This window comes from Peromyscus leucopus, chromosome 1, assembly GCF_004664715.2.
Source record: "Peromyscus leucopus breed LL Stock chromosome 1, UCI_PerLeu_2.1, whole genome shotgun sequence".
Lineage (NCBI taxonomy): Eukaryota > Metazoa > Chordata > Mammalia > Rodentia > Cricetidae > Peromyscus > Peromyscus leucopus.
This window is the reverse complement of record NC_051063.1, coordinates 33,984,044-34,118,660: the sequence shown is the minus strand read 5'-3', so window position 1 is coordinate 34,118,660 and position 134,617 is coordinate 33,984,044. Positions and strand designations below refer to the sequence as shown.

At 44.1% G+C, this 134,617-nt stretch overlaps 3 protein-coding genes and 1 long non-coding RNA gene across 7 annotated transcripts; 2 read left to right on the top strand and 2 right to left on the bottom strand.

Annotated features, from left to right (window-relative positions):
- The first annotated feature begins 14,431 nt into the window (after positions 1-14,431).
- Mxi1 (MAX interactor 1, dimerization protein) lies at positions 14,432-83,804 on the top strand. Of its 3 annotated transcripts, none has more exons than XM_028875057.1 (6): positions 14,432-14,891; positions 36,099-36,231; positions 53,277-53,306; positions 78,686-78,800; positions 79,570-79,741; positions 82,096-83,804. In XM_028875057.1, exons 1-6 carry the CDS (start codon positions 14,618-14,620, stop codon positions 82,257-82,259), a joined length of 888 nt encoding a protein of 295 aa, XP_028730890.1. In that variant the 5' UTR covers positions 14,432-14,617; the 3' UTR covers positions 82,260-83,804. The 3 variants fall into 3 exon arrangements, with proteins under 3 accessions (XP_028730890.1, XP_028730891.1, XP_028730892.1); XM_028875058.2 differs by lacking the exon at positions 14,432-14,891 and adding an exon at positions 34,416-34,718 and having other exon boundaries at positions 82,096-83,796; XM_028875059.2 differs by lacking the exon at positions 14,432-14,891 and adding an exon at positions 34,971-34,993 and having other exon boundaries at positions 82,096-83,796.
- Positions 83,805-85,364: 1,560 nt separating this feature from the next.
- Positions 85,365-86,515, bottom strand: LOC114697031 (signal recognition particle 19 kDa protein-like). The gene is given in 2 exon segments (XM_037203163.1): positions 85,365-85,999; positions 86,002-86,515. Coding segments are annotated over 2 exon segments (486 nt in total). The 5' UTR covers positions 86,243-86,515; the 3' UTR covers positions 85,365-85,754.
- A 6,361-nt stretch (positions 86,516-92,876) lies between these two features.
- Positions 92,877-104,302, bottom strand: Smndc1 (survival motor neuron domain containing 1). Of its 2 annotated transcripts, none has more exons than XM_028875060.2 (6): positions 104,082-104,302; positions 102,841-102,960; positions 97,875-98,017; positions 97,128-97,289; positions 94,926-95,079; positions 92,877-94,104 (listed from the first exon to the last, which is right to left on the bottom strand). In XM_028875060.2, the coding sequence occupies exons 2-6, from the start codon at positions 102,958-102,960 to the stop codon at positions 93,967-93,969; spliced, it is 717 nt and encodes a 238-aa protein (XP_028730893.1). In that variant the 5' UTR covers positions 104,082-104,302; the 3' UTR covers positions 92,877-93,966. The 2 variants fall into 2 exon arrangements, with proteins under 2 accessions (XP_028730893.1, XP_028730894.1); XM_028875061.2 differs by lacking the exon at positions 104,082-104,302 and adding an exon at positions 99,812-100,001 and having other exon boundaries at positions 102,841-102,928.
- A 116-nt stretch (positions 104,303-104,418) lies between these two features.
- Positions 104,419-108,924, top strand: LOC114697045. Its single transcript, XR_003735100.2, has 2 exons — positions 104,419-104,698; positions 108,795-108,924. It is a non-coding gene; the product is annotated as an uncharacterized LOC114697045 (long non-coding RNA).
- The last annotated feature ends 25,693 nt before the right edge of the window (positions 108,925-134,617 follow it).

The following is a 134,617-nucleotide window of genomic DNA, read 5'->3' as shown; positions in this document are numbered from 1 at the left end:
ATGATGCCCCTGTGTGGAAGAGGACCCTCTTATGTGAGAGAGGACCCCCTGTGTGGAAGAGGACTGTCTTGGAAAAACAGTGTCCTCTTATCTCACTATCTCACTAGTCGTTTTAGTGTGTGTGTGTGTGTGTGTGTGTGTGTGTGTGTGTGTGTGTGTTCACGAGTACGGATGTAGGAATGCATGTGGAGTTCACATCACAACCTCAGATATCGGCTCTTGACAGGTTCACTTGTCTTGTTTTGCACTGTGTATGCAGTCCAGCCGGCTCTAAAGGTTCCTGGGTCCTCCTGTCTCCATCTCTCTGTCCAGCTTTAGGTGGGCTCTGGGGGTTGGAACTTAGGTCCCTAAACTTGAACAGCAAGTGTTTTACCTACTGAGCCATCTCCCCAGCCCTAGCTTGAAGGTCCTGGCTCCTGTTCTGTCTTCTCTGGCATCATTCCGGTACAGGTGTTGTGAGAAGCTAGCATTCTAAGTGGAGAATGGGTGGGATCACAGGTTTTCTGTGGTGTTTGGCTGGAGGAGAGGGATTATTACAGCAAAGCTTTCTGTTTTGGTAGGCTGTCCCTGGTCATTTGCCTTTTTCTTTTTTTGGTCTATAATTCCTGGTGTGTCTGGGATGCTGGCTTCTTTAGATCCATGACTAGAATATAGAAGGCAAAAAATAAAATCCAGACAACCAGTTCAGCGCTTCCCTTCTGCCCTGAGCTCCCTGGCCAGTCTACATTTTCCTCTCCTTTCTTTTTTATTTTATTTTATTTTATTTTATTTTACAGTATCATTCAGTTCTACATATCAGCCACAGGTTCCCCTATTCTCCCCCACCACTCCCTCCCCTTACCCCCAACCCACCCCCCATTCCCACCTCCTCCAGGGCAAATCCTCCCCCGAGGACTGCGATCAACCTGGTAGACTCAGTCCAGGCAGGTCCAGTCCCTTCCTCCCAGACTGAGCCAAGTGTCCCTGCATAAGCTCCAGGTTTCAAACAGCTAACTCATGCAATGAGCACAGGACTTTGTCCCACTGCCTAGTTGCCTCCCAAACTGATCAAGCCAATCAACTGTCTCACCTATTCAGAGGGCCTGATCCAGCTGGGGCCCCTCAGCCTTTGGTTCATAGTTCATGTGTTTCCATTCATTTGGCTATTTTTTTTCAATAATTGAGTAAAACCGAAATTTATTATAAGCCACAGTCGTCCTAGGGACCTCCATGCTATATATATAGCCTCCATGGTTCTATGGGTTGTGGTCTGATTGTTCTTTATTTTATATCTAGAATCCACTTATGAGTGAGTACATACCATGACTGTCTTTCTGTGTTTGGGTTACCTCACTCAGGATGATTTTTTCTAGTTCCATCCATTTGCCTGCAAATTTCATGCTTTCATTGTTTTTCTCTGCTGAGTAGTACTCCATTGTGTATATGTACCACTTTCCTCTCCTTTCTAAGACATCTCATGTGCGTTTTTTTATGCAATGTCCAAGGTTGGAAGAACAGATAAAAGGACGTTTATCTTGTATTCCTGGAAGCAGGAGTTTCTCCTCTCCACTTTTGTTTTCCTTTCAGCAAAGCGCAGTAACTTTGGAATGTCATTAATTCTAGTTTTTAGTCCAACTCACCAACATCGCTAAGTTCATCTCAGAAGTCTTTTGCTAAGAGAATGTCTCCAGGAGATATTTCCAGTCAGTCTTTCCAGAGGCCTAATGAGGCCTGAGTAGTTTGAGAACCTTCCTGGATGAATCTGTTATCAGAGTAAAATGAACCTCATGAAATGGTGTTACATCTTCACAGCTCAGAGGAAGACGATAGTATTTCATTCACAATGGTTGCCTCGAAAACAGCACCACGACCAGCTTCTGGGTCTGGCCAAACCTCTAACCATCAGTGCCTGATGATGTGCCCCGAATTACTTATCTGTAACCCCCACTTCATCTGTTAGGTTTGATCTCCTGGAGATACTGCCTACATTCCTATCGGGGTTCTTCTACCATAGTTGAATCATAAAAAAAAAAACAAAAAACAAAAAACAAAACAAAAAAAAAACCTTTGAATATTACCAATGAAGGAGGAGTTTCTTGGTTTTCCTGGAGCCAGTTTCTCAGAGATTTCCTGTACAGCTGCATAGGGAACATATAACCACTCCGGCTGGTTTCATTTCAAGTCTTGATGGAAACAGGCTTTCTCTCAGAACATCCGTTGGGAAGAGTGTTAGTACGTGTCTCCTTGTTAAGATAACACTCACATAACCCCTCAATAGAAATGGAAAGCATCCTGATAACATGGTTTTCTTCATCAGTGGAGGGCAGCTGTTGTGTATGTGTGAATGTGTGTGTTGGGGGGGGTGGGGACTGGAAACCCAGTGAAGACTTCTCCATTGGTTCCTAGTTTGTCCTTAGGTTCATCCTCATGTGGAACAAACATGGGCACAATGCTGCCTGTTGTGACCAGACAAAGTACAGTCTTTTATTGCACTATTACTTCAGTCATTTGGGGATTTGGAGGAGGGTTGAGGGGGGGTGGTTAATGGAGACAGATGGCCAATGCAATTATCACTAGAAAAACAGGTTTGTCCTTCAAAAATGACAACAGCAGTGGACTCTCAATGGCAGGTGAAATTTGAAAAAGGATTAGGAAAGGATTACTAACAGAAAAAGGACAGGTGCGTCCAGGGTGCTATGGTGATGGGGGAGGGGCTTCAACTTTTGAATGACACCTTCAAAATAGCCCTTTCACATCTCAGTTCCATTTGTATCCAGGGAATTTGACAATGGTCAGTATTGGTGGCTTTGGGTCATAGTAAAAAATAAGGGGAAAGGTCAGAATGAGCATGGAAGTTTCTTCTCCATCCTTTGAAGAGAAAATGTAGCCTGAAGATGGTGTGTTGTCATTTTTAGCAAAACAGATGTCCATATGTATCGGAAGAAAAGGCAGGAAACCCACGACTCTCAAAGTGCTCCACCCTGTGTGAGCCCGCTGTTCCATTTCAGAACCCCGGGAATAGGTAGTAAAAAGCACCTTACTTCTCTAGGGATGGCTGTGAAGGCAAGGCCAGAATTTCCACAGTTGAGTCGATTGCAGAACTGTGTCTGGATCGATCATCTGGCCCAAGCCTGAGAAGTGCAGCGACCTGCCTTAAGTCGTAACCGGTTACTGCTAAGCCACAACTCAAGCAGTTGGTCCCTTTCGTTTGTGGCAGCCCTTTCCTTGGTTCTATGAGTAATCCTATTTTAACAGATGTGGCCAATGATTTAGTTTTCTCCTCAAAGTCCTAAAGGAGGACCTAAGTCCTGTGTTCAGCAAAGGGACTTCCTATGAGGAAGCTGTAGCTACACCCATAGGGAACAACAGCCCCTGCTCTCCTTTTTAAGGGGCTTCCAGGAGTAAGGAATGAAATAATAACAATTTACTAAATGCCTCATCTACAGCAAGCACTGTGCTAAGCATTTTATAGACGTAATCACATTTGATGTCTCTGTGTCAAGAAATGCTTGGGAGCTGCAGGGATGGTTCAGTGGATAACGCATTTACCATGCAAGTGCAGGGACCTGAGTTCAGATCCCCAGCACTCGTGGACAACGGACAACCAGGCCGGGGGTGGGGGGTGGGGCACTCGGCTGCAATCCTAACACTTCTAATGAGAAGGGAAACAGAGACAGTAGGATTCCAAAAATCTTTGGGGTCTACCAACTTGGTACACATGGCAGCAAACAAGAGACCCCCTCTCAATCAACATGGAAGGTAAAGATTGATACCTGAGGTTGTCTTCTGATCCTCAAGTGCACACCATGGTATGTGCACACCTACACACACACACACACACCACATATACACAGACACAAAGTTTTTTTTTTTAAGGAAAGGAAAATTATATTTATTCAATGTCCATTTCTTCATCAATAAGGGGTGATGTTTATACCTCATAGAACAATTTTAAGAGCACAACAAATTGTGCATGGAGAATAGGAGCTGGGATATTTTAAGCATTAATGAATATCAGCTTTTACAAGTGTGGATCTCCGCTTCTCTAGTTTCATGTATGCTAGACAGTTCCACTAGCACTGGCCTGAATTACAGCATCTTTAAAACAATATGGGTCCAGACTAGTGCTGTAGGTCTGTAATCTCAGTCCTGGCAAGGCAGGAGGATTAAGAATTTGATACCAGTCTGGGATTCATAGTGAGAACCGATTTCAAAAACAGAGTAAACCACATGGCACGCATTTATTCTGCACTCAAAGGTGTTCCTGTACAAAAAATGTAAGGTTAAAATTTACAATACAAGAAGACAATTGTTGTAGAATATTATTTTAAGATGTGTTACATGTGTTTATGCTGTGGAATATTTGTTGTTTAATGCTGCAAAGATGTGTTGCATTCTTTTATGTTGCATTTGTTTAACTCGGTGAAGCTGTGCCACTTTGTCTGTCTTAAATGCCTGATTTATCTAATAAAGAGATGAACAGCCAATAGTGAGGCAGGAGAAAGGATAGGCAGGGCTGGCAGGCATAGAGAATAAATAGGAGAAATCTGGGAAGATGGAGGAATGAGAAAAGGAGGAGGAGGAGGACTCCAGGGGCCAGTCACTCAGCCACCCAGCCACCCAGCAAACCATTGAATAAGAAGTAAAGAAAGGTATATAGGATAGAGAAAGATAAAAGCCCAGAGGCAAAAGGTAGGCGGGGTATTTTAAGTTAGAAAAGCTGGCTAGAAACTAGCCAAGCTAAGGCCAGGCATTTATAAGAAAGAATAAGCTGCCATGTATTTATTTGGGAGCTGGGTGGCAGGCCCCCAAAGAGCCAAAGAGTAAAAAAACAAAAAACAAAAAAACCAGCTACAGATATTTGTCTTACATCAGTTCAATATAATGTTTAATACAGCCTAGTTCTTGTGGGATGTTGAAGAGGACCCAGGAAATGAAGCAGACTGTCAATCCTGGCCTCTACCTTTGGAACTTTCTACTTGGTTTGTCTGTAATAATGATGCAGCTAAATGTCACAGGTCTGGAGCGGGCTCCTGCATCTGTATGCCAACATGTTATTGTCATGTGCCTGCCTGTCTGGGATGGGTGTTTTTAGAGTGTAGTTATATGGAAATAGCCTCTGATTATGCTTCTGACTTTTGCAGGTACGTTATAATTTCTGACAGTTGTTTTGACGTGATTCTTGGGCAAGGCATACATATCTGTGAGGCACTTGGGCCTTTGTGCTTTAGGATGGTTAATTTAACTATTCTGAGGCTGAGGGGGCGGCTCAGTACTAGAGGATTTGCTCAGAGTGTATGAGGCCCTGACTTTAATCCCCAGCATAGGAAAACTTTTTAGCTTTTCTGACATATCATGCAGTATGTCTTTGTAATGCTGAGGCAAATGCAATACATAATGTAATATGCCTTGCTACTGTGGAGGAATGCAAACGGCCAGTTAAAAACAGGCGGAGTAAAAGGGAAAATGTGGAGATCCCTTCCTCATTCTCTCTTGCGACTTTCCTGTGATAGATGGGAGAACACAGTAGCCAGTCTGTGCAAATCCTACTCTAGACCCAACTTGGAGTTTCCATTTCAGTTGTCTGAGGGACACTTGAAACAAGAGGCCTGTCTTCATGTGCCTTTGTGCGTCATGTGCATCCTCTGTGCGTGTGGCTGAGTCCTGTGAGCGTGGGAGGTCTGCCTGCTCACTGTTGTGTCGCTTTTCCCAAAATGAGCCTAGCACACAGCAGACTCGCAGTGTCGTCCGATGGCATGAATTAACGTGTATGCAGAATGCGTGTGGATGAGCCTCTTATCCGAGACAAACACGCCGGCTTCAGAGCTCATTAGTTTTGTTACCCAAGAGCACTGTGCTTTGGGTCAAGAAAGAGAGGCTGAGAACAATTTGCACAGCTTCAGGGCCTTAGGAAAAAGAAACCAGAGAGGGGGAGAGGGAGAAGGCGGGGGGGGGGGGGGGGGGGGGAGAGGTGGGAGGAAAGGAAAGAGGGTGAGGAGAAGGAGGCAGTTATGACTTCTTACAGAGGAGGATGGTGGCTTATGTCTGTAATTCCAGCACTTGGGAAGCTGAGGCAGGAGGATTATGACAAGTTCAAGGTCAGACTGGGTTACATGATGAGTTCCAGGCCAGTCTGGATTACAAAGTATGACCCTGTCTCAAAAACATATAATAATGGAAGCTAGGTGGTTGTGGCTGTAGATGTAACCAACCGTCTTATTAAATAAGAAGCACAGAGCCAATACAGAGATGGAAGCCAAGAGGTCAGAGCAATAGCTAAGAGCTAAAAACCTTACCCTTCACTGTCACTGTACCTCTCCAAAAGAGAGCTACTTCCTGTGTCTGTCTTTTTTTTTTTTTACATATAGAGTTTCTGTTCTGCCTTCTCATTGGTTGTAAATCCAACCACATGACCTCCTAGTCACTGCCTGTCTGTAGAGACCTCCAGGTCTTCTATGGTTGGTATTGAGATTAAAGGTGTGTGTCTCCAATGCTGGCTGTATCCCTGAACACACAGAGCTCTACCTAGCTCTGCTGACCAAGTGCTGGGATTAAAGGCGAGCGCCACCACCTCCCAGCTTTCGCTATAGCTTGCTAATAGCTCTGACCCCAGGCAACTTTATTTATTAACATACAAGTCACATTTCAGTACAAATAAAATATCACCATAGGTGGCACACACTTTTATCTCAGCACTCGGAAGGCAGAGGCAGGTGGATCCTGTGAGTTCAAAACCAGTCTGGTCTACAGAGGGAGTTCCAAGACAGCCAAAGCTACATAATAGTGAGACTCTGTCTCAAACACACACACACACACACACACACACACACACACACACACACACACACACACAATGTAAAATGTTTGTCAGGGGCAACAGATTCCAGTGTGAGAGGCCAGTTTTCCAAGGTCCCCAGGCCTGTGGCTCATGCCTTGGGTCTTCAGCTTCCACATCTCAAAGACTTCTCCTCCCACTGTTCTGTCTTTCAAAAAACAACCAGTGAGCCAGGCCTGTAATTCAGCTATTCTGGAGGATATGACAGGAGGTTCACAAGTCCAATACTAGGCTGTAGAGTGAGTTTGAAGCCAGCCTGTGTAGCTTACAGAGAGTCTCTCAAAATAAAACAGTAAAACAGGGCTTGAGAGTCCAGCTCCGCGGGAGAGAACGTTTACTTAGCATGCATGACTCTCTAGGTTCAGTTCCCTGAACAGAACAAAGCAACAACAAATGAGAAACAGGCTTTTCCAGAGATAAGGCAGACCGAGGCTGAGACGCCAGGCTCTGCTTTTGTCTACAACGTTACCAGCTTTGTGTGGTCATGCTGTTCTTCTCTTGCTGGCCCAAGGCCCGCCGGGCAGGGACATTCCAGGCTGTAACTAACCGACCTAGGGAATGTGGGGAGTGGAGAAAGAGTTGTCTAATGAAGCCCTGCTACCTCGAGTGAGGACCGTGAGGCCCCAGGGGAAGAGCACTGTCCAAAACCACATGTGGTGCCCTGGAAGAAGTGACTCCCTGCTCTGACCCTCTAACTCCTGCTCCATCTTTTCGTCACTTTTGTTTATGTTTTCCCTAAAATCCTTCCAGGACTCTCAGCCTGACATGTGTGCTAACCTGTCAGTTTCAAGCTCCCTTCAGCTCCTTTTTGCAGGGCCTCTGTGATTCTTCCCATTTTGCAGATGCAAACACAAAGGCTCCGAGACATTAAATGACTTATACAAGGTCACATAGCTGATGACTAGGAAGGAGACCCCATCCAACTTGCCAGTTTCCATTTCCTGCCACCTAACATATCATTCGACTCTTATTATCTTAGTTTGTAACATAGGCCATCTTTTATTGCAAGTATCTCTAGAAAGAACCATGTTCAAGCTAATGTTAATTGCTGACACTCCACTGCAAAAAACTTAGAACCTTTGGCAAAATTCATTTTTTATGTGCATGCCTGAGCATGTCCATGCGTGTGCAGATGCATGTATGCTATGTGTGTGTGTGGAGGCCAGCGGACAGTCCTGAGTGTCATCTCCAGAAATGTCCTCTGTCTTCGTGGAAACAGATCTTGCTTTGGCTTGCTGCTCAACAGTGAGCTTGGACAAGCTGGCAAGTGAGGGTTCACTCTCATCCCTACCTCCCCACTCTGGGATTACAAGTACACATCACCACAGCTGCCATATTATTATTATTATTATTATTATTATTATTATTATTATTTTATAATTTAATTTAATTTTACATATCAGCCACGGATTCCCCTGTCCTTCCTCCTCCTGCCCTCCCCCCATCCCTGCCCTCCCCCTAATCCATTCCCCATTCCCATCTCCTCCAGGGCAAGGACTCCCCTGGGGATTCAGCTCAGCCTGGTAGATTCAGTCGAGGCAGGTCCAGTCTCCTCCTCCCTTCACCCAGGCTGAGCGAAGTGTCCCAGCATAGGCCCCAGGCTCCAAAAGGCCAGCTCATACAGCTGCCATCTTTATGTGCATGCTGGGGCTCAAACTCAGGTCCTTATGCTTTCAAAACAAGTACTTTACCAGCTAATCTTTGCAAAACCCCTCCTCCCTCTTTCATTCATCCCTCCCCACCCCATTTTCACGTGAGTATGGTGTAGATGTGTGTGGGCACATGTGTATAGGCACTTGTGTGAGTACGTGTAGAAGCCTTAGGTGATGTCAGGAGTCATCCTCAATCACTCTTTTACGGTATTCATTAAGGCAGGGACTCCCAAACAAGCCCAGAGCTTGCTGCTATGGTTAGTCTCACTAGCCAGTTCGCTCTGGGAATCCTTCGTCTTTGCCTTTCAAGGCTAGAATTGCAGGTGGGCCATCATACCCACCCAGCATGTTATGTGGGTTCTGGGGATCTGACTTCCTGTCTCTGAGCAACCTCTTCAGGCCCTGAATATGAAAATTTTCATAGCCAGGCATGGTAGTACATGCCTTTAATCCCAGCACACAGGAGGTGGAGGCAGGAGGATATCTGAGAGTTCGAGGCCAACATGGTCTACATAGCAAGTTCAAAGACAGCCAGGGCTATGTAGAGAGACCCTGTCTCAAATGGCTCCCCAATATATAAGTATTAAAGAATTTGGGAGACACCCTAGAATGTGTTGATGTGGGAAAGGCTCCATGAGATTCCCAGTTTCGCCCTAGGCCACATCTTGATTGCCTGGTAATTAGAAGAAAAAACAAAACAGAAAACAACCCTCCACACTGGGGCATCTTATTACAGAGGAATCCCATCTTGTCCCCGATCTGTTATACAACAGTAAAGACTGAGGATAACAGAGCCTCCATGCTTTCTGGTAAGGGAACCTCAACCATCTGGCTTCAATGGGTTTCTGGCTTCTCCACAAAGACAACATTTAAGTATTTAAACTTTAATGTGAGCGGTACAGACTGTCAAATGCCTTTTCTTGCCACACTGGCACTGCAAAGCCATTCTGGCCAGGCAGGAAAGCACATCCATTCCTTTGAGTCCCATAACCAAGCAAGGCCTTACTTTGTGTCATTCATGTTCTGTACTTAAGGGCAGGGGCCAGAGAACGGAAGTGCCCTTCTTGCCCTTTGGTGAACTCATAGTCCAATGAAATCCTGTAAATGTTGGACATTGGATAGAAGAAGCTTGGAGCTTGGCTGAGCCAGGTCGGAAGAAAAAGAACAGATGTAACTCTAGGAGAAGGGACACCCAGTGAGCTTTCATGTGTAGCAGAAACTATTTATCCTCTGCCCAGGTCTCTACCCATAGCCGAGTGTGTCTGTGTGCTGGGAGGATGGGGGTGGGGGCATGCCACAGGAACGGCTGATGGCCAATTAGCCCATCTAAACCAGCAGAGGGGCCAGAGAATGGTGGTTGTCCTTGTTTCTATCATTTTGTCCGAGTATTCCAGTCCCTAGGCCCCTGTTCCACAGACTCTTCGTGACAGTCAAAGGCAAGATTAAGACTGCCAAAGAGGAGGAGCTGGCTCAGTTCACTGCCAGGTGATTCATTTTCAAAGGCAAACATGCTCTGAGTATGAAAAGCATGGCTAGGAAGGCTCTGCGGATTATGACTCAGGTAACAGAACAGGGGGCAGAAGATCTCTTGACTGTGTTGATGAAGACTGAGTACAAAGACCACAGGGCAAAGAGCAGGGAGGGACCTGACTGAGACATTCTGTCCAGGGACAAGGAAGAGCCAGAGGTTGGAGTGACAACCATGGGCAGAAAAGGTTAGGGAAGGGAGAAAGGATGAGGGAGGAAGAACAGGGCTAATGAGTCCAGGAGAGCCCAAGTGGCCCACGGGGTAGAGCATCCCTCCCAACGCAAGATGGGGAGTCTCGGCAGCAGCTCCTCTACTGCCTTCTCCGTAATTTACCAGCCTCTGTGTACATAAAGGCATAATTACAGGCAAAACAAGTCCTTTGAAGTAAGAGTATAGAATGTCTAGAGGAAGAGGGATAAATAGAGAACAATCTTGCTTTAATATGTAAACAAGGTTGATAGAAAAATACTACTAAACAAATAAATAAGCCCAACGAACAGGAGGTTGGGAAAACAAGACCCAGGCTGAGCATGCAGCAGCCCACTCTCCTGGGCCAACCAGAGTGACCTAGCTGACCTCACTAGGCATTTCTGCTTTTCTTCCCCACTTCATACACCTTCCCATCAGGGCGGCTGCATCCACATCTCCTACCTGTTCTCTGCAGATATTCTCAGCAAGTTTCCAAAGAGGCCTGTTTACTTCTGGAATCAAAACCCCAGAGAGAGGAGGGGTTCCAAAGGGCTTGAATGGTTCCTCCTGGGAAGCAAAGCTAATCGGGAATGGAGCTGAGCTCGTAACCCCGAATCCTGGATGCCTGTCCTGTGATATAGCCCCTGAAATACCACTCTTTCTGCAGGGGCTAAACTTTATTAGAGAATCTGTTAATTGGGGGGCTCGAGGGGGATGAGAGAGAGAGAGAGAGAGAGAGAGAGAGAGAGAGAGAGAGAGAGAGAGAGAGAGAGAGAGAGAGCAAGGCGATGCTAATATGATTTAACACTTCATGGACTCTGAAAAAAATAAGGAAGGGGCTTCAGGCTTTAGCTGGGCACATTCATTGTTCCACATACATGCTACCAAAATGAATCTATGCAACTAAACTTCGTGCAGGACTCTGGAGGCAAACTGCAGAAAGACTGTGAAACAAAGAGGCATTTCTCCTGCCTCCACTGTGTCTCTCTCTTGTGTGTCATTGCCTGGTGCTAAGAACTCACATAATAACAGAAAACAATGCCCTCCGACGGGGGGAACCTGATTTGGCACCAGCCCTGGTGTTTTCCGTGGGAATGACGTTGGGGCTGTGGCTGACTGTGGGAATAGTGCAAATCAGCACTTTTTTGTAGATTTTCTTCAAGCCATTGTTTGTTTTGGCTTTGGTCGGATCCGTAGCCCAGCTTGAAGATTCCCACTGGGTTTTCTAAAGCCCGCAGACCTATGAGAGATGGAATAGGGATAAATAAATAATAACAAAACACCCTTCCCCTGCCCTGGCACTCATGTGTGGGGTGTGTCTGTCTCAGTGGGTGTATACATACACACTTGTGGTTTGCAGTACCGTATATATGCAACCCACCCCACCGCTAAGGACTTAAAGAGAAACTCTGGATTAGCTGGCTCCTTGTCTCACTATCATCTTTCATTTGGGGCAAAGGAGACCAGAGCTGTCTTCTCAAAGTATCAGTTTTTGGAAAATGGCATTGAATAAAACTTGCTGGAAATTGTGCCTACACAAGAATTTCCTAAAGTCCTTAGATGTTTGTGGACATTTAAACGTGAACAGTTCAGAATCAGAAGGTTCTGAGAGAAACAAAGAGAAAGGTCAGTAACTGTGCTGGTAATGGAATGTGAACATCTAGCTCACAGCTCTTCCGAAGGTCCTCGATTTACTCTAGCCAAACGGTGCAGAGTTCAACCATGCAAAAATCTGTCACAAGATGAAAAAAAAACAAAGAATATGTAGACAATTGCTATATTCTGATCCAAACTGTGAATGTATTTATTTCTAAATGCCAGACACTACCTGTCCTTGTCTTGGAAGCAGGTTAGTACATATTTAATTTTTTTAAGTGTGTGCATGTATGGTGCATATGCATTTGTGGTATACACACACGCATACTTGTTACATGGCACACTTGTGGAGATGAGACAGCTTGTGTGAGAGTTTTCTCTCCTTTCATGATGTGAGTTCCAGGGGTTGAAGTCAGGCCACCGTGCTTGCCTGTAAGTGCCTTTACTGGCTGGGCCATCTCACCTGACTGTATATATTTTTTTAAAGATTTATTTCATTTTATGTATATGCAAATGTGTACCTGAATGTATATATGTGTACCTCATGTTGCAGGTAACTAAAGAAGGCCATGTTGGATCCCTTGGAACTGGAGTTTCAGGGAAATGTGAGCTGCCCGATGTGGGTGCGGAACTGAACTTGGGTCCTCTGTAAAAACAGCAAGTGCCCTTGGCTGCTGAGCCATCTCTCCAGTTCCTGGCCTCGTTTATTAAAAATTTCTGTATGTGTTTGGTGTTTTGCCTGCATGCATGTCGGTGTACCACGAGCGTGCCTGGTATCTGCAGAGGTCAGAAGAGGGAGTCTGTCCCCTGGAACTTTAGTCACAGATGGTTGTGAGCTACCATATGGGTGCTGGGAATCGAATCTGGGTCCTCTGGAAGAGCAGCCAGTGCTCTTAACTGCTGAACTGCTTCTTCCCAGTTCAGTTTTTTAAAAATGTGTGTATGTGTTCCTGGGGTTGAAACCCAGGGCTTTGTGCAAGCAAGCTAAGTAGGTAAGCTACTTTAATGCTGAGTTATATCCACAGCCCGGTTTAGAACATTTTTCAGAGTACACAAAGGTCTTTTTGCAGGCTGTATGTGAGGGATGTGTATACAGGCTCTGTAAATGGTAAAGAGCCTTTTGCAAAGAAAATATTCTTTATTTAAAAAGTCACCATTTTCAGTCTTTGTGACAAATGTATATGAAAGTGTTTTGGGCTGGCGATGACAAGACACAACTCCAGGGGGCAGCATTCTCCTCTAGAGAACAAGACCAGGTCTCCTTATAAGACGAAAGTCTTTGGATGGATATGTTTTGAGATGTTTTCCAGTGAAGTGCAGAAAAGTCTTGTTTACCTCATCCATTCTGACTTAGATTCAAGTTACATCAGCAAAGGGGACCTAGGTTCCTGCTCTAAAAGCTCTCACAAAGGGGCTACCCTTGTAGGCCAGTGTGAGAACACTGGCCCAGCATGCACAGAGCTTTGATCATCAGCAACCAACAGAACAAAACAAAACCTCTTCGTGTGGCCCAGGGTGTGCCAGGTGTGGTTTTAACTTAGTTCACCCACCCAAGCATCTTATCAGGAGTTTCAGGGAGGTGGAAATGTCGCCCAAGATGGGTTAGAGCATTTGTCCAGTCTGCATGTAACAAACCTAGAACTCTGCCGCTTCTTTACCTGGCTCCAGAACACTCCTCAGCTCTCCTGGTGTCTCCCACACATCTGTCAGGCCCTGGCTCAAGCAACAGCTGTCTGCTGGGCTAGGGATATGGGTATAGGGGTGGGGGAGTGCCCGGCTGCTCTGAGGGTAGAAGAGGTGGTTCCCAGCCTGCCACTTCTGTCTTTGGGCCTCTCTGTCACAGAAAAGGGAGCCAGTTGTGGAGATACCCTACTGTGAGCTTTGCACAGCTGGACTGAGGAGTGTGGAGAGATGCTCACATCTCCTCCCCCTTCCTGGAAAATAACTTTGCATTTGAAGGGTTGCAAAGGAGAGGGTAATCTGTAACCCAGAGAGGGCAGCCTTGAGATTTCATCGGGCTGTGTGAATGTAAACACAGGTGGGTGCATGCGTGCGTGCGTGTGTGTGTGTGTGTGTGTGTGTGTGTGTGTGTGTGTTTGTGTTTGCGCGCGTGCGCGTTCATGTGTCAAACGTTTGTGTTGGGAGGAGTTTCTAGTTACATGTGCTGTTTCGATTCTCCCAGTCAGAATTAGACTTTTATTATTTGATTTTGAAAAAAAGTCTTAATATTTAGCTCAGGCTAGCTTTGAACTCGCGATCTTCCTTTCTCAACCTACCGAGAATTGGGTTTTTATCTAAAAATAATAATTTTTAAAAAACCCTAGCAGCTGTCGCTTATTGGGGACCTACTATGTGCCAGGCATTGTGCTGAATTATTATTACTGTGAAGAAAATCATTTTTGTGCAGATGCACCCAGAGACACCCGGAGTATTTTTTTTTCCCATTCCTGTTAAAAGTGCAGTGCTCTCTACGCAGCTGGGATTTGGGGAGAGAACGGGAAGGGTGCTGGGATCGGCAGGGGGCGGGCCCTGCCTCCCTAGTCTCCACCATTTATTTTGACCGGTCAGATGGCGACAGACTCGCACTAGGACCCAGGCGCCACAGCGCCTCCGTCTGTCCTGTAGGTTCATTCAATCTCCCATACACACAGACCCACACAGCGAGAGCGACACACACACTCACACTCACAACTGCACGCAGCGAGGCTCGGGAAGTCAGGCCCGCTCCTTGCCCGGGCGCTTCCTCGGCTCCAGCAGGCCGGGTCTCCCAGGGGGCCCGCAGCTCGGCCGGCCGAGCAGCCCCGGACCAGGACCAGCTCGCCGGACCCCGGTGCCTCCATGGGCAAACGCGGGCGGCCGCGCAAGGAGGCGCGCTGCGAGGGCTCGGGGCTGGTCCCCGTCGCGCCCCCGGCCATGCCCCCGGCCGCGGCCGCGCCCCAACCCCCGGCGCAGCCCGAGGAGCCGGCGGGGGCCAAGCCCCGGTGCCCCTTCTCGGACATTTTCAACACCAGCGAGAACTCGATGGAGAAGCACATCAACACTTTTCTGCAGAACGTGCAGATTCTGCTCGAGGCAGCCAGCTACCTGGAGCAGATCGAGAAAGAAAACAAAAGTAAGTTTGGGGGCCCGGCTGCTCGCCGGCGCCCAGCTCTTTCTTTCGCCCCCTTGGGCGACCCCTGTCGCCTGCTCAGCTCGCCCCCCCAACACACACGCACGCGCGCGCGCGCACACACACACACACACACACACACACACACACACACACGCACACATGAACCCTCAGCAATAAAGCCGATGACACCGGAGAAAGGACACGCACGCACGCACAAAGCTGCTAAAGATGTAACAAAGACAGCGAGGGGGAGAGGGAGCCTGTCGGTGCCTTGGTCTGTCCGTCTCGAGCAGGCCCGGAGGACGGCCTGGCCGAGGAGTGGGGGAGTGTTGTTGTTTGCTGACAACTGAGCTGCGAGGCTGCGAGCTCGTCCCTCCGAGGTCGCCTTTCTTCCCTTTTTTTTTTTTCCTTTTTCTTTCCGGAGCCTTCTCGGGCAGACAAGTGTTGTTTTCTTGTCGCTCGTTTCCAGGGTTGGGTGGGGATTAGAAGCTGAAAGTTGGAAACGGTAAGCAGAGCTCAGGGCTTCCAGAAAGAAAACAGATACACATTACAACAATAACAACCACCACCGCCGCCGCCGCGAAACAGCTCTCCACGCCGTGGGCCCTGGCTCCGGCTCTTCCTCCTGCCTACTTCGTTTCTCCTCCCTTCCCGCAGCAGGACTAGGCTCAGGCCATCGTGTCTACTCCATAGTTCCCCTATTCCTCCTTGGCCCTGGGATGCCACGGCCTCTGGTCCCCTCAAAGAAACAGGCCGGTGGAACCAGGCAGCGCCAGCAGCTCTCCCTGGACCTGTGGTCCAGAGCGCGCTGGGTGTGGGGGACTTGGCGAGGGGGATGTGGCTAAAAGCAAACTTTAGGATTCCACAGAAACAATAGTTGGGGAAGAAGGTGTGGGCTGTTGTGTGCGTTTTCTTTATTTTCTGAGAGACGCACAGGGTGAGCAAGGCAAACGCCTTACTGGGTACCGTCTCGGCCCCCCCCCCCCCCGTGGCGACCGATGCTAGGAACCCCACCCCGGCCTGGGCTTCCTTTCTGTATTTGTTTCATTTTTTTGTCCCTGCCAGTCGGGGCCCCCAGCTCTCGCCAGGCATTCGACTTAGCACCCTAAGGGGGGCACGCGTGTGCTGCATCTCCAGCACCGTCCTCAGAATAATAGCTGTGAGAAGGAAGCTTTTATACGGGCCGAGGGGGTAAAGACTCACAGAGAGGAGAAAACCGAGATGTGTAATCTGCCAGAAGAAAGTAGGAAGATCAATGAAAAGGAGCTGATTGCAACGTGTCAGATCTTGCAAGACCCCACCACCACCACCACCACAACCATCAAAACACAAAAACACCTTCACCAAATACACCCGGGCCTTTAGGGTTAAAGTAACCGAGTGTTGGCAGCGCAATTGTGGGGACTTGGTAAGATCAAAACAAGGATCTGTGTCGGGAGGTCGATGGTGCGATCTTTTCTTTCTCTTGTCGCCTCTTTGCTCCGAGTGCCTGCCTGGATTGCGAGAGGCACATCGCAGTCAGGCTGTGTGGCCGAGTAGCTGAGCGATTATTCATTGGGGTGTGTATAGGGGGGTGCTTTCGTCTGGAGAATAGTTTCTGAAAAGCCCAGGCTAGTGGGGAGCTGGGTGAAGAGGTGGTTTTGTTTGGTGCGTTTGCTTTTGTTGCAGGGGGAGGGGCACGATTTCTTTAGTCGTCCCCCTCCCGGATCCCCTGTCTCTGGAGTCTGTCCCGTGGCGCCGACTCTGACTCGGGGGGTGCACCCAAAGAGGGCACCTTGGCAATACTCAGCGAACCTCGTCGTCCCCCCCACCCCGTGCAATGAGATATATTAGGAGGTGGTCGGAGATCCCCCAGCGTCTTGTGCTGCCCCCCACTTCATACCCGCAGACAATCGGAGACCTACCCCCCCCCCCGCGCGCGCACCCTGGCCGCCTCCACCTCCTTGTTTACCCCGTGTCGGGGCTCCGGCGTGGCCACCAGTCACGTAAGCAGAGAGCCGGGCGCGCCCGACTGGGCTGCCCCGCGCGGGGCGGGCCCGTGGTGGCTGAGCCAGGGCTCCAGAGGCCGGCACAGTTGAGGGGCTTCCTCCCGGGCCCTCTCCCGGGCTGTCCGCTCAACAAGCCCACCGGCCCTGGAGAGGGGCTCCAGAGCCTCTGCACCCCAGTCAAAGTCAACTTCATGTGCGTAATCAGCCCCTCGGCCCGCATCCCCCCTCCTCCGGCCGGCTCCCCGCGGGAGTATTTTTAGCACTCTCGCGTCTTTTCGCCGCTGCTGTTTGGCTCGAAATGACGTGATGCCAACAGCCCCCAGATTTCCCCGAGAGCGTGGGGCGCTGCGCCGTGCCTGGCTCGGCTGCAGGGACTCAGCTCCAGGCCCTCGCTCCCTCCGCGACAGCTCACGTAGGCGGGGGTGACCCTCCCGCAAACTCGAGGAGACCACCCGTCGGACCCCCCAGATTATTCTAACAGAAGCAGCCCACTCTGCCCACTTTATCCGCTCCACTCTCCTCCTCCCCCTCGCAGTCAGGGTACCCCCCCTCCCCAGTACGGCAAACACCGAGCCCTACATCTGTCTCGCTTTATTGGGGGCGCTTCTTCGCGCAGCCGGCGCTCGCCGTTGTTTTCTGCTCGCTGCACACAATGCCCGCGCGTCACGGCGGTCCGCGTGTGCACAGCAATAACGCGAGTCGGGGGGCGGGTCGTGCGTGCGCCGGGCTCGGGCACTGCGGGTCGCTCCGCGCGCGCGGGGCTTGTTTTGCTCCAGAGCTTTGCTTTCCGAAACGCTTACATCATTCAGTTGTTGAGGGGGTGGGGGTGGGAGGGGAATCTGGGCGTTCTGATAGGATTCCAGCATTTCCCTGGCCCCTGGCTTTTTGGAAGAGGTAAAGACCCTCCCCACCTATGCTTTGTAGTTATTATGATGGGGGTGGGTGCCCAGGTTTTGTTTGTTGTGTGAGTCTTTTTTTTAGGTCACTACTGCAAAGGGCATGGCTGGCGGGTTCAGGTGCACAACCTCCCCGCCTTCATTTCAGCGAGTTCCCCTGTAATCACTTGATCTCAGTTTCTCCGCCTCCTCCTCCTCCCCCTCCCAGCACTAGACACATGGTTTCCACATGGAGACAAACTTCTTTCCTCCGACTGGACTTGACCTAGCTGCATCGTCCAGCCAATCGGCAGCATCCGCCTCTTCTGACGTCACGCGTTGCTGAGGCCGGAGGCTGGGGGGCGGGGTCAGGACGTGAGCCAGGAAATCACTAGGCGCTGTAGTGCAGCCAGCTGGTCCAGTCTTTTCTTAAAGGGACTCTCTTCTTGGAGACAAGCCGGCCCTTTCGACTCCATTTCGGGTTCCCTGAGCCCTTCCCGAGATGCGCCGATAGTGTCTGATCACGCGTTCACACGTCCGGTTTTCAGTGTTTGCAAAGTACTCACTTGGCTTATTTTCCACTCTAGCCAGAACTACTTTTTATTGCCTCTTTGAGGTTTCCGTACTGGGAGTGTTCACCAAGTTTTGGCCGCAATGATGAATTATTTCCATTAGATGGGGTGATTTTCTTGGGGGAGGAGTTCAAATAGTTACTCAGTGTTGACCATGCACTATGTGCAAGGGAAGGGTTCCCTAGGAAATGCAGGTACAGTCTTCTGAAATGTCACCTGGTGTGAATCTATGAATCTCAAAAGCTTCTAGAAATATTTATCACGTAGGCAGTGACCCTGTTATGACAGACCCAGAAACAGCCTGTGGCGTCATCCCTTGTACACCTGTGGAATCCAGTGGAAGGGTAACAGTTACAGAGTACTATTTTGAAAAAGGTTTATCTCTACTGTGGCAAAGCCAAAAACTTACAAAATAATTGTTACCTGAATAAAAACTGGAAGTTGGGGGTTGGAGAGAGGGGTCAGCAGTTGAGTGTGTATTGCTCTTGCAGAGGACCTGAGTTGTGTTCTCAGTACCTATGTGAGCATCTCACAGCCAGCTGTAACTCCAGTTCCAAGGAGAACCAACACTTCTGGCCTCCAAGGGCATTTCCACAGATGCACACATACATACATATATAAATCCTAAAAACAAATAAAACACCTGTAAGCCAGAAAAAGTTACGGCGTTAGCTAAGGCCCAGAGGAGAAAGACAGCTCCAGTGTTTGGGACAGGTGCTTTGGAGGCTGCCTCAGCCAGGCGAGTGTGACCAGATAACAACAGAAGCCGCAGTTTACTCTCAGGGAGTGGACTGCCTGGGTTGGAGGTAGGGTGTGTTCCTAGGGTCATGGACAGGCCCGGAAGCACCTTCCTCCTGTTGGTATAGGAAGCTTCGGCTGGAAGTTGCTGCTGTGTGGTGTTCTTTGGCCCCACCCTGTCTTCCTGACTTAATCTCCTCTGCTTGGCCATGAAACCTCAACTCCTGTCCAGCAGGTCCACCAGCAAACAGGCTTCACAGTCCTGCCCTTGTGCTTGACTCAGTCAGGACACCCTCACTCTCCTACTCCCTAGGGTTTCTGTGTCCTACCCTTCCTGCGTGACTAGGCTAATGCCTACCTCCTCTTGAAGCCTATGGGCTGTTTCAGCTAGATGGGTGTTAATTCTTGAGTCAGCTTAGTTGAGAGTCTGAAATGCTTTGCAGTCCGAAGGAGCAGAGGTCCAAATTCCTACTCTGTTGTTTGGACACAAGTTACTTAGACTCTCTGAGGCTGCGTTTCGTAAGTAGGGCATGTGAACATAATGATACCAAATCCCTTACATCATCGCAGAATGACTGAATCACCAGTTTTGAGCATTTCAAACATCTGAAATACAGTACATGCTCAATAAATAGTAACTTATGGGGCTGGAGAGATGGCTCAGCAGTTAAGGGCTGGTTGCTCATGCAGAGGATCTGAGTTCTGTTTCTAGCACACACATCAAGAGGCTCACAACTGCCTTGACTCCAGTTCTGGGGATACAACACCCTCTTTTGGCCTCCTTGGGAGCCCACATGCACTTGATTCACACACACACACACACACACACACACACACACACACACACACACACACCCCTTTTTTTTTTTTAAATAATTTACATGAACTTGACAGTCTTCTATTTGTTTCCTATGTGTTAGCTGTATCTTTGCAGGGAAAATAACATCTTGTATGTAGATGAGTGTAGTACATACATTCAGTTGGGTATTGAATGTGTGTGTGCTTCTTTTTGTTGTTGTTTTTGGTTTTTGTTTGTTTGTTTGTTTTTGAGACAGGGTTTCTCTGTGTACTTTTGGTGCCTGTCCTAGATCTCACTCTGTAGACCAGGCTGGCCTCAAACTCACAGAGATCTGCCTGACTCTGCCTTGTGCGTCACCGGTCGCCACCCAGCTATGTGAGCTCTGGAGAGGCCAGTGGTAGGTATATATATATATATGTATGTATATATATACATATATATATATATCTTTTTTTTTTTTTTTTTTTTGAGACAGTCCCTTTATGAACTTGGAGCTCACCGAGTTGTTCACTAGTTCACTGGAATGGCTGTCCAGTGAACTCTTGGGATTTGCCTGTCTGACCCCAGCACTAGGGTCACCGATGAGCGACCCCCCACCTGGCTTGTACATGGGTGCTGGGGATCCAAACTCAGGTCCTCACACTTGAGTGGCAAATGCTTTACACCCTGAGCCATCTCCCATTTGTTAGGGTCTCACAGGATCAGGCTGACCATATTTCCATATGTGTCATCCGTACAGTAGGCACTTGCCAGAGATTTCTTGATGGGTTGCGTTTGCCATTCCTTGGCTATGGCATGTGATCCGATTTGGAGGTCAGAGGCATGACCAAACCTGGAAATTCTGAGTTCTGATTGTTTGGGGGCAATAAGTCCAGGGCCTGCCAGGAGATGATGGGTCAGGCCTGGACGACTGAATCAACATTCTGTCAACAGCTGTGATCTGAAGAATGAATAAGTTCTTGCTTAGAAAGTAGGGGACTAGAGTAACTTGTGCTAAAATGGAGGGTGTTAATGTTCAAACAGGTCATATCTCTGCTGAGGAGGCATCTTTGGATGAATCTATTGATTCCATAATAAGCATTGAGTGTCTACTCTATGATTGCTTTTTTTCCCCTGCAAACACTGTTGGTTGATTCACAATGGGGTGGAGAGGTAGGGGGTTCATTTTCAGAAGAGTTGTGTAAAGATATTTGCTAAACTGGGCCCCCATTTCCTCCACGTTTTAGACTGTCTTCTTGGATTTGATGGGGGTTTAAAATGTGGTAGATGCCAGAGGTAGACTGTTGAGAATATCATTATGGCTTTCAGAACTCCAGAGCTTCCCGGTGCTGGATCCCCTATAGGGGACCCAGGCAATGAAGACAGGACTGAAGGAAGTTAAAGTTGAATTGAGCTGTCGCTGCTGTGGAGGCTGGGGGAGGAGGGTCCATCAGCTACCAAGGCAGTTGCTCAAACATCTTCTGTCTTTAACTCAAACATTCTTTCACTGGCACTCCCAGATATGGGGTCTTCCTTTGGAAATGGCTGAGCCAAAGTCTAGAGGTGAAACAGGGAAATAGAGGTGCCAGCACAGAGCAGCTGTGGCGGCTGATCACATTGCATGATAGCAGTACCGACCACGACCAGTTCTTGAATACTGAAAATGGTTAGCATGAGACTAGCCGGGTCTTATCTTTCTCAGTCCACAGCCACCCTACAGCATGTGCAGTTTTATTACCTCTGTTTTGCAGTGGGGGTCGAGGGACTGAGGAGTGGGAATGCTGGGTCACTTCCCCAAAGGTCACGAGCTGCGTTTGCTAGCTCCAGAGCCCACAGATCTTCACCACATACACGTGGACTCATTTTACAGCCAAGGAATGAAGTCCAGACAGGGGAAATGACTTGACTAAGGTCGCCCGGCAACATGAAGTGGGGCTGGTATCTGGAACACCCTGTTGGTTTTCCAAAGTCTTCCTGGACACACCTTGTTTAGAAAAGTGAGACTCAAGACGGAGTAGCCAATCAGAGAGGGTTTTCTTCAATTCCTAGTTATTCAGCTATCCTGGCCTTAAGTTCAGGGCTCCTAGGAAACAGCTCCCCGCTCCCTCTGCCTTTCCCAAGTCTGTCCTCTGGGCATATTAGAGGACTTAGGGCTGTTGCTATGGTACTGAGGCCAACAGCAGGTTCATCAAATGCTAAGTCTTTTGCCAAAAAAAAAAAAGAAAGAAAAAAAGAAAGAAAGAAGGAGAAAAAAAAAAGCTAGGCCCTAAAGAAGCAAATTGGCCACAAAGATTAAGATTTTCATCCATCGCTGCGGCTTTTTTGTTGTTGTTTTAGAGTTCCCCCGACTCCCCGCCCCGCTCCCTATTCCTGCCACCACGACTTTCTATAAATACAGTTGGATAAATATTGATTTAAACTGCGTTTCTGGAGGAGAAACACATGCTTGCCCTGGCTTGGTCTTCACTCAGACCCCACCAGCACATCAGGCCCGACACACCTAACCCCACACGCCCTGGCTCCCAAGTGACCCGTTTTTTTGGGGGGGGAGGTGAGTTGTGGTTTTGTGGCTTTTCGGTTTCTTTTTCTTTAAGGGAGAGAAGGAAAAAAAAGAAGCAAAAAGGCACAACAGCTGAGTAAGAGAGACATTCTGCCGAACAGGAACCAGCGAGTGGTTCCCAGGGGGCAGGAATCCCGTCCTCTCTTCCCCTCCATTTTCGGTTTTCTGTTTAAAGGAGGCAGGTGGGAAGCAGCATCTCGGCCACAGGGAGCCCCAGCAGCCACAGAGCACTCACAGCGAGGAGGCGGAGGTCCAGAGAGGGACGTGGCTTGTCCACAGTGACACAGCAGAGGCAGAACAAGGTCTTTCTGTGCCGTGCTCTTGTCTGTGTGATAGGAGAATGGGTCATAGATAGAGCCCCAAACAGCTTTTGTTTTACAGGTCAGGCGCTTGTAAAACCAGCACTTCTCAAGCCTGGCTTACTGGGCCCAGGGTGTGTCTGGTTATTGCAAAGGTCATTGCAACATTCTCAGTCCTCTTTCAAAATGAAGCTAATTTGACTTTGCTGCCCTAAGAAATCTATTTTCTCATGGATGAGGGCTGGTGGGGAAGGAGAAGACAGTGATGGCCAGTCTAAGCCTTAACCGAAGGAGGAAAATTCAAGTCTTCGGGAGGGGATCGGGGTGGGGTGTGGTTCCAGACGCAGAGTGGGGGAAGAGAAAGAAGTAGGGGAGAGAGAAGAGAGAAGCGGCCCAGACCAGTGGGCACCTGCCACTGTGGTCCTGAGCTAGAGGCTCGGTCTTTGCTTCCTCAACGTGGCAGGATGTTGTGCTGGGCCCCTCATTTGTGAAACTTTTTGAAAGAAAGTTCAGGTGACTTTTTAAGTAGCAAGTCGGCAGGAGACATATAAACATATTTTAGGTCAGAGAAATTTCTCTTCAAGGCTTTTACTTTATTTGTGATGTCTTTGTAAACAGGTTAGCCTCAAACTCATAGAAATCTGCCTGTCTCTGCGTTCAGAGTGCTGGGATTAAAGGCATGTGTCACCACCGTTTAAAGACTTTTGGGATAAGACACTGAATTACATTGTGGACTTAATGTGGCAATTCCACAGAGTCCTTCTGATAGTCAAAAGGGATTTATTCTGAGTTAACTCACAATAAGCATAAAGGAGTTGGTCGAAGGTTCCAGGAGGGGTGGGGTGCGGTCCAGCAAGGTTCTCTGGAGAACTCTGTCTTGGGCCACAGCACCAGCATCCAGCATCCAAGACCACGAGGTAACCAAGAGAGCGAGCATGTGTGCATCCCAGGTCTTAAGGGGTCCACCCACGGGGTGTGGGGTGGCAGATATACCTAGCAGTTACCTGCTGCCTACTGGGGTGGTGCTTCCGGGGTAAAGCACAGACAACCACCCCTACATACCGGCAATCTCCCTAAATCAGTTATGTGCATTAGTCCATTTGTGTGTTAAGGTGTTACTTATGGAGCTCGTCTTTGTCTCGTTTGGAATGGTGCTAGGTTAGCAGTGCGGTTGTTACCTTCACATAGTGTGAACTCTGTTTTAACATCAGGGTTATAAAATTTAGTTACAAAACAGTCTCATATAGCCCAGGCTAGCCATGAAACTCACTGTGACCTTGAACTTCTGATTAACCTGCCTTTACCTTCCAGTGCTGGGGATTATAGGCTTGCACCACCAAGTCCGTTTTATGGGTGCTGGGGATTAAACACAGGCTTCATGGTAGGCAGTCCACCAACTGAGCTACATCTCTCTTCAGAAATTCAGTTGTCTCTAAGTGAATCCCAACCGTGAGTACAGTATCTGAATTGATATTTGTGTATTTGGCTCTATACCCCAATATGGACAGAATAAAAACTCATCCCGAGGTTCCAAAAGGCATCCCAGCCAGATGTGGTGGCATACACCTTTAATCCCAGCATTCAGGAGGCAGAAGCAATGGAATCTCTGAGTTCGAGGCCAGCCTGCTCTACAGAGCGAGTTCCAGGACAGCCAGGGCTACACAGAGAAGCCCTGTCATGGGGCGGGGTGGGGGTGAGGAGTTCCTTCCTGCCTGCTGCCCCACCCCTGCACACAGCTGAACCCCAACCAAACACTGAAAAAGCTTTATGTTTTTGTGTTTGTGTTTCTAACTTCAGCAGATCTAATGGACCCTCCTGCGCTCGGAGGATGATTTCCACCAGGTCACAATACCCAGTCCACAGCCCAGATAGCACGCCCTTGGCCACGAAGCACCCGTGTCTCCTAAGGAATTGAAGCACAGCAAAATTAGAAAGATAAACACACTGTCCTGAGGGAGGATGAGATTAGGAGATTCTAATTTGAACCAAGAAGGAGAGATTTGGACTATCTCTTATTTGAAATGTTTTACTTTGTGTATTTATTGTCATTACAAGGCCACAGGACTGAAGATGGCTTGCGAGTCCCGACAGACAGGCTATTGTACCAAAGTAGAGGGCAGGCCCGGGCTAGGTGACTTCTAGCCACACGTGGCAAGCAGGAGCTGGGGTTGTTCTTGTTTTTATCTCTGCAGGGGCCAGAGCTACAGAACAGCTCCCACAGCAGCCTGGCCACCCCTGCCACGTGAGGCCCTTAAATTCTGAGTGCCATGTGTACAGCTTTCCTTCATCCTTTTTGACCAGCCACACAAAGAGAAATATCTAAGACGGCCAAGAGCCAAACTCCGTGCTTGGTGCTCTGAGAGTGGAGTGTGTCAGCTCTCCAGGTCAGGTGCATATTCCAGTTCAAGTATTAGCCAGACAGAAACCAATACCCAATTCTAGTCTATCTCCTGGGAGTCTGATAACCAGGCTCCAAGACAGCTCTGACAAGTAAGTGCTCTCTTGGAATGGTGCGAATGCCCCCCTTTCACTGGGCATTTACTATGTGCCAGCGCAATGCTAAGCACGCTGTATTAAATCCTCACAAACATGCAATCAGCAGGTCTGTAGTTACCTTCATTTTTAGAGCTGCCCAGAGCTTCAGCCTTAGCAAGGCTGGCTCACTTTCCCAAGCCCACATGCTAACAGTAGTGGGTCTGGGACTTAAACCCACTGTTCTTCCTGAGGGGCTTGGGGAGAGCCTTAGGGGGCTGGAAGTTAACAAGAGGCAAGAAATGGAATCTGGAGTGTTTGTGGTATGGGTTGAAGGCTCCAGGAAGATATCTCCCTCGAGTGACTTCCTTTTCTCCCCATTCATCCTGGAGCGGAGAGAAGCAGCTAGAGAGTTCCAGGGTTTCCAGCATTGACACAGAAGCCATTCCCTGGAGACTGATGGTCTGGGGTAGTTTTGCTTGCTTGCTTATGCCACCTTGCTGGCACCCTCTGAGAAACCCGCCCAACCAGTAGGGCACCTGTGGTGCTACAGGTTGGCTGTCAGGGCTGTGGATCCACACCCTGTCAGACTCCAAGACTTCCTGGGACGCCCCAGCTTGTAGGGCAACTGGGCTGGGTGGTGCTTGGTGCCAAGGGCTTCTGCAGAAAGGCAGTGTGGATTTCTTTTTCATTATTAAGGAATTTTTTATTCATTTTACATACCAACCACAGATCCCTCTTTCTTGCCTCCAGCCTTCCCCCCACATCCTGCTCCCCATTACCTCCTCCAGCATGGTAAGACCTTCCATGGAGAGTCAGCAGAGCCTGGTACATTCAGTAGAGGCAAGTCCAAGCCCCTCTCCCTGCTTCAAGGCTGTGCAAGGTGTCCCACCATAGGTAATGGGCTCCAGAAAGCCAGCTCATGCACCAGGGATGGATCCTGATCCTACTGCCAGGGGAACCCTTAAGCAGATTAAGCTACACAACTGTCTCACTTATGCAGAGGGCCTAGTCCAGTCCCGTGGAGGCTCCACAGCTATTGGTCCACAGTTCATGAGTTCTCACTAGTTTGGTTTGGTTGTCTCTATAGGTTTCCGCATCATGCTCTTGATGCCCCTTGCTCACAGAATCCCTCTTCTCTCTCTTTGACTGGACTCCTGGAGCTCGGCCTGGTGCTTGGCTGTGGATCTCTGCATCTGCTTCCACCAGTTACCAGATGAAGGCTCTGGGATGACAGTTAGGGTATTCACTGATCTGATCACTGGGGTAAGCCAGCTCAGGCACCCTCTCCACTACTGCTAGTAGTCTAAGCTGGGGTCATCCTTGGGGATTCCTGGGAACTTCCCTAGCACCCGACTGTGTGAATTTCCGAGATGAGCTTGATGTCCAGCTGTTGCTGGACAGTGTGGGCCAGGTGGTTCCTGTCAGACAGCATGGGCCCAGCCTCCCCTGTCCTGAGCAGAGCTCTGGAAACAGGAGTGGTGTTGACTATGACCAGGTTCATGTCACTCACTTGCTGGAAACCCTTCCACGGTGTACTTCCCACCTCACTTAGGATGAAAGCCAAACTCCTTGCCATAACTTTCATCCCTGCTGTTCAGAGTATAGGGATCTCTAGGACAGGCAGTCTTACCTCCCACATGTCTTAGCTTCCCAGGCTCCATCCCATCTGCCAAGTTAGAATCTGCATTTACCATGGTTCTTTATCATTTAACCCTTAGCCCACTTACCATGATTTACGGTTTTACGTGCTTATCATCAGTCTGTGTGGCTAGACTATAGGCACCCTGAGGAGAGGGAGCAAGCTCCGTTTTGTTCATCCCTGCATAGCACACAGTGGATATCTAGGGACTGTTTGCTGAATGGATGATGAATATTCTGAGCTAGCTGTTAACAAGAACACTATTGCACCAGTCGTGGGTGGTTCATAGCCACCATCCCAGCACTGGGGAGGCTGAGGCAGGAGGATTTTAGATTTAAGGACAGCCTGGGATAGTTGGCAACTATTAGGATAGCCTTGGCTATATGGTGAGACCTTGTCTCTAGAAAAAGCCATAAAATAAAACAAAAGCTGAGAGCTGTTGTTTACACAGAAATGCAGAATAGTCTAGAAGACTGCAGGGTTTAGTGTTCTTTGTTCCCACCACTAAATACCACAGACATCCCATTCTGACACATTCCCCAGGCCACCTGGAAGAATAAGTTGAGACCTAGCTCAGCCACCTCAGGTGGAGACCATAGACCTAACCAATTCTGCCTAGCCAAATGTGTGTGTGTGTGTGTGTGTGTGTGTGTGTGTGTGTGTGTGTGTTGGGGGGAGCAGTTCAGAAGATCTGGCTTTGGATCTAGTCACCGCCTGTGTGACTTTCTGGGCCTCATCTGTGAAACAGGAATCTCAGAGATGTGCTGAGGGTTGAAAGCTGTCTGGAGAAGCAGTGCCGCCGTGCATACAGTTTGTGGTGGTTTGAATGAAGTGCCCTCACAGGCTCTTAGGAGTGTCACTGGGGGTGGGCTTTGAGGTTGCAGATGCTCAAGCCAGGCCCAGTGTGTCACTGTCTCTTCCTGCTGCCTGCGGATGCAGATGTAGAACCCTCAGCTACCTCTCTGGCACCCGTGTCTGCCTGCACACGGCCGTGCATCCCGTCATGACGATAATGGAAACTGTACAACCCCAATCGAACGTTTTCCTGTATAAGAGTTGCTGCAAACACTGACTCAGACACAGTTACATGGTAGCAAGTTGGTAAATGGATTCATTTTGTTCTAGGCTCTGTTGAGACTCCTAACACTCTAGAATCAAGGTTGGCGCTCCAAGTGGGGTGAGGCGACATCATCCATATCTTCAGATGAGCAAGAACCTGCGTGGTTTTTTTTTTTTTTTTTTTTTTTTTTTTATTGTAAATGCTGCACCTGAGGCTAAGCCCGAAGACCTGAAGCAGAAGGGGCTAGGTGTGTGACTTAGTGCTATGGCCCTACTATGGCCCTTCACCAGTCTGTGCCATCGGGAAAGGGGTGGTGATATCAACAGAGGGCGGGGGAAGGGCCACTCCTGGCGAGGCTCCTGAAAGGGAAAAAAGAGAGTGGCCAGACCTAGGGCCATAGCAAGAACGTGAGGCCCAGTCTTAGCAGTGGGGTTGGCCTCTGGCAGAGTTTTAGGTTTAAGTTTAGTTAGTTAGTTTGTTCTTGTTTGAGTCAGGGCCTCATTACATATTCCCCCTGGCCTGGAACTGCTGTGTAGATCAGGCTGGCTTCAAATTCACAGAGATGTGCCTGCTTCTGCCTTCTGGAATTAATTCTAGTATTAAAGTGTGTCCCTTGGGGTTGGGGATTTAGCTCAGTGGTAGAGTGCTTGCCTAGCAAGCTCAAGGCCCTGGGTTCGGTCCTCAGCTCTGTAAAAAAAAAAAAAAAGTGTGTCCCAAGACACTCAGCTCTTTTTATTATTTTATTTCATTTATTTATTAATTTTGAAGGCTTTAAAATCAATCAAGTTGCTTCTAATTGAGGTGGGGCTAGTCAGTAGGTAATGGCCTGCTGCACAAGCTTAGAACCAGGGTTCCTTGTGATCCCCAACACTCAGGTAAAAGTCTGCATGATTGTGACTCCAGCACTGGGCGACTGCAGGAGGACACAGAAGGGTTGCTGGTTTTGTTGGCCATTCAGCTCGGCCGAGGAGCAGCAAGCTCCAGGTTCCATCGGCGACCTTGTCTCAAGAGGACACGGCGGGGAACGACAAGGCAGGACACTCAGAGTCCTCCTCTGACCTCTGAATGGGCATGCACTCATATGCACGAGTGTGGACACACACACACACACACACACACACACACACACACACACATTAATAGGAAGTTAGTTTAAAAAAACGGGGAAAAAAGAATCTTTACACTAGCAAAACCTGAAAAATGAGCTATCCTGGTATGATGGCACATGCCTGTAATCACAGAACTTGGGGAGGTGGAGACAGGAGGATCAAGGAGTTCAAGGTCATCCTTGGCTACTTAAAGAGTTTGAGGCTAGCCTGGGCTACATTAGACCCTATCTTAAAACAAGAATTACAATTTATTTATTTGTTTGTTTTTGTGATGTTAGGGATTGAGTTTAGGACCTTGAGAAGGCTGGGCAAGCTCTTGTCACTGAGCCACACCTCAGCCTTTTCTAGTTTATTCCTGTTCTTGAATATAGGCAAAAAATTCTAAATAAAACATAAATTATAGGTTTGAGCAAGACTCCAAAAAAATAGCATCCCCTGGTTGACCAGGTCATGTGCTCGGGCATCGTTGACTTGGTGAGATCTACCAGCATAAATGACTACAAAAACAGATGACAGGAGATCACATGACACATTGAGCAGCAAAGATGAGATCTTGAGCAAAGGACTCCCGGCATTCCTAAGGAAGGTAGCTGTGTCATAGTCAGGGCCCCGGGGTAGGAACTGTATCGCTAGAGAGGGACCCTGAGTGGGTCTGAGGAAAAGTGATTTGGGAGTCGTTCAGACCCTTTAAGAGTGTTACTTAATTGTGACATTTAAAGGACCGAGGTTGGGGCCCCTAGGACCTAAAGGATCTGAAAACTTACTCCACTTCAGAGTGTGTGTGTGTATCCCTTTTCCTTTGAAACTTGAGTCAATCAGGAAAGAAAATTCTAGAGATGAGAAGGGAGCATACAGCTTAAGGCCTAGGTCTCAACTCTTTCTCATGGGTGTGTCAACTGTGTGGCATTTGGCATGTTGGCATACTTCTCTGAGCCTGGATGTTCTGAACTGAAAAAATGGACTCTTGGGCTGAGAAGTCAGTTTAGTGATAGATTTGCAGGACACAAACTATGAAACATTTTGGAGGAACATTCACTTGGCATCAATCTACCCAATCCCTTTTGAATTCCTTACCACCCCCCATGGTGCCCCCCCACCAGGGTTTGGTTTGAGGTGTGTTCTTAGTAAGCAAACTACTTAGAAGTGCACATTAACAGAATCCTGCAATGCAGACTTCTTGGATCCAAGTTCATGCAAAGAAAAAAGAAAAAAAAAAGGTAACAGTTGAGAGATTAGTACACCGTTAAAATCACTGAAATAGGCAGCCGTAATAAGGGCTATTTAATATAATGTAAAAAACCCTCTTCTAAAGCAAGAGATGGGGTCAGGATGGAAGTCAGGTGCAGCTGTCCGAGCCTTTGCCAGTTTTCTGATCTCACCAGAAAAACTGGAGTTAAAAACAACAAACTTCCAGATTCAGCGCTCTGGGATTAACCACTGCCTCCTCTGCCACTACCCCCCTCCCCGCCCTCTCCCTTTCTCCCCAGCCTGGGCACCTGGGTCGCTTGGTTCGTTTCCATGTGGTTGGGAAGTCAGCCGGCAGCCGTGGCGACTGGAGCCCTGGGAGACGGCAGCCACCTCTCGGGTTTAGCATTACGTCATCCCTTTAGACCCAAATTTATCTCGGCTGCACACAGCCCGGCTGCTCCGAGCTGCCGCTGACTTGAGCGCTTATGCTCTAAGTTAGACAAGGCTGACTCACTGGGCACAGCCAAGGCTTTCTGTAGCTTTTCACATTTGTGGACCCTGGAGGAAGAGGAGGCTGCTGCCTTCATATGGGAGTGGGTGTATCTGTGTGTGGAAAAATGGGTAACTTTGTGCAGTTGATTTCTAGGACCTCGGAATTCATGCTCCCCTGCCCAAACCCTGGTTCTCTGAAATCATTACAGATAATTGCTGAAAACTGTGCCTACAAGGTAAGCACTTTGCAGATTCAGAACCGGAACAACCCCAGTGTCCTCAACAACAACGTCTGTGGACTTGTAACTGAACTCCACAGACTTTTCCTCCTTTCTCCATCTCACCTGTCTGCGGAGACTGTATGCTAATCAGCCTCCATGTATGAGTTTGCAATATATCACTTGGGAATTGGCATCTACTAAACTGTACTGGGGAGTGGAAGGGCAGGAAGGACCCTAAAAGTGAGAGCTTGGACTGCCTCTTCAGAGGCAGACTGTCCCCATCCACCTTCGATTTCGGTAGAGCTGGGGGATTTTTGCTATTTTCAAATGGAGAGGGAGAGGAAGACACACACACACACACACACAAACGAGAGAGAGAGAGAGAGAGAGAGAGAGAGAGAGAGAGAGAGAGAGAGAGAGAGAGAGAGACAGAGAGACAGAGAGAGACAGAGACAGAGAGAGACAGAGAGAGACAGAGACAGAGAGAGGCAGAGAGACAGAGAGACAGAGACAGACAGAGACAGAGAGACTGATTCTCTTTAGTGATAGGGTGGACCCAGAGACTGGAAAGATCCCAGTTCTTGTGTCTGGGGACATGGAACCCTTGCTTTCCTGTTTGCCAACCATGTTTGTAGTGCAAATTGGCTTCATCTGAACAAAAGCAGAGCCATGGCTGCCTCTGGGCTCCCCCTGGCTAACACAGAGCTTGGAGGGTGTGTGTGTGTGTGTGTGTGTGTGTGTGTGTGTGTGCGCGCGCGTGCGTGGGTGGATAGCAGCCTCTTTAATTGCACATGGAAAGGATGGAGGTTTCTGTCCATGTGTCAGCCACTGTCACCATTGACAGTGCTCCTCCACACATGCAGGTGGCCTTCGGTGACTCTTGTCACAGGTGTACCTGCCATTGGGTACAGTAAACTGTCACTTGCTATAAAAGTGACTTAAATTCCCAGAGTCCTTGGAATTTGGAGTTGAATTTTTGTTTTGTTTTGTTTTTGTTTTTTGAGACAGAGTTTCTCTGTGTAGCTTTGGGGGTTTTCCTGGAACTCACTCTGTAGCCCAGGCTGGCCTCGAATTCACAGAGATCTGCTTGGCTCTGCCTCCCGAGTGCTGGGATTAAAGGCATGCGCCACCACCACCACTGGAGTTGAAAATTTTAAGGGTTTCTGCAAGTGGTAAAAGTGAACTTTTAAGCTCATCTTCCTTTTCTCTGCCCCCTCGACCAGACAGGGTCTCACAGTATAACCCTGGTTGACCTGGAACACACTAACTTACTGTGTAGGCCAGGCTAGTCTTGAACTCACAGAAATCCATCTGCCTCTGCCTCCCAAGAGGCTGGAGTTAAAGGATTGTACCACCACAGCTGGCCTTTAACCTTACATGTTTTTTTATTTCCAACTCAGGTGTTCTGAGTGAATGTTTGTTTGTTTGTTTTTTTGAGACAGGTTCTCTCTATGTAATTCCAGCTGTCCTGGAACTCACTCTGGAGACCAGGCCTGCCTCTACCTCCCGAGTGCCGGGCTTAAAAGTGTGAGCCCACTTACCTGGCAGAGTGAAACACACACACACACACACACACACACACACACACACACACACACACACACACTTTCTTCTTACCTCTACCCAGTAATGTCCTTGGCTGGGAAGGAAGGGCTATTGTTATCAGTACGCAATGGGAAAACCCTACGACCTATCCAACAGCTGAAAAAGCACAGTCCCTTCTTTAAAGTCTACAAAAGTCCTCCTGCCCCACTGCGGCTTGTGAACACCTCTCCTTTTGGGTCTCCCTGAATTTGATGAACATCTATTTCTTAAATGTTGTGCCAAGTGTAATATTTAAAAGGGCCTGTGACCTCACTGGAGACACTGCTCATGAAGGAGGAGAGAGAGAGAGAGAGAGAGAGAGAGAGAGAGAGAGAGAGAGAGAGAGAATTAAACATACAGCACAAACCCATAACATTTTTGAGAGGGTAAGTGATCCATCCCAAGATGTATTTTTTTGCAGTAGCCATAACATGACCACAAGGAAGGGGACGTTGTCTCCTCACCAGGAGGAGCAGGTGAACATGACCAGAGACAGGTCATGACTGGTTTCCACAGCTCCCACTTGCTCCTAGAGCATGCAGCACTCCAATCATCTTGCTTGCTTTCCCCAGAGTTCTCAGCTGGTGTGGTTTTGTGTCTCACGGGACATGTGGCAATATCTGGAGGCATTTTGGGTTGTCATGCCCAAGGGGTGGTGGTGTGCTACTGGCATCTAGTGGGTAGAGGCTAGGGATGCTGCTGAGCATCCAACGATGCACAGAACAGACCCCAGCTCCCAGGAGGAACCATCCAAGTGTCAATAGTGCCAAGGTCGAGACATCCCTTAGACGGGGGCCTTGGAAAAGAGGGCGGTGGTAGAGAACAGAGTGGCTGCTTTTCAGTGTGCTCCCTGCTTTTTGTTCTTTCCTTTTGGTTTTTTGAGACAGGGTTTCTCTGTGTAGCCCTGGCTGTCCTGGAACTAGCTCTGTAGACCAGGATGGCCTCCTGAGTGCTGGGTTTAAGTCGTGCACCACTACCTCCTGGCTCTCCCTGTTTTTTAAAGTCCCTGTTGTCAGTTACCTTTCAGGAGAAGAGCAGGAGAGGAGCAATCATCATAGTTTCTGTTTACTGGGTGCTTAGAATGTACCTACTGATAGAATTATTTCATTTAGACTTCACAAGGAAGCTTACTAAATATATATGTTTCCTGGGAACAAACTCCATGTCTGTTTCTTTCAGTACCATAAACATAAAGTCTGGTTCAGTGCCTGGCACGCTTTTGACCTCAACACCATGCATAAATGGAAGAATTAAACCCATTTTATATAAGAGGAAAAGGAGCTTCAAGAGTCCACACAGCCAGAGCTCCAATTCGAACTGAGATTAGTATGATTCCAATATCATATCTTTATGTCCTTTCCTTGAAGCATCAGAACAGGTTTTCTGTCTAAAAACACTGAGATACCGAGGAAGAATACAGTCCAAAAAGAAGAGGTTAGAAAGCCTTTTGTCAGCATCGCCACTGAGGGGGAGGGCCGCATGGACGTCCTCTCTGGCTCTCATTAAATGATCTCAAGTTTCTGAACAGCGATTTTTGGTTCTCAAGTGTATCTGTGACGCAGCCTTTGCAGATACGCTACTTTCCTGTTAGTGGGTGAGGAAACCGAGGCATTAGAGTTCCACAAGAAAGCAGTATATAGAGGACAGATTCAGTTCAAGAATGAATGCTCTAGGCCCTGAGCATCAGCTAAGAAATGAGTCTCCTTATGATCGGACCCAAAGCTCAACCAACTCTTTTTCCTCAGAAGCAAAGTCATGTAAGTTCTTAGTCTTTCCATCCTTGAACGAGAAAACGAAAGCCAAAGAGAGACTACAACTCCCAGAGGCCATCGCGGAGTTTCCCCATGCGCAAGCGCACTGAGGCGACCCCGTCCCTAGACTCCCGAAGTGCAGTGGCGGCGAGGGGGGGAACTGGACTACATTTCCCAGGAGGCATCGGAAGGGGCGGTCCTCGCCGCTGCTCGGGTCCCTCCCCCGTGCTCGCGCGGAGAAGTAAACAAACGGCGCGCGGGCTGCAAGCTGCGCGGCGGGCGCGGCGGGCACGGCTAGGGCGGCGGAGAGCGCGCCGAGCCGGGGCCGAGCTGGCCCGCCCGCCCGCCGCACATGTCCCGGGGCGTCGTGGGACTGTAGCCGTTTGTGGCGCCTCCTATCGGCCGGGGGCGGGAGCGCGGAGCCCATGGAGCGGGTGCGGATGATCAACGTGCAGCGCCTGCTGGAGGCCGCCGAGTTTTTGGAGCGCAGGGAGCGAGGTAACGGCTGGGCGACAGCCGCCTCGGGCCCCGCGCGGGAGTGCTGCGCGGCTAGTGAGGGGAGGTGCGCGCGTGTGTGGAAGTGCGTGCACCGGTGAGGGGAGATACGCGCCCGCGCGCGGCAAGAGGGGCACGCGCGTGTGGGAAGAAGTGTGCGTGTCTGTGTGGGGCGCGCGCGCGCGAGAGAGAGAGAAGAGGTGCGCGCGCGGGTGGAGAGGTGGGTGCGGCGGTGGAGAGGTGGGCGCGCCGGGAAGGAGCTCTGCTCAGGAGTGCAGGTGAGTTCCCAAGTGGAGGCGTGTAAGAAGCCCGCGAGCGAGGGCCGGCAGGTGTGCTTGCGTGCATGCGGTGTGAGCGGGAGCTTGGGCAGAGGAGAGGGGGCTCGAGGGGAGGACCCGAGGAGAGGTCGGAGGGCGCTGGACGAGAGCTCTGGCAACTTGAGATGAGTGGGTAGGGAGCTGGGGAGGTGTGGGTGCAGGAGGCGGGGCCTGCGAGAGTCCTGGGCAGAAAATGTCCCCCAGGAGAGCAGCGGGAGGGACGCAGCGTTCGACGTGCTGTGAGATGGGATTGCATTAGAGGCGAAGACCGAAGGAGAAATGGAGAGACTGGGGTATTGGGGTGTGAAGAGCAGGAATGCTGTTGTCAGGAGAGAAAGGTCCTTCCTAAGACTTTGTGATCGAAAGAGTTGAAACACACAAAAATGCGGAGCCTCATCAAACGAAGGGTTTTTTGTTTGTTTGTTTTTGTTTTTTATAAGGCAAGTGAAATCTTTTGGGGTGCATGGGTAACCGGTGTTAGAAAATAGGATTTTTAAAAAGAATCCTTGGTGCTGGAGAGATGGCTCAGCCGCTTACAGTCCTTGCTGCTGTAATGGGGACCCACATTCGGTTCAGTTCCAGGAGAGCCATCGTTTCTTCGGGCTTCCCAGAAAACATGCATACATATGGTGCAGGTACATAGACTCCTGCACACTTAAATACACGTAAAAATATTTTCTTTTTAAAGGAATTCTTGGAATAAATGTTTTGGAGAGGAGGGCGGAATTTGGTTTAGACGAGGTATCGGGCATCGGGTTGGGTCTGTACATACCACCAGATTGATGTTCAGGCAACGAATGGAATTTGTTCCTTAGGGTAGGGTCTTGTTGTATAACCCAGGCTGGCCTTGGACTCAGGATCTTCTTGTCTCAGCCTCCTGGGATTAAAGGGATGTACCAACATTGGCTGAACACTGGGATTTTATCTCCTAATCAGAAAGAGTAGAAAAAATTTTACATTTTCTACTTTCAAAAAATGTGTTATTGCAGGACCTTGGATTTGTAGATCCATGGATTTGGCTGTCTGTATTCTTCTTATACCTTTCCCTGCTTCTTGCTGTTTCTAGAGTGTGAACATGGCTACGCCTCATCGTTCCCCTCCATGCCGAGCCCCCGGCTGCAGCATTCGAAGCCCCCACGGAGGTTGAGCCGGGCACAGAAACACAACAGTGGGAGCAGCACCACCAGCACTGCCAACAGGTGAGTTTGGGGAGCTGAGGGAAGGGAAGGGGAGGGAAGGAGCACAGACCCCAGGGCCGGGACCAACCCAGAGCACCGCCACCCTGGGATTTCCTTCTTAAAAATGAAATGCAGAAACCATACCCTGGCTTTGTGTGGGGGAAAAAGGAGTAGAATCTTAAAAAAGCAATTAAAATGTTCTTGCTGGTATTGTTACAGTGTCCCCCATCTTCAACCTAGAGGACTGGAAATTGAGGCTTGGTAGGCTGTGCCCATGCTTGTAGCCACATGCTAAGAGTAATCTTGGACCAGCTTTTATTTTTCTTTCCAAGTTTATGATAGTCCAAGAAGAATTTTTAAAAACCAGAAATAGCCCTGGTGAGATATAAAAGAGAATCAAGGCTTTGTTAAAGAAATGAAAATATTTAGATATGTTAATGGACCTAGTCCATTTGTTAAGGAGGAGGAGGGGAAGGACCATTGGGTGTAACATTTGCATCTTATTTAATGGAAACTGGTTGGTAAGGAGGTTTTTAAAGTAAACATAAGGAAGATTCCTGCCCTCTAGGACGGATTTTTTTCCCAAAACATGTTTGTCTAGAGGTGCCGAAGCGTAATTGACTTCCCCTTTTGGTTAGTGTCTGGCTGACACTTCAGTATTTTGGTTCCAGAAAGCCAGTATATCCCAAGGATTTATGTCGATATGCAGTTTTCAAGAAACCTTTCTTAAGAGAAGGGTGTTTTTCCATTGATAAGAGGAAGTTAAATGAAACCTTTATTTCTCATCCTGTAAACATTGTCTAGAGAATAAAAAGATTAATTCGTTTGGCCAGGGTTGAGTAACTACAGATCCCTGCAGGCTGTGGGGAGCTCCAGCAAGGTAGCTTGGGTTGAGGATGTTGACAGAGTAGCATCCAAGCTCTAAATGCAGAAAACCCTAGGTTTCTGGGTTTCTGTAGATAACAGTTGCAAACCATGAGGTTGAATCTTTCTATTCTGCATTTCGACATCCTTGAGACAAAACTGGATTTATTTTCCCCCCTTTAGTCACACCTGTAGAGCTACGTGTTTTCTCAAGACTGATACTTTTATTAAAAATATAATTATGTTTAAATGTTATTTTTATTTAATAACTAGAGCACATTCTGTATTAGAGCTGCTACAGTGAGCTAGAACGCAAGCTACAAGAAACTGCTGAAAAAAAAAAAAAAAAAAAAGATGCTGTACTTGTGAGTCTAGGTGATCTCTTGTTGTATGATGTGTGTGTGTGTGTGTGTGTGTGTGTGTACATTTAAATATATAATGGTATACATTTAGAACACATACTTGCTTGTCTTTGTAATTTTTCTGGTTATACTGTTAAAAATTAAGATGTATTTAGGAATTTATCTTTCAATCCATATGTAGATTTATCATAGTTACTTTTCTATTCCTGTGATAAGCGCCACAGCCAAGGCAACTTACAGAAGAATTTATTGGGGGTTTCTTTACTGTTTCAGATGAGTCTATGACCGTCATGGTGGGGAGCGTGGCAGCAGGCAGGCAGGCATGGTGCTGGAGCATAGCTGAGAACTTACATCTAATCCATAAGCACAAGGCAGAGAGAGAGAGACAGACAGAGGGACAGACAGACAGACAGAGCGCCTAACTGGGGGATGATGTGGGCTTTTGAAACCTTCAAGCCTGCCCCCCCCCTCCCCGTGACACACTCCTCCAATAAAGCCACACCTCTTAATCCTTCCCAAACAGTTCACCAACTGGGGCCAAGCATTCAGATCACCACAAGATTTAAACAAAATGTAAGATTTTTTTTTTTTTTTTTTTTTTTTTTTTTACATTTATGGAAAGAGTGCCATATAGGAAACTGGGCCTCGGTTCTGTCATATTATGTGTTTGGATCCCTGTCTTCTAGAAATGAGATCTATGACATCATTGCACTTTTCTTCCATCCCTTACTATTTTCATGTGTAAAATAAGCTGTATTAGATACTCACCAGGTTCCTCCCCATGAGTGCTGATTGACAGTTCCAGGACCTGGTTACTGTAGGTAATTATGTGTATCACCTCATCATTGCACATATGGCATTTTTACTAAAACCACTCATAGACAGTAGAGACATTCATAAGACATGCATTTCTAGATTTTACTGATAATCATTTTGAAAGTGTTTGTTCAATTTATTTATTTATGTATTTATTTATTTATTTATTAATTATGGTTTTTTGAGACAGGGTTCCTCTGTGTTTTGGTGCCTTTCCTGGAACATTGTAGCCCAGGCTGGTCTTGAACTCACAGAGATCCATCTGCCTGTGCCTCTCGAGTGCTGGGATTAAAGGCATGTGCCACCACTGCCCAGCCCCTTATTTTTTTTTTCACACTTAACACTGGCTAACTTGGGGTTTTGACTGAGATTTTTCATTCATGCTGCTGTTAATTAGGATTCTTGTATATTATATGAAGCTACAGTGTTAATTGTTGTGTCTTAGCATAACATGTCAGATACATTGTAAAACTGTAAGCATTTTAGGTTTCTGATAATATCCAAGAAAAATATATGTGCCCTGGACCATTGAAGACTGAGAAGGTTTTTTGTTTCTGTTTTTGTTTTTCAAGATAGAATTTCTCTTGTGTATCCCTGGCTGTCCTAGAAGTAGCTCTGTAGACCAGGCTGTCCTCAAACTCACAGAGATCTGCCTCCTGAGTGCTGGGATTAAAGGTGTGCGCCACCACTGCCCTGCAAGAAAGGTTTTTTTTTGTGGGAACTTAAATAACAAGCAAACAAGAAAAAGAAATTGAACTTATAATATATAATCTTAAGGTAGGTCTAGGCCTATGTATGTTAGGTGACCTATGAGAACTAGTTTATTAAAGCAAAACACTAGAAATTATTTCTTCGTAGCCATTTATATAAAGTTTCTGCTCCATGGAAGTAGGGGAGCTAAATATAAATTTCTAATACCAGGTATTTTTGACATGGTCTGTTTGTCAGGGGCACTATAAGCTGCCTGTAATCTTCAAGCCTACCATTAAATCAAATAGATTTTTTTTATACTGGTGATATGAAACAGAAAGATGATGTGTAGAAATTTCAGTTTATCACCTCAAATGAGAGAACAGAGCACGTATGATACTATTTCCTGCTCAGTTATCTGTGTAGAAGTCGTTCCTTTTTATACAACTTTTATACAAAAGGTTGTTTACCTCTTCTTTTTCCTCTGTGTTTGGTGCTGAGGATTGACCCTCACCTGGCAGAGCTAGCTGAGGGCCCTGCCACTGACCTGCGCCCCCAGGCCAGCACTGATGTCCTGGGTTACCAGTGTTACCATGTGTCATGAGACAATATTGCTTTGATATTGTAGCATCTTAGAGATACAGTGGCTGCCTTTCCCCCTTAATGTTCTCAGGTATACTGTGATATTCCTGATACAAAATGTTGTCTTATGAATTTATGTTTGGAGTTATTTGACTCACAGCATAAATTCCTCTTCCCCCTAAGTCTTGAAACCATACTTTTACAGAAGTACAAAGGGAAGAAAATGAATGATATAAGGTGGTATTATAAATCTGTACCTTGCAAATGCTAGTAATTTTATCTGGCAGTTGGGAGGGAGTACCTATAATATATAATTATTTTTTAAATACATGCTTGATTTTACTGTAATCTTGGTCATACCTTTTTGGCACATGTTCTAAAATTGAACTTGCTAAGATGTTACTGCCATTAGTGAAACTTGTTACAGTAGAAGTCTGTCTCCTTGGGAGCAACAAAGCTCAGAATCTCAGCATTACTGTTTTGTCTCACAACTGAGAAAAATCTCAGATTTATCATCTTTAAAACTCTACTAAGTGAGCCATGGCTTTAGTGTCACACTGGTTCATTTTTAAGTATTTCTCAAATACATCTTCTTTTCTCTGGATTTTGCTAGAACCCTCCTAGTCTCAACCATCATCTCAACCGAAGAAGTGTGGTAACTGCCTCCCTGGTGTACTTGCAGCTACGATCCTCATGAGTTACGTTGGCTGGTTGTCTTTCAGTGCCTTTAACATACTGTGTTTCCTTCTACTCCTTGCCTTTGTATATGCTCTCTTCCCTGTTGGCAGTCATTTTTCTTCCCTCCTTGCCAGATTATCTCTCTCTATTATCAGTCTTCCTTCAGTGTACTCATGACTTCCTCCAGGAAGCCATTCTTCATCTGCTGTAGTAGCAGATCAGGTCTCTTTGAGACAGGGTTTCATGTTGTGTGAACGGGCATCAAACTTGCTTTGAGGCCAAGGCTGTCCTTGAACTCCTGATTCTCCTGCCTCTGTCTTTCAAGTGCTGAGATTACAGGCATGGGCCAGCATGCTCAGCAGTAGATCAGATCTTTATATATCCCATGACACCCCTGCTTTTCTTTTATAATACCCATTATACTTGTAGAAATACTATCATCTAATTGTTTCTAATATTTGTGGCCCATTTGTTGGGCTAAAACATTCCATAAGGACAAGTGAAATAGGATGTCATGTAACCCAAGATGGCCTCAGATTTCTGATAGTCCTGCCTGCACCTCCCACATACTGCTGAGATTATAGGTATGCACTGTTTGCCTGACTTGCTGTAGTATTTATCTCTACTGTCTGTCAACACATAACAGGTATTACTCAAAGTATGGAAGACAGTCAAACTCCAGGTAGACAGCTTGTAAGGAAACTGAGTATTTTTTGTGCCATATTAGACTGGAAGAAAAAACAATGTAAGAAAATGCAACTCCTGCTTTGGCAAATTCTTTTATGATTGTGTTGTCAGAAATGTTAAGGATAATATGTTTAGAAAGGTAAACAGTGGAGAGAGATGGCTCAGCAGTTAAGAGCACTGACTGATGTTCCAGAGGAACCGGGTTCAATTCCCAGGTCGTCTAGAGTATGATCACGCCAGGTTAAATAAATAAATAGAAAGGTAAACAGTATGTAGTATGTGAGGATTAAAAGTCTTCACATTTGAAACAAGTGTATTGTTCTTCTGAACAAGTGTTATTGTAGACTACAGAGTGTCACGTTTGATTTTAAAGAGCCCTCATTGTCATCGTAAGTCATGAAAAATGCTGTGAGAAGAACTCAGTATTGGCAGAAATGTTGGTGTGAACCTGTGACACACGCGTGGTGCTTACATTGTCACTGTTTTAGGGTGAGCTGGAAAGAAGTCACAAGCCAGTTCCCACTTAAACTTGGAGTTGATGCATGATCTCTTTATTATCATGTGGATATTCAAGAATGCCAAAACACCAGTAGTATTCCAGCTGCAACTGCTAAAATAAAGGACATTTTTAAAAGACCTGTTAGATTTTCCTGTACTTACAGGGTTTGGTTTAACATTCTTTAAACACAAAGACATTTTTTTGTTCATCTTAATTTAGAAGGAATGATTGTATTTTTCAGCTTTATCTCCCTTCCGATTGTCTTCAGGAGTTTGTAGTTTTTGAGGGGAGAGTAGGATGATTTTTTTTTTGTTTTGTTTTGTTTTGTTTTTTTTGGAGATAGGGTCTCATTAAGTAGCCCTAGCTAACCTGAAACTCTGTAGACCACATTGGCCTCCACATCACAGAGATCCACCTGCCTCTGCCTCCTGAGTGCTGGGTCTAACGGTGTATGGCATTATGCCCAGATCATTTTTAAAAAGAGATTTTTTTTAATGTGTATTTTTTTAATGCAGGTGTTTTGCCTACATGTATATCTCTGTGTATATACATGTGTGCAGTATCAATACTACTGCACAGTATCTATGAGGATGTTAAAAACAGTTACGAGCCACCATGTGGGGCAGCACTGACTTTTATAGAGTAGTTATAGAGGATTTTTCTCAGTGTAGTAACTTGAGTGTTTTATCTTTAAGAATGTTCCTGATGTTTGGAGAATTGCATGGAGGCTTATTTTTATGAAATTTCTTTTCTAGTTTTTAGATTTTTCATATTAAAATAGCTTCCAGGTCTTTGTGCTGTAGAAAACTCATAAAGTTTTATGACAAAAATGCAGATTATTAATAGTTAAATTCTTAATGATGTTAACAGTCTTCTTCAGCACTTTCTGCATGCTGAGTGACAAACAGGTCCTTTGACATATGTTTTGTGATACTGTTTTCCACCAAAACAGTTAAATGAAAAATGCTCAAGAATTATGTGTCAGGATTCCCATTCAGTGCTTCACTGAAGCCCAAGTTTGCTCTTAGGTTTCGACTTGAAAGTTTTCTTACAGGTCAGTAGACAACTGCTTCTCCCTGTTTAAAGAGATGTTTCTTTTTTTGTTCAAAACTTAAACATATGACATGGAAGGTTACATCTTTAAAAGGTAACCCTAGGTTTTATCTGATACAGTTCTCTGCTTTAAATACATGTGGCCAAGAGATGCTGTAAATGATTTCCTTAAGACTTAGCTATGGCACAGGGAGTGATTAGTGTTAATAATGGAGGAAGAGTGCCTCCCCTAGACATTGCACAATGTCAAATAAAAAGTCCAGTTCTGGGTTTAGGTGGCTGTAGTCAGAAGTTTTCCTGTGTCCCGCCTGGTCTCGCAGCTGCTCAGACCCAAGTAAACACAGAGGCTTATATTAATTACGAACTGGATGGCCTATGGCTCAAGCTTCTTACTAGCTAGTTCTTATAACTTAACCCATTTCTACTAACCTGTAAGTTGCCACGTGGCCATGGCATTACCGATCTGCTGGCATCTTGCTGTTCCTTGAGTGGTGGTGTGTAGTCTCTTTCACCCCACCTTTCTCTCTGTATCTCTCTTGGATTCTTCCACCTGGCTCCATCCGCCCTGCCATAGGTCAGTGCAGCTTTATTTATCAACCAGTCAGAGCAACACATATTCACAGCGTACAGAAAGATATCCCACAGCAGGTGATTTCTTTTTGAGTTGTTGGTCAGTGAGGTCCCTAGATTCCCAGCATTACAAGCTGTTGCTATTGCTCTTGGTTACCCTTCAAAACTTGATGGTTAGACCTTATTGCTGAAGACACCACAAACTTGAGACATAGGACATGGAGAAATCAAGCAGGTAACTGACCTAAAAGCTTCTTCTCTCCTGGCTAGCTTTCATAAAGCTACAAGTTTCAGCAAATGCTACCAGAGGAAAAAAGTTACCAGCAGTCTTACCCTGATGTGAATCTTGTGAGCTACAATAATGGCTGGCCTAATATGATATGCCCACCTGTATAGTAGTGGCACAAATGTTGAGATTAAAGCCCATTCTACAAATTGAGCGCATGCCCAGTACTGTTAACTGTGGCTGGGTAGTTCATAAACCTAGGAGAGAACCTAGTCCTATTATTCTGTTAAATGGACATCATATTAAACTGCCTTCTAAGATTAATTCATCTTTCAACCCTCCTCAAAGATGCTTCTTTTTACAGTAGATGGTAACTAATACAGACACTCACAACTGGCTAATATACAGAGAATAAGGAGCCTGGAGTACTCAGCTGTAACTGGGACAGCTGTTCACATCTCTTCCTCCCAGGGCTCAGGAACTATCACAGAAGGGTGGGAATAAAGGTTTTAAGAGCCAGAGGTAGTAGACATCTGTAGCAAAATAACATGTGAACTTAACATTGGCTGGGACTGCATGCACAAGACCTCCACAAGATCAAGCCAGCCAAAATCCCAGCATGGATGGAGGAGGGGATCAGGAAGTCCCGCCCCTCTCTGAGGAGGTGTTGGCAACTGATGCCTGCTATGGGAGGAAGTCAGTTTTCTTCAGGGTTTCTGACTCTGAGGGACCACCAATAGGCTAGTAGATGGACCCATACCTGAGCACACACCTAACAATAAATGGATTTAGTGGACATGAAATTAAAAAAATAAAAGCACATTGAGAATTGTGAGGGAAAAGTGAGGGGACAGCAGTGAAATTGGAGAGGAAGGTAGGGAGGTGGATTTGATCAGAACATACTAAATGTGTGTATGAATATTAAAGTTTTAATAGCAAGCTGAGTTTCAAGTCATGCTCATCATTGTAACCTGGTGGAGTGGACTGTGATCTGAAGAAAGCTTTCTCACCTTGAGTTCTTAGAAGTGAGGCAGCATTGTCCCATCATTTTTGATACACTTTGTCATTTTTTTCTGCTGAGGGTAAATTTTCTAAATATTAATCTAATCAAAGGGATTTGATAGTATGACTGACAAACTATATTTCCAGATACTATTTTTAGTTTGTTGTAGAGCTAATGTAATTTAAGGATGCATTATAGAACATCTCTCTCCTCTGGCTCTCATTTCTTGGTTATGTATACTTTTTATTTTGATTTCCTATTGTCCTTGCCCAGTTTCTGTTGCTGTGATGAAACACCATGACCAAAAGCAACATGGAGAGGACAGGGTTTATTTGACTTACAAGTTACAGTCCATGATCAGGGGAAGTCAAGATAGGCACCAGGGCAGGAACTGAAGCAGAGACCACAGAGGAGTGCTGCTTACTGGCCTGCTCAGCTCTCTTTTCTATACAACTCTGGATGAACTGCCCAGAGTTGGCACTACTTACAGTGGTCTGGGCCCTTCCACATCAATCATGGATCAAGAAAATTACTTACTGACTTGCCTACCGGCCAGTCTGATGGACACATTATCTCAATTGAGGTTTCCTCTTCCCAGATGACCCCAGTCTGTGTCAAGTTGGAGGCGAGGGGGAGGTCAGGAATACTAACCAGCACGTCTACATTTAAAAATGTTGGCACAGTGCCGGGCTGTGGTGGCGCACACCTTTACTCCCAGTACTCGGGAGGCAGAGGCAGGTGACTCTTGAGTTCGAGGCCAGTCTGGTCTACAGGGCAAGTTTCAAGGCTACACAGAGAAACCTTGTCTCAAAAAAAAAAAAAAAGCACATCCCCCACTTGGCATATGTAGGTGTATTTGTGTATTTATGTAGACACACTGTATTTCTATTCTCATGAAAATTACTATTGAATGAAAGAAAAACTCATGAATGTGTTACTTCAAATATGACGAAGTTTGTCTAGGAAGTACAGAATCCAGTGAGGTTTATAACAAAGGACCTGGGATCTGATCCCCGAGGGAGAGCTTCATGGCGCTGAACCTATTACAACCTTGCTCTTACTTATCCCGAACATATAAAAAACATACTCTCTTGAAAGGTTTCATACAAGGATGTGTTGTTGTGTGTTGAGTTCCCTCTGCTGTGCCTGCCCACCCAACCTTGGCCTCCCTCTTGCCCCCATTAGTACCTTTGTTTTCCTACAAGTTTCGCTTCTGCTCATGTCAGGCATAAAGATTGTGTGTGTGTGTGTGTGTGTGTGTGTGTGTGTGTGTGTGTGTGTGTGTGTGCGCGCGCGCATACATACAGTGTCTAGCAACTACTCAAAGGAAAACATACTTGTCTTTCTGAAACTGGCTTAGTTCAATTACTATGGTATCTACAGTTGCATCCATTTTCCTGTAAGAATTTTCTTTTTCTTTATGGCTGAAAAGTCCTGTTGTTTAAACATTTTTTTCATGTTTGTGTATCTGTGACACCTTAAGTTACTGTAGGATGTTCTGCTTCATGTGTAGTGGTTGACTAAGCCAGTTGTCTTTTGATGGCATTCAGATAGTCTGAGGTATTTCTTGTCATTTCAAGCAGGGCTGCATTGTGCTGTACTTTTGTATTTGTAAACATGGAGGCTTAGAATTGTGTGTCAAAGGGTGCATTCCCGTGGCCACAGGGGTGCATGCCTGTATTCCCAGAAGGCTGAGACAGGAGGATTGTGAATTTTAGGTCAGCTTTGGCTACATAGTAAGACCCCATTTCAGAAAGAAAAAAGGAAAAAAAAAAAAAAGGGCAGGCTCCATCTTATAAAAACAGTAATAATCATCACTTGCATGTAATATGCTAGTTGTACATTTATAAAGTCCACATCGTATATTATCATCTCATTTTGACTTCAGAAAATTGTATGAAGTGAAATTATTTTATTCTGCCTTTTTTTTTTTTTTTTTTTAAATAAGGATTGTATTTGGATTGTATTTCAGGCAATATCCTAGGTAGAACTACAGGATGAATTAAAGTCCCTAGGCTTAGCAAAGACTTTTTAGTAGCAATTTACTTGAAAATTAAGACTCAAACCTAGATTTTGTGTGTCAGTGTTCTGCCTTTCTGTCAGACGCCTGAATCACGTGGCCCATGGCTGGTGTCTGTGACGCCTCCCTGCCACCAGTGCTGTTTGGACCTTTATAGTTCATTTTCTTTTTCATTGACTATTGAAACGGCTGAATTTGGTAAAGCCGCAGACTGTCTTGCATTCTGAATTTAATTAACGAACCAATCTAGTAAGTCTTTGAATACTCTAAAGAGTGTACAAGGGCGTGTGCAGTAAGTTTGCCTTGCTATTAGGAAGAAATGTGACTTTCCAGGTGCTTGGGTTTGCCCCCTCCATAGTTCCGCCATCACATAGGACAAAGTGACCTTTGCCCTTTATAGAAGCTCTGAGCAGTGTGTTTTCATCACACTGAACATGCTAAGATTAGTGTCTGTGTTTGGCCTTACCCTGCGGCCCAGGCTGTTCCGACCTGAAGAGATCCTACCACTTGGGTGTCCCGCATGCTGGGATGACATCATATGCTGGGATGACATCATATACTGGGATGACATCATATGCTGGGATGACATCACACGTCATCCTCTTGGCAGCAGTGTTAGTTCTTTAACATCTGCACGTGACCCAGCTAGCTGTCCTCTGAAGGCAGCGTTGTTTTGTTTTTGTTGCTATTGTGAAGTACCCTGTCGGTATCAGCTTGGGAGGAAAGGGTTAGCCTGGCTCACAGTTCCAGGTTACGGTCTGTCAGTGCCCAAAAGGCACCGCACGGGCGTGGGACAGCTCAGCCCATCGCATCTGTCAAGAGGTAGTGCAGAGTGATCGAATGCCTGTGTACTGGTGCACAGGTCTCCGTCCTTACACAGGTCAGAATCACCTTCCTAGGGAGTGATGCCTTCCACATTCAGGGTGGGGTTCTCTGCCTCAGTTAACAACATTAATAAACCCCCTCACAGGTTTGTCCACAGGCCAACCTAATCTAGACAATTCCTCATTGAGACCCCTCCCTTCCCAGGTGACTCTGCATTGATTCATTAACAGTCATAACCAACCCTCACAGGCAGATTATATTCCTGAAAATAGTATCATAAGACAAAGAAAAAATATTCAGTCTCATTTTCCTGTGGAATTATTGTTGATTGAGGATTTTAACATTATCAAAAGTTCCAATCCAATTTTACAAAACCATCTGGGATTCTTTACAGAGACTAAGATTTACTTATATAAAATATAAATATTTCATAATGTACTTATCTAACAATATAAGTGTGTAGGGTATGTGGAAGAGGGTCTCACTCTGTAGCCCTGGCTGGCTTGGAACTCACAGAGATCCTCCTGCCTCTGCTGGGAGTAAAGGTGTGCGCCACCACAGTTGGCTATTTTTATATGTATGAGCATTTTACCTGTGTGTGTATATATTTGTATGTGTACTACATGTGTGCCTGATGCCTTTGGATGCCAGAGAGGTGTCTACTCCCCTGGAGTTGGAGTTGCAGAGGGTTGTGAGCCATCAAGTGGGTAATGAAAACAACACAGGTTCTCTGCAAGAACTGCAGGTGCTCTTAACCATGGAGCCATGTCTCCAGACCTCACAGCTAGTTTCTTTTCCTCTCCTCCTTCCTTTCCTTTTTTCTTTTTTTCCTGAGATGGGCTGCAATGAGTTTCTTACTGAGTCCTGCCTTATTTGCTGTTTTGCAAACGTCAGAGTGAAATCTGAGCTCAGTGATAGGAGTTCTTTGTCATTTTAGAGTACTCCTATCCCCGTGTAGATCTCAGGAAACATGGATGTGGTTGTATGCCTGAGCAAGCTCACAGAAAACTGTGGTTTTGTGAGATGTTGACACATCTTTGAGAAGACTTCCCGAGGAACTTAGGCTTAGTTAATTGCTCTACATGAAGGAAATCTAGAAATGTTTAAACATCTTCATTCTGTTTTGTCTTATTTAGCATCTGTGCTCATTGGTGATAGTTCTTTGTTTGTTTGTCTTCCTTTTTTAAACACTTGAAATCCAAGGCTGAGACAGGAGGATTTTTGGGGCTTGCTGGCAAGTCAGTATGGCCAAATCGCCAAGGGCCATGTTCAGTGAGAGACCTTGTCTCAAATGAGAAAGCTACCTCTGAACTCCATATGCACATGTACACACATGTGTGCTTGCACAAACACACATACATACACACAGAAGAACCCAACCCGTAGATTGGTACCACATTTAGGATGTGTTGGCCCATCTGAATAACCTAGCCATAGACGTGCCTGAGTTTAAGTGTAAGAGCTAGTCAGTAGTTAGCCTGAGCTAATGGCCAAGCATTTATAAATGTTATTAAGCCTCTGTGTGTTTATTTGGTCTGAGCAGCTGCAGGAATGAGGGACTGCAGGAGCCGGGTGGGACCAGGAAAACTTCAGCTACACCTGGGGATTTATCTTCAAGGTGATTCTAGGTCTATCAAGTTGACAGTCAATATAAATCATCACATTAACTTGTTTCTTTTAATGTTTCAAGAAAACATTTGTCTACTAAATACCAGTATGTGTCTCATATTGTTGGCCATTTTCACAATGGTAAAGCTTAATGATAAAGTGTAAGAAGAAGGAAGCATAGTCCTTGAAGATGAAGATCTCTTCACTCAGAATGGCCCTAGCATGTCATTCAGAGTCACCAAAGAGCTGTGAGCAGTTGGCATGTCCACCAGCCAGTGAGTGGGCCAGGACAGGGGTGATCACACAGTTAATTGCTGTGCTGGTTGTGGATTTTGTTATTAAGGAAAACATGAGACCCCCCCCCCAAATTTACAAAATTCAAAATTTGTCATCTTTAATGTCTTTTACTGCCTTCTCTAAGAAATTAGATATATCTTTAGTGGAAACATGAAGAAAAATACTCTAAAAAAAAGTAAAAACGCCGGGCGGTGGTGGTGCATGCCTTTAATCCCAGCACTCGGGAGGCAGAGCCAGGTGGATCTCTGTGAGTTCGAGCCAGCCTGGGCTACCAAGTGAGTTCAGGAAAGGCGCAAAGCTACACAGAGAAACCCTGTCTCGAAAAAGAAAAAAAAAAAAAAAAAAAAAAAAAAAGTAAAAACTGGGTGTAGTACATTAAAAAAAACAGTAAATAGTAGTAATAAGTATACTCTGAAGTTTTGCTCCACTGATCCCCATAATTTTCCTTGTCAACCCTTTTGGATGTAACTTCAGAGACACTACAGCTGCAGGTCTCCAATTTTCTGAAAAAAAAAAAATGTATATATATATATATATATATATATATGTATATGTATGGGTGATAGACTAAGTTATGAGTTAGAAGATACTCACTTGGCTTCATAGATAATATTTACCTCATTGCATGGGAGCACTTGAAGGTTTGGAAAGAAATGAAACAGAAAATGTGAACTAACTGAGGGTTGGTTCATTAGTGAACCAGCATCTGTCTCCTCTGCTCTGGTAACGGAGACTTTGTTTTCCTTTCTTGGCAGTGATACTCTGGAGTCGAACGTGACCGTTTTATGTAGGTTCATTTCTCTCATCTGTCCTGTGACTGCACCACACTGCACCCTAAATACTGAAGAGTTTGTGTGTTAGAGTGTAGTCAGAGAGAACACAGGGATCTACTTGAGATAATGGTGCCTGTTCAGATATGGGCTACACAGAGTGTCTCTCTTTAAGTGATGTTATTAATAAAGATTACCTATGATTCAGTGTGAAATTGAAGATGCTTTTCCATCCACCGAAGTTGATTAAGCAGAGGAGAGGCGTCTGAAAGGAGGGGTTCACTGGTGTTTGCTCTCAGAGTTGAATTTTATTTGAAGGAGAACATCAGCTAACCAGGCGAACAGCTGAACCTTGTGGAGAGCTTGGAATTGAATGTCTCGTGACACATCGTAAGGGCTTGGCTGGACACATAGGTTGTCAGAGAAGCACCAGGGTTGTTTGGGAGTGTGTTCATATGGAGATTAATTTATTCAGTTATTACTATCATCATCTGAGCTACTGTTTTCTGTGTGTATATATAACCAGGCATCTTTCTCTGTCTCATACCGCTGAACCTTGTATCATCCGCATAGTTGGCTAAATAACCAAGTGTCTTTCTGTTTCTCTTTTCTTTGTTAGGATTATTTGTTTATTTCCAGGCAGACTTCATGGGTCACTGAACACTTGTCAATTTGTCTTGTGCGTATACTTAACAGTGTTTAGAGTAATATATTTTTAGTTTTGTGAAAAAATAAAATTACTGGGGCTGAACAGATGATTCAGTGGTTCGGTGTGTTGGCTGTTTTTCCAGAGCACCAGGGCTCAAGTTCCAGCTCCTATGTGGTGGCTCACAACTGTCTGTAACCTTAGTTCCTGGGGACCTAATGCCGTTTTCTGGTCTCTGGGGGCACCAGGCACGTAGGTGGTACACACACATACATGCAGGCAAAACACTCATACACATAAAATGTTTTTAAAAAATTACCAAGACAGAGTGGTACAACCTGTAGTTGTAGCATCTGGGAGGCTGAGGCAGGCAGATCAGGAGTTTCAGGCCAGGCTGGGCTTCATAGTGAGACCATGCCTCAAAACAATAAGGAGCTAATATTTCCTGAAAACTTACTAAGTTCCAAATGCTTTTGCATGTTTGTTTTTTCCCCCTCTAGTTCTCCCTATAACCTAGCTAAGGCGTGATGATATTTGAGTTTTACAGAACTGAACCAGGTTAACTAATCCTCCCCAAGGTCACACAGCTAGTGTAAGGGACAGAGTTAGTACTGAGTGCAAGGTCTGTTGTCTGACCCTGGGTGTCTGTGTGACTTCTGTACAGTGTTGGTCCCGGTGTCTCTGGACTTCTCCACGTGGATGTTTCCTATTCCTGTAATACTGTAAATAACCCCTTTAAGTAGGCCCCATACTTGACTGATACCAGATATACTCATCATTTAAGCCCCACGTCAAATGCTACCTTCCCCCAGATTTTCTCAGTAGCCCCCTATGGAAGTAAACTCGCTGTCTTTAAACTCCCGTGACAGTGTGTATCTTTCTTTGTGAACTTATTTTACCTTTAGTTGCAATGACTCCCACACGTGTGAATTTACCAGCCAGAAACCCTTTCATTCACTGTATTCTAAGTCAGTGTTGAACGCTGAAAGCATTTAGTATTTGCTGTCTTAATATTATATGTAAAAGCCAAACAAAACAGGAGTAAACAAGGAAGAGCAAGGCAGTGTGGAAATATTAGTGGGTTTGTTATCGTTTGTTTCTTCTTATTTAGAATCATGTTAAATTCTGTGGTGGTATAACGAGATGTGTCATGGATTTCCTACTTTAGTGAGAAGGTTCAGATTCTTAGCATTTTGGTTTTTTTTTTTTTCCTTTTAATAAGACAAATAATAAGTCTGTTCAGGAGAGGCAGAAGGGCCCTGCTGTTTTAATTTTGTTCACAGCAGTGGGTCCGATCATGCTCCTTTGGTCCTAGCTTTTTATAATAGGCTCAATGTAGTACTGGAATTCCACCATTGGTTATCATTGAATGTATTATCCTTTGCGTTTATGGCCACCAGTGGGATTGCCAAATAGTTTAGAATAAGTTTATGGTAAACTGGCATCTACTCCTCTACAAATATAACATTGCTGTTGATGGTATACTATGGAATTCTATAGAGAGATTGTCTCTTATTCTGCTTGCTCTCAGTTTTATGTTTTAGAGGAAGACAACTAAACCCAAACTTCCCTTACCAAAAGGGCACAGGAAGTCTCACCAAAAGTTAAATTTCTAAAGTGCGCCTTAGGGGATTGCTGAGATGGCTTTCGCTGTGGAAACATGGTCTCCTGAGTTCGGTCCCTGGAACCCACGTTAAGGTGGACAGAGAAAGCCTACTCCACAAGTTATTCTCTGGCTTCATGTGTGCCAGGGCTCGTGTGCCCACACATACACACATGTACAGCATTAATAATGGTAAATAATTACATATGCCAATTTCCTTTTTAGCTCTTCTGCTTGAGCATTTCACGCAAACAAAATAAGCTTTGAATAAACACAGAGTGGTAGAGGTTTCATTGTAACTTACTGGGCTCTAAGTGCTGAGTTGTTGAGTTACAAGTTGTGTGCTTTTCTAGTTTCTTCTGCCCGAACTGTCCATGTATTTGCTGCTCATTTGGCTGAACTCTTGAACCCCTGAGATATCCTGAGATTCTTCTTACTTTTTTTTTTTTGAGAGAGAAGTGCTTTTATTAAGATAATCTCTTTGAAATGACTGTCAGTCTTTTTAATCATGTGGAACTTCATGAAATTGCCAGTAAAGCAAAAGGTAGATAGACAGTAACTCAGTCCTCTGACTGTTGAACTCAAGACAGTAGTAAGTAGATTCTCACAAATTGTGAGGCTCACAAAAATACTCAATTTGTTAAGATTTATGGATCTAGCATTAAATATCCATAGGGGAGGGGGGGTAAAATTAAAGCTGTCAGTAATGTAATATTTTGAAAGCATTTAACATTAACAGGGGTATTAAAATGATACATGGGGGGTTGAAGATCATCTGGAGAGTGCTTGCCTAGCATGCGTGAGATTGTGGGTTTGGTCTCAGCGCCACATAAAACCAGGTGGAATGGTACATGCTTGTAATCCCAGCACTTGGGAGGTTCTCAGTTACACTGTGAATTTGAGGCTTCCTGGACTGCATGAAACACACAGGCACTCACGCAATGTAAAATGATCAGTTTTAGTTCTCATAATAAAAACTTAAGTTCTCCTTTATCAAAGTCATATTTTAAATTCTGGATTATTACAATAGTAGCATACTTATTTAAGGGAACTAGTATAAGGTAATTCTGATACTTGCTAACTAGCTCATTGTATTTTGCTTTTTTATATAGATTTGTTAGCCCTTGTAACAGTCATTTGAGGCAAGTATAATGACTCAAGTCAGATGGATGAGGCTGTACAAGTCTGTACATTAAATTCACTGGTTGTGATATGATGAAGTTATTAACAAGCCTGGCTAATGCTCTCTCTTTTTTTCTCCTTTTAGATCTACACACAATGAGTTGGAAAAGAACCGGTGAGTCAGTGATGAGGTGCAGCTTTCATCTGTTTGAAAGCAAACTTACTGTTTTACCTGGAAATTAAAGTGATTGATAGTGTATATATAGTTGTTATTTTATTTTTAAGATGTATAGATTATTGATTTTGATATATTGTATTTTCTGGAAGAAATGATATATGAGATAAACATGTTACTAAGCTCACTTGAATTTGAGTTTATGAGATGGCTTCTTTTCTGTCTTAGAGAACAGATTGACTGATAGGTTCATGGCTTAAAACATGGTCTTGCTAAAGGATCAGGTTTCTGGATTAAGTAATTAGTGCATTGAATCTTTGCAGTTTACTCATTTGTTTTCTTATTCGTCCAATAAATGTTTATCAATCATGAACTATAACACCTCATTTCGAGACACACTGAGTAGTTTGCGTAGAAAATAGAAGAATGGTTTAGGCCATTTTTGTCCTTAAGGAACTCAAGTTTTGTGGGTGAGAGAGAAAGTATTAGGTATGGTAATGGAGAAACAGAAGATACTTACTACATGATCATTTGGGAAGGCTCTTCATAGACAGTGAGTGAGCACTGACTACTCAGAAGACTGCGAGGTCGGTCCGGTGTGAGCATGAAGACGGTGGCGTGCATGAGGCCCGGTACCACTGCAATAAAAGAAAACAAAACCTAGAGCACAGAGCGCCAGGCATGGTGGCACACATCTGAAAATCCCAGCGTCTGAGAATCTGAGGCATAGGAAGATCTTGAGTTCAAGGTTAATGTAGGCTATGTAATAAATTCAAAACCAGCCTGACCTATTTCAAAGCGAGATCCTGTCTCAAAAACAAAATGGGATTGGAGAGATGGCTCAGCAGTTAAAAGAGGGCCCAGGTTCAGTTCCCAGCATCCACAACCACACATTACTCCAGTTTTAGGGAATCTGAAGACCTATTCTGACCTCCCTAGATACCAGGCACACACATGGTGCACATACATATATTGAGGGAAAATACTCAAACACAAAATAATACAAAAACAACAAAACAATAAGAAAATTAGAATATATCTTGGGCCACATGGGTTAAATACTGATAAACCAGTGGATTTTGTAATGATTTCATCCATATGGATATGATTCTCACTCAGTAGGCCTCCATTAGAAACCTGGCAAAAAGTTTTTAACGTGAGTAAAGAGAGTCTTTAGTAACTATATGGGTGAGAACTTTCAAAGTCTTGAGTAAATTTTATTTATTAATGCATGTCATCTCTGACTTAATCACAGCATAAAAATGTGAAGATGGTGTTTATCTGTCGTGGTACTGCTTTGCTATACCCTGTGAGTTATTTAACCAGTGTCCTGCTGTGACTCGGGTATGGCTTTGCAGAAGTGGACCTTATTTGGGGTATGCTCTGTGGTCACGCAAATGCTGACAGACATCCTTCATTTCTTTTTTCTCTGATTATTTTTCCCCTTTCATGCTGTTGTTTATCTGCTTGCTTTATTCTCTTCCCCCATTCCCGGGGAGCCACTGTGAGGTGATAGAGTAACCTTTCCAAGACATGTTCTCAAAGGATTCTTATCATTAGAAATACAGTTGTTGGCTGGGCAGTGCTGACTCACGCCTTTAATCCCAGCACTCAGGAGGCAGAGGTAGGCGGATCTCTGTGAGTTCAAGGCCAGCCTGGGCTATGGAGTGAGTTCCAGGAAAGGCTCCAAAGCTACACAGAGAAATCCTGTCTCAGAAAAACAAAACAAACAAACAAACAACAAAGAAGAAAAAAAAGAAAATTGTCATTTAGCAGCGTGTATAAGAGGGCCAATGCTAAAAGAAAAATCAAATTTAATAACTTATGCCCTATTTCTGGAAAGCTACCAGCAAGACACAGCAAGGCAGCACAGGAACATGTAAAAGCTCAGCCCATATTCTTATATATTTTTAGCCCCTACCAAGTATTATTTAATATTTGTTATTTCCAAAGTACAGCTCTTATTTACACTGTTAATTTAAAATTATGGTCAGCCTGGGTTTTGAATCTTTTGAGGTAAGTTAATTCTGGCTTTACTTGTCATCGGCCTTAGAACATGCTCTCACTGAGGAAAGCAACTCAGTATCCAAGCAGCAGTTCAGTGTGTGTTCATCCTGAAAAGGTATTCTTGGAGTAATTTGTATTCTTGAAATTTTGCCACTTTATATATATTATATTTATGTCAGAAAAAAAGTTTTCTTCTTAGTTCATGCTAAACTCTTGACATAAAGCTCTTGGAGTTGGTGTTTTTTTTACTGAGGCAAATGCAGTTGGAGTAACAGTATGTGGTGTGAAGTGTTAATGAACAGTAGAGAAGTGTCAGATGGTTCTCTTAAAACCCCGAGTTTGCCGAAGCTTGGGTTCTGGCCGTGAAGAGATAATAGCTAACAAATGTTGAGGTTCGTGCTCCTGGAGACTTGGGGCCAGGGACACCCATAGTACTTTGTTTAAACCTACCATTACCCAGATGCCTATAACCTACTCACTATGAAGCTTTCGGTAGTCTCAAACACTTCGGGAGGTCTCTGGAGCTGGTTTCCTCTTAGCACCATGTTGGGCAACCTGAGCTGGTGCAGAGCACGTTACTTGTGGAGTATCCCTGTTGTGTCGTCTCCACACAGGCCCGGACAGGTCCAGCAAGTGCACAGTCAGTGGCTCTGTTCCTCGGGAACCTGTGTGAATTAGCTCACGGTAAACCTAATGAGTCTCTGAGAGCCAGGTATTAGGGTTTACTCTGTCCGTTGGCTTATCCTAGGAGTTTGGTCCTTTGGCAGAGAAGAGACCGTTCAGTGCAGATTTGGATGCCACTTCATTGGTTTTCACTTTCTTAATTCAAATGACTGGTGATGTTTTCAACAGAGTCAACAACTTTAGCAGGACTTGAATGGTCGAGAACCTAGGTGCTGACTGCAGGGGAGGCCGTTCAGCCTTAGTAGCCGCCTTCGACTGAGACACAAGGCTGACCCTTATTGCCACTTTGGCGAAGCTGGGAGGGGCAAATGAGGACACTGGACTAAGAAGATGCTTTGCTAGGCAGAGGGGGAATGTCTGTGATAAAGAGAATTAAGTCCAGTGGATGGGAATAGGTGTCCTCCATACATAAAGACACTCACATCCTCCTGAGAGAAAGATGGTGTAAAAATTTATGGTTTTTATGGTTTATGTTGCACAAATCCTAATTGACCTTTTAATGAAAATCTCGAAGCCAGATACTGGGGTAAACACTGAAAGATCAGAGAGACAAAGGAACAAGACACTAGAGAAACTTCTCACCACTGCCGAATCCTCAGGCCGAATGGAAGGTGAGATCCTATCTCCACAAAGCCTCTGACTGAATGCCTCTGAGTCCTCAGCTTAAAAGGCTTCATTCAGCTCTAGTTCCTGCCTCCTCACGCCTTATATACCTTTCTCCACCCAGCTATATCACTTCCCAGTGCTGGGATTAATGGCGTGTGTGCTTCCCAAAGACAGGCAGCAAAGGCATAAGATCTCAAGAACTGGGATTAAAGGCATGTGACTCCCAAGTACTGGGATTAAAGGCATGTGACTCCCAAGTACTGGGATTAAAGGTGTGTGCCACCACTGCCTGGCCTCTATGTTTAATCTAGTGGCTTGTTCTGTTCTCTGATCTTCAGGAAAGCTTTATTAGAGTACAACAAAATATCACCACGGAGTGCCTACTGTACTCCCCATCACACAGTGCTCTTCTATAATTCCAGAAGATAGGAAAACAAAAACTGTGGGTCATAGTGTCTTTGAAAACTGGCTATCACAATAATTTGAAACAAGATGGATGTGAGCATAAAACAATCCTGACCATGATCCGGTCTAATCATAAATATGATGGCTATGTTTATTATTAATCTTTTTCTTTAGTGATAATTAACAAATACTTGGCATTGTGATACATAAAATGAAGATATGATTCAAGCTTTATCCTATATCCTTAAGGTTAAAATCATCATGGTTTGGTATTCACAGGTTTATCTTCTAATGACAAGATCTAGTTTAGTGACCAGTTAATGTCTGGAAAGGAACACTAACGGTGTGCTCAAAATGAAAACTGAAACCCATTAGTAGTGTGTGATTAGTGAGTCACTGTGAAGAGAAAATAGAGTAGAAACTCTAGAGTACATTTCCTTAAATAAATGTAGAATTGTAAAACCTGTTTAAACTCAGTCATGATGTTAAAATGCTGTATGGTGTAGTAAAAGAGACTGCTGGGTCACCAAGAGGAATATGTGCTGATCTGTGAGGCCTTAGGAAAATGGTCAGTGTGAGCAGACCTACAGAAGCGGGACACTGGCACAGAAAATTATGTCCACGGGCCCGTGCGATGGTTCAGTGGGTACCAGTGCCTCCCAGGCACAAATCTGACAGCGTGTCCTCAAGTCCAGAATCCCACTGTGGAAGGACAGAACTTTCTCTCCCAGGACACCCTCTGACCTTCCCATGCACACCGTGGCACATGTACCCACACTCTCTCATGTACACATGCGTACACAATGAGAGTTACGTCCAGAAAGGAGCAGGCCACATTAAGTGGGGGAAGAGCAGAGTCTGTCACATTAGCGATGGCCGCTAAGGCCAGAAAGGTAGTTTGCAATTGGACTGTGGAATGGTATTTGTACTTCATTTTGTTGGCAGTGATATTTGAGGCCTTTGTTTGTTTTTGTAGTATTGGGAATTGGACCCCAGGACCCCAGGTTAGGTAAGTGTGCCACTGAAATAATCACCCAACCAAGAAGACTTGAGGTTTTGTAGGAAAGATGAAGGCATGATCAGAGCATTGGCGGAGGAGGGGCCCTACCAGCTGGTGATATGTGCTTAAAATCCCTGCACTTGGAAGGTAGAGGCAGAAGGATCAGGACTTGGAAGCCAGCCCCTACTACGTAGCCAATTTTAGGCAAGCCTTGGGTACATGAGACCAGTTAGGACTAAATGATGAAATAAAATGTAACTATAGAAGATGGGAGAGCAGTTTGGGTGCTTTTGAGGTGGTCCGTGAAGTAAAGGACATCAGAGGCAGCACTCAGTGGTCTGGGGACAGCAGAGGACAGGGTGAGAAGCACTAAAAGGAGAGTGTTGTTAACTGCTGCTAGTCTTTTCCTTCCCAGAGCAGCAAGTGCAATCTTCCCAAGTATAGTGTAGACCATGACATTTCTCTGTGTGCAGTCCTTCACCTGCTTCCTAATTAAATGATGTAAAACCTGTGGCCTGCGAGTCCCACTACTCTGTCCCAGAGGAGAGTCCTCCTCTCCTGTGCTCCACCCCCACCCCACAGAAGCACTGCCTTGCTTCTGTCTTAGGACTTTGGTGCTTGCTATTTCTTCTGTTGTGACGCTTCCCTTGTTCTTAGTCATGGTGGAGTTCTTGTGTCATCTCCTCAGTGGTAGAATTCTTACCTGTCATGTGTGAGGCCCCGGGTTCAAACATACAGGCGCACTCTGTCTACCTAGTCAATATATCAAAGTATAGTTATTAATGAAAACTGAGGAATATAGAAAAGACTCTTGAGATCTCAGCAGGAGTAATAATTTCATAGAGGGAAATGGAGGACTTAATGAAGTATTAAAATGTAAACAGATTATATGATCTAAGTTTATAGGTGGGAACATTTTAAGGGATTTTTACCTGGCTGAAAATGTGTCACTTTTTTTTTAGATGCTTGGTGCCTCTTTTTGTGCACTGTGGTATGTGTTATGTACTCCACAAATAAGGACCAGTTATAGATAAAAGGAACCAATGTCCCTGATAAAGTTTATACTCTGCAAGATCTTACTCATTTTTTATTCTGTTTGCAGATGGCTAAATTTTGGTTTTTGGTTTTTCAAGACAGGGTTTCTTTTCTGTAGCTTTGGAGCCTGTCCTGGAACTCACTCTGTAGACCAGGCTGGCCTCGAACTCACAAAGATCCTCCTGCCTCTGCCTCTCAAGTGCTGGGATCAAAGGCGTGCGCCACCACCGCCCAGCTGCAAATGGCTAAGTATTTTTATGAAGAAAACCTGCATATGTATATTAAAAGTATAAAAATCCCAGAAATGATTTTAACTTTTCAAATTTTTTTTTTTTATTTTTGTCTTTTAGAGACGGCCTCACTCTGTACCCCTGGCTGGGCTGGAGCTCATAGAGCTCCATTTGCCTCTGCCTCCCAAGTGCTGAGATGAATGGTGTGTTAGAATTTTTGATGTGTTCTGTTTATCACAAATGTTTGATAATGAGTAAGTTTTCTTCTGGACACTATCATGTCCCCAAGGACATTTAGATAAATTTGATTTTTCTTTTGGCACTGGCTCTCTTTGTGCATGCTGCTAAATTAGAATTTTATTTCTAGAGCCCGTGGATCTGGACATTTCAACCAAGTGATTGTTTTGATCTGCCTTCATCATCTGACTGTTCAGGATCCCTCGGTGGGAAAAGCATTTCTTAACTGGTTTTAGCTATAGTTTCTTGTGTGACATTTGTTTAAAAAAAAAAGACTGTACACTCACAGCAAACATTCTGGAAAAGTGAACACTTGTTTTATTACAGAACTTTGAGTAGTGCCTCGACTAACAGTATTTAAAGCAGAGTGAAAGTGGATTTCTCTAGTTCTTGTCATGTTTGCCTCACAAAGCAAAATGATGTGTTTGTGTATTTAAATTACGTATTGTGTATTGAGGAAGGCGCATGACTGAAAAGGACACTTGTCCAGCAGCACTCCTGTTAATGGGGGATACCATGCGGACTTTGTTTTTGGTTGGAGTCCTTGTAGCAAGGCTACCTTAGTTGTGAACGTGTGTGTGTGTGTGTGTGTGTGTGTGTGTGTGTGTGTGTGTGTGTGGTTTTTAAAAGGCATCAGTAGTAAACCTATCCATATATCTCCCTAGATCATCAAGCTAAAAGGGGTGTTAGGAAACCGGCCGGCCGAGACTAGACCTCAGAGCCTAAGTCCCCCTTGACTACCCGCCCCACCAAGCTGGAGAAGGACAAGCTAGGGTGGAAACCTAGCTTCCTAGTCCCCAAGCTAGAGCTTACTCATGCCACCTTCCAGGCGTGTGTGAAATACGTGTTTTTCAGAAAGCCTTTCCTGACTGTACATGGCGGCCTCCGCACTCCTGGAAGTCGCCTTCTGGCTTGTTTCTTGGACGAGAAATCTGCGCCACTTTATCTTGTGGAGAGCACATGTATCCCTTCCCGACTGGACACTCCCCGCGGGAGCACAGGCTCTGTGACAACACAGTACCTTGCACTCAGTTTCCAGGTGCCTTGACTGACAGGTACCCAGTGAATTAATAACTTTCCGTAGCAGGTTACATCTCTTGTTAGAGGAAGAGAAAAAGTTAAATGTCAAGTCAAATTTAGCTGTGCCTCCTCCTTTCTTCCTTTTCTTGCTCCTCCTCTTCATGAATCCTGCTCTTCAAGATAGAAAATATTTTAGGAAGACACAAAGTGAGATATTTGCAACCCTGCAAACATCTTCCCCTTCTAAAAAAATAGTTTTGTTCTCTACTCCTGCTTCAGAGAGAACAGTGTGTCCCCATAGGGTATTCTAGGTGATATGACCCACTTAGGAAATATGTGGTGACTGTGTTTCATAATGGGACCTCTACTAAAGCGGATGTATCACGGGACAATGCCTCTTGAGTGGGATGGCTTTACAGATGCCGTGATACATTTCATGTTTCAATTGTAGAGCTGACCAAGTACTCAGTTCTAATTTGACTTTTACTATAAATGGCATAAAAACCAAGACTCATCTTTTTTGCTCTGAAAAAAAAAAAAAACACACATACACATCCGTTCACATTATTTTATTTTTTTTTGAATCAAGTCCAATTATATAGCATAGGTTGGCTTTAAAGCCATTATTTAGCCTAACAGCAGTTAAGTGTTTGACTCATTTAAAAATTGATAGATTAATTTGTTTAAGATGAATTAGTATGGCTCAGTGGTTAAGACTCTTCCAGAGGATCTGGGTTCTGTTTAAAGCACACAAATCAGGTGACTGAAAATTGCCTGAGACTCCAGCTTTAGAGGGATCACGTGCTTCTGGTCTCTCTGGGCACCAGCACTCACATGCACATTGTCACACACACACACACACACACACACACACACACACACACACACACACACAATTAGAATATTTTTTAAATGAATTGGCATTTACCTATCATTTTACAGATTTTAATTGGACACTGGGAAGATAGCTCTGCAGTTAAAGGCACGCATCTGAAAGCCTGACTGACAACCTGAGTTCAATCCCCAGGACCCACGGGTGAAGAGAGAATCAGCTCCCCAAGTTGTCTCTGACCTCCACATGCATGGCACGTGTGCACTCCACACAACACAGAAAAAAAGGGAACAAAATCAGTTGTAATTGGTCTTAGAGTTTACCACAGTAAGATAATGAAATTCCTTTTGTTTAAAAGTTGTCAGTGAAGTAGATGACCAGGTGGTTCAGCAGTGAAAAGCACTTGCTGAGAACTAAACTCAGATCTCCATGGTTGTACAGCAAGAGCTCTTAACCCGTGTGTGTGTGTGTGTGTGTGTGTGTGTGTGTGTGTACACATATGCGTACATGTGCCAATGAGCTTCAGGTATCCATTTGTCTCTGCCCACTTCTTCAAGCAAGGCTGGAGTTACAGGCATCTGCCACCATGCCCAACTCTTACATGGGTTCTGCAGACCTGAATTCAGTGCCTTGTGCTTGAGCAGCGGGCATGTAAAGCCATCTCCCAGCCACCCTGGTGTTTAACATTTTTGTTATGTGTGTGTGTGTATATGCATGCCATGGTGGATGTGTGGAGAACAACTTTCAGGAGTTAGTTCCCTCCTTCTGTCGTGGATTATGGAGGTCAGACTCGGGTCATCAAAGGAATAAGGTAGAAAATGATAGAGGAGAACACCTGATACCTTCCCATGGCCTCCACACATGCACAGGCATGTGCACCAGTACACACGCGTGCACGTAAACACACATGTCAGTATTTCATTTCATAACATTCTGGTGAAATAGAAATGTTTTTAAACATTAACTTGAGAAGAGAGCCGCTTAGCACTTTAGTTCTAAAATACTGTTTTTCAGAGGATGGCTTTTTATTGAAGAAACTTGTGGAAATGGTATAAAGAACTCTATTTTACTTCTGTCTAGGATTTTTTCATTTAAATTTGGGAAATCTGGATTGCAAACATGTCTGAATTTCACTTTGCAAAATGAACCCATATTTCTTGTGAAGTGGAGCGTCACTATCCAGGCTTTCTCAGGACTCTTGAGAGCTTGGAATCATTGATTACAGAGAGGTTGGATGTCAATACAGGCCAGCAATGGGAAGCAGGAAAACAGAACTTTTCTATTCCCAGTAAGTACAGTTTGGTCTCTGCACCCAATTCCTGCCTTCACATTGACAGGTGCAGTCAGTAGGAAATACTAAAACTGCAGGTTTAAGGTTTTTCTCAGACTTCTTGGGTTTGTTTTGAACCTCCTTTGAACACTTCATCTATGATGACTAATAACAGGTAGTTGTCAGATGTCTGTGCTAGTGACTCCTGTATACCATTAACCTCAGGGTTGTGTTTTCTGATTTGAAATCTCTGGTGGAAATAGGAGTTCATTTGAAGTGGTTTAGTTCCTGGCACCGACAGACTCCTCAGGGTAATTACAAATCAACCGACAAGCACTTATTAGGCATTGGACTTGGCTAGTTACTAGAGAGAGAATAAAACGAGAAGTCCTGGGTCCTACTCTTGATTATAACCTAACTAGGTAGAAGACAAAGATATTATTACAGAGCCCTTTTAGAGAGTATAATTAAGTGCTGAGTTGTGTGTGTGGCAGATGGGAGTTAAGGTAAATTCATTGTGGGGGGCGATTGTGAACTAAAGCTGGTGTGAACAGCCTGGTCATGCATACTTATTTCTGTGATCTGCATGGTATTCCACTAGTTTGCCAGAACTGGCCTTGTGTGTCCAGTAGGTTTGTTTGAATTCAAGTGTAGTCTGCCACTTGCGCTGAGGTGAAGTCAGACCATCCAGCATGGGTAACATAGACAGGCACCTGAGTATTTTCAGAGCGGTGCAGCCTTTTATCCCTTTAGTTTACAGTTGCTTCCTGCTGTGTCTGGGTCAGCTAAATACAGTCTTCTGGTTTTCTGAGACAGAGTCTCACTGTGTAGCCAACAGTGGCCTTGAACTTGACATCTTCAGGCCTCAGCTTTCCAAGTGCTGGGATTATAGTTTACTTATCTTTATTTTATGAGCATCGGTGTTTGGCCTGCATGTATGTCTGTGTGAGGATGCTGGATCCCCTGGAACTGGAGTTATAGACAGTTGTGAGCTGCTGTGTGTGTGCTGGGAATTGAACCCAGGTCTTCTAGAAGAGCAGCCAGTGCTCTTAACCACTGAGCTCTCTCTCCTGCCCCCCAAGTACTAGAATTAAAGATGCTGTCATCACACTAAGTTTATACAGTGTCATTTTGTAATTAAAAATAAAATTATTCTGGTCATGGTTTCTCCTCCCTCATCTCCTCTCAGATCTTCCCCACCCTCCCAACTCCATGCCTTCTTTCTCTTTCTGTTAAGAAAACAGACAAGCAAATAAAAAAGACAAGCAAGGATAAAACAAAAGAAACAGCACAGAACTGCAGCAGCATACACGTGCACACGCACACACACACGCGCACACACACACACACACACACGCGCACACACACGTGCGCGCACACGTGCACACACACATGTGCACACACGTGCGCGCACACACACGTGCGCGCGTGCGCGCATACACACTCAACGCAAAAGCAACGTACAAGCAAAACCTATCAAAACATAGAAGAGACCCATCAAAAGGCAAAAATCAAAAGACCGTGATATATAGGCAAAAGACAGTAAGTTTAAAACAAACAAACAAACCCAGACAGAATATTATGAGGTAAAAAGAAAATCTCCAAAAATACCATTGAGTTTGCTTTGTGTTGGCCGTCTGGTGCCGGGCATGGGGCCTGTCCTTAAGTGTGGTCTGAATCTCTAGCAAGATTCCCTTGGAGGAACTAATTTTTCCTATGCAGGTGGTTGCAGTGTCATTTTTAATAGTTGCAGTTTTCCTGTGAAGAGTTCTCCCTGTTTTTGTGGTGGGAACGTTGGTGAAGGCCCAAATATCTTGTGAAAATAAACAAAAACTTGAGATTGCTACACTCCACTTGAAGATTTTAGTTGTTGGGGCTTACTGGAATAAAATTACCATTTACAGCACTACTCCGAAACAGAATGATATTTAAGAGATGGGGGAGAACCAAGGAAGAGGGTAAACACGTATAATGGGGACTTGCCTCAGCCCCTAGAGTCTCCTGAGGACCGTTCTGTGTCAGACTAGTGGTGAAGATATTCATTTGAATCTGCAAGCCCTACATGATAGGGCTTTGTAACTTAAAAACATGTCCAAACCTCTTTCTTAACGAGTTTGCCTAAGAGCTGGTGTTGGCATGAGATGTAACATCAGAAACACACACACATTCACATAGAGAGACTCAAACACAGACAGACAGACAGACAGACAGACACACACACACACACACACACACACATTCACATATTCACATAGAGAGATTCACGCGCATGCGCGTACACACACCACAGAATGCTCTGCTTTTCAGTACTTTGATCCAGGAGTGGTCAGAGCAAGTCTGGCTCATTTAAAAGATCCCAAAACTACACAAGAAAGATTTCCTAATCTAGAAATGCAAAGACTACATTAGAATATGTGAGTAATCCGTAAATTGTAAAAGTACACATAGATTTCCTCACCAAAACCATGACTAAATTCAGAAAACTTTAAAACCTAAAGGAGAAATTTCAGATTTTTTTTAAAGGACAGTCCTACTTAATACAATGTATGTTAACTATAAAGGGTCTTATTACCACAAATAAAAACATTTAAATCCATTTTTAAACAATGTTTAAACAAGGGCTTTATAAGAAGATGGACAGGTATATGTGATGTTTGGGTCATGGCCAGATAGAAGCCTTTCTGAGCCGTCCCATCCATTGGTGCCACCGAAAAGTGCCAGACTCTTGAGCAATTGGATCATTGCTGTGAGTAGGATGATAATGTCTATATGTCTTTAAACTCTTTGGCTCATTTTAGTCTAGCACAGTTCACAGTTACTCCTTTATAGATGGTTGTGAGCCACCATGTGGTTGCTGGGAATTGAACTCAAGACTTCTGAAAGAGCAGCCAGTGCTCTTAACTGCTGAGCCATCTCTCCAGCCCCCACAACTATTCCTTTGTAGAACAGCTTGTATTTTGCAAAACTAAAAAAAAATTTCAGTCACTTCCAAGTAAGTTTCTTTTTCAATTAGAAATTCCACCTTTACTGTCAAACATAATGCAGGTCAGGTAGAGCCGAGTGACTTGTAAAGGAGAAGGCTCTTCCTAGAGCAGTTGGATGCTGTGTTCCTGTAAATCTCTTGAAAGCATTTTTTTATTGCTGTATGTTGAGTCATATGAGGAGGAACGTAGTTTTCTTAGCTTGCAATGTTAAATTCTGGTGTTTCTTAAGAAAAATAAAATAAATATTGAGTATTATCTTTTACCATATCAAAGGATCCTATATGTATCTTTTGAAAATAAGAGCTGTTGATAACCCCGAATGCTGTTTCAGGACTTTGATCCTGCATTATTTGAAAGGAAATACAGACAGTCTTGACAAACAGTCTCCAAAGCCTGTTGGCTTCTTTCGTGGGAACAATAGTTTTTCTTTCTTGTTGTAGTGGTATGTGTAGACCAGGTTACCGTCTCATCTGCTCTGCTGAAGTGAGCATTTCACCGGTAAGGGAAAGTGGAGCAACTTCCCTTCCACTTGGCTTTTCCTTTTTTCTCAGATTTGTGGAATTACATGAATTTTTCTAAGTTGTTCTCCAGAATTATTGATGTAATCAAAGTGTACAGTTATTATTTGTCAACTAAAAGTAAATAAAACCAAGGAAAATATTACTCATAAAGGAAACTGTGTGTGGAAAATTAACAACATTGAGCTAAGAATGGAGTAACACAAGATTAATACTAGAGTTCCCTTCCCTTTCTCATTCTTATGCTCCCTGAGCTTTTCCAGAAGAGTCAAAATAAGATTGAGACATATGAAAAATAGAAGCAGGTCAGAATGCAGGGTTATGACAGAATACTTTAAACCAGCTTCTTTGCCTTGAATCTTTTAGGGAATCATTAGTTCAGTGAACACCTTCCTCTTTTCAGAAAAAGCTTTTAAAAATACAGTTTTTAGGGCTGGAGAGATGGCTCAGTGGTTAAGGGAAGGCTGCTCTTCCAGAGGTTGTGAGTTCAATTCCCAGCAACCACATGGTGGCTCACAACCATCTGTAATGAGATCTGGTGCCCTCTTCTGGCCTGTAGGCAAACACGCAGGCAGAACACTGTATATGGAATGAATGAGTAAATAAATAAATCTTTTTTAGAAATAGCAGTTTTAAAAATACTCTTCTTAAGGCATATTCCATTCTATTTGCTTTAGAAGGGTTTTTTGGTCCGTCCCTGATACAACACTGGAAAACTTAACCAAAGGGGTGCTCCAGATTGGCACCAGGTGAGGCTCTGCTATGCTAGGCTAACTCCAAAAGAAATTCAGAAACTGTTTTTCATTTGGCTCTTTGTGGTCAGGACACACACACACACACACACACACACACACACACACACACACGACATAGGGTCATGAAAGACAAAACTCAGACAGTTAAGTAATTTAGAAATAAGACAATATATCAACATATCAGTTCTATGCCATTAGCAGGGCTGTGGCATATCTTACATTCTGTGAATTTTATTTTCCCAGAGGTTCTAAATGGCCAGTTAAGTTTGTGAAGCAAAACACATTGGCCAGCATTTGTTCTGTGTTGTCCTTTTCCTGCCCCAAATTTCATCACCCCTCCTCTTCCCCAAACAAAACCACAACATTCTGATTTGGGGAAAATTACGATAAAATGGGACTTTAAAAATAATCCCTAGCTAGCTTGACTGAACTGGCGGGTGTCCAGCAATGCCAAACCATTTGCCATCTGCTGAGAGTGAGCATGGTTCCCACTGTTAGCCACTCAGCTCTCCATTTCAGGTGTCTCTTGCTCAGGGCAAACTAAACATCCACGTTTTCGGGATGCATTAATTCTTAGACTTGCTCTTGCTCACTTAATAAATCTTGTCTTTCCTCCTACATGTATACACCCACCCCCCCAGAATGAGCTGTTAAACTAACACATCTGAGAAGTGGGGCCCTTTTAAAGGACACAGGCTTCTGTTGCCATTTCTAGCTTCTGAACAGTTAGTTATAAAGCAGCCTTCCAGGTTGTCTGAGCGTGTAAGGTCACTATTTTACTGAGTTCTGTAACAGAACTTGACTTCTCTGTCATCCTGCACGGTCATTTGATTACAGTAAAACAGTCGTGCCTGCCTCCGGACTGGAGTGGCAGTGTGAGAGTTAGATGTGAACCTGTGCAGATGAGACTTAGTTCTTGTATGTGTCTTGTGTGAGGAAATAAGTCGGTGTCTCACAGCAGCTTATCGCTGTGTCTGCCATCTGATTTGCCAGCACGTAGGAAGTTTGTTTTGGTTTCAAAATGTCCTTTACCCCATGGTTGCTGGCAGGGTACAGTCCTATTGGCATCACTGTGTTTCAGATAGAAAATTAACAAGTAGCTACTGTTGTGATTGCAGACTGCTTTCCCAGCCCCTGTGAGAGAATGCTTTTTCCTCTGGACAGTAATACTTCTCAGCCCCTTGGTACCATTAAATCAGCCAATGGGGGCTGCCAGAAAAGGGATGAACACCCACAAAAGACTGAAGAATAGAAAACTGTTAATAAGGCAGAAGTCTTTAATCTGTTTCCAAACTGATGTGAAAGATAATTTAAAAAAAAAAAATCTCCTCCCCCTCCCCAGCTAAGTTTTGACAGTAGTCCAGGTCCAGAGCTTGATCCCTCCAGAGAGCACTATCCTTTCCCTCCACCGAAACCCTGGAGGCTTGCCAAAAGAAAATAAGCTATTTTGTATTTAGAACAAATTGCCACTGTTTTCTCCAGCGATGTAGCCCTATTTCCCAGACCTTGAAACCTGGAATACAGAAAGTTCTTGTGTGACTGAAGAAATATGCTGAATGAATGATGAAGCTAGTTTTTGTTTTTGTTTAAAGAAAAAAAGAAAAGGAAAAAAAAAAAACCCAACAACCCCAAATCCTTATAAACAGGTAGAGCGGCTGCATGCCTAGAAACTAGTTTTAGCACAATGCACATGAGTGGGCAGTTCCTTAAGTCTTCAGCTCTGGGGACTCCTGTTGGAGTTCCAGTGAAGAGCATTTGCTTCTAGAACAAGATCTTAATGATTTTTTTTTAAATGAGGGAGGCTGTCTAAAGTGAAATCTTGAGCCAGGCATGATGGCTCAAGTCTGTAAACTGAGCTGCTGTGAGATGGTAGTGGTGATGGTGAGTTCCAGGACAGCCTACGTAATGAGATTCCCAGTTTTTTTTTTGTTTTTTTTTTTTTAAAAAAAAGTTAATTTTTCTTTAGAGATGAATACAGAACATTAAAAAAATAATCATTTATGTGTTCTCCCTGCCAGTCTTGTAAACTCCATGTAAAGCTAATGTCATCTGGGAGTGGTGGTGCATGCTGTTACTGTCAGCACTCGGGAGGAGGCAGAGACAGGTGGATCTGTTGAGTTTGAGGCCAGCCTGGTCTACAGAGAGAGTTCCAGGAAAGCCAGTGCTATGTAGAGAGACCCTGTCTCAAACAAAGTAAAACATAAGAAATAAAGATAAGATTAAAGCTATCAGGGTCTTATTATTGTTTTCTTCCTTTGCATCATGTAATATGAACTTTTAGACTTCTTTCTTATACCTGGGTTTCTGAGCTATTTGTGTTCTATGTTTTTCTTCATGATTGCCTTTCTGCCATTATACTTGTAATTATTACTAGTACTTGAACTTAAAATTCTTTAAAAAATATGTTTCTTTTCATCATTGGTGTATGAGTCTTTCGCTTGCATGTATGTCTTGGCATCACATGCATGCCCGATGCCCATGGAACTAAATAAACCCTGTGTCCTCCGCAAGAGCAACAAGTGCTCTTAACAGCCGAGCCGTCTCTCCAGCCCTTGAACTTAAATTTTAAAGTTAAGACCAATTTTCTGCTTTCTAGAAAATATAACGTGAGAAACGTGAAATTGACCCAAAATGGACTTTAGCAGACTTTAGTTTCTAAATTTCATTTGGCTTCGTTGTGCTAGCCTTATATCACTGTCAGTACTTTGATGGTCGTTCTATTCATGGGCGCTGTTTTCAAAGTGTGTGTGTGTGTGTGTGTGTGTGTGTGTGATAGAGAGAGAGAGAGTGTGTGTGTGTGTGTGAGAGAGAGAGAGAGAGAGAGAGAGGAGAGAGGGAGGGAGGGAGGGAGGGAGGGAGGGAGGGAGGGAGGGAGGGAGGGAGGGAATGTGAATGTGATGTGAATGTGAATGTGAATGTGAATGTGATGTGAATGTGGGCACCCACAGTAATCAGAAGGGAGCATTGGATCCCTGGGAGCTGGACTTATGGGCATGCATGAACTACCCAGTGCAGATGCTGGATCTGAGCTCCTGGTCCTATCATAGAGCAGTAAGCTCTCTTAGCTGCTAAACATCTCTCCAGCCCCTGTCATGAGTCCTGTTCTTAAACCTTCTACTGTTTATTAAAAGAGATCTCAACTGTAATCAGGAGTTAGGTTGAAGATTGTCAGTTTCTCATGTCTTTGGTAAATCGCATCTTAACATGTATGGTGATTATAATTGCATCAGAAATAACACAGGTGTCTAGAGTTCTGGCATTTAGAAGCAGATCTCACAAATGCTGGCCTAACATCTAATTATACTGTTTATAGACTCTAGAATTGATTATTAGGTCAACTTTAGTGAGATAGAGCATTCCAGGTACATGTCCTAGAAATTATATTTCTTCTCCCTTCTATGTGTTCATTCTGTTTAATATTGGAAAAATTGAAATAATAAAAAGTATAAATTTAATCTCAACTAGAATATAATATGATTGGGGCTGGAAAGATGTCTTAGTGGTTAAGAGCACTTGATGCTCTTACAGAGGACTGGAGTTTGGTTCCCAGCATCCACACGGTCCTGATCATAATGGTCTGTAACTCCAGACCCAGGAAGTCTGATGCTGTCTTCCAGCCTCTGTGGGCATTGCACAGGCATGGTGGTGCACTTACATACATGCAGGCAACGTACACACACAATCATCTCTTAAAAAACATTAATTAATTAATGGAATTAATATAAAAACCTAGTATTAATTATTGAAGTCATATGTAAAGGAAAGTCTCACAAGGGAAACATTAGTTTGACTGTGAGTTGAAAATTATAACAGATGGCTGGGTGTGGTGGCACACCTATAATCCCAACACTCAGGAGACTAGGAACTGAGAGAGGTCACTGTGGTTTACATAGAAAGATTTAAAAAACAAAATCATATTAGATATTCACCATGTGGACAGTGGCGATGACGGCCGTTCAGGTGATGGACAGGGATAAAAGCATGTTTGGGTGTGGATTAGATATATAGGGTGTGAATATGGGAAATGTGGGAAGGAGAGAACAGTTACATCTTCAGAGGAGCAAAGATTACTGTTGGCAACTTTAAAAATCTGTACAGTATCTAGCTCACGGCATGGCAGGTGGAGCTTCCTGCTTCTTGATCATTGTTTTTGACTCACTGGCACTTTAGGTTCTTCTTACCTCTGAATTATATAATGGCTAAGTAACATTGCGGCCTCCATGAACTCTTTCTTGAAAAAGAATATGTTTGTCAGTACTCAGATATCACTTCCTTTACACACACACACACACACACACACACACACACACACACACACACACACACACACACCCCACACTCTTACCTGGTCTCTTTCTCATATCTTCTTAACTGTGCTCCACTGTCCATTCTTTTCTACTTTCCAGATCTTTGGGATACATAGTCTCCAAATACATTGGTCCAAAATGACATTTTCAAGTCCAAAACTTCACTTGAGCAGCTTGAATTTTTTTTATTAAGAGATTTTCTATTCATTTTACGTATCAACCACAGATTCCCCTGTCCTCCCTCCTCCCACCCCCCAGCCTTCCCCCCAAACCCATCCCCCATTTCCACCCCCTCCAAGGCAAGGTCTCACATGGGGAGTCAGCAGAGCCTGGTACATTCAGCTGAGGCAGGTCCAAGCCCCTCCTCCCTGCACCAAGGCTGCACAAAGTATCTCACCATAGGCTCTAGGCTCCAAAAAGCCAGCTTATGCACTAGGGACAGATCCCGGTCTCACTGTCTGGGGGCCCCACAAATAGTTCAAGCTAAACAACGGTCTCGCTTATCCAGAGGGCCTAGTCCAGTATAATGGGGGCCCCTCAGCTATTGAGTTCATGTGTTTCCACTAGTTTGGCTAGTTGTCTCTTTACTTTTTCCAATCATGGTTTCAATATCTCTTGCTCATATGATCCCTCCTCCCTCCCTCCCTCCCCCCCCCCCCCCCCCCCTCCTCCCCCCCCCCCCCCCTCCTCCCTCCCTCCCTCCCTCCCTCCTCCCTCCTCCCTCCCTCCCTCCCCCTCCTCCTCTCTCTCTCTCTCTCTCTCTTCTCTCTCTCTCTCTCTCGTCAACTGGACTCCCAGAGTTCCACCTGGAACCCTGCCATGGATCTCTGCATCTGCTTCCGTCAGTCACTGGATGAGGGTTCTATGATGACAGTTAGGGTATTCAGCCATCCAATCACCAGAGTAGGTCAGCTCAGGCACCCTCTCTACCATTGCCAGTAGTCTATGGTGGAGTCATCCTTGTGGATTCCTGGGAACCTCCCTAACACTCTGCTTCTCCCTATTCCTGTGGTGCCTTCATTTATCATGGCATCTCTTTCTTTGTTCTCCCACTTTGTTCCCATTCCAGCTTGAACCTCCTGCTCCCCTAAGCTCTCATTCCCCTGTCTCTTGCCCTCCATTAACCCCTCTCACCCCCAGTTTGCTCATGTAGATCTCATCTATTTCTCCATCACTGGGTGATCCATGTGCCCTTCCTAGGGTCCTCGTTACTAGCTAGCCTCCCTGGAGCTGTGGGTTGCAGTCTGGTTATCCTTTGCTTTACATCTAGTATCCACTTATGAGTGAATACATACCATGTTTGTCCTTCTGAGTCTGGGTTACCTCACTCAGGATGATACTTTCTAATTCCATCCATTTGCCTGCAAACCTCATGATGTCATTGTTTTTCTCTGCTGAGTACTCCATTATGTATATGTACCACATTTTCTTTATCCATTCTTTAGTTGCTATTACAAATAGTGCTGATATGAACATAGTTGAGCATGTGTCCTTGTGGTATGATTGAGCACTCTTTGGGTATATGCCCAAGAGTAGTGTACCTGGGTCTTGAGGAAGAGTGATTCCCAATTTTCTGAGAAACCGCCATACTGATTTCCAAAGTGGTTGTACAAGTTTGCATTCAGTGTGTCTGTAGACTGCTTTTGGTAAGATTGCCATTTTTACTATGTTATCTTGAAATATTTGAAATAATGTGATGTTAGATGGCTTATTTTTAATTAAGTTAAAAAAAATTTTTTTGAGACAGGGTTTCATTGTGTTGTGTAGCCCTGGTTGTCCTGGATCTCACTCTGTAGACCAGGCTGGCCTCGAACTCACAGAGATCCGCCTGCCTCTGCCTCCTGAGTGCCGGGATTAAAGGTGTGCGCCGCCACCGCCAGCTTAAAAACTTTAATTGTGTGTGTGTGTGTGTGTGTGTGTGTGTGTGTGTGTGTGTGTGTGTGTGTGTGATCTCTGTGTGGGGGTATGTACACATGAATGCAGGTGCTCTTGGAGGACAGAAGACAGCATTAGGTCTTCGGAGGCTGAACTTAAAGGTGCTGGAGCAACATGACATGGGTCCTGGGAATTGAGCTCTAGTCCTGCAAGAGCAGTTTGCACTGTCAACTCCCTTAACCCCCGAGCCAGCTCTCCGGCCCCACTTCTTTTTTCAGTGCATTTTGTATTATGTCTACGTATTTGTATATAAAATAATGTCTTCCTAGATTTTTTTAAAGAAAAATATGACTTCTGGAAGACACCATGTTTAACCTTAGGTCTTTAGATACCTTCTGACTCAATGAGCAGTACCTCCAGGGCTGTACATACCTACCCTTTGAACTGCTTGCATTTACTGGGGGCAAGTGGTTGAAAGACTTTCCAGTCGGTATAGTGGTACCCTTAGTGGGTCGGGATAGGGGAACAGAAAGGCCATGAATTTAAGGCTAGCCCAGCTGCATTGCAAATTCCAGTGTATATAGATGAGTCCTTTCATGCCAAAATTGACAATATGGTATGTGTGTGTGCACGCGCATGTGCATGCTTGTGCACACATGTTACAATTTCATTGTGACACTTGTTGATATTTTTATGTGATTATTTTATGGTACCAGCTGAGAAGAATATGGAGTAAAAGCAGTTTCTTTCTGAGAAGCATGAAGAGGGTCCCAGCTCTTCTGTTTTTATTTCTGGTGTCATTGAGCCCCGCGACCACCATAGTCGAGTATCACACTGGAGAAAGGCCACTTGCCAGGTTGCTACCTGGGTGTGAAGTAGAGCTGTGAGCTGTAAGTGAACCACAGTCACCAGATACTGGTTTACTGGAGCAGCTTGTTGAGCATCCTTGTTTCATAAACAGAATAAGGTGAACAGAATATGATCATATATGTTTTCATAAATAAATGCATGAGCAGAAGCAGTGTGCTTCATTGATCTGGGTCCATTTTTAATGCTTTTTTTTAAAGTAAGCAGACAGATTTTTGTCTATCTTTAGAGATTCTCAATACATTAAATTGTAGAGAAACTTGGGTATATAGAATGTGTGGGATAGCAGCTAACTGCTGTCATATGCAGGAGTGTGTAGGGAGTGAGCACCTGGCCACTAGCCAGCGTAGCTTGAAGAAGGGGGCTCATGGGAGGACTCCCAGCCCATTGCATAACGTTCGGATGCGGCGGCAGCGGCGGAGAGGAACATGCAAGCACTGTCCCTATCACTCCACTTGGTTTCCGCTTTGATTTAGTTACTTGGCATGGTCTTGGCATCCCGTAATGGAAGAGTGAAGGGCTGTGCCTCCAAGGGCATCGAGCAGTGCTGGTTGTGGGCCAGGCCGGGTTAGGTCTCTTTGTGATTGCTGGGCAGGGGTTCGAGCTTCCAGAGAGGACTCCAACACCAGAATCGAAAGCCCTGCCGTGTGATGTTGGGTGGTTGTTTCTGAAAGGGGATTCCTTCTTCTCCCAGCGGTGTGTGCTGCTGCTAGTTGACGCACCTGCCCCTTCAAGTGCCCTGTTTGGTAGGAAGTCCCTCCTGTGTTTTGTGGTACCCTGGTCAGCACTGAAGTTTATGTACGGCTTGAAATAAAAAAACGACATTGATTCTTCAGGAAAAAAAAAAAAAAAAAAAAAAAAGGATCCCACCTGGCCAAAATAAAGGCAGACAGATACCCGCTGCTGCTGTTGGTTTGTTTGTGTTTCCCTGTGAGGGGAGGGCTTGCCCATTTGGAAGATGTGGGCAGTTTTGAATAGGACCTTTCTAACAGAGTTGTTGGCTAGGAATTGCTACTTGAAAAATCTCATTTTAAAACAGAGTTCAAAGTGCCTTTGAAAACAAGAGTACATTGTATCTCTCCGTCCTAGCAAGCAGCCTGAATCACCCCCGCCCCCCCAGCTGCCCCTTGTTGCGGTATCTGTCTCTCACCTTGCTATATGCTCTCATTCATGCTGGCTTACCAGAGATTTGAAACATTAGAGTTTGGGGCTAACCATGTGTTAACCGAGTATCCATGTGTTAAATAAAAGTTAAGTAAGTGCTAACCAGGAAGTTAACATTAAAAACAGCAACAACGAAAAAACACACGACCTTTTCCATCAAGTCTAAGTCCATCAATTTTATAATGTGACATACAGGACCATACCTTTTACAAAACCTTATTCTGGATATCAGTTCTTAGACTTTGAAAAACATCGTTATATATTTGGTTTTCCTCAGTGAGTATGGATTTTCAAATCAAAGCAGACCTTCTGTGTCTCTGGTGGCCCACAATTTGGCAACCCCTAACAGGAGGTTTCTGAGCCACCAGTCCCAGGGGAGTGGAGCAAGAAAAGACCAGATGGCATCAAAAGATAGGCCTGTCTAGGTCGTTGGTGGCCAAGCTTGCAGTCTGGTACCAACAGAGACACAGGGTAAAGGGTACAGAGAGGCAGCATGGTAAGCTGGAGATGGAATAGCCATGAGGTCTTCTGGGAATGTGCTGTAGAATGAAAACTTACGCAGCAAGGAAGAGGTGACTCATGTTTATAATCGGAGAGTGTCCACTGCTCTTTGAAGAAAGTGGCATGTAAACATATGTGCAATTCTGAAAAGCACATCTCCTGCTTGGTCAGCTGGTGGCCCTCAGCTGCCACTGACTCTGTTACTTACTTTCCAAATGTCTGCTTCACTTTGAAGTACAGGAACTAGAAGAGATGATGCTTAGCTTCCACAGATATGTCTCTTCCCATAGGAACGAGCATCCTTCATGCAGATACTTCCTTTGCAGAGCTGTATTCACCAGGCGTGGAGAACGCTGCCCTGGCCCATGGACCAGGCGTCTCTGAGAATGCTTTCTTGGCATATGCTCATCTTGGAGTGTATTTATAATTACTTGACTGAAGAAATAATGGCTATGAAAAGAACATTTTCAGAATGGAATCTTGTCTTCCCTGTTCATTTTGGGCATCAAACTTTGACTCTTGGCTTATTACTTAATAAATTTAATTTATTAAGATTGAGATTGTTGAACATAGTTGGTACTTCCTTATAGAATACCTCCTCAGCTGTTTTCTCTTGTATGAAAGAAGCGAAGGCATTTATAATCGTACAGGTTTTATTTTATATGGGTTTGTATGTTTAGCTGTTTTCAACCCTGGGGATTCAACCAGGGTCTGGTGTATGGTTGGTGGTCACTTTTATCACTGATCCTTGTCTCCAGCCCATAATCTCAGCATATATACTTAGGTCCTTTTCCCTCCTTTTAATTACCTGGAAAAATCCTTGCTTCTTCATAGACAGATTGAATATCCTTAAATTCCCAAAACCAAGTTTCAACTTCTTTTAAAGGTCTACCACGCCCTGCAGTAAATCTCCCCATGTTCAGATTGTTTGCTTGGTATTTCTGTACTCTTTCAGTACGAGCTAAGTGGAACTCTGGAGTCGGGACTAAAAACCCCTCAAAGTTTTCATTTTATTTTAAATTATTATTATAATTATTTTGCTTTCCTCAACCAAAGAAATGTCTGAAATAGTGCTGAATACATAAAAGTAACACAGTAAATAAACAATTGAATACATTTTAAAAAGAGGGGAAGATGAAAGTGTCTTTGAACTCTTCATTTAAACATGTTAATATTAGCCCTTTTCCTGTTTTTCCCCTTTACATTTTGATGTTCTGGAGTGGCACTTCACTACTGAGTTATAGCCTCGGTTTTGTTATTTTCAATGTAGGTCTCAGCATGAGAAAACAGGGATTTTGCTTGTCCTTTGTTATTCAGTAAAAACTAGCTTTAAAACTAAAACATGAAAATTTGCTGCTTGCACCAGATTTCTGGAGTTGAGTAATTTAAACAGAACCAGCAGAGCTGTTCTCTGACATGCTTCCTGAATTTTACTAGTTGTTTTGTTTACTTTTGAAGAAGGCTGACTTCAGAGCAGAGCCTCTAATTATTAAAAAAGCCACTGGCCTCCAGTGCACCCTTGAGCCAGGTCACTCGAAGATACTGCTAGGTGGGCCCCACAGCCATCCCGCTGAAGCGTTTAAAGGCGTCCTCACCTTGTTCGTGGTTTTGATCTGGATTTGGTCTCCTTAGCAAGACGAGTCAGCTCATGTGCAGATCCTCCCCTGAGAGATTTAGGTAGTTAGCACAGTAGAGTAACTTTGAAATGGTTAAATATAGGGAACTACAGACATTCCTTTATCTGCATTAAGTCTATCCAGTTGCAGCCTAGAGTCAAGTATTACACTTAACATGATGAGCTCAGGCAGAGGATTTGGAATTCTCTTCAGATTGTTTGATAATTGTAGCTGGGTCTGTGGGTACTGAGACGGCCTGGCAGTTCATCAGCCTGACCTCTGCCTCACTACCCTCGATGGCCTCCACTCTCGGACACAACGGCCACACATCACCTTTTCTTACCCTTCTTTCGAGTTGCTGCCTTGGGAATTCTCACTTGACATTATCTCTTGTATGTTGAGACCCAGTGAACTAATGGCACTATTTAGTCCCCTTTGAGAGGAAAGTGGAGGGCTCATTTTATTTCTGGTACTGAGACTGTTGCAAAAAGTTCAGTTCCAGCCCCAAAGGAGTCCACACCCTGCACAGCTGAACTGTTACGCTTGGAAGAGCACAGACTCAGACATGGAGAGCAGTGGCGTTTTAACGTCTCCAGTATGTGCATGCTCATAGTTTGAGAAGGTAAATCCATGAGGCTCCGGTCCAGGAAAAATTCCCTCTGATTTTCCCAGAGAAGGGTCTGTCAGAGAGTGAGGACTTTAAAGTAAATAATTCTGCGCCTCTTTTTCTTGTGTAGAAAATGGAGGGTCAGTCATGAGAATAGAAGAGAAAACAAGTTAAACTAACGAGTAGTAGTCCACTCAAGATAGGAAGTGGAGGCCTTCAGTGTTGGAGTGTGAAACCCACGCACTCCATCCTACTTAGTCACACAGTTTGGTTGTTTCTGTTGTGCTGGATCATATGAAATTGCCGTTTTTAGAAGTACTGAAATGTTTGAAGATCAGGAAGTGTTCATGTGGCTCCACCTACTACATAAACAACATCTAACCCCATAGGACAGCTACAACTACTGAGTAGTGCAGGTGTGTGTGTGTGTGTGTGTGTGTGTGTGTGTGTGTGTGTGTGTGTGTAGGTAATTAAAAGTTTGAAGGAAATGGAAACTGGGTGCATTTTATTTTCTATCTCCTTGAGGTGCCATAGCTGGAACCCCTGCTCCAGCCTGTGTTTTTAATCATTCAGAAATCAAGTTCAATTGCTTTAATATCCTTATTCACTTTAACAATACAGTAGGAGTTCTATGGAGTGGACTAGAGAACACACTATTCCATGGGGGTGGCAGCGCATAATATAAAGCAACCATGCCTACAGAGAACAGAAGTGGTAGAGAGACTGGAAATCAGGCGCCCCTACGCTTAATGATGAGGAGTGAACTGTGGTTATTGGTTGGATAACTGAGAATGACTGTCTTTAAACTGTGTGTCCAGTGGATACCTAGGCTGTGCTAATTTGATCATGTCTTTCTTAGACGAGCTCACCTGCGCCTATGTTTGGAACGCTTGAAAGTTCTGATCCCGCTGGGCCCGGACTGCACCAGGCATACAACACTCGGTTTGCTCAACAAAGCCAAAGCACACATCAAGGTGAGCCTCTCCACTCCAGCTTTGAGCCAGACTCTGGGTCCTGGGTTAATTATTAGCAGTGATTCCTAATTGGTGTTTGTGTACCACTCAGTAGACCATCCTCCTTCCTAACTGACCTCCAGAGAAACTTTGTAAAAATCTCACTAGCTGATCCGGTGGAGCAGTGTAACATGATTCAATGAAATTATCTTTTTGACAGTATGGTTGGCTATTTAGACCTGGGAACACTAGGGCATGATACCCAGAAGGAAGGCCATTGTGCCCTCTTGTGGAGATGACGTTATTTGTTTGTGTATCTCAGTATTTTTCCATCAAATACCACACTGTGGGAGGTTTCTCTTTTGTGGAGGTTACCTCATAGACTTTTATAGTTCCGTCTTGTTCAAATAATGTATGCAGCATTCATACACAAAAAGACACCATTTTTATGTTAAAAAATAAGTGCTTATCCATATTTACATACAAGGGTACATAAATAACCATATATATATGTATGTGTGTGTGCCATATTTACATATGAGGGTACATACATATATACCCATATATGTATGTGTGTGTGTGCTGTATTAATATATACAAGGGTACATAAATGCTTATATATGATGTGTGCCATATTTATATATACAAGGGTACATAAATACCCATATATATATATGTGTGTGTGTGTGTCCATTCATACTTTCTCTGCCAAAGAAAAATGTTAAGCAGAAATCAGTTTTATTGGTTTAGACTGGACTGTATACAAATAAATAACATTTCATCGTCTTAGAAACTTGAAGAAGCTGAAAGGAAGAGCCAGCACCAGCTTGAGAACTTGGAGCGAGAACAGAGATTTTTAAAGCGGCGACTGGAACAGCTGCAGGGCCCTCAGGAGATGGAGCGAATACGAATGGACAGCATTGGATCAGCTATCTCTTCAGATCGCTCTGATTCAGAGCGAGGTAGGCAGTGTCTCTCTTCTGAGGACTCTAGAGTCAGGGAGGAGGGCCTGCAGGCAATGTGCGTTTGCTGTCATTCACCAGCACTGTTTTGGTGCTGGAGACCAATGCCGAGGGGTAGCATGTGTGAGGACAGTCAGTAGGAACGGACTCTGCCGTGGTGACACCCCTGATTCCCAGCTAAGGTCTGTGCAGCAGACACGGCCTGCTACAGACAGACATTTCCTATATGTACATGTGCACTTTCTACTTAGAAAGAACGTTAGACTTCCAGAAAATGCCGAGTTCTCCCTTACGGTACAGTCAATGAAAGCACAATGCTGACATTGAGAAAATGCTAGGCTTCATCCAGATTTTATTAGGTTTGCCACTAATGTCTTTTGATGTATTTTGAATACTGACCAGTCTCTTTGTATAGCATTCTTCAATTAGAAATTTTTTTTGGAGGGGGGGTGGTTATGTGCCTTGGTGTTTTGCCATGGGTGTCAGGCCCCCAGGAACTGGAGTTACAGACAGTTGTGAGCTGTCATGTGGGTGCTGGGAATTGAACCTGGGTCCTCTGGAAGAGTAGTCAGTGCTCTTAAATCGCTGAGCCATCTCTCTAGCCCCTGAAAAATTTTTTTTAATGGTTTCAAATTATTAGATTCAGAAGAAGAAACACCACAGGAATGATACTGTACCCTTCCATTCATTGTCAGGAAGAGACATTGCTGTTTTGTTGTTCATGATACTAATTTTTATCTGCATATTTTAGAGTATCACACCATTTCTCTTCCCATGTGTTCTAGAACATTTGTCTTTGACAAAATTCAGAACAGAAATCACCCATAAAAGGTTTGAATTTTACTGATCTGTTCATATCTTCAGCCACCTCAGCCTTAACGCCACAAACTCCTAGAATTGAATACTAATTTTGTCTGTTTGTTTTTGTTTTTCGAGACAGGGTTTCTCTGTGTAGCCCTGGCTGTCCTAGAACTCACTCTGTAGATCAGGCTGCCCTTGACCTTGAGATCCTCCTGCCTCTGTGCCCTGTGTGCTAGGCATTTGCCACTGCTGCCTGGTTGAATGCCAGTTTTTTTGTTTTTTGTTTTTCAAGACAGGATTTCTCTGTGTAGCTTTGGAGCCTGTCCTGGAACTCACTTTGTAAACCAGGCTGGCCTTGAACTCACAGAGATCTGCCTGCCTCTGCCTGCCAAGTACTGGGATTAAAGGCGTACACCACCACCACCCGGCTTTTTATACTAATGATTTTTAACTTTACATTTGGAAAAGTAGAGCTCATGAAATCTTGAGAATTTTTAAGTATTAGACAAGTAACCTTTTTTTGAAGATGGATTTCTTTTTCTCTTTTTTAATGGAAACTTCCACACATACTCAGAAATACAGAACAGACAATAATCAAACTCCCGAGTGTGTACCCATCAGCTGATGATAACAGATGTTAGCATTCTGCCATTATTGTTTTATGATTGAATGTAAAACAGCAGGCTTTGACAAATAAGACTATTGAAAAGTCCTGAGCTTTTAATTCTTCTTTAGGGGAAAAACAATATTTGACTTCCTTTTTTTTAATTTTAAAATATGTGTTGCTATATATTATTATTATGAGTGTGACCAGGGTTATATACCGTTTATTTCAGGTTGTGTTTGAGGGCTGTGCACTTGATTGTCTTGAGACATTCGGTCCAGTTCCGAGCACCGCGCACGCGCGCGCGCGCACACACACAGACACACACACACACAGACACACAGAGACACAGACACACAGATATACACACCACACACAAAGACTCACACACAGGGAAGGAGATGGCTTGAAATTATATTTGATGCAAGAAAATCAAAAGCAAGTCTCTCAAACTTAATGGTTGACTTATTTTAGTTACTAAGTACATAGAATTCCTTATGATCAATTGTAGAAATCTATAGGATCATTTGTAGAGTGATACAACCAAAAATTTGGATGCATAAACATTAATTTTCTGTCTTTAATTTCTCTCCACCCCACCCCCCTTTCTAAAGCAACTCTGATTAATAAACAACACTGTGAATTAGTTCTTGGTTTAATGTGAAACAGATGTTGTTAAACCACTTGGGTTGGGATCTTTTAATATTAAGCACTAATTCTCAAATAGGCCAAGTGCTTTCGGTGGGAGGTCCAGACGGACTGGCGTCAAAGGGTTTTAGTAAACTTGCTTCCTAAAATAAGACCACCTCTGTATACTAGAATCCCCTTTACAGAAGAGCCCTGCTTCCCAGAGATCTCTGATAACCTCCCTGAATAGCCCTTTTAACTTTTGAAAATGCACGTACAGATTATTGATGTCCCCCCCCCCTTTCTTTCTTCCTTTTTGCAGAGGAGATTGAAGTGGATGTTGAAAGCACAGAGTTCTCCCATGGAGAAGTGGACAATATAAGTACCACCAGCATCAGTGACATTGATGACCACAGCAGCCTGCAGAGTATTGGGAGTGACGAGGGTTACTCCAGTGCCAGTGTCAAACTTTCCTTCACTTCCTAGAGCCCAGCATGGCAAGAGTGCAGGGCGAGATACCCACTGGGCCAATTCAGTACCGTCTCTTCAATTGGGTTCCTGACGCAGTCTCCTTCAAAACTAACCAAAACTATACTTGAACAGAAGGGTCAGAAGACCTGTATTTAAGCAAATACTTAACAAAAAGTGGGGTAGAGCCTCCCCAGTAGAACAAATATTCACATATTGGAAAGTTCGTAACAGCGGCTGAAAACTTGGGTGTAATTATCTTGAGTTGACTTAGTTGACTTAAAAGAGGACAATGGAGACTCCATTCTCCTTTTCTAGTTTGCTCACGCCTGTTGAGTAGACAACTAAGGACGGGGTTATGAACCCTTCCTGAGCTTCTTGGCCCTAGAAACAAAATCAGACTTAGAGTAAGGAAAAGACAGGATAATCAGGCATTAATCTTGGATAGCTAAAGAGCTATTAAAACTCAGCCTCAGTTTATCATGAAGCCTGTGGATGATCAATTCTTTTAAAAAATGAATTTTTAAAAAGCTCATTTCGTGCTCTACAAAAGGAGAGACTCCCATGAAGCCTTTGGAAAGAGATCATCACGCAGCTCAGCTTTCTGTTGGATTCCATGCTAAGCCAGCTAACCTTACCTGCATTGTTAGCACTACGGCACCCGCCCGCCCGCCCGCCCGCCCACTCGCAGCCCTCCGGCAACATAGGGCAGCCCATGCATGACAGCCTGTATCACAGAAGGAAAAGCTCCATGCGCCTCTGTGTCTGCGCCCATCTGAAGAGCTGTGCACGCAGTATAGCAGGCCAAGGTCTGAGCCACGGCAGCATTTTTATTTGAGATTTTGATAACTGTTTATATGTGTTGAAAACCAAAATGACATCTTTTTAAAGCTTGTCCATAAGTAAACATAGATGTCTTTTATAGTGGAAAAAAACATGTGGGGGAAAAAATCATCTATTTTGATGCAGCATTTGATAATGATAAAACACCTCACGCCTCACTCTTTATAGTGCACAGAATGAATGAGGTCTGGGCTGGGTAGACAAAGGTCAATGCTGTTTTTGTTTTCTTTTAGGATCATTCCCTTTTACCAGCTTTTAACCATCTACTATCCATAGTAGGCATCCTGTCTTAGTTAACATAGTTCGGTTCAGCACTTGTCTCGTTTACCGTAAGCCTTGCATTTCCACAGGCAGTCTCCTTCCTCACACACCCTCTGTGCAGGTGCTATTGTTGCTCTTTAAATATTTTCAGAAATGTTATCTTCTAAGTGAATTCTAGCCTGCACTTTGATGTCCTGTGTTCCCTTTGTCTTTCAGACTCCGAGGTTTCCTTCTGGGCCTCTGCTGTGCCCTGGAGACCTTACCCCCAGCTGTTTTGACTTTGTATTCTTTAAATAATTTAACTACCCTTAATTACTTTAAAAAAAAAAAGCTTTATGATTTTCATAACTTATTGCTGATTTTAATGGGTTGTTAATTTCAGTCCTGTAGTTTTATTTTATGTTTAGATAGGGCTGGGCAAGGAAAAAGAAAATAAAAACAACCATATTTAGCAGTGCAGTCGAGTTGTGTTTTAATGTCATGGCTGTCTTCTTGTGAATAGCCTGTTTCCTTACATGAAATGTACCATCTTGGTCTCATAAGGCCTCAGTACACACACAACCCATGTTCTTCCTGTCCTCCAAGAGTGCTTCTTCCTTGGGTGTGCTGTTTGGGAAGTTCTCTGAAGCAGACGTGGGTGAAACACTGCATGTCCCAGGTACTCAGTGTGAAACCTGCTGTACTTCAGTTGCAGGGGTTTCCTTCAGTCACTCCCAGCCTGTGTATTTGCCACCTTTGGATTTCTCTTTAGTTGAATTGTGTCCTTACTGGAACTTGCTCTGTAGCCCAGGCTGGCCTCTAACTCAGAGATTGTCGGCCTCTGCCTCCCAAGTGCTGGGATTAAAGTCACACCTAACTATAGCTTCATGCTTCTGTTCCCATGGTGATGACTGGCATCATCTTGGCCCAGGACTGGAATCTGGAACATCACTCAGGCAGACTTTGCTTTGTGTATGTACAGGACGATGGGCGGTGAAGCCTTCGTCACAAACCTAGTACCATATGTCAACGGGATGGTCCAACACTACTTCCTTCCCCAGGTTTGCTCTTGGGGAGGGAGGATGCAGTAGATTGTGTGATTAGGTATTAACTCTACAAGACAAATTAACTTAAAGACAAGTTATTCGAGAAATAAAAACCAAATAATGACGGGCTGGAGAGATGGCTCGGAGGTTAAGAGCACTGACTGCTCTTCCAGAGGTCCTGAGTTCAATTCCCAGCAACCACATGGTGGCTCACAACCATCTGTAATGAGATCTGGTGCCCTCTTCTGGCCTGCAGGCATACATGCTGTATACATAATAAATAAATATATCTTTTAAAAAAAAAAAACCAAATAATGAATACCCAAGTTATATTTGTTAGTACCCTTCTCTGTGAAGGCAAAATAACTTGAGTGCCCACATCTTCAGGTAATTATCTCCTAAATGCATATCAGAAATTTAGAGGTAACAGCAGTGTGTATTAAAGCTGTTCCTGTTGTACAATTTTAACAGGTGTCTACCCCAGCTCCACAGCTCGACTATAGTTCTTTCCTGGAATGATAATGGCTTTCAAGCGTCACAAAGATGTCCTCTTGGGGATCTCTGCAGCCACCGTATGCAAACTGAAGCCTGCCAGATCTCACTGCGCCATTGACCTTTAGGGTATTCTGATGCCTGTAAATTTTTTATTTTTTGAGACTGGCTGGCCTCAGAGAATGCCTGCCTCTGCCTGTGTTTTTATATGAAGAGATGCAGGTCACTCCCATACCTGTTTACATACCAAAGGAGCCTGACAAATTTTTGCCTTGGTTTCTGGTTAGCGGAGGGAAGGAAAGTTTGTTTTTTCCTCAAGTCTTCATGGCAGTTGCACCACCACCACCCAGTTTAGGATTACAAAGTTTTTTTTTTTTTTTTTTTTTTTTTTTTTTTTTCGAGACAGGATTTCTCTGTATAGTTTTGGTGCCTGTCCTGGATCTCACTCTGTAGACCAGGCTGGCCTGGAACTCAACAGAGATCCACCTGGCTCTGCCTCCTGAGTGCTGGGATTAAAGGCCGGTGCCACAGCTGCCCGGCAAATTACAAAGATTTTTTTTTCCACTTTAAATTATTTCATTAACTTAAAAGGTGAACAAAATGTGTATTTCAAATTTTATTAAACTTATTTACCTGAAATATATGTTTACATGGACAAACATACAGGATTTCAAGTAACTTATGGGACAGTCATCTGTTAAAAATATTCTTCCGCACACACGCCTTTCCTTTTTACAGTATAAAAGCTGGATGCAGACTTTTGATGTATCTCATTGTTAACTGTTGATGCAGATGGGCGACACATTGTTCAGTTAATTGACAGACGCAGAAAGCTGTTCCCTCAGACACAAAGATGCCCAGGTCTCTCACAGCAGGACTGCATGCTTCTCGTTCACACCACATCATTTCTTCCCCTTTTACTTTCCTCTCCTTGCTGAAGACTTGGGTCAGCACCGCCTGTGTTTTGTGTTTGTGTGTGTGTGTGTGTTGTGTGTGTGTGTGTGTGTGTGTGTGTGTGTGTCCGTGTCCTTGTTTTTAGCTTGGGAATCATTTCTGCTACATACAGCATCACTGACTTCCGCGATGGGAACTGTACAAGACAGAGGCTGCCATCTCCCTGTTTGAGCTGTACCCGACTCTGCCTCTGTACTGAACATCATGGTTCTATTCTCTGGAGTACATTTTGGTTTTCTCCAGAAATGCATTCAGTCCAACTGCTGAGCAAACGTCCTGAATCTCAGCAGCGGTAGGGTTTTCTACAGCCTTACTTACGGGAATCCGCCTCCCCTCCGCTATGGTCTTATTATTATTAAAGTAAGCGGGGTAGATACAAATAAACCTGCCCTTGTCAGCTGGGGACAGGGCCGCTGCGCAAGCCATCTCCGCGGGAGTCCACACAGCCCCGCCAGCGCTTCAGGCTGAACACCTACAAAGATTTTTAAGAGCTAAGACTTGAGGCAGAGCCCGTAACTCTGGGCCATAATGTTTCCTGGTTCAACTATCCTGAGGGATGATTTAGCCTGAAACACTCTTAATGGTTTTGTTTCTTTCACTTTACCCCTCCACCTAAAAAAGTCCCAGGACAGCAGGGCGGTGGTGGTGCACGCCTTTAATCTCAGCACTCAGGAGGCAGAGGCAGGCGAATCTCTGTGAGTTCGAGGCCAGCCTGGGCTAGAGAGAGCAAAGCTACACAGGGAAACCCGGTCTCAAAGAAAAAAAAAAAAAAAGTCCCAGGACAAAACCAAAGTAGTATCCCCAACGTATCTACCAAAACCAGCGTAACACAAGGTATATAAGTGCTTTATTTACATTTTGCTCTCAGTTCCAACATGTGATAGACCCTGGGGCAAATGACTTGTTTCTCCATGGAGCCCATTTCCTACTACAGTTACTAATTGACTGTCTTGGTCTTGAGATGGCAGGGTTTAAACCGACATGTAAATTACTTCCATGCCGTAGAAGCTGTAATGTTAAAAGGAAACCAAAAGGTGATCATGTGCATATGTGTGTGGGTGTGTGCAGTTGTTTGTAAGCCATGCAACTTTGAGCACCATTTATTTATTTATTTAACTTTTATTTATGTGCATTGGTGTTTTGCCTGCAGGTCAGATCTTTGAGATATAGGCAGTTGTTAGCTGTCATGTGGGTGCTGGGATTTAAACCCCGGTCCTTTGGGAGAGCAGTCAGTGCCCTTAACCACTGAGCCATCTTTCCAGCCCCTTGAGCACCATTCTTTAGGCACCATATATTTTTATTTTTTGAGACTTTGCCCCTCACTGGCTTGGAACTTACCAAATACACAAGGCTAGCTAGCTAGCAAGCCCCAGGATCCTCTAGTCTCCAACTCCTTGGTGCTGGGATTACTAACAATCCCCCATGCATGCGTGCATATAACATACGTGTGTGTGTGTATACATGTATACATGTATGTGTGTGTGTGTGTGTATATATATATGTGTGTGTGTGTGTGTGTATACATGTATACATGTATGTGTGTGTGTATATATATATGAAATGTGTGTTTCCTTACATGTATGCCTGGTACCCATAAAGGCCAGAAAAGGGCATCAGATTCCGTGGAACCAGTTTCAGATGATTGTGAACAATTATGTGGATGCTGAGAATTGAACTTCAGTCCTCTAGAAGAACATCCAAGTATTCCTAACGGCTGAGCCATCTTCTCCAACCTTCTCCAGCCTACTGGCTTTTTAAAATTTTAATAAAATTGTCTTTGAGATGGGGTCTCACTATTTGGCTGTCCTGGAACTTGCTATGTAGACCAGGCTGGCCCAGAACTCAGAGATCTACCTGCCTCTGCCTCCCAAAGTACCGGGATTAAAGATGTGTGCCACCATGTCGGGCTCCCTGGATTTTTTAAATATGTGAAGTTTGGGGCTTGAACTTGAGTCCCTGTGCTTGCAAGGGAAACAGTTTACCAGCTGAGCTATCTCCCCAGCCTACCCACCTTTTTTGATAAATGCAACCTACATTTTCTCCATCCCTAATGTCAACTTTTGTTATTTTGACTCAGTTTTACAGAAAAATCCAATTCCTTAAATATTGGTTCACACAGAAAACCTGAACTTGTATTTAATTCAAATGATTCACCTCAACCTCCCAAGCAGATGTGACTATAGACTGTACCTCACCTGGCTTAATTTTTTATATCTTAAATACTTTTAAAAGGCTATGTATGTAAAATAAATTTATTACATTTTAGTGATCATTTTTTTAAAAATCCAGCCTGAGGCTGAGAATACAGTGATAATGACCACTGCATAACCGAATGTGCCTAGTTAATATTTAGTGACATATTTGGCTATAAAAGAAAACTGTCTTCTTGGCCTATGCACCAGATCTAACAGTAAACTGCTTTTCTGGCTTTTTTGTCTTGTGATGCTAGGGAGTTGAACCTAGGTCTTTTAACACATATTATGTCAATGCTCCTCCACTAAATACATTGTACAGTTCCAAGGATATTTACTACCAATTTTACTTGGTTATTTTACCCTTTTCCAGCTGTAATTTATCATTAACAATAGCATAAGTAAAACACTAAACTTTTATAGACTGCCAACTGGACTGTGTAAAATGCTTGCCTAGTATGTACAAACCGCTGGGCTTGATTCCCCAGCATCCCATAAACTGGGTGGGATGATGTAGACCTGTGATCCCAGCACTTGTGAGGAGACAGCAGGATAATCAAAAGCTTACTTGTTTTCTGGATAGTGAGTTTGAGACAAGCCTGGGCTACATAGTACCGTCTGAACAAAGGAATCGACCAACAGACTTAATTGGAGTTTCTTCTGTTTCTTTACTAAGGAGAATGATTAGAAATCCCACTAAGGTAATAATTGGGATACTTTCAGTGTCCACAACAGGCACGAAAAAGCAGCATTGTTTAAAAAATGTAGCATAAGCCATAAAGGGTTTCTAAGACATACATTAAGAGAACTCTGAGAGGTGGTCTGTTTATAAGTGAATAGACAAGTGTCTCACACTTTTGAAGTTAGGTCAAACAAACCTACTGCTTTTGGAGGAACAAATTACAGGCAGAACCAAAGGGATACTCATTCCTCTGCTATCTGAGCCATGAAAAACTGGACAGTTATCACCTATTAAAACTAGCCTAGCTGCTTAACTAGGGCTTAACTCTAGATTTTTGGCTGTATATATTGTATATACTTATTGGATAGTTTTTCTTGTATTAGTTATAAGCTTTCTTTAATTTTAGACAAAAAGAGAGGAAATGTAGTGGTATTGTGTTCCCCAAAATATTGTTTACCTTAATAAACTTATAGGGCTTAACTCTAGATTTCCAGGATACAGGAGTCACTGTTTCCTCCAAGCCTAAATTGTAGCTGTTTCTCTGGTCCCACCCAGTCCCAAGGTCCTGCAGCTGCTTATTATCATTCAGAGGCTTAATATTAATTACCAATTCTATGGCCTATGGCTCAGACATATTAGCTAGCTCTTATAACTTAACCCGTAACTATTAATCTATGTATCGCCACATGGTCCATGGCTTTACCTGCATTCCACTACATATTGCTCCTTGGATGGTGGTTTGGTGTCTCCTTTCATTCTCTTCATTTTCCCACCAGGCTCCATCCTGTCCTGCCATAGTCCAATGCAGCTTTAGTAACACATATTCACAGCATACAGAAAGACATCCCACAGCACTGAATCCTTTTTCTTGGGTCAGAAATTCCACTGCATCTTTAGGATGGGTGTGGTGATGCAGGCCTCTAATTCCAGCACTCGGAGAAAGAGACAGGCAGATTCTGAGGCTAGACTGGTCTATACCGCCAAAGAACACAGACTACAGAGAAACCTTGTCTCAACAAAACAAAAACTCTGCATAAAGTAAATACAGGGGCTAGAGAGATGGCTCAGAGGTTAAGAGCACTGACTGTTCTTCCATAGGTCCTGAGTTCAATTCCCAGCAACCACATGGTGGCTCACAACCATCTGTAATGAGATCTCGTGCCCTCTCCTGGCCTGCAGTCATACATGCTGTATACATAATAAATAAATCTAAAAAAAAATTTAAGTTAAAAAAAATAAATACAGGGCTTTGAAGGAGGTAGGGACGAACAGCACATCAATTTCACTAAGAAATGGGAACTGAACTAGCAAAATGACATGATTTTGCGCCCCAAGCTGAAAAAGTAGCTCTTAAAACAAGAAGTCAACCTTTCTAATGATTTTAACCACAGCTCATTTAGCTATGTTCTTAAAAGACTAATTTGGGCTGGGCAGTGGTGGCACATGCCTTTAATCCCAACACTCAGAGAGGCAGAGGCAGGCAGATCTCTGTGAATTTGAGGCCAGCCTGCTCTACAGAGCCAGCTCAAGGACAGGCTTCAAAGCTACACGAAGAAACCCTGTCTTGAAAAACAAAAAACAAACAAACAAACAAAAAGACTAATTTGGGACACAAATTAAAAATTAAATATTCCAATGACTTACAGTGTGTTCATAAAATGAACTGTTAAGGTGCACAGTAGAAGCTAGCTACCAATGTTTACTGTGGAACTAAATGCCTAAGGTCTAAGGTAACAGTATTGCTAACTAGTTTTAAGTTGTCAACCACTACAAACCTATTCTCAGAACTACACTGGGCCACTCAAGAACCACCTTCAGGTAAGCTCAGAAGGCAACAGGAAAACCTCACAGAAGCGAAACCTTGTCTTTATTGAACACTGGCTAGACCAGACAAGTGTTTACAATGTTCCATCAGTAGTATCGGTTTCAGAACCACTTATATCTACACCTACACACGTGTGTATGTGTGTGTGCTTCTTTAAAATAACAGGAAAGGGAAAAGATTACTGGGTTCCTTGTTTGTTAAAACTACTCGATTACCTGTTGTGCTCTCCCTCCCACTGAAGTAAGAGTTGTTTAATTTGCAACTCAAAACTCTTAGATAAAAGAATATTTACATTTACTCTTGGATTTATAAATTACTACTTACACTGACTGCTCCATAGTACAAATAATACAACTGAGCAGATACTTGTTCAAACTCTGTAAGGATTTTAAACAAATACAAAACCTTGTTGGTTTAAACATTCTTCTTCCTTTTTAGTATTTCAGTTATTATCCAAGCTAGGTAAAAATCCAAATCAAACTCTGAATAAATTTTTAGCTGATTTACATCATATTACTCACCTCTGAAATGTCTGGTTGTAAACTGTAAAATCCTAACCTAAGTCATAAGAAAGTCATCTGTTCTGTTATATAAGAGGTACCCCTTGGTATTTTCAAGGGAAATAAACCCAGCACTCAACACTAGAACCACGCTACACTGGACAGACACACACCCTTCACAACAAAACAAGTACTTTAAAATTTGAGTTACAATAATTTGATGCCTTTTGATTTGGTACCTAGTCTTCATAATTAGACTAATTAAAAACACCACTAAATGTACTTTAAATTGTTCTTCAGAAATCAAAACTATTATATATTTAACCTACAGCAGTTCTCCGGCTAAGGATGCACAGCAGAATCATCTACAGTGTTTGTTACAGACTTACTTTGGCCTGTAAGTCTGGGATAATACCCAGGCAGGAATTCTTTAGTTTGTTCTAGTGTGAAAATTAAGTCAGGATTTACTTGATGATGCTTCCTTCAGTAGTAGTATTATGTACTGCTACTGTTTAAGGAAGTCCGACACTCACTGTCATTCCACAGTCAATGGCAGACATCCCTATAGCAAGCATCACCCCTACGTCAGATACTGTTCCTCTTAATACACATTAGCTCGATTCTTGAAGAAAATGAGAAGTTACACATAGGTAGTAAGTGGTGAGTCAGGATGCAAACAGCCTGGTTTTAGTCTTAGCTCTTCTCTTATGTTCTATAGGTCTTGCCACATGTTATTTAAAACAGCATTTGCTAATTGTGATTATTGCTAAATTTCTGGTTACTAATTTTTAAGACTATTAGGTCAACTTCAAAAGTCAATCAGGCTTTGAGAAGATACTTGCAATCAGTATTTGAATTCTAGTTTGTCAGTTTCTGTTTTAAATCACTTTAAGAACTCCACACTAAATTTTGTAACAAAACACAGTACACCTAGGGTTCCTATTTAATTTTACAACATAGAGAGCTTAAGCACTTTCATTTGGAACGTGGTCTTTTTAACAGCCAATTCCTCACCTCCCCTGGTCCTAACTTTCAGTTTAGTCCAAAGAAACCAACATCATCAGTGCAAATTAGGATGTCCCCAAGGGCCACGTTTCATCGGACACTGAGCTGCTGCTTTTATGTCCACCTATTTTCAGAACACTTCTATTCCTTTCCTAAGACACAGCCCTTAAGGAAAAGAAACACACAGAAAGGAACATTGTTTAAGGCAGATGGCCCAGTTACAGCAAAACTGCCAATATAAGCACCAAGTACAGTACTGTCTTAACATGGCAAGGCCCCAGCAAATCACACAATTACACCAAGTGACTTAGTTTTCACCAAGTGAAATTTTCTTGCCACTGTTACTGCACTACTTAAGACATCTGTTACAACAGCAAGATTAATTTAAAATTTCTCATTTAGGAGTGCTCATGCTTTAGGTACTTCCCAGCCCGCAAGCCACGGGTAGTGGGGATCTAACTGAAGGTCTTAAACACGCTAGGCAAACATTACCACTGTCCTAGGCCCAAGCAGCCCTTTTTCTGTTCTAACACGTGTCTTTCTTTTTGTCATAGGTATTTATGAAGAATATCCTGACCTCTTGAGTTAGGGAGGAAAAGAATTCTACCTCACCACTGTCAGAAAAATTTCAGCTTACCAAGACAAAATTTGTGAAATCATTTAATTTACAAATAGTTTCATACACACCCATTAATCCTTTAGGATTCAATTTCTTATATTCAATGAAGGAATTCTTAAGGATTTATGAAGCATTTCTCAGACTCAACATTCTCCTCCCTGGTAGTTCTGTGTACAAGCCTAAGGCTCATTACACCAAGAGCTGGCAGCTACAGACTCCACCCCTTTGTTAACACACTGGAGATTTTAAAAACACTTTATTTATTAAAGTTAAACATACAAAACTGAAATTAACACACACCCTAAAAATTGTCTTCTTCCAGTAACAGGAAGACCCTTTTTCTATCTGTGTTTTTGGCTTAAACTCAACTTGGATAACTGTGGTGCTCACTTATACCAACAAATGCTGGCAACTTGATCTAGTTAATAAAAAGTACAAACTCGGCTACATGAACATAATATACAGGGGACTTATGGTCAGATTAATGCACAAGAAATACAGGAAAAATTTAATCATGAAACATTCAGTACTCTTGTTCATTAATTTAGCCTTGGTTTTTTACAAAAATAGTATCTACATTGTATACAGGGCTATACATCAGCTTTTTGTTTTCCCATATAAACATTACACATCCCCAAAATGGTACCACTACTACAAGTGAAAAATCAACAAAGGAAAAAAAAAATACAAAACACCAAATAAACACCAGAGAAGGGGAGTGTATCCTAAACATGGTTTGTTTGTTTTTTAATATAAAATTCAAACTCAATGACAAAAAAATACAAGGTGAGTCAATTGTAGAAGTGACCTAACAGGCCCGGGAAACAAGTAATTCAAGGAATAACCTCAAAATAAACTTTGCCATTTATAAATTAACCTATACTCGGGCTTGTCTGGACAATGGCCAGGTTATCAAACTGAAGATGTTTTTAGCAGGCTGGCATTTTGCCATGATGTTCCAATAAAATGATGGGATATGTCAAGTGCAAAGCACCTGAAAACTCCAAATTAGGACTTATAAAATGTCTACTTAACATTAGTTAAGTGGGGACCTGAAGTTCAGTAAGTCATCTAAGTGCTGATTTAAGCAGCATCTACCTAGAAAAGTTGTCTTGTTCAACAAACTCTGAGGAACTGTGGTAAGTAGTAATGAAAAGTTAAATGATAGCAGTTATCAAATGTCTTCAAGTTTCATTCTACCAAAGCCAAACAATGACAACAATGTATCTTCCTTACTCATCTAGCAAATAATTTACCTTTAGAAAAATATAAGGATAAAAAGGTAAATGTAAAGCCCTGCAGAGATGAAATCCAACAGTTCTTCTGATTACTGAGGCATCAAATGCCTGACATTGTATTTAGATGTATCTTGATACTGTGTCATAGGCTTGTCAGCAATTCCACAAGTTCCTACTCCAACTTTGCCTGTTACACTTTCTGGCGAAGCAAAAATACTCCTCTTTACCTGGGAACAAAAGGAAAATCATTTTTGATCAGTGTGTGAAAACAAATCTCAACCTTTTTAATGTTAAAATATATTGAAGTTCCAATATTTATAAAACACGTGGCTTTTGTAGAAAATACCACTACATACTAATATAAAGCTACCTGTCTCAAAATGTGAGGTTTTCACTCCCAAATTCCTATTTAAAGCATGGGCTCTCTATTTTGGTCTAACAGAACTCTGGCTGTAAATGAATTCTATGGTGAGACATGCTCTGGTTCCCTGCCCTCTGCCACACATGATATACTAACAAACTTTGCCCAAGGATCAGAGGACAGAGCCAGCCACTTGAGAGAGGCTAGGCAGTGGTGGCACACACCTTTAATCCCAGCACTTGGAAAGCAGAGATCCATCTGGATCTCTGTGAGTTCAAAGCCACCCTGGTCTACATGAGATTAACTCAGTCCAGGAGAGAAACAAGAGCCAGGCAGTGGTGGCACACACCTTTAATCCCAGTTCTTGAGATCTCATGCCTCTGCTACCGTATTTGAGAAGCACACACGCCTTTAATCCTAGCGCTAGGAAAGAATATGGCTGGGCGGAGAAGGTATATAAGGCGTGAGGAGACAGGAACTAGGCCGCCCTTCAGCTGAGACAGTTATTTTCTACCCAACAAAGCATACCAAGAGAACTGATAAGCTCATTTTTTATTGCAGAAAGTGACTAATGATTTTGATAAATCAAGAATTGGCCCTTTAGAAAATCCACACTCCTTTCTTACTCTAAGTCACTTTACCGACAGCTGCCCTTTCAGATGAACCCAGTGATGAGGAGGTGCTCACCTGGCCCTTCTTGTTTTTGGAGTAAGCCCTGTTGTTGAACTGCTGCCACTTCACCTTCTGGTCCTCTCTTTCCTGCTCAAGCTCTTTTATTCTCTGCGCTTTTTTCAAAGCTTTTTTCTTTTTATATTCACGTTGCTGGGCAATCATTTCTTTTCTGTGTGGAAAACCCAGACATAAATATCAATAATTAACATTTACAATATGACTTCCTTGTAAGTGTACAATCAAAACTTACATACTAATTTATTAACAAAAGCACAACTTTTCATTAAAAATCAATGCCAAAATCTGGGTGTGGTGGCATGCCTGTAACCCTAGGTGGAAATAGGAGGATCAGAAGTTCAGAGTCCTCCTTGGCAAGCTGGAGGTCAATCTGGGGTACACCAGATCCTGTCTTAAAGAAAGAAAAACAGAACTAAAGAGAAATGGCTCAGCATGTAAAGGTATCTGCCACCAAGCCATGCCTCATGAGCTAACCTGAGTTTGAACCGGAAGGCAGAAGGAAAATCAACCCCTTCAAGTCCTCCTCTAACCTCTACTCATGCTGTAGTGCACATAAATCCACACAATAAATAAATGTAAAACAGACAACGCCACTCACTGAGTACTAAGACACTTTCTTTTATAAAAGAAGGCCAGAAGTGACCTACTACTTGGGAGATGGAGGCAGATGGATCTGGAATTTAAGTTGTGCCTCTGCTACAGAGTTCAAGGTCAACATAGGCTGCATGAAACCCAGTCTTACAAACAAATGAAAAAAACAATAAAATCAACATTAATGGCTGGCTAACCCTTTACCAATTTCTAAAAATACAGCTAGTGTACTGTATGCAACACCTGGGAAAACTGTATGAAGTGATGTAATGCAGATAAACTATTTCATCAATACTGAAGGAAGACAGCCCAAACAACACTCTCTGTGATGAACAACAGCAAAAACCTGGGTTTCCCAAACTAGGATTCTAAGTAGAACCAGGGCCTAAACTACCAATAACCTCCACTTGCTAACACCAACTGACAAGAAGAAGGGTTTTGAAGAGGGCTAAGTGGTCTTTGACAGAGAAGGCAAGAGTAAAACAATCTGATTTTCTTATTCAGGGGGTTTAAATGCTGGTATTTTTCTAAATTCAACATTTATGTAGCAACTTAAATTTTAATTCTTCCAAAATCATAAACATATTTATTAGAGACACACACACACACACACACACACACAAATAAACAACAAAAAAGAGAAGACCAGACAGCGGTCTCAGCAGGTTGTGTTTACACACAAATAAGCACTTAGACTCAGAAGTGACTAAGTGTTGACCTTGTCTTCTGCTATCTAATATCTACTTTCTGGTCCCAAGTTTTTAACCCCAAGATTTTGTTACTTCTGTACCTCCCACTCCGCCCCCCCCCCCCCAAATCAGAACTGCCTCTAGGAAACTTATTGAAAAGTCTAAGAACCGTTACACACTATTTCACAGATCAGGCAGATGTTAGTTTGTTCAACATCAATTAGGAAGACAAGTCAAGCAAAAGTACCTACATAACCAATGTCACAGTGCTTTCATTGTGTACTTTGTTAACCCTTGTTTCTACTGTTAGTTTAGATGTTATTTTCCTAAGGAAACTGTCCTGGTAACCATAGTACCTTTTTTTGTCCCCTTAAAACTACTGCCATATCCCTTCACAACTTCCACACTGGACTGTTTATGCCCCCACTCCCACCCCAAACTAGTTAGGCAAAGGCTCCACACCTAAGCTACATCCCCAGCCCTAGGACACTTCCTTGATTATGTGGTTTTTTTTTTTCTGAATACAGATTCAGCAGGGACAAGGCTCAAGGTGGTCTTCACTGTGGTCTAGCCTTAGGACCTGACTTACAAAAATAGTGGATGCTCTTAGTGTAGTGCCTCTTTATTGATTACATTAGTATGAACAGTATATTAGTATGAACAGTATCCACTTTACCTAGGCACACATACTGACCTGATGTGGCCAGTGTTACACAATGTTATAACCTTACTCCATGCAGCCTGCATGGATTCTCTTTGCAGATTACTTCAACTACCCAAATGGGAAACCCTAACATGATACATTAAAGTCAGTTACTTAAGCCAGACGTAGTGATTCAAAAGACCGAGGTAAGACTGAGGAGTCCAAGCTAACCTGTGCACAGTGCGTTGTCTGTCCTGGGAAAAACACGTCACTTACTTTGACATGGGTTTGTTGCCACTGTCCTCTTTAGCCTTCCTTCCTTCTTCTACAGGTTTAAGGTTCAACAATGGCGTCACTTCGGCATTGCCATAACCAGCAAAGGTGATTGCAGCGGTGCCATTTTCTTCATCTATCTCCTCAATCTCCGCTTCATAACACCTGTAAAGATATCATGGCTGTAAGCAGGTGAGTAAAGATCTAGTACTCAGCCTACAAGACTTATACTGTAGTGACTCAATTATCATGTCTCTAAAATAAACTTCTGCAATCAAATGACCCTTTTGGCAAAATAATGAGAGGTTTAAAGCGAGGCACCTGGTATCAAATGCCCTAATTAAAATTTCCACCACAAAAATCTCTTAAACATCTACTCACTGTACTTAATCTCTTTGAGAAAAGCTAATTCTTAAATGATTAATTTCAATGTATGCACCTGAGTGCAATGAGATTACCAGCCATTCACTTTTTAACTTGAGGAGACATCAATTTGGAACATTTAGAAACATTAGAAAACAGTCATTCATCTTTCTTTCCTTTAGGATCCAAACCACTCTTCTCCCAAATTTTAAACTAAACCTAAAATGAAGCTGTGTTAATGGAACCACCCAAGAATTATACTAGTTTTATAAATCACATTACCAACACAGATGACTGAAATAGGGCTGTCCAAACTGAATAAAAACATCTTACCATTGTATTTTATTAATTCATGTTATAGTTAGAGGGTTGTTTTTCTACACTTACTGTCCATCTTCACTCCAGATTGCCATACATTTGTCCCCTACTTTCCATGAATGAGTGGGCTGAGTAGAAGCAAAACTGTCTGAACTTGCAAGAGTTTCTGAAGGTTGAGTTGACAGAAGATCTTTGGTCAATTCTATAACTTCCTAAAAAAGAAAGCAAAAGCCATAACACTTGTAATTTAATACTGTCAACTACTTTCTGGTTTTATAATATTAGTTCTCATACCACAAAGCAGTTATGCATGCTACATGTACAGTTCATAGCTACTGAGAAGACTGAGGAACAGCACTAGAGACTAATAGTGAAGCTGTGATCTAAGCCTACACAGGCACCTTCAACTTAACTGTAAAAACCATTAGAAATCACAGTAGACAAGTTTCTGCTGTGACTGACTTCTAAATAAATGCCTTTTGTGACTGAACAGATTTCTCTACAGATGAGAAATAGAGACTGATTTTGATTCAAGGTTACTTTTATAACCATCTTGTATCTTTTATGCAACTAGTTTTATAGGGCATTACTTGGCAGAAATATCAACTGTGTAACCAACATACTTCTCCTCTATGAAGTCCCCAAAACACTGGAAACAGTCTCATTAGCACACAATGTTTCCACTTATACCCATTTCTACTAAAATACTGTAAAGCATAAATAAAAGTAACCAGGAATTTTTCACCCCATTTAAGTACTAATCATCAAGTTAGATTCAAAACTGTCTACACCTACTTATCAAGCACAGTAGCACAGCTTCATTTTAAAGGAAAAAATATAGGTAACCCACAGAAGCAGGTAGTGCTTCTCTGTATGGCAGATACCTTTCTAATTCAGGCTTCTCTGTATTAGTTTGACTGAGTGTGTTAGAGATGGTTAAAAACTTGCCAAAAATATAAACAGGTACTTAATTACTTAACTGCTACATTCTTACTCTAATGCAGACATACATTATCCATTACCTGATTTTCAAAGAATTTGCCTACTAGTTTCCCACATGGTTGCATTTAAAATATATTCTATGTTTGGGGACAAATATAGCAAAATTAAACTCTTAGTTTCTTCAGGCATCCATTGAATTTTTGTAATAGTTGTTTTGGTTCAATAGCCAAGGAAAGTTAAATATAGTCTCCTAAAGATTCTAAATCTTCCTGGCTACTTTTAAAAAACTAGTGTTTGTACCAAAAAAAGAAAGAAAGGGGGGGGGGAGTATTAAGTACCGGAGAAAGGTCAGTTTTGTGAATTTAAAAAAAAAAAAAAAAGCCAGTAAGCCTCGGATTTAGTTAAGAACTCAACAGAAAGCTACCTCTAAGGTTTGCCATGTAGACATCTTTTTCTTTTCTAAGTCACGGGAGGTGATGCACGGCTTTATATTCATTAGTTCTGCAACACTAGAGACTGAAACTAGGATCTTGTGCAAACCAGAGAGCGCTTCAAATATTTTTTAATTAGACAATTCTACGTAAATAAAGGAGCACTTCCAATAATAGTAATACAAAAAGAAGAGTAAATTACCCAATTTTGTTCTCAGTTAACCACCTCCAGAGCCAGGACTATAAACAGGCCTGACCTCACAAAGTCTTTGTCATTAAATGCCTGCATCTCCTTCCAGGGATTGTGTTTAAAGCACAAACATGTGTTCTACCTCTGTAAGAAGTCTCAGATTTGAGAGAACATTTCCCCACCACTTTCGAAAGGAAATATATTCAAAGAAAAGAATCCCGAAAAGCTGTGCATAATTTTCAAAATCCTGTGCCATGATGGCCCGTCTTATAAACAACAAAGTACAGAGCATTTACTCCTCAAGTCCTGTAACTCTTGTTATTTTACATGTCCCTCCCAGTAATTTCTAAAGAACCTTCTCAATTTTTGTCTTCACATGTGTCTATGGACCAAAGTATCAGAAAAACTATTTTATGTATGAGGGGGTTCTTGAAGGTACATACCATTAATTACTTTTCCTCCCCCAAGTCTGAGTTCTGAAACTGCTCCTTCATTGACAGATGGGCAGCAGTTACAGTAATCGGCAATTCCAGGAAGCATCAGGAGTTGTGATCTACATATCAGCAGGTCAAAGGGGGTGCACTCAAGCACTCTGCTTACTGAAGGAAGGCGTTTCGGGGATGCAGAGAGCCACTGTAATATATGAGACAAGTGACTTGACCCCTGCCTCCTTTAGAACCAGTTTATTCAGCAATACAGCCCAATAAATCGACTATTTTTGTGATTACTAGAAACTGCCCGGGGAACTACAGAGCTAGTCTGATTTTACTATACCTACTTTTTCTTCTAAGAGAAAAAAACAAATTTTTTATTCTATGTGAAAGTCAGAAACATGGAAACCTTACTGAAAAAAGAAACATAAGGAATTAGAAGCCATTATGATGCCCCCTCAAAAAGAAAATGTAAAAGCCACAAGCTTAATAATCACCCTAAAAATTTAAGTAACAAGACATATGTCCCTAAGAGCAGCAAGTAGGTAAAAGGGAGACCCATACCAAAACAGAAGCTATTTCCTAGTCTCAATGCAAACAACCAGGCTGGAAGCATATATCCGAATATTTTTCCAATTTTACCTAATCTTAAGTGATGATTTCCATCTTTCAATAGTTTTCAGTTCAAACCATACCTAGGTAACCAAAATCAAACTTCTCATAATGGAGTAAGAGGGAAAGAAAAAAAGAAAAAAAAATGATGAAAACTGGTCAAAGAATTCTATCCTGTCAATATTTATGTTACACTTAAGCTTCTAAATCTGCACCATCCAGAATTTAATCAATGGTAGTTATTTGCCAACAAAAAATGTTAGCTCCTCAGTTACCCTAGCCATATTTCAATTATTCAGTAGCTATGTGTGGCTAGTGGCTGTGGCACTGAACAGCAGACAAAGAACACAGTTACCATCGCAGAGGCAAGTTCTAACAGACAGTGCTGTTCTAACTGGCTAAAGAAATACTGTAGATAAAGGACCTCAAAGTTGTTATTGCTTTGCTTTTTTTATTGAGACAGTCTCCCTAAGTCACCATGGCTGGCCTGGAACTCTACAGACCAGGTTGGCCTCAAACACATAGAAATCTGCCTGCCTCTGCTTGATTTGCTTTTTGTATTTTGTTGACAATTTTTGTATTTTGTATTTTGTTGACAATTCCCAGTGCTGGGAATTGAACCACAGGGTGTTGTGTATTCTAAGCAGTTACACCCTCAGCCTCCAGATCATTAACTGAGCCCCAGATAAGCCTTTTAGGTAAATACTGTATCTACCATAACGTTCTCCCTATCATACTTTTCATTATAGATTTCATATCAAAAAGCTGAGCCCATACTCTAAGACAATTGACCCTAGAAACATTAAAAAGACCTGGTAATAATGCTGTTGGAACCCCCGCCCCCAGTTCCACACAGACCTCCCACTGCCCAGGAGGCACACAGAAGTGTTGTTTTTCAGAGACAAGGATAGGACTGTTTCTAAGTCAGCAGAAGTCGATGGGGCAGGTTAATTTGCTCTGTCACCTCAGGCAGACTCATAGTGCAGGTGAGCAGATCCAGTGAGTAGGGAGGAAACACTGGGTTATTGTCTACACAAGAGCTGGGGGTAAGAGAAGCTGTTTTCTAAATGCCTCTTCTTACTGAATGGCAAATGCACTCCACAGGCCTAGCTTCCAAACACTGAAGGAAGGAGAGTCTTCTTCAAAGTAAAATTATCCCACATACTTTCTGTTTTTAAAAATAACATTTACACTATTGTAAGTCTAGAATCTGAGTTTGAAAATGTCCAACTCATTTTAAATTACAAATAAGATCTTTTAGACTTTCAAACCTATTAAGCCCTCTCAAGTAAGTTACATTTGAAACTTTGTGGAGGTTTCTGTTTTGAGATAGGGTCTCACTATGTAGCCCTGGATGGCCTGGGACTCAAAGCTCTGCCTACTTCTGCTTCCTGAGTACACTTCCTAAAGGTGTATAAAGCTGGCAAAATCTAATGATATTAATGGCCCTCAAGAAGATAAAGGGAAGGACTATTTAGATGGGGCATAGAACAAGCAGAGATCATCAAAACACCATGAAAACTTCTAAAGGATCAGGTTCAGAATTTTAAGGATGTTCTTCAAATCAAAATTTTTGTATACAATACAAGTTACATATGGCATTTTTCTTTTTCTTTTTCTTTTTGGTTTTTTCAAGACAGGGTTTCTCTGTGTAGCTTTGTGCCTTTCCTGGAACTCGCTTTGGAGACCAGGCTGGCCTCGAACTCACAGAGATCCACCTGCCTCTGCCTCCCGAGTGCTGGGATTAAAGGCGTGCGCCACCACTGCCCGGCTGGCATTTTTCTTAACCTGGTATTCTGAGAAGCAACAGATACTGAGTTTGTCCTGAAGCCCCAGTGCATGTCCTTACAAGTTTCCTACTTCCTATCCCCCATGAAAAGTTAGATCTCCTTTTCACACCAATTCAACTTAGACAAGGCTCAACAACTACAAAGCCTAGTCTGAAGTTCAAATACTTATGTAACACCTACACAGACAGAATGTTATCTCTGTACACATTTTATGTACACACATCGTGAGTGCTGAAAAATAAGGTCCCATGTTATTTTCAAATAATCCTGTGTCACTAAAAAGGACCTTAATCCGGTTACACATTCCTCCTTTAATAGTGTTACCTTTTCAACTAAGTTTCCTTGTCAAATTTTTAAAAATAAAAGCATGTTCTGTTGAAAGGTTTCTTCTCATGAAATCCTAAAAGCACACACAAGATTTACAAAACCATGAGTGCTTCATTCATTTTGATGTACACCAAATGGAGGAAGCAACTTTAGAAGCTTCAGTGCCTGTATACAGGTGTACATGTATATATACAAGTAAGGAGTACCTTCTTCATGGGTGCTTTGAGTGCCTATGGATTCTGAACAATGCATGTTAAAAAGACAAATATTCTTTTCAAACCACATCAACTACAACTGTCCATCTATACTTACTTGCAAATCCTTCTTCAATTTCAGCAGATCTTCATTTTCTCCGTTTCCAGACAAAGCAGCTTCTACTTGCTGGAGTTGAGCTTTGTAGCTAGCCAACTGTTTTGCTAGATCCTCTGACATCTGAGGGACATGAAAGACCATACAAACCGAGTCAAATATCAAATTACAAAAATGTTCCTCTAACCTGCCTAAGTTAATCATTTTTGCTCCCAACTCGAAGTTTTATTCGTCATCATTTTTACTTTCTTCAGATTTAGTCACAAATTTCAAAGGAATAAATTACAAATATGCCAGGTAAATTCTATACAAAAAGATCTCCCAGAAAGTCTAAAGGAAAGGAAAGTTCTTTTAACTAACATAGGAAGGCAGTGAGTATGTGGCTCAACAATACTCTGACATATTCTTTTTTTTTTTTTTCCAACACAGGGTTCCTTTGTATAGCTCTGGCTGTCCTAGATCTCGCTCTGTAGCCCAGGCTGGCCTTGAACTCACAGAGATCCGCCTGGCTCTGCCTCCTGAGTGCTGGGATTAAAGGCGTGCACCACCACTGCCCGGCCAACAGTTGGAAAGGTCAAAATCACAAACATTAGCACGGACGAGCACTTCCAAAGTCAGATAAAACTACACAAATGACTACTTCTACATTCAACTCTCTAAGTGTGCGCAGCTCCTCGGAACACACATACTACTGTTCACATACAGGTAATCTTAGGAACCCGCCTTTCGACAAGCGCAGCTCAATGTCCTAAAAAGTGAGCTCCAGCTACACCCTCCCTAAAAGTGGACGCAAACATACGGGTCCCAAGGACCATCCCCAGAACATTCCGGTCCACCGGAAGCCTGGAACCCGGGCAGCCGCCTCCAGTCTGAAGGGTTCACACAAGGCAAGCTGCTCTCCTCCCAGTCCCCCAGTCCCCCAAAGCCCGCCACCATTCTGCCCATCGTTTCCGGCCAGGAGACTCAAAGCCTCTCAGCTTCCATGGAAACTGCGGAGCCCCGCATCCTCACAGTGGACCTCTCGGAACGGCGCGGGCGGCTCCCCCACCCGACGGGTTCCCCGGGACGGCCACGTTCGCCGCCTCGGCCCGGAAGCCTCCTCGCCGGCCAGGGCCGCCCACTCGGGGTGCCAGAGCAGCCGGCTCCACACGGCGCCCGCGGGCTGCCAGGCCGGGGCTTTAGGCCTCCGTCTCCACTCCAGGCCGCGGCCCGGCGAGGCCTGACCCTCCGCAGAGGCTCGTTACCTTGGGCGGGGTTGGGGACGGGACGGCGGGCAGGGGTCGGGGACGCGAGCCCAGCGGCGGCAAGGGCAGCTGCAGCAGGGGAAAAGTCCACGACGACGAGAAGATTCGGGCGGAGAAGGGAAAACTCCGCCGGCGGCCAGGGGGGGAGGGGAGAGAAGCCGGGCTCCGGCAAGAGGGGAAGACAAGGCGAGGGAGCTCTCGCGAGACACACGAACTCTCGCGAAATGGCGCTTGGGTCACGTGACTCCCGGCGTCCTCTAAGCTGCCAGCGTCTGCGGCCTCAGGAGGCGGAGTGGGTGTGGCCTAGCCGGCAGGAAGTGGCGTACCTGGGCTGCGCCAGGCGCAGCCGGCAGACTCGTCTTACGTCAGTTCCGCCTTGTGGTGGGAGCGGCGAGCGGGTGGCTGGGCTGGGTGCTGGCCTCAGGTTCCCGGGGGCGTAGGCTCGCGAGCCTTTCCGGCCAGCCGTGATGAGATGAGGAAGGGATTCGAAAATGGGTCGGGCGTGATGGCGCGTCTGCGGTCCGGCCCCGGGGAGGCAGAGGCAGGCGGATCTGGAGCTGAGGCCAGTCTGGTCCGCATAGCGAGTTTCAGGCCAGCCACGACTGCCTGAAGACCTTGTAAGTCAAGAGAAGGGAAGTTTTGTTGTTGTTGTACACGAAATAAACAGCCAATAAGGGTGGATGGAGTGATAGAATGGGAAAAGTGGCTATTCGAGGTGCTTACATAACATCCATAGACGCTACAACCAAGTGCTGAAAGGGAGGTTGTTTAGAGTCAAGGTATCACACACAAGTATGAAGCATCATATCCCACAGATGATTAATAATTACAGTGAAGAAATCTGGCATTAACCTACTTACCCAGTGATCACCTTCAAACCTGACTTTTTGCACCTCTTGACTGATACACCGTGAGTGACTGTCACCTGTAAAGGACTATAATCAAGCCGTCCAGTTTAAAGGAAATAGATGCACAAAGGAACATGTTGAGTGGCTGTGAGGAAAGAACCACAGATCCAGAATGTGGATGTTCTATTGACTCAAGTTATTCAAGAGTAATGTGGGGTTTTGTTTTTGTTTTTAGATTTATTTATTATGTATACAGTGTTCTGCCTGCATGTATGTTTGCACACCAGAAGGCACCAGATTTCATTACAGATGGTTGTGAGCCACCATGTGGTTGCTGGGAATTGAACTCAGGTCCTCTAGAAGAACGGCCAGTGCTCTTAACCTCTGAGCCATCTCTCCAGCCTGAGTAATTTGGTTTTAATGGAAAATATTTTCCATCGTCGTGGGCATTTGAACACTTGGTCTCCAGTGCTGTCTGTAGTGGGTTAGAGGGGCTTCCTGGAGAAGCATGCCACTGAAGCAGGCTTTGAGAGTTTAAAGACTTACATGCCACTTCTAGTTTGAGCTCTCTGCTCTGAGCTTGCAGTTTATGATGCCAGCTCTCAACAAACTGCTCCAGCCACCATGCCAGAGGCAGAATCAACAGAAGTTTGGAGACCGCTGGGACTGGTTGGTGTGTTCCAGGTCTGCCAGGGCTACATAGCAAGAGCCTATCTGAAGAACCAACCAACCAAAAAGAGAAGTAATAATGTGGTGTGTAAATGTTGACTGGAGAGCAGCGATGTAAAAGGTGTGTGACTGAGAAGCACAAGGTCCTGGCATCACCACCACCCACCCCCACCTACTCCCCACCCACCCCCATCCCCCCAAAAAACCATATGTGTGGAAATTTGAATATAGACAGTATTAGATGATGCTTGGATTCACTGTTATATGATGTTAAATTGCTAGTTTTATCAGGTGTGAAATTTATAGTTACTTAGGGAAAGGCCCACATTTAGATATTAAAATACTATAGTACATGGCTGGGTGTGGCGGCACATGCCTATAATCCCAACACCTGGCAGAGGGAGTTATGAGGAGAAGGAAGCTGAAGCTAGCCTCAGCCATGTAGTGAGTTCAGTTAGCCTAGGCTACATGAGACTCTCAAAGAACAAAAATTATGTAAAATGTTTACACTACTTGTATATCCATATATATGAACATAACATATATATGAGTGTTCACATGAAATTTAAAAAGCAAAATGTTAGCAGTTAATGAATTTAATAGAGAATGTGTTATGGTTCAGTTCATGGTACTAACCTCTCAACTTTGCTGCATATTTGACAATTTTCAAAATACAAATATGGGGGAAAGTATTCATAGCCTGGCTAGAATAGATGTTGAATGGTCTCGTGTGTATGTGTGTCTGTGTGTGTGTGTCTATGTGTGTGTGTGTGTTGGTAATGATAGAGAATGGAGGAAAACTCTGGGCGATAGCCATTGCTTGTTAAGCACAGATATAATGTGAGATTACAGATGCACACATGGCCCTTAGAAACAAAAGACAGCAGAAAGTGCTAATCCCATTGGTCGAAAAGAAGACCACTACCACAGTTTAGAGCCAAATTAAATACTGGCCAGGTGGATGGGATCTGGCCAGGTCCATAGCCAGCTTCCTGGGAAATGGTCCCGAATTAAGTTTTGCAGGGACTTAAAAAGGAAAACCCGTAATTCATTGCATTTCCGATCAGGTCCAATCAGGGACAAGCATACATCCTGATATATTTACTTCCTACATACCTCCCACCCACATGTGATCAAACAGCCAGTGTAGATGAGTCAAGCTTGTTTAGGGGAATGAAAACATGTAGCTTGTTACTTCCCATAAATAGTACCCTCCAAGATCTGTTGCATGAATCTTAAAAATTCTTATTAATAAAATCAAACCTGAGCCAGGTATTGGGGTGAACTGGAAGATCAGAGAACCGGAACAAGCCACAGCTACCTCACCTGGCCAGATCCTCAGCTGGTCTTGTTTCCTCAGACTGGAGACCTCTAAGTCCTCATCCAGAATGGGTCTCAGCTGAACTGCTGCTAGAAGCCTGAAAGCTTAACCAGCCAAATGCTTAACCAGGCCAAATGCTTCTAGTTTTTGGTCCTCTCACCTTATATATCTTTCTGCTTTCTGCCTCACTCCCTGGGATTAAAGGCTCGCTTTCTGGGATTAAAGGCGTGAGTCACCATGCTTGGCTGTATCCTTGAACACATGGAATTCTGCCTCTGGAATGCTAGGATTAAAGGCGTGTGCTACCACTGCCTATCCTCTATGTTTAATATTGTGGCTGTTCTGTCTCTGACCACAGATAAGTTTATTAGGGTGCACAATATTTTGGGGAACACAATACCACCTCAAAGATCTATCTTTCCTTGGGCAAGGGGCTTGCAGATCAGAAACATTTTTGTTTCATGAATCTCTAAGGCATAGTAATTAAAACTTCAAATGTAACTTTGGCTCTCACAAAAGGATGGTTCAGACATAGCAAGAAAGATGCAAAGAGTGGAAAGAAAAGCATGAGTAAGTCGGTAAAGGCGTTACTTAGCCTTGCACTCAGGCAGGAGAGTCAGGTGGGCCTCACTGGCCCACTGCTGTATGCTGGGGCTCTGTGGCTTTCTGCTGTAGCCGTGGCAGTGGTCTTAAAGTGGTCTTTGTTTTTTTTAATGTGTACGGGTGTTCTGCTTGCATGTGTCTGTACCATCTGCATACACTGCCCATGGATACCAGAGAGGGCGTTGGATCCCCTGGGACTTGAATTACAGATACTTATAAGCTGTCTGTGTGGGTGCTGGGAATTGAACCCCAGGCCTCTGGAAGAGCACCTAGTGCTCTTAACCGCAGAGCCATCTCCAGCTCCTTAAGATGGCCTTTGAAGGTGGAGTCACTGTATTCCTCTGCTATAGCTTATTTCTCTTAGAACAAAGACAAAAAGGAAAAATACTTCACAGAATTTTTACTGCATGGTATATAACAGGACAATCAATTTTTTAGAATTATTCGAACTAATCAACCACAAGTGACAGTGGATATGCTTTCTCACATAGAAAGGGAAAAAGGAGCCACTTGACTTTTGTTTTTTAATTTGTGTGTGTGCGCACACGCTTGAGTGTTTGAGTGTGTGTGTTTGGGTGGGAAGGGAGGCACACGTGGCATAGCATACATGTGGAGGTCAGAAAGGCCTCAGGCGATAGTCCCGGTCTCCCGATATGTTTGAGACAGTCTTGTTCACTGCGAAGCACCAGTCTTCCTGGCTGGCTCGATAACTTCCAAGATGTTCCTGTCCTGGTCTCCCATCTTGTTAGGGAAGCATTGGGATTGAAGATTTGCTATCGTGCCCAGCTCCACATAGGTTCTAGGAATCTGAATTCTGGCCATTGTATTTTCATGGCAAACGATTTGCCCACTAGGCAAGCAGTTCTCAACCTTTGGGTCACATAGCAGATATTTACATTACCATTCATAACAGTGTCAAGATTACAGTTATAAAGTAGCAATGAAAATAATTTTATGGTTGGGGTCACTACAACATGAGGAACTGCATTAAAGAGTCGCAGCATATGAAGGTTGAGAACCACCGCACTAAGCAATCTCCCAAGACCATAGAAACTCTGATTTTTACAAAAACCAAAATGAGCTCCAGAGTTTCACTCTTTAGAGATCAGTAGCCTATAATTTGATATGGCCATATTTAGCTATTGGTGAAAATAAAACAATTATGGGTACATTAATATTCAAAAATTCCACTAGGTGGCAGTCAGGATCCAGGCATCTATATCTGATACTGATTTTTTTTTTTTTTTTTTTTTAATTTTTATTTTTTAACAGTGATGAAGCCATGGTGCAAAAACATTACCAAAGGGAGGTCTGGAGGAATATGAGGAAAGAAAAGTAAATAACTATACTAACTATGGCCTAATAACAATAATAAACAAGTAACCAAATGATGGACTACATACCACCTGTACTCATCTCTGATTGTAGTTTAATACACAGGTTTTTATGTGTGCTTGTTGTGATCCTTCAATGCATTTATGAATTCTTTCATGAAACCTTTCAGATCACCATGTATGGTTCATACCTTTGCATTGTTAAAATATACACAGGAACCAGGCGGTGGTAGCAAACACCTTTAATCCCGGCACAGAAGCAGAGGTAGGCAGATCTCTGAGTTCAAGGCCTGTCTGGTCTAATGAGTTCCAGGACAGCCAGGGCTACACAGAGAAACCAAGGCTACACAGAGAAATGTGTGTATGTGTGTATGTGAAACGTGGCTCACTTTGAGACCCTAATACATCTAGTACATTTAACACCTATGAGTCATATCTCCTGTAGAGGACCTGAGTTCAGTTCCCCTGCACCCATGGTGGGCAGCTCACAACCATGTATACCCTGATGCCCTCTACCTGGCACCTGCACTTACGTGCACATACCCCCATTCATATAATTAAAGGAATAAATCTTTTTTTCAAAAAAAGAAATTGTGAAAGACATCTCCCTTTTGTCATGTTTCTTTGAGTTAAAGCTGATCAGGAATGGCTGTCACCTGCCGATGACGCTGTTTCACAGCGGTCTCTGGTCTGTGGCAGTGCAGTAGAGGAGCTTGCTTATATATAAGCACCTCAGCTACGAAAATTAAGCATTTCCTCTGTTGAAGGATTTTCTTATTTTTAAACATAATTGGTGCTTGCCATTTTTGCTCTGTTTTGTTCTTTTGAGAAGGAGCCTTGATGTGTAGCCCTGGCTGGCCTGAAACTCACAATGTAGACCAAGCTGGCTTTGAACTCCAAAGACCCCCCTGCCTCTGCCTGACTGGATGCTGGGATTAAAGACATGTGCCATCACGCCCAGTCTATGACTGGTGGTGATCACTTCCTCTAGCATACCAAAGGCTGTGAGAGTGAGTTTTATGTTTTAAAGGGTGGGGAGCAATAAACTTTGTCTGAAAGCACTTCTTCGCGGGTAGTAAATATACGACTGATCATTTATTTAAAAGACTCTAAAACTTTTGTCTGGCCTTGGCGTCCTTTCTGTCTTGTTACCACTGATACTTTTCCTGATTTCTCTTTTTCCAATTTCAGCAGAGGGGACTGTCCCCACAACTCTAGTGAGCCCTAAAGGTCTCTTGCATGCATCCCTTCTCCTGTGCTCCACGATAGGCCATCAGCCTTTCCCACTTGGCCTGATTGTGTGTCCTCCACATTTGGTTGTCAGATTGACCTTCTGGAAACACCTGTTCGAGACATGCTTGCACCTGTTATAATCACAGTTTGTGAGCCCAGCACATAGGCCATCAGTGATGTGGCCACGGGTTTAGCACACACAGGCCGTGTACTCCATTTGCAAGCCTGCCCTGTCCCTTTGTATCTTCCTACCTTTGCCTCTGATGTGTATTCTACCTCATATGCCTGGAAGAATGTCTTGAAATTCAGATGGACAAGGAAGCCAGTGCACTGAGCTTCAAAGCTTGAGTTCCCACTCTGCTCCCTTGGGCATTTACATTTATTACAAGCACACTCAGTTATCAGTAGTAGAAGCAGGCCCCTCTACGCCTCATCTGTGGGGTAGTAATCACACTCCATTCTCTCAGTCCCTGTGGGTTCGAGGCCAACCTGGTCTACAGAGTGAGATCCAGGACAGGAACCAAAACTACACAGAGAAACCCTGTCTTGAAAAACAAAACAAACAAAAAAATGTTGAAAAAACATGACTGGTGTGGTACATAACTGGTGTGGTTTGAATGCCCCCACCAAAACTTCTGTTGACATTTAATTCGCACTGTAAGTTGTTCAGAAGTGGGGCCAGATGAACCTTAGACGATGATTAGTTCGTGAGGATTTTACCCTCGTGAATTAATGAAGTACTGAGTTCTCTCTCCACTTGGTCTGTTGTAGAAGCCAGTTTGGCCCTCTCCATTGGATGAGCCCTTCTTACCATGTGATGCCTTGTTTCGCATCAGGATTCTGCAGAATCCCACTAAGACCAGCACCTACTCAGGCCCTTGAAGTCGGACCTCCCACGCTCCAGAGCCTTGAGGTTAATACACTGTCACCCTTTGTAAATCACCCAGTCTGTATTGTTGAGTTAGGTAGCAGCAAGAACAGACTGAAGAAGGCTGGAGAGAAGGCTCAGTGGGTAAAAGTGCTCACTGTCAAGAATGAAGCCCCAAGTTCAGATCTCCAGCGTCCACATGGCCACACATATCTGTAACCCCAGCAGTGGAGGCGAGGGAGGAAAGCAAGAGGTCAGATCCCTGGGACTTGCTGGCCACCAGCTTAGCTGAAAACCTGTGAGCTCCAGAGTCCCTGTGTTGAGAATAACCCAGTGCACATGCACACACATCATATCACATGACACCACACACACACACACACACACACACACACACACACACACATAAAAAACAGATTGTTGAAGACAAGTCAGAGTCATGAGAATATATTTGTAATAAAAATTACTTACTAACTGTGGGCCAGGCATGCTGGTACACACCTTTAATCCCAGTACTCTGGAGAGAGAGGCACATGGATCTCTATGAGTTTGAGACCAGCCTGGTCTACATAGTGAGTTCCAGACTAGTCAGGGTTACATAGTGAGATGCTGTCTCAAAAATTTTGCTAACCATAATAGTGTTAATTTAAATTTTTATATAACAATAACCTCAAATGGCAAAAAACATGAAAAAATATTCAAATTTATACATAATCAATGCCATTCCAGCCAAAATATCATCCTCCAAATGGGAGAAGGTATGAATGGCAACATACAGACCCTAATGAGAGTACATGGGGCTCTAGAGAGCCTGTTGATATTATCTAGTGAAGTTGAAGGGACTCAGAAATTGTACTCTACAACATTCTTGTCTATGTAATAAGGAGGCTCATAGAACTTATTACTCTCTTGATTTTAAAAACAAACAGCCTGAGTGATGTCTTCAGAAAAATAGAAGAGAAGGTGTGGTTATTTATTCACTGTCTTCTTGATATCAAAATGAATGAAAATGAATAAACCAGAGGCTCATTTATCAACGTAGTTAAATCTCAACAGTGTTCAGCAAAAAGACCAATTGCAGGGGAATGCGTGCAGTAAGAGACCACATATGTAAAGTCATGCAATAGTAATTTATAGCCTAATGAAAGTAAAAGACTAAGCAAGAGAACGAAAACTCCCGAATTTGGAATAGTGGCTGTCTCCGGGGAAATGAATGGACATGGACAGGGAGACGGCGATACAGGCAGCTTTTCACTCTGCCCCTCACAGGTATATGTGTGAGTGCATGTCCATACATCTGCCTAACACGCACAAGGGGTGTGTGTGTGTGTGTGTGTGTGTGTGTGTGTGTGTACATACAACTGCCTAACATGCACAGCGAGTGTGTGTACCCTTGTGCACATACATCTGCCTAGCATGTTTAAGAAGAGGAAAGGAGACTATCTTACTAGAATCTTCGTTATTTACCTAAAACATGTGAGTTCTAAATAAAGCCTTTCCCTAGATTGTAGGAAAAGGCACCCCTCCAGCAGATGTCCCCACCCCATATGCTGTATGTACTACAGTAGGAAACCACACTCTGCTCCAGGTCCTGTGACTTGAGGACAGAAGGTTCCTGTTGGTCAGGAGGTGGCCTACAAGACATAGTCAGGACAGCCGTATGTAGCAGCCCTGACTGCAGCAAGCAGGCTGAGCCCTATTCTCTCCTTTTTGCCTTAGAGTCAAACCCCAAACTCTCCTCTGAGCTCATCACATCCAATCTTGCCTCTGCTCAGTGTGTTCTCAGGGCTTCAGCCTTGACTCCCATCTCACCCTTTCTTCCAGCCTCTGACTCGAAGTTTCTGCCGGACGCCACTTCCTAGCCAGCTGTGGTCTGGTTTCTTCTGCTGCATCACCAAAATAATGTCACACTCAAAGTCACCAGTTCACTTAACTCCCCACGGCAGAAAGCCACCTCAGCCAATGTTCTGAATATTTTACATCTTCCTTTTGGATTGTGGTTTCTGTGACATTAATCTCTCCTAGACCTTTGGCTGTGGGCTTCTGTCCATATTATAAGACCTAGTTCCACTGGGTGTTGGTGGCGCACACCTTTAATCCCAGCACTCAGGAGGCAGAGGCAGGTGGAGCTCTGTGAGTTCAAGGCCAGCCTGGTCTATAGCACGAGTTCCGGAACAGCCATGGCTGTTACATAGGGACTGTCTCAGGGGGAAAAAAAAGACCTTTTCCCTTCCTCACCAAGGGTCTCTGTTTCTCTGGGTCTCAAGGGTCTCTCTGTCTGTCTATCTCTCTGTCTATCTATCTTTCTGTCTATCTCTCTTCCCATCCCCTCTTTCTTAGACAAGATTTCTCTCTCTCTCTCTCTCTCTCTCTCTCTCTCTCTCTCTCTATATATATATATATATATATATATATATATATATATATATATATATATCAGGTTTGAAAGGCCTGTGATCAACCAGATATATATATCTGGTTGGCCTGGAACTTGCTATGTAGATTATGGTAGCCTTGAACTCACAGAGATCTATCTTCCTTGAGAGTGCTAACCTTAAAGGTTATTTAATAAAATAAAATTTAATAAAAGGTCATTTAATTAAAAAAAAATGCTTACTGAACACCTAAGCTCTGCTCTTTTCTCAGGTCTGAGGCACAGCGTTGGAAAGGCCATATCTCAGAGATCTTACACTTCATGAGGGGAGAAACCAAAAGTTTTAAAAATAGATCTGTAATCATTAGCAAACAAGTGTCATAGAGAAAAATGAAACCGTAATAAGAGAGGGAGAGGTTGTGGAAAAGGAGCAAATAGGTTATATTCATTTTATAGCAAATAGTCAGGAAAGTCTCATCCAAACAATGACTGGGGATGAGACTTGGGTAAGAATTAAGAGCCAAGTGGCTGCTGGTGAAGGGCCAGCCTGTGCAGGAAGGTCAGCCCAAGCAAAGCTGGGAGGTAAGAGTGCTGGCTTCTGATAGGTCAGGTTTGAAAGGCCTGTGATCAAATGGAAGTCAGGGCACATGGGGAAGATGGTAGATGGATGGTGGGTGGATGGACGGATGGATGGATGGATAGACAGACAGAAAGATACTTGAGGAAGAGCAGGTATGCTGGAAGTGGGAAGTAGGAGAAAGAGAGACAATCCAAGGTTTAGCTTAGTCCTGGCTAGATTAAGTGTGTGGTAGCTACTAGAAGTAAGTAGAAATATAAAGTAGGATTGAATTGATCCAACAAATATTTATTGAGAACCTGGAATCCTATGTTTGTTAACAACAGAGTGGCTCATACTGGTTTAACTTTTCTGCAGATAACAACAGTGAACTCTAGAGCAGAAAATAATCCCAAGAAGTCAAAGAGTAAACAGATAAGAAACAGGGAGTTGACACGTGAAGTGAAAGGCCGGGCCTGGAGCCAGAGATGGCTGGTGAGGTTCAGACAGGCAAACAGGTGGCTGGGCGAGCAGTTGAATAGTGCATGTCCACGGTGGGAGAGTGAGCTGAGCCGAAGCCCCGGAAACAGTCAGGGAGTCTTCCGTCCTTGGTTTGCACATAGCTGTGTCAGGTGGTGAGTTGGCATGGGATCTGCTGTTGCAAGGTTAGGTGTCTGTCACTTTATGGGGCCCAGGTGATGGAGTTACTAACACTTTTCTTGGTGTCACTTCCAATAAGTTTCAAAATATGATTTTAATAGACTCATGGTGTGCCTACAATCTCAATTCATCTGGTGGCTCCCTTTCTACTCCCAGGAATGAGTCACTGATCAATCACCCTGTGCCTGCTTGGTGGCACATGACAGATGGTACAATTTCTGGGTTCACCTAGGAATTCAGTCGCCTTCCTCACTCAAAGTGGAATCAAAAGCTGCTTGTAAAATGGAGCCTCTTAGGGCAGGGCACAGCCTGAAAAACCACTGTGTATATAATATGGAGTAACTTAGAGTCAGACATCACCTGATCCCAACATTAACTGTTCAGTAAAACAAATTTGAAGCTCTTCAGAAGAATGTTAAAGGAAACTGTAGTCTGTATATTAATCATGATGTGGAGATCACAATCTTTTTTTTCTGTTTTTTTTTTGTTGTTGTTGTTGTTTGTTTGTTTTTTTTGAGACAGAGTTTCCCTGTGTAGCCCTGACTGTCATGGAACTCACTCTGTAGACCTGACTGGTCTCGAACTCACAGAGATCCATCTGGCTGTGCCTCCCAAGTGCTGGGATTAAAGGCGTGCACCACCACCGCCTGCCTTAGAATTATTTTAAAGTAACTACAGTAAACCAGATGGTGAAGGTGCATACTTTTAATCCCAGCCCTTGGAAAACAGAGGCAGGAAAGTCTCTATGAATTTGAGGCCAGCCAGGTTTACAGAGTGAGATCCAGGACAGCCAGTGCCACACAGAGACACCCTGTCTTGAAAAACCAAATAAATAAGTAAATAAATAAAATAGCTACAGCAGCTCTGCTCAAAAACATGAATGAAACTATGTTCATCACGACTGAACAAGGGAACTTCTGCAGAAGATCAGAACTTAAAAAAAGAAAAGAAAAAAGAAAAGAAATTCTAGAAGCAAAAACAGACTTAAGTTTTGGCAGTTTAGTGTGCCATGGAAGGTCCTTCCAGCTCAGAGCCCTGCCAATACTCCCAGCCTCAGCCACACCCCTGGGCTTCTTAGTGTCACCCTCTGTGGTTGTGCTAATGTTGATCAGCTTTTCTTTTGCCCTTGTTTTTCTGACTAATCTGTACTCACCCCTCAGCTCAAGAATCATGTCATTTTGGAAAGTACTCCCGAGGTGCCACCCTGGGAGTCCGTGTCCTCGCTGCCCCTCTTGGGTGAGGCTGTGATGTCCCTCACTTGCTCGTTCCTGCTGTGTCTGGTGTTCTGTTACCCTCTCCGGTGGTGTTCCTTTAGGTTGTGTTCATTTGTGGTGCTTCCAAACATGGCAGACAGAAGGTGATGGAGTTTGCTGCATGTGTGAGTCAAACAGAGATGGAACTGGCCGCCCAGAAGGAACCTCTCCAGTTCTTAGCCACTAACTTCTGCTACCATAATCCTTCCCAGATCAAAATGCCCAGGTGAGAAAACCAGAAAAGAACCTGGACCTGCAGCCTAGAGAGGGGAGCCTTGCACGTGTGCTTAGGAATTTCTTCAGTTCCTTCCCTTCTTTCCCACTTCCTCCTGATGACAGCCGACTCTCACAGAGGTTAGGTTATGTCCCTTGCTTGAAAGATACTCACATGGTTTCTTTTTATTTCCAAAACTAATTGTCCCTCCAGTGCTCTCTGCAGTTTCCTTTTGACTGAGAGTTCTTACTTCATACATAATGCAAGCAAGGATCTTGAAATGTGGGAGAGACACTATTCCTCTAGGTCAGTGGTTCTCAACCTTCCTAATGCTGTGACTCTTGAATACAGCTCCTCATGTTGTGGTGACCCCCAACCACAAACTTATTCTAGTAGTAACTTTGCTGCTGTTATGAATCATAATGTAAAAATCTTATATGCAGATGGTCTTAGGTGACCCCTGATCATTCAACAACCCACAGGGGTCACAACCTACAGGTTGAGAACTACTGCTCTATCAAGTCCAGCTCATGCCACACATGGAGTGCTGGTTGTCAACTCTTGTCTTTCTTAGCTGCAGGCAGACCCCTTCGTGGTTCACTAGCCTGCAATTTATTATCTGCCGCAGTAGCACCAACACAGCTAAGCCAAGGAAGGAAGTCAGTTGCCAAGAACAGTGAGTAATGGTGGAGCTCAAAAAATCAATATCTGTCCACATATTTCTATGAATGGGGCGCATCCATCAAAATGAGTGGGTGACATTTGTCCCAGCCTAGCTGACATGAATCACTTTCAGTGTTATGGGCAAAGCTGGTCCCTGCCTGGTGGTTGGCATGCTCACTCACTGATGGGATCTTTGATCCGAGTCTGAACTAACTGAATCCTAAAGTGGAATCCAGTCACTAATGATGTACCGACTTCCTGCACTCTCAGGTTGTTCCCAGCATCTTTCCTAATCACTTCTGTAGCCTTCTGGTTTTGACTGTTTATCTTTGTTGGTCATGCCTCCTTGTATGAGAAGTGATTGGGTAGCATGCAGAGGTAACCTTACGGGGTTTTTCCACTCAGTGGATGGGATTATAGAAACACGGGTGTGTGAAAGCCCCAGGTTGCCTTTTAAAATCCCCTTGTGCTCAAAGAGGAAGCTTAGTGAACAGTTTCACCAAAGCTTCAGGAATCTCAGAGAATGCTGAGTCACTGGGCTCTGGAAATGAACCTCAGTTTCTCTAGTTGTTGGTTCAAGATGAGCAAACTTCCCTTTCCCATGAACTAATATGCCAACGAGCCAGAGATCAGCTCGTCCTCTGACACAGATGACAGAGGAATGTGACAAACGTTCCATCTCTTCCCTCCGGGCTCATACTGTGTCTTTCTGGTGACACACTCCCCCTGTGTCTTGCTCACCTCTGTGGTCCTGCTGTCTCCAAGCTCCTTCCTCTGTATTTGCCCAGTGGGGAGCTTTTCCTCTGAACTCCTTGAACATCTCTCAAAATCTCTTCATTGAGATTTGCTGTCGATGTTTCAGGGACTGTACTAGCTCCCACGTGCACACCCATTGGATGGTGCTGCCTAGCTGGCAACAGAACCCCCAGTGTGGCTCCTCAAAACCTCGAATGTCCAGCCCCCATCACTCCGGAGAGTGATTTGGACTACCCACCGGGAGGAGAACCACTGCGGGTGGATCAACCTACTTAACTACAGACATGCCAAACAAACCAACCCGGATCTGTAGATGTAATTCTAAATGGTCTTATTAAATAAGAAACACAGAGCCAAATAAAGAGTTAAAAGCCCAGAGATCAGACCAGTAGCCAAGAGCTAAGACCACATTATCTTACCACTTGCTGCTGTCCTTCCCCTCAGAGAGAGACCTTCCTGTGTCCTGTCTTTTTATTGACTTCCTGTTCTGTCTTCTCATTGGCTCTAAACCCAACCACATGACTTCCTCGTCACTGCCTGTCTATACAGATCTCCAGGTCTCTGGTTGATACTGGGGTCACCATGCTGGCTGTGTCCTTGAACACACAGAGACTCTGCCTGCCATGTGATCGGATTAAGGGCATGTACTGCCACTGCCAGACTTCTGCTTAATGATCTCCAGGCAACTTTATTTATTAACATACAAATAAAATCACATTTCAGCACAAATAAAATATCACCATACGGGTCCTAAATGGTGACTTGAGCAAACACCTGGGCTGTCTAAATTTGGCTGTCTTTTTGTAGGTGCTAATGCCAAGTTGATTACATTAGTCCTGTTACTTGTAGCCAAAATGTCTTCCTGGCTACCTTTTCTCCCATTCCTCTTATTTCAGGTGTTAACTGAAAGTGTTCTGCTTGAGAAAGACATGAATGAATGAATGAATTCAGTCATTGAGTGTGTCAGTATACTGAGGACTGAGGCTATCGTATTGACTGAATAAGGTCCCCGTCCCTGTAGATTCTATGTTCTTGTGAGAATAAAACTTCTCTTGAAGGTCAGATTAGCAACTTCTCTAGATAGATAAGTTTATGTCTCTCCAATTACAAGTAGGTTCCACCAGTATGAGTGGTTAGACTAGGAACCCTCGGGCCACAGGCTCGCTGTTCAGGAATTCCCCTGACTATCAGGATAACTTTCTTTAGTCAAAGAAAAAGGAAATGGCAACTGAGAGCTTGAAGAAAACTTTGTCTCCTGAGTTTATGACTCAGGAAAAGCTACAGTGTGCCTGAGGTGACATCTCTGTTCCCAGACCTAAGACAAGGAACTGTGGAACACATTGGGGGCCACAACATGAAAGAGTTAAAAAAAAAACTTTGTTTCTTTTTACTTCACTGATTTTATTTTAATGTTTTGAGACAGGGTCATGTAGATGAGGTTGGCCTTTAACTCACTATGTAGCCAAGGCTGGTCTTGAACTCCTAATTTTCCTGCCTCTGTTTCTTAAGTACTGGGAACACAGGCTTATGCTACTACTACACCTGACTCTGGAAAACCTCAGATTTAATAAATGAGTGATACTGGGAGCAAAGGAAACTATTGGCCAGTCAGTGTTGATATTTGAGTCCATGTGAAGCTATCAGGAGTGATAGGCCCAACTCGTGCCCAGGTCTTCCAGCTGCAGGAAAGCCGCCAGCATGAAGATGCCTTCTACTTAAAGATCATCCAGTCCCCCCTTAAACTAAGTGATGATCTCCCTTAGGGAGAACTGTGCTTGGGACTCTTTTTAATTTTTTTTTAACTTTTTATTTTTATTTTATGTGCATTGGTGTTTTGCCATATGTGTCTGGTCCCCTGGAACCGGAGTTATAGACAGTTGTGAGCTGCCATGTGGATGCTGGGAATTGAACCCAGGTCCTCTGGGAGAGCAGTCAGTGCTCTTAACCACTGAGCCATCTCTCCAGCTCCTCCTTATGACTCTTATTTAATATCACTCTACCACATATTGTTTGCATAAGAGATGGGAGGGCCCCGCTTGTCACATTTCCAAGGAACAGCAGCTAGGAAAGTGTTCGCCACTGGGATGAAGGAAGACTTACCTGGGAAGTGAGCCTATGAAGTGAAGGCAGGTCTGCTGGACCAGAGAGCAAATTCCAAGGAGCAGGGCCGGAAGGAGAGATCAACAATGGTGCAAGGCACTGGCTAAGGTCCAGCTGTGAAGCCTAGGCACTGGAGAAGCCCAGGTCTTTGACCTGGTCCTGATAGCCCGCTCTTGTCATAAAACTCAGCGTCAGCTGACGGAAAGGAGCTTGATAAAGGTGACCTCTACAAGAGTAGGAGGTGTCTGATAAGCCTTGTGTGACACACCACACAGATGTTTTTCCATCTCAGAGTTGTTGAAGTCCAGCTTGTCCGCTTTACAGTGCTTTTTTGCTACAAGATGCTGGCCCGAACTTGGCAGAGAGGAGGGTCCCTGCCCTTAAGGAACTTATATTTCAGTAGGAGAAGACTGTCATTTACAAGTCAGCAGTAAATTCATAGGAAAGATTTAGATCTGAGAATGAGCTATCAAGATTGATGAGGAGGAGCTGGAGACATGGCTCAGTGGTTAAGAGTGCTTGCTGCTCTCCTGGAGGTCCTGGGTTCAATTCCCTGCATGTGCATGTCAGCTCACAACCATCTGTAACTCTAGTTCCAGGAGATCTGATGCCCTCTTCTGACTTCCAGGGATGTACACATGGTGCACAGAGATATATCCAGGCAAAAACAGTCATATACATAGAATAAAAATAAATAAATGTTCAAACAAACAAATGATTGACCAGAGACACCTGTCAAAGCAGGGAGGTTTTCTCTATGGAAGTGAGTTTAAGTTGGGGCCGTAGCCACATGACGAGAAGAGACAACTGTTCAAATGGGCAGGGCACCCCAAGCAGACAGAAGACTCCAAAGCAGGAACAAGAGCAGACTGAGTAGGCCACAGAGAGAAGCCCTGTGACTACAGCACCATGAATGAGGAGACAAGGAGAGAGACCAGGCGAGGGTCTGCAGAGGAGGTCACCTAGATGCTGTGAGAGTGGAGATAACTCTGAAGGCAGTGGGTCCTCAGTGTGTGGCGAGGACCTCGGTTATCTCTGGAAGCATGAGCCGGGCCAGAAGGTGAGGGTTGCACTGAGACAGGGATGGGAGCAGGGGAGAGCTTGGGAGAGGAGGTAAGACATGGTGGACCAGAGCTGGGACAGGACAGATGGATGTGTTCAGGACACACTGGAGCAGAGGAAGTGGGAGGGACTATGGGTTAGAAGTGAGGTGTGAGGAAGGAGATGACTCAAACATGACTCAATTTTAGCCTGAGCAGTTAAATGAGTACCAGTGTCATTTACAAAATGAGAAGGCCCTCGCTGGGGTAGGAAGGAATTCATACTATCTCTCTCAGCCGTGTGAGACATCCAAGCTGAGATGACAAATGGCCATAGGACAGAGCATGCATGGAGTACAGGGGTGGTGTTTAGTCTAGCACTGCTTATTTGGAAGGCATAGACAGAGATAGAGATGGATGGAATGAGGTCACCCAGTTAAAGGGCAGAGGGGATACAGTTACAGAGCCCTGAGTACTGCCCATTCTGAAAAGAAGAGAAGAAGAATGAGGAAGGGCTGTGGGCCCCAGATTCAATCCCTGGCATCTCCACCAAGATAAGAGTTTTTTCTCTAAATTTGCCAAATGCAAATGGACTGGATATTATAACTGTAATTCTTATATAACTATCTTGTTATATATAGTTTTACTATGTTGTAGTTAAAACCTTCCTTTTTAATTAGACAAAAGGGGGAAATGTAATATTCCTATACACTGTGAATATATGTCACTATGAGTGGTTTAATAAAGAAGCTGACTGGCCAATAGCTGAACAGGATAAAGTTAGGAGGAAAGCCAGACTAGGAGAATGCTGGGAGGAAGAAGGGTGGAATCTGGAGTCACTAGCCAGACTCAGAGGGAGCAAGAGATGAATGTGCCATGCTATTAAAGGTACCGACACGTGGCAGAGCATAGATAAGGAATATGGGTTAACTTAAAATGTAAGAGCTATTTAAAAATAAGCCTGAGCTATTGGCTGAGCATTTGCAATTAATATTAAGCCTCTGGGTGATTATTAGAAAACAGCTTCAGGACAGGAAAACTGCCCACAAAGGGCCCATGAGGAGGGAAGAAAAACAGACTGCTATGGTGTCACAAAAGCCCAGATGTGTATCCAGAACAAGGGAGTTGTTACCCAGAGGGAATATTGCTCACTGGTTGGCTAAGAGGAGGACAGAGACCTAATCATGACCTTTGGCAAGATAACCCTGATAGGGTCCTGCTTGGTGGAGGGTTGAAGACAACATCCATGTGCAAGAAGAGAGCCCAGGAAGGCAGCTTGTGGATCTCAGAAGACTTCCTGGCCAGGCCCTGCAGAGTCCTTAAGTCTGGGGTGCACTGATGGCTCCTGGCAGAGATTAGCCATCATTTTCCAAGAGTGGGATATTTTCAGTTTTCTTAGTTTAAATTTACAAACAATGAAACACATGTCTTAAGTGATGAGATTTTCTTTGAATTGAAATGAAATTTGCATAACACAGAATTACTCATTTAAAAGTAAACGTCTCGTGGGATCCAGTACATTGGCAGCATGATGCATTCACCACTTCTATCTATTCCAAAGCATTTCTGTCTTCCTGGAGACACTCCCTCCTTACTAGGCATGGGGCTTTCTTTGAGGACATGCTTTTATGTGACTTGATTTTATTTTGTATTGAGGCACCAGGGAATGTACCTAGCATTACACACTGTAAATAAATGCTGAACCCCGAGCCCGGTTCCCACTCCAGCATGCTATCTTAGTGCCCCACCCACTCCAACGTGCTATCTACGTGCTGGCTTTAATATGTTTCGTGACTTATCTCCTCTGTAGAGGGAGAGGCCCAGTCCGTTCCACAGTAGTCTCTCCTACGTGTGCTGATGAAACGCAGCTGAGACATTCCCTGACCTTGGCAGAATCAGAGTCCGGCCTCCTTCCTGTCCCTCCTCTCAGAAACTAACGGTTGTGACTGACTTCTCTGTGGCCCCACTGTCCCCAACAAGGCAGCTGTGAATTAATGACAGGGCAAACAAAAAGCTGGTGATAATTAGGCACTCTGATGTTCAAGCTTTATTGTTATTCTGGAAAAAAAAATCAATTAGCTGAATAAGAAAGTGCCACTGAGACAAACATTAATTTTTCTCCCAGCATGGCTCCAGCTGGGTAGGTTAGGTCCAGAAGGCAAAAAGAACTTTTTATATATATATTAAGTATATATATATATATAATATATATATATAATATATATAACATACTTAATTTGATGTGCATTGGTGTTTTGCCATGGGTGTCAGGCCCCCTGGACCTGGAGTTACAGACAGTTGTGAGCTGTCATGTGGGTGCTGGGAAATGAACCCAGGTCCTCTGGAAGAGCAGGCAGTGCTCTTAACCACTGAGCCATCTCTCCAGCCCCTTAAAGTATATTTTCAGGTGTCTGAGAGATGATGGGGGCTTTGGGGACTTTGTTGTTTCCGTGGAAGGGCTGGGGGTGTAGCTCCGTTGGTAGAGTGCTTGCCTGGCAGGGATGAAGCCTTGGATTCCATCTCAAGCAAGGGTGCACAATCCCTGTAACCCCAGCTTTTGAGATGGGGAAGTGGAAGGTCAGAAGTTTGACAAAAACAAGTCCTTATATGCTTGGCTATATAAGGAGTTTGAGGGCAACCTGGGCTACAGACCCTGTTATTGTTTTGTTGGGGGAAGAGTGTAAGACAGGGTTTCTCTGTGTAGCTGTGACTGTTCTGGAACTCCCTCTGTAGACTAGGCTGGCCTCGAACTCATAGATCCATCTGCCTCTGCCTCCTGAGTGCTGGAATTAAAGGCATGTGCTACTACCACCCAGTTCAGACCCTGCTTTAAAAACAAAACATCAAAATAAAAACAAGTTTCTGTGTATGTGTATGGGGGGTGCATTTGCCCATTTGGGTATATGTGGAGGTCAGAGGTTTTGTATTGGAATGGCTTCTTCAATAACTTCTCCCTTTATTTTTTGATACAGGGTCCTCATTAAAACCAGAGCTTTGGCTGGGCAGTAGTGGCACATGGATCTCTGCAAGTGTGAGGCCAGCCTGATCTACAGAGCAAGATCCAGGACAGACACCAAAACTGCACAGAGAAACCCTGTCTGGAAAAACAAAACAAAAACAAACAACCAACCCCAGAGCTTTGCTATTTGGCTTAGACTGGCTTGCTGGCCAGCCCCCAGGGGTTCCCCTGTCTCTGCTTTCCCCACTCCCCCTGCACTGGAGTTACAAAAGTGCTCAGATTTGATGTGGAAGCTGGGCATCCAAACGCAGGGCCTCATGCTAACAGCCAACACTTGACCTACTGAGCCATCTCCCCAGACCCAAACCCTAAAGTTCCCTGGGGGTGGGGAGCTCGTGATCCCAGAGCAATCATTTATTATCTGCACTCTGTCCCCTTGCTAACAGTGACACAACCCCTTTTCCTCCTTGTTGGTGGTACTAAAATGCCTGGGCCTGTCCATCTGTCAGGAGTGCCGTCTCTGGAATGGAACTTTGATGGTGTATAGAAAAACACAAATGAAGCAATTTCTCTTCACGTGCTCGTTAGTCAAACACCGGAATTCAATCAAGCGGATATTCTCATAAGGTTGTACATCGTGTTGTTGTGTGTGTGAATAAGACGACAACACAGGAAACCTCCTCCCAGTGCCTGGCATGTAACAGGAACTCAGTAAATATTAGCTGTTTCTACTCCTTACAGCTCGGAGAAGGGGCCAGGCCAGGTGAAGCAGCGCGAAGTAGGTCTAACTGCACCTTCAGGGGGACTTTGGGGTCTCCTGCAGCTGAGGACTTGACCATTCTGCCTCCCCAAGACTCCAGCAGGCCTCTTAGCCTTCTGTGTTTATCGGCTTTCTGTCTTTGCTTGGGCTCTTAGAATCACAAATAGCCTCAGCAGAGGGAGTCAGATGTTCTGAATCTTCCTGTGCTAATGGATGGTCACCACACCCCCTGCCACCACAGCCGGTGACATGGCCTTCAGCATAATGGAAGGCATTTGAGGATCTATTTTTCTCTCCCGGCAGAGAGCATTACTCACCTACTCCTGTGTGTCACAAGGAAGGAGAGCAGAAAACACAATAAACCACCAGGGATGAGTCAAATTTCAATAGAGGGGCTCAGCTCCAAGGCAGGAGGCAGGCTGTTTCTTCTGCATTCCTGAGATTCGAATGCAAGGAGTCCTGAACCTTCTGCATCCCTTCTGCTCCCTTCTTCTTCCCAGGAAGAATGGCAAATGGAACGCAGCTTCATTGTGCTGCTTCAAGGTCAGAGAAAAGAGAAAGTGATGCTCAGAGAACTGGATCCTTAGGGCCGGAGGCTGGATGGGAAGCAGGGAGGCCTGCTTCACCGTCCCACCTCTCAGCTCTTTGTCTTTGTCCTTTCTTCCTTGGTGCTGGTGGGTTTTCAGTCACCTGTTAGTTGGAGTGTGGGAACCGCCTAAGGCCCTTCCAGCAAGCAGCCAAAACAGGCCAAAACAGGGGAGACTGGTCTCCCTGGAAGGGGTTCCACCACTGGCCTCTGGACATCCTGAAAAGCTCTCTTAAGGTGGCCTGAGGATTTTCCCCAGAAGATGCCAAGAACAAATTTTATGGCCATTTGGTGTTGCTTTTACATTTTCACATAATTTTTTTTTTCAATAGAAGGATCAGAACAGGTAGAGGCAGCCACATATCTGAGTTCTAGGGCAGCCTGACCTACATAGCAAGCTACAGTCCAGCCAGGGCTACATAGTGAGACCCTGTCTCAACAACAACAACCAAACCAAACCAGAAAGATCTGAAGAAGGTTGGGTTGGGTGTAAGATAGAGACAGATGACACACACCTTGGAGGAGTTAGCCAGCTTCTGCCCTACATGAGGCACATTGTGAGTATTTGCACAGGCCACTGGAATAAACACCATAGAAAATACACATTTTGACATGATTGGTATACCAGAGGCCAGTAGTCCCCAAATTTGGGCATGACAGTCACAGTGAGCTTGACAGTACTATAAGCTTTTGCTATGTTCTAAGGAATTCTGGGCTCCTGGGTGTTGTATGGAAATCTCTGTTTTAGAAATCTCCCAACTAGTTTTGTTTCTGTTTTTGTTTTTCGAGACAGGGTTTCTCTGTGTAGCTTTGTGCCTTTCCTGGAACTCGCTTTGGAAACCAGGCTGGCCTCGAACTCACAGAGATCCGCCTGCCTCTGCCTCCTGAGTGCTGGGATTAAAGGCGTGCGCCACCACCGCCCGGCACCAACTGGTTCTGGTGCTACTGACTTGGGGAGCTATGGCAGAGGCCATGTTTTGAAAGGAAGAGATCACATGTCAGCTCCTATTCCCTGGGCCATTCATTTATTTTTTAAAAAATTGGTTGTTTGAGAGGCAGTCTCACAAAAACAAAAGTTGCTAAATTTAGTGTCTAGAGACTCCTTGGTCAAATATGTGCTTCTCTTGTAGAAGACCTCTAGCTCACAGGGCCTGTCGCTCCAGCTCTCGGGTCTGATGACCAATTCTGGCTTCTGTGAGCACCTGAACACACATGGCATAGAGAGAGAGAGAGAGAGAGAGAGAGAGAGAGAGAGAGAGAGAGAGAGAGAGAATCAGTCTTTTAAAAATTAGAAACTTGCCAGACGGTGGTGGTACATACCTTTAACATAGCACTCAGGAGGCAGAGAGAGGCAGGTGGATCTCTGTGAGTTCGAGGCCAGCCTGGTCTATAGAGAGAGTTCCAGAACAGGGATACACGGAGAAACTGTGTCTCGAAAAAAAAAATTTAGAAACTATTACATTTTCTTATTTGTCTGTGTGTAGAGGGGTTGGTGGCGTGCAAGCCATAACTCATATGTGGAGATCAGAGGGAAATTTATGAGATTTTTCCACTATGTGAGTCTCAGGGATTGAACTGAGGCTTGCTGTCAAAAGCCTTTATCCCCTGAGTCATGTCAATGGACCCTAAGTTTTATTTTTAACTTGAAAGTGGGGAGGTGGTCTTTGTACAACATGAAGATAGTAGTTGTGAGAGCAGCCCAGATGGCCTTTGCTTTTACCAACCAGTAAGAAGTCTTTCAATTAGTAATGCCCAGTCTTTTTTGGACCAAACTGCAAACCAAACAGAAGAAAGTTGTCTCTAGTCCAGCCCTTGGATTCCAGAAACGTGCAACCTACAGTGAGCGACTTAATCCCTTTGTGTTTGCCACATACATTTCTACATTTGTAGGCACACTTTCCACAGATCCATACACATGCACACACTCCACATTCAGTGACATACACTCACACCCAGACATTTCATACACATTTGAAACACCATCAATACAGAGTTAGACAGCTTAGTCCACCTACCTACCCACCCCATGCACTGTCACCCACACTCAACAGATACACATGTGCAATAGACACGTTCCAGACATAGGCTGCCCAACATACAACATTCTTGCAGAAGGTCACAGTCTCTGAATCTGTGATGCTGGAATTTCTTTGACTTTATTACCCAGCAATCTGAAAAGGTGACAACCTGTAAGGAGCCGGGAAGGACTACTGCCCTCTATGATGTTGATTTCATGTCTTATCTGCCCAGAGACCGATGGAAAGGATATAGGACAAGTAACAGTTCCTATATGTGAAGATGTAACCTGCCCTGTGAGCTCTCTTTTTCTACCTACCCCTTTCTGCCTCCATCTTTGATTATGGGAAAACTGACCCACTTAGCTCAACAAAAAGTTAACATGTACTATGGCTTTATAGGAGAAATGGGTCGTTCTGAGTTCTCTCTCTCAGAGCTTAACAGTTTAGACAATATTCCAGAAGCTGCCCAACCATTTGAACAAATTAATTGACGTCAGCTGTTATAAACCCAAAATTCAACAAAGAACCCTGTTAGCAAGTGGAATCGATGGTCTTGTCATATCTAAAATTAATTTGCTTTTGTATCTGAGCTCTGATGTTAGCAACATTCTTCAAAAAAGAAAAATTTAGAAGCCCCAGAGAATTCTGGGTAATGGCATGTAAATGAAGAAGATCGCGGTGTTCAGTGTTCGCTCCTGGCTGGCACAAGGTTCTGGGACCATCTCATATGGCGAGAACTGCGCTGGGTAGAATGCATCCCCCCTTAGTCGGCTGTTGTCAGAGTCTGCTGGCGAGGACTTGTTGTCCTTACCACGTTCCTCTTCACCGAGCCTGCCAGCTTGCTCTCTTTTCTTTCAGCTCCATTTTCAGCATTCCAGGCCTGCGTGATATTTTGATCCTCTCCATTCTAGACTCTAAGCATCTGTTGAGTATGCAAATGTGTCTGAGGCAAAGGTGCTTCACTTCAAGAAAACCCAGGAAAGTCACATGGTTTGCATGGTGATTTAGTACTTTGTGTTGCTTTTAGTTTTCATATTTTATTTATTTTAACATCTTATTACATGTTACAACATACCAGTCTGCCACTATGGAAATTAGAATAGTAAACAAAGACAGGCATCTGTCACATGATATGGTTTGAAAAGCAATAAAATAGATGTTAAAAATGTAAAAATTCTTTCTATGAAAAGATGAGAAATACCATACCATGATGAGTGGAGACTTGTGATACACAAATTGTCCAGGGAGGAGGGGGAAGGGAAGGGCAGGAGTGGAGGGAAGGAAGGGAAGGGACTCAAACAAAGTGGATCAAAACCAGGAACAGACACTCTGCGGGAAGAAAGAAGTCCTAATGCCTGGTGAGCTTCACTATATCTGAGAAGGGCTGGGGGCACAGCTCAGTGGTGGAGTACTGGTGTGGCGTGGGTCAGGGCTGGGGGCACGGCTCAGTGGTGGAGTGCTGGTGTGGGTCAGGGCTGGGGGGCACAGCTCAGTGGTGGAGTGCTGGTGTGGGTCAGGGCTGGGGGGCACAGCTCAGTGGTGGAGTGCTTGTGTGGGTCAGGGCTGGGGGCACAGCTCAGTGGTGGAGTGCTTGTGTGGGTCAGGGCTGGGGGCACAGCTCAGTGGTAGAGTGCTGGTGTGGGTCAGGGCTGGGGGGCACAGCTCAGTGGTGGAGTGCTTGTGTGGGTCAGGGCTGGGGGCACAGCTCAGTGGTGGAGTGCTTTTATGGGTCAGGGCTGGGGGGCACGGCTCAGTGGTGGAGTGCTGGTGTGGCGTGGGTCAGGGCTGGGGGGCACAGCTCAGTGGTGGAGTGCTGGTGTGGCGTGGGTCAGGGCTGGGGGGCACAGCTCAGTGGTGGAGTGCTGGTGTGGGTCAGGACTGGGGGCACGGCTCAGTGGTGGAGTGCTTGTGTGGCGTGGGTCAGGGCTGGGGGCACAGCTCAGTGGTGGAGTGCTGGTGTGGGTCAGGGCTGGGGGGCACAGCTCAGTGGTGGAGTGCTGGTGTGGGTCAGGGCTGGGGGGCACAGCTCAGTGGTGGAGTGCTGGTGTGGGTCAGGGCTGGGGGTCAGTTCGAGCCCCTCCAAACCAAGCCACCCGCAACGGTAGCATTTTGGGATACAGACAGCAATGAAGCCAGAGCCTTGGGAGGAATGCTTGCGTTGGCATGGTACGCAGTGCAGTTGGTTCATTAAATCCAGCCCCTTTCCTCAACTTAACTTCCCACAGTGTCTCGGTGACTTGCAGGTCTCTGCATCATCTGTTCCCTTCTCGCTGGGTCTTGAGTCTCACTGGGCCCACCACATTCAGGCAGAAGTTTCCCAGTCTCCAGGAGCCCTTTGACTGGACTCTCCTGTTCTTAGCCTCTGCTAAGCTTCCTGCCCCTACTCTCTTCAAATTCCTTACTCTGTTCTCTTGTGGAGACCCTCCCCTTATTTCTTTCTTTGAAGCCCTGACCTCATATCACTGACATTTAGTTGGATAGGGAAAATGGCTTTCCATGGTAAGTTTTCTCTTCTTTTCTTTTCTTTTTTTTTTTTTTTTTTTTTTTTTTTGGTTTGTATTGTTTGAGGTTTAAATGGATCCATTGATTTTTCTGACCTACTTAGGAACATTGCTATTTTTAAATAAAAGTGGGATGTACCAAGTAATAGCAATCGGAAACCATCTCCACTGGTGAAAGTGACCTCCAGGACTGGCCACCTTCTAGGGCTGTGACACAGTGATTAGAGGGACTCCATTCTGTGTATAGGAGATCTGGGGCTGGGCTACTCTATGCCAGCCCCTGACTGTAGCATCGTCAATGTCCATCACTGCCTTTCTCTGTACCCTTCTCATATGATCTATGAACTGCTCACCAGCTGACTCATGTGGGTCCCCTGAGTGCAGGGTTGATGGGAGTTGACTTTTTTCTCTGCAATGAAGCCCCGGAAATGTCCAGAGCATGGGTCATCATGTGGTAGAGTCTGGGTTTGCCCTTACCTCTATATGAGATGATCACCAGTCCTGTCTGGGTAGGGGTGCACCAGGAGTCTGATGCAAATAGGAAATAGCCAGAGAGGCAGCTGTTTGCATTCTGTAAGGGCTCAATACGAGCACACAATTCATTTCTACCCACCAGGCCTGATGCTCAGGGCAGGGCTAAGAGTAGGATGGAGGAATTTTCTGCATTCAGTGGCTGTTCCACACTCCAGCTCCTGTCACTGATGACTAGAACACTTCAGGATAGTCAAATGTGATCTTTCTGTTCCCTGAACCCTACCAGGGCAATATGTTAATCCTTTCAGGGACATAGCTGGTCAATCCTTAGATATCCTCCAACCTCAGGGGTGCACACCACACTAAAACAGGAGAAATTCCTGCAAGAGTCACAGGTCCAGGGACACTCACAGCCTAGAAAATTAATAATAAGATGCCAGATTAATTCATCCCGGGAACAGACCACTAGGATCCTTTCACCATGACCCCTAGAAAATAATGGCAATCACCCAGAGAAGCCGCGAGCTTTTGGGGGGCTCTGTGTTAGGCATGAGGAGAAACCATGGTAGACCATCAGATGGAATGCAGGACTCCATGAGCAACTAGCAAGTCAAATCAATGTGTGTTTTCAAACTACCTACGAGGCAAGTAAGTCAAAACATTCTAAACCCATTTTGAAGATGGATAAACTAGGGCTCCAGACCCCAGACTTGACTTTCCTTCTTTTTTTATTTTTGTGAGAGAAAAAAAAAATCTCATTTATCCCAGGCCGAATGAGGATGACTTTAAACTTCTGGTCCTCCTGCCTCCATCTACCCAGCCCTGTGGTATGCACCACTGTGGCCCATTCTATGTGATGCTAGCTGGTGACAGGACCCGGACCCAGACTCAGACCTTGAACTTGGGTTTTTGCCATCTCACTAAGACCAGTGTCTGAGCGGAGGTTCAGGGTATGGTAGCAGGAATCTTAAAAGTTCTTATTAATAAAATCAAACCTGAGGCCAGTTATTGGGGTCAATGCTGGTAGATCAGAGAGACAGAACAAGCCACATCTATCTCACCTTGCCAACTCCTCAGCTGGTTTTGTTTCCTCAGACTGGAAGCCTCCAAGTCCTCATCCAGAATAGATCTCAGCTGAACTGTGTTGCTCCAAAGCCTGAAAGCTTAACCAGCCAAATGCTTAACCAGGCCAAGTGCTTAACCAGCCAAATGCTTCTAGTTTCTGGTCCTCACGCCTTATATACCTTTCTGCTTTCTACCACCACTCCCTGGGATTAAAGGCTTGCTTTCTGAGATTAAAGGCGTGAGTCACCATGCTTGGCTGTATCCTTGAACACATGGATTTCTGCCTCCGGAATGCTAGGATTAAAGGTGTGTGCTATCACTGCCTATCTTAAGTATCTAGTGGCTTTTCTGTTCTCTGACCCCAGATAAGTTTATTAGCATGCACAATATTTGGGGGAACACAATACCACAGGGTATGCAAAGTGAAGCTGCATGGCAGGGGTTTCTGTAGCGCCAAGCCCTGGCAGTCCGACAGCCTACTTATAAAATAAATACAGAGACGCTTATATTATTTAAACTGTTTGGCCTAATGGCTCAGGCTTCTAGCTATCTAGTTCTTACATCTTAAATTAATCCATTTCTATAAATCTATACCTTGCCACATGGCTCGTGGCTTACCAGTATCTTCACATGCTGCTTGTCACAGGCTGGCAGTGTCTCCTTCTGCCTACCTGTTCTCTCCATTCTCCTCTCTGTTAGTCCCACCTATACTTTGTAGCTGGAGGGCTTCTCTCCAGGTTCCCCAAGCCCCGCAGTCCCACAATCCACTTATAAAATAATCACTCAGACACTTATATCACTTATAAACTGTATGGCCGTGGCAGGCTTCTTGCTAACTGTTCTTTTATCTTAAATTAACCCATTTCTATAAATCTATACCTTGCCACGTGGCTGGTGGCTTACCAGAGTCTCTACATGTTGCTTGTCCTGGCGGTGGCTGCAGTCTCTCCCCTCCTTCTTCCTGTTTCCCCAATTCTCCTCTCTCTTTGTCCCGCCTATACTTCCTGCCTGGTCATTAGCCATCAGTGTTTTATTTATATAGAGTGATATCCACAGCACTTCCCCTTTCTTCTTTTTTTAAAAAGGAAGGTTTTAACTTTAACATGGTAAAATTACATATAACAAAACAATTACGAGCAAGAATTATAGTTACAATATTAAAGAAGATGTCTTATCTATCTTATATTTGTGAGTTTAAGGTTTTATAGCTAACTTATCTTTTATCATAACTGAGGAAATTACGACTATCTAGTCTTCAACCACATCAAAGACCTGAGAAGGAACATAATGGTACCTGAGAAATGGTAGATGGATGCAAGCAACTTTCGGGAATCTTGCAAGAGTAGACCAAGACAGCTGGCAGCCTGGACAGTCACCTAATGTTTCTCAGCATTGTTGGTGCATTCAAATTGGCTACAGGCCTAGAGTATCTGACAGACCATTTTTAGAAGCAGGAATTTTAAGAGACCATCTTACCCTGTCTTGGCAGAGTACAGTGGTCGCTTTCCTTGTGTCCCGCTTGTCTAGAAAGGACAGCATTGCATTTGTACTGCCAGCCATCAAGGCAAGGGCAGTTCTTTGCCCAGTAGGCCATTTTGTGCCAAAAAGACAAACTTCCAAATGGAAATGTCTTAGAAGCCCAACATTCTCTCGGGATCAAATTGGTGCAGCCAGGAGCAATTGTGTCTCACGTCAACAGAATTCTAAGTTATTTAAATGCCATATTCTCCAGGTCTATGAAGTGTTTGAAGATTACCTATCTATCTGAAATATATCTATGTATACCTAGAAGACTTAACTAACATGGCTACAGATATGATTATCATAGATGACTAATTATTAATCTATTTTTTAATTATCCATTACAATTTTAAATGAGTTACACAAACATAATACCTCAAACAAGAATAGAAATATATATATACACAGTACAACAACATCAACCTCAAGCCTGTATCAACAAACCAAAATTTATACCAATGCAAAACATTTTAAATATAAACTAAAATCTATACCAATGTAAAACATTTTAAACAAGTTGTTCTTTAAAAGTAGGTTCATTAATCTACCCTTTTATCTTATCATCTCCATATCCTCCTATATATCATATCCCCTTTTGTTTTTTAGAAAGAGATCACATTTATAATCAACCTGTTTTAAATAAAAATATTGGTTTTTCTCTGTCCCACACCAGAGGGCTCTTCTGATTTGGGACACAAGAATCACTTAACCATTTTTTTTTTAAAGCAATATGTCTGGGTTTAGAGGGGGAGTGAGCCAATTCCACCTCTAAAGCCAGCTTGGTATATTTGGGAATTTGGGCGTAGCATCTCTTACTACTTCCTGCTGGAGGGGGGCGCTGTATCTTATGGGGACGCAAAGAAAATTTTAGACCTATGGGGTAGTCCGTGAGGCTGTATTGTGTGAACCAGTTGCCTTGAAACTGATCTGGATGTTGGATCATCTGGGCCATGGTATCATCGGAGTCCTTTCAGGGGGTCTTGGCTGGTGAAACCTGATGTATCTTAATCTGGAACAAGTCCACAGCCTCTGGCTTTCTGTGGAAACAAAAGCAGAACCTCTTTTCCAAAGTAACATATCCTTATATCCAAATTTTGAAGTCAAGGTACCTTTAAAATATACATTTTGGCATAACTCAAGAGGTTTTGTAATCAAATGTTTTTCTTTAGTTATGAATATCAAAGAGAACATAATCCAGATTCTCTGTGTGGTAGCCATCTTTATGTGGCTTATGTTTTATATTACCTTGAGCCTTGAGCCTATTGCTTTAAACTGTACCATTGTAAGCCTGAAACGGCACTGTGGCTGCTGGCTCCGCCCACTTCAGCTTCCCAACATGGCAGTGGTACGTTTTCCGCCAGCTCTGGGAGTCATCAAGTCTCAGAAATAGTGGGTCTAAGCTTTTATCAAAGCAGCGTGTAGCCCAGAAACCTCTTTTTTTTTTTTTTTTTTTTTTAAATACTAGTAAAGACTAAATCTACCACACAGCTTAATTTGCCGCTGGCAGATGCCTCATTTTCGCCATACTGCCGGTCAAACGCACCCGCCAGTGTCCAAACTTGCGTTTTGCCTCATCTAGCTGCCCGTATGAGACAAGAAGCAGGAACCTGGTTTTGGCTCTGTTTAGAATTGGTTATTAAATATTCTCAGGTTTAAGGTGGAAACTCGAGCCGTTGGGCGCCATTTGTAGCTGGAGGGCTTCTCTCCAGGTTCCCCAAGCCCCGCAGTCCCACAATCCACTTATAAAATAATCACTCAGACGCTTATATCACTTATAAACTGTATGGCCGTGGCAGGCTTCTTGCTAACTGTTCTTTTATCTTAAATTAACCCATTTCTATAAATCTATACCTTGCCACGTGGCTGGTGGCTTACCAGAGTCTCTACATGTTGCTTGTCCTGGCGGTGGCTGCAGTCTCTCCCCTCCTTCTTCCTGTTTCCCCAATTCTCCTCTCTCTTTGTCCCGCCTATACTTCCTGCCTGGTCATTAGCCATCAGTGTTTTATTTATATAGAGTGATATCCACAGCAATACTTCCTGCCTGGCTACTAGCCAATCAGTGTTTTATTTATTGACCAATCAGAGCAAAACATTTGACATACCGACCATCCCACAGCAGGTCTCGGCAGGTTTCTTAGGAGAGGTAGTGTAAAGCAGATC

Bases quoted from the DNA above. Each gene is read 5' to 3' on its own strand.
- Mxi1 (XM_028875057.1), top strand. From the start codon at position 14,618: ATGGGCAAACGCGGGCGGCCGCGCAAGGAGGCGCGCTGCGAGGGCTCG. The intron at 14,892-36,098 runs GTAAGTTTGGGG...TGCTGTTTCTAG, and splicing joins GATCGAGAAAGAAAACAAAA to AGTGTGAACATGGCTACGCC. The intron at 78,801-79,569 runs GTGAGCCTCTCC...TCATCGTCTTAG, and splicing joins AAGCCAAAGCACACATCAAG to AAACTTGAAGAAGCTGAAAG.
- Smndc1 (XM_028875060.2), bottom strand. From the start codon at position 102,960: ATGTCAGAGGATCTAGCAAAACAGTTGGCTAGCTACAAAGCTCAACTC. The intron at 97,290-97,874 runs GTAAGTGTAGAA...ATATCTTTACAG, and splicing joins ATCTGGAGTGAAGATGGACA to GTGTTATGAAGCGGAGATTG. The intron at 94,105-94,925 runs GTGAGCACCTCC...TTTTGTTCCCAG, and splicing joins CCAAAAACAAGAAGGGCCAG to GTAAAGAGGAGTATTTTTGC.